The following is a 117,211-nucleotide window of genomic DNA, read 5'->3' on the forward strand; positions in this document are numbered from 1 at the left end:
TGTGTGTATTCACAGGCAGGCTCAGAGAAGGCGGGGGTGGAGGGAATCATCTTCTCCCAGGAAGAAAAGCTACAACTCAAAGAGCACTGAAGGGTGACTCAGGGGTTCAGTGGGATCCTATATATGTGTGGCATGTGTGTGTATATGTAGCCCTTGTGTGAGATGTGAGGGTGGGGTGGCCGTGAAAGTGGTAGAGGAAAAGGAGGAAGTAGCACATGATGGTGTGAATTCCAAGATAAGTGTCTTGAGCTTCATCCTGTGAGCACTGTACCCCACCACACACACACACACACACACACACACACACACACACATACATATAATACACTTGCCAGAGGAATTTTTCAGGTGTGCCTAGCAGTACAAGAAGCCATAACATAGGTATAGGACATCTTCCCTCTGTTTCAGTTTTACTCTAATACATGAAAAATACCATTGTTTTGTATTTTGTATTTTTTTTAACATCTATGTATTTGGCAGCATTGCATCTTAGTTGCGGCGCACAGGATCTTTGTTGCAGCATGCGGGATCTTTCATTGCAGCACATGGACTCTCTAGTTGTGGTATGCGGGCTCAGTATTTGTGGCACATGGGCTCCAGAGCATTCAGGCTTATTGATCGTTGCTCTGCAGCATGTGGGACCTCAATTCCCTAACCAGGGGTCGAACTCACATCCCCTGCATTACAAGGCGAATTCTTCACCACTGGACCACCAGGGAAGTCCTTATATTTTGTATTAAAATAATCATGGGTATAATATAAATAGCAAATTATGCATATTTTTGAAATATTAAATTGGAGAATTCAAAGAACCTGTTATCCTGGTTTGGGGTCTTGATGAAGCACTGTCTGCATTCAGACCTTTTGGTAACCTGGTGTTCCCTTGTCATGCCAATTAGCAAGAAACTTCCAGTTCCTGTTTCTCTGGGGCAGGCTGGAGGGCGGGGCGGGGCGGGGCGGGGCTGTTGAAGGGATCTGTCCATGGTGCTGAAGCAGGATTAAATCATTTCAACAGGTAAATTCAGATCTTTAAGTCTCTGATCTATCTCTATCTTGTGGAAGATGAAGAGGGCAGGCTCAGATCTCAAGAAGCTGAGAAACCCTAAGGGCTGGGGAGTGAATATTCCTTACTACTTACCCTTCAGTCCAGGAGACAGAATCCTCAGGGCAAGGCAGTGATGGAGGTTAAGGAGGAAAGCTGGAGACCAAGATTACAGCAATTGTGTGTGGCATTCACAGACCTCAGGGTAAATGTTTTGTTGAGTTTGGAGACTTTTTTCAACTTCCTAAGAACCATCCTGGGTTCTTGAAGAAGCAAGAAACCCAAAGTTGTGTATGTGTGTGTGTGTGTGTGTGTGTGTGTGTGTGTGTGTACATGCATAGGTACATATCTGACTGACTGCATGTAATAGATTCTCCGAGATGATACATCTCTCATATTAAACAATTGGCATCTCATAAGTCAGCTACTCAAGAGGGAAAATCTAGGGCAAATGTTTAGCTGAAATTTTATCCCAATTCAAAAATGTAATCATTCCATGATAATTTTTAAATGTATGAAAATAGCGAATCACTATGCTGTATAACAGGAACTAGTGTTGTAGGCCAATTACACTTCAAAAACAAACAAACAAACTCATAGAAAAAGAGATCAGATTTGTGTTACCAGAGGCATGGGGTGGGGTGAGGGGGAACTGGATGAAGGCAGTCAAAAGTTACAAACTTCCAGTTATAAGATGAATAAATACTAAGGATGTAATGTACAGTATGATAAATATAACACTGCTGTATATTAAGAGAATAAATCCTAAGTTCTCATCACAAGGAAACATTTTTTTCTGTTTGTTTAATTCTGTATCTATATGAGATGATGAATGTTCATTAAACATCATGATAATCATTTCATGATATATACAAGTGATTATGCTATACACCTTAAACTTATACAGTGCTGCATGTCAACTATATCTCAATAGAACTGGAAGAAAATTTAATAAAAACAAAAATTAATTAATTATTTAAATGTGTTAAATTTAAACACATCTAATTTTAACATTCTGAGTTTTTTCAGCTTCACCCATAGCTTTCTGGTCATAGCAACCAGGTAGACATGCTAAAAAGAGAAATATCTGTCATCCCCGAGAGAACGGTTCCCCTCTTGGTGGATGTCGTGGGGAAAGCCTGCAAGGATTTCATAACCCCAGGAAGCTGGAAAACCCACAGCTCAGTGCATCCTTCCTTCTGGCAGGCACTATCCGTGGTTGTACTTCCTGTCCAGCTCATCAGGACTGCAGGGAAGGTCCCCTCCCCCCAGGCCCTCAGTCCTCAGGTGCTCTGCCCTCCAATCTTGCTAGGCCTTCGACTCCTGGGAAACTCCAGCCTGGAGATGTGGTGCTGATCAACTCTGACAGGTGGTCAAGCCTCAGTTTCAGACATCTGGGTTGGAGTCTGGGCTCCACTCACCCACTGGGGAATTGAGGGGATGTTGTTTCACCTGCTGCATCTTGTTTGATATCAATGCTGACTCCAGTGAGTGCCCAGGGTGTCTGTACATGGTCAATGCCCTGTCACCCCCCTCTCCCATCTCTCTAACATCACACCGATTGTTTATACATATGACAGTCATTTGATAGTCACTGACATTGACATTTCTTCCTGGTTGATCTAATGACTTTAAATCTGCCTTCTTGTTATTTTGATCAATTTAGCCATCATTAGCACATGAATTGTCCTTATTAATATAATTGCTGTTAACCAATAAGAATAATTCCTGCTATAATCAACACAGTATGTGTTAACTATATTTCTCTGCCTGTATGACCTGAGTTTCTATGCTTTTTCAGGCTTCTGTCAACTTGGACAAACCCACTTGCTCCTCTACTTGAACAAGGCTCTCATCTTCCAGTATCCACAGTCACTGGGATGGATTCTGCATCCCCTTCTGAAGAACACAGTAATCTGTAGATTTACAGCTACTTGCTCTGCTTATGTGGCCACTCTAGTTATTGTGTATTGAAAACTTATTCTGGGTCAGGTGTGGTGCCAAACACTTTGCCAAGATTATCCCTAAGAAAGAGGCACCATTCTTATCCCCATGTTACAGATGTGGGAACAGGTTTAGAACGGTTGAATGACTAGTGCAAAGTCCCTCCATATGGTAAGTAGATGAGCAGGCCTTTGATGTCAGGTCTTTCTGATTCTAGAGCCCACACTTTCTGCTTGCATTTTGCATCACTGAAAGGAAATAGTCACCCCTCTCCAGATACCCCTTCTCCTCCTCTTTGCCCTCTTCTTCCTCACATCCCTCTTCCCTTCACCCCTTTCTCTTCCTCCCCACCTGTTTGTAAATCACCACTTTCTCCCTTCCCCTTCCTTCAGCTTTTGCCTACAGCCCAGCCCTGCCAAGATCCCTTTCAACAGGCACCCTGAGATTTGACGTTCCACATCACTTGCTGTGACAGCAAGAGGGAAATGGCTTCAGAGACAACCTCACCTCATGGGGAGGGAATCCAGATTTAAATCCCTTCCCAGGGCCACCTGGGAGACCACATGGGTTTCCCTTCACTCCTTCTACAGATTAGATGTGGAACTAGCTCTATCCTCAGCGTCACCTTGCTGCAGACGTGGGAGTGATGGTAACACTGACCCTGAGGTTATTTTCACACGACTGTGTCAAGGAGCTTCTGGACATCAAGCGATTCTCATAGCAAGGAATCTCATAGCAAGGACCCTAGGAAGAAGAGCACTGTACCCCTTAAATGAGGAAACTGAGGCTCAAAGTGATTTTTGGAAGCTGAAGGATTCTAGAGGTCATTAATCTTCTATTTGACAGATAAAGAAACTGAAACCCAGAGAGGCATCACCAGCAAGAAAGAGGCAAAACCAGCATCTGATCCCAGAGTCTCTAATCTTCAGGTCCGTGTCTATAAAAAAAAAGGCGGGCACAACCTGTGAGTCTGTCCACGTGTTAGTGTTTTTTTGTTTGGTTGGTTTGGGGTTTAGTTTCATCATGATTTCTATCCTTCCTGGTCTTCTGAGAAGTTGGAGAGGGGGGTGGTTGGGGGCAGAACTGTGTGGATTCAGACTTAGGAGTCTGAGGTCTACCACCAACTCAGTGTGTGTGACCTTGGGCAGCCTCTTCTTTGCCTCTGTGCTCCTCAGTTTTCTTATGTGTATGACAGAACCAGGTCGCTGAGTTTGAGCTCCCCAGGTAATCTGGATGTACTCAGAGCATCTTGTTCCCCCAGGGGTTTCAAAATTGGACATGGTCTTCATGACCTCTTGGCTTGGCAGCAGCTGCTTCACTTCCCAGCCATGATTTTATTTCGTCCTGCTGGAAACTCAGCTCCATGCACTTGGGCTGAATAAGTTGATTTGTAGAAATTAACATTTCCTGGGGCTGTTCACATCAGAAGCAGCAAGTCGTTGGTCTGAACTTCTGAATGGGCTCGGGAGTCCAGCTGGGACAAATTCATCCCTCCAATGTGACATCTGCTAGACGGTGACACCAAATTATGTCACATTATAATAGCGTCTCCCCAGGTTCCCAGAACCTTTATTTAACTGAAGTCGGAATCTCCCACCAAGAGACCCACTCCCCTCAATGAGGACTTTTCCTGGAGGGCAGCTTCCTGGGAACTGATTGCAATGGCGTTATAGAGGACAGAACGGGTGTTGATGGCAGAGGGAAGGGCCTCAGGACCCTCAGGGAGACAGGGAGCAGGGATAGACCCCCTGACAGGAGAGGAGAAGGTGGGGATTGAGGGGGCCACACTGATGGGAGAATTCACTTCACTGGGTCTGTCATCCAGGGTAGGTGCCTTCGAGATTCATGTCCATCATTTACCCAATTACTTTCTCACTCCCTCACTCAGCAAACTTCTTGGCCGGTGATGGGACAGGTAATGTGCCAGGTGAAGGAGACACAGGGGTGATGAAGAACTTGCCTTTACCCTTGATGGGGCTGACAGTCTGGTACAGGAAACAGAGGCTCTGCCTCAAGAAGTACAATAAGAGGCCCCAGGGACCAGAAGGAGGGAACACTGAACTTTCTTGGGGGGCAGGTAGGGCAGGCGTGGGTCTTAGGGTGGGGCTCCCAACTGGACCCTGAGGCAAGGGCTCTAGTTCCAGTAGCTCATCTGGGAGGTGGGCCCGGGAGTACACGTGAGGACTGGAGAGGCTGAGCAGGGCAGGGAAGAGGGCCAGGGAGCCTGGGTCCATGAGCGGGCTTGGTCCTGCTGGGGACCCTCTGAGGAAGGAATACAAGAAATGCAGTCACTTGGGTGGGAAGCTGTCAGCAGGCCCAGAAATTTGTGTAGCTGCAGGAGAATTCAGAAAGTCGGGGGGGGGGGGGGGGTTGGGGGGGGGTGGTGAGGTGGGAGATCAATAGCATCTGCTATGGCTTCTTCGAAAAGCTGACATTTGAGCTGGATTTGAAGCGTGACTAGGAGTTTTGCAGCTGGAGTAGGCGTGGGGAGCGGTTAATCCAGGCGAATTGAAGAGTATATGGATGGGAATACGTGTTAGTCATTCAGTCGTGTCCAACACTTTGTGAACCCATGGACTATAGCCGGCTAGGCTCCTTGGTCCATGGGATTCTTCAGGCAAGAATATTGGAGCAGGTAACCATTCCCTTCTCCAGGGGATCTTCCCCACCCAGGGATCAAACCCAGCTCTCCTGCACTACAGGCAAGTTCTTTACCATCTGAGCCACCAAACTGGCTTAAAGGGCCAGAGGGTTTCAAGAAAATAATTTATTTTAAAATTAATTATGGGGGAGATTTGAGCAGCCTTTATGCAGGGAAGCCGTAGGTAGTAGAGTTGGGGAAGTTGACAAATGTGAGAGACAGAAAACACTCAATAGGGACAAGCCCTGGAAAATGCAGAAAGGAATGGATCCAGGGGATGGGAAGGGATGCCTTCCATCAGAAGAGAATATTTTCTGTTCCTGAGATGGTTAATAATGCTTTTCCTGAGCTGAGGGAAAATAGGTTTAGCTGTAGGAGCAAAGGGAGTACCCAAGAAACTCAGTTACCTGTTGAGAGTGAAGGAGTTGATGATTGGGATGGGCGAGGGCTTGTGGAGGTGGAGGACTTGAATAGTCCTTGAAGGTAGGGGAGTAGAGCAGATTACGGGAAGGCCAGAAGAAGGATGGACGATGCTGGAGCCAGCTTATGTTGGCACTTACTTCCTGGCAGTGTTGCCAGTACTCATTGAGTACAGTTTTCTTGATGGCTTCCTGGCAGCTCAGAACAAAAGTTGAGAAAGCAGATGGCTGCATTGGAAAATGGCTGGGATTTGGCAGGGCAGGGTGGCAAGAAGAGAATGCCAGCCCCCTGCAGGCACACAGGATTCAAGGCAAGGGGACAGGATGTACTGGCTTCCTATCTCCTTTGCTGTCCTTGAACCAAGAAGAATGGGTGACAGTGGACTGTCATTCAAGTTCTGCTGCCCCCTTTCTGTGTGACCCTAGGCAAATCGTTCCCCTTCTTTTGGACCTCCATTCCTGAATGTCACTTCAGGACTTCTCAACCTCAGCCCTACCAGCATTTGGGGGCAGATGATTCCTTATTGTGGGGAACTGTCCCGAACATTATGGGATGTTAGCAGCATCCTTGGCCTCTATCCACTGGATGCCAGTAGCAGAAACACACACCCATTGTGACAACCAAATGTCTTCTCAGAAGCAAAACTGCCCCAGTTGAGAACCACTGTCCTAATTGGAATAAGAAGACCTGTCCAGTCACACCACGTGAAAAATGGGTCCCGAGAGGAACACACAAAATAATGGGAGCTGAAGCCGGCAGAAAACCTTTGACAGCTGATTAGAGATGTATGAGTAGCTATTTATCACAACCTCGGCTCCATTTTCCCACATAAAATACATGGCTCACAGGCTGCACTGAGTCTAGAACCCAGGCACCCTGCTTCCGAGATCCAGGCTCTTTCCAGACTACTGGTTTTGTGAAATTCCATCCTTTGGCAAGACGTCCTTAGAGGATCCTACGTCCTTGTCCTTGTACGGTGGCTGGTTGTTCAAGATGGATCTGAAAGAGGCAGAGGTGAGAAGAAAGGCCAAGACAAGAACAGAAGGGAAGGACTTCCCTGGTGGTCCAGTCATTAAGACTCCATGCTCCCAATGCAGGGGAGTTGATCCCTGGTCAGGAACTAGATACCATGTGCTGCAACTAAGACCCAGCATGACCAAATTTTTTAAAAAAAGAAAAAATTTTAAGAACAAAAGAGAGCTCAAATCTCCCAAAGGTTGACATGAAGAGAGCAAAGGAAACCAGGGTGGAGTGTACTTGAGTCAGGGTCTGTTCAGGAGGAAGAGACCACACCAGTCATTTGAACATGGAAAATTTACTGTAAATAAGTGTTAATTAGAAAAAAGGGTTATCTACTAAAAGGAGTAAACAGGATACTAAAGAGCAGAGAACAGCAAATGTAGGGAAATTTTACTACCTCTAGCAATGTCCAAGAGTGTGGCTGAAGCTGGTCTGGAAGAGTGGCTGCTGGATGAGCAGAGCATCGCCATGGAGCTGGTCCCCAGTGGCTGCTCAGGTGAGTGCCACCGGGCAGCTCCCACACTGAAGGAGGTCTGAACACAGAAAAGCGTCTTTTCATGCCATCGCCTGGCAGCATCCCTCCAGTGCCCTCTATTGACAGATATTGGCATTGCACCAGCTGGCAGAAAGAAATGTTAACAGGGTCCAGCTCCAGCATCACAAGCAGAGCAAAGAAGGGTAGACGTGGAGCTGAGAGAACATAAAGTGACAGCTGCCACAGTCCTTACCTTGGGCCAACCAGCTTCCACATACACCTTCCATGCACTCTGGAACTTCCACTCTGGTAACCACTCTGTTACCATCTAACAGGGCACAGTTATCCCCCGTGCAAACACAGAGGTTCTCACACATGCCTCGATGTGAGGAGATCTAGAGCTCCAATGCCAGTGTCTCCATTACTGACTATATGAATGACTCCTCAAATACAGCACAGTCACACTGAATATTCTGTTTCCTACAGACTAAATTGTACAGTTAACCTCCAATGATTATATATAGATAATAATAGGAAGAAGGAGAGAAGAGAAGAAAATGGTTAACATATGGACATAAACTTATAAACATAACAAATGGAGCTACTCTAGTCCTCATTTCTGTAACTAGTCAAGCTATAATTTATATTAACATCTATTGCTATCTGTACCACATTTCCTCCCCCTCAGCCAGAACCTCAGCTAGTTGGAGTTTTGGCTTTTATTTTTTTTTTAAGGAAGAGTGAACCAAAGCTTCATTCTTGAATGGTATGACTCCTCTCAATTACTCTGCATTTTTATGTTGCTGAAGTTTTTCGGTTCTATTTACAGTTGGATGTGGAAGTATTAAGAGGTGCCCCGGACAATCCTTGAGTTCTATGTGTAGTCCTCTGTACTCTCACTGTGTGGCAGCAACCCAATTTCCCCTTGGAAAAGACCCTGATGCTGGGAAGAATTGAAAACAGGAGGAGACAGGATGACACAGGATGAGATGGTTGGATGGCACCACCGACTAGATGGACATGAGTTTGAGCAAGCTCCAGGAGCTGGTGATGGACAGGGAAGCCTGGCATGCTGCAGTCCTTGGGGTCTCAAAGAGTCAGACACGACTGAGTGACTGAGCTGAATCAGGATCAATCCTTCTGTCCAGTAGAGTAACCCTTTTTTGGCTTTGGTGTTTGTTCAATGATACAAAGATCTCAAAAAGCTACATGGCAGTCTCCTCCTTCTGTTTACTGGAACCATCATGGTATCCTCTGGTATGCCCTCTCAGGAAAAAAGATCTCCAAGCTGGAAGAGCTCAAATTTGCTACAACAAGAAGCAACAATTCTGCAAGTGTGTGAGAATGAGAGTGAAAAGTGCCAGTCATCATTTACTGCTTCTCAGCTCCAAATCCAGCCTTCAGGGCCTGCTCGTGATACTGGAATAGTTATCCTTACAAGCATGATGTTGATCTTTGTCAATAGATGGCACTGATAGTATACAGGACACGCTATCTGATTTCACTGCCCTCTGCTTCTTCTTGCTCCTGCAGCACCAGGTTGGGGGGCAGGACACTTAGGAGACCACACCCCTCGTGGTATCAGCAGCAACTGCACAGCTGGCTTCACAAAGGCAAGGTTGATGGGAGCCCCAGCTCATTTCCAAGAATGTTCCCAGTCCTCCCTAATCCTAAACCTAATCCCAATTCTGTGGGAAACTTCTTAGCAGCCAGTTCTTCAGTGGGCTTCTCAGCAAGTTCAACAGCAGTTACCCACAGGCAACTTCAGAAATTCATCAGCACCCCAGCAGGCCACTCTCTGCCCACTAACCTTGGCCTGTTTGCAGAGCCAGATCGCCTCTGCCCTGGGCAACCCAGTGAACTTTTCTGCCATCCAATGGGCTGCTTCCACGCTCTGTCCAAGGGTCTGAATTCCACTCGGGGAGGATCCTCCCTCCCTCTCAAGTTTTATTCCTTGCACACTCTCCTTCCAGCTTAGTCGTATTCTTTAGAGTTCTTTCTTGTTCTCCTTTAGTTAATTTAATGTAGTTTCTGTCTCCTGGTTGGACCGTGGCTGACACAGAACACTCCCATTTCCACACCTTGATTAATGGATCCATGTATTCTAATGATGAAGGAGGCAGCCTTATACAATGGTGTCTGATTCAAAGCATACATTACATCCTTTCAGGATTTGTCTGCCAACTGGTGCCCTACCTGAGCCTTCAATATGTCATTCCACCTTTCAATTAGGCCATTCACTTCCAGGTGATGAGTTATATTGTAAAAACTAATGAATTTCATGAGGATGTGCCTACTGCTCCACTCCCTTTGTTACAAAATGAATTCTTTGAGAAGAGGCAATTTTGGGTAGAATACCATGATGGTGGTATGCTGTAAGTACTTGGATGATGGTGTGGACAAAAACATTACAGACAGAGACAGCATATTTATATCCAGGGAAAAAAATATCTTTTCCAATAAGGAAGTATCTCTGCGCTGTACAGGATAGAGGAGATAAAATGAAATCAACTTGCCACCAGGTAAACAGCTGGCGTATTCAGGGAAAGGTGCTGTATCATAGGCTTACGTTGGTCTTTTCCACTGAAAGACTGAGCACCCAGCAACGGCGATATCCAAGGCAGCCATTGGTGGTGTTGTTGTTCAGTCTCAGTCGTGTCGGACTCTTTGTGACACCACGGACTGCAGCACACCAGGCTTCCCTGTCCTTCACTATCTCCCAGAGTTTGCTCAAACTCATGCCCACTGAGATAATGATGCCATCCAACCATTTCATCCTCTGTCGCCCACTTCTCCTCCTGCCCTCAGTCTTTCCCAGCATCAGGGTCTTTTCCAACGAGTCAGCTCTTCATATCAAATGGTCTGAGTATTAGGGCTTCAGCTTCTGCATCAGTCCTTCCAATGAATATTCAGAGTTGATTTCCTTTAGGATGGACTGGTTTGACCCCCTTGCTGCCCAAGGGCCTCTCAAGAGTCTTCTCCAGGACCACAATACAAAAGCATCAATTCTTCAGTGCTAAGCTTTCTTTATGGTCTAATTCTCACATACGTACATGACTACTGGAAAAACCATAGCTTTGACTATATGGACCTTTGTCGGCATTAGTAAGGGGAAATTCATGTTTTTGAGCCCACGCATGTCCTCCATTCCTGCCACTAAGGACACTTTATGCACAGTACCACTGGACAGGAACAGGGACAGCTTGGTAAGCAGGGTAACTGATAACCACGAAGCATGACATACTGTTCCTTTGATAACGGAAAGCCTCCAGGGCAGCAGATGCCCATCAGTGAGCATTCATGTGGGACACAAATCTTCACAGTCTGCACCCATCCTGAAGAGTCCATCCTCGTACCTCTTCCCCAGAATTCCTTGTCACCAATTTTCCAATCCCATTCCTTCCAAGTCCCTGACCATCCAGCCAAACCATACCATTAACAACTGCTCATAAATCTGTGTAGATTCCTACTTCTGGCCATGTCTAATCCCCAAACAGACAACCAAATATACTGCTTAAAGTTCTACCCACTGAAAAGATTTTCCTTTACCACTCTCCTTCAGGGTCACCCCCTGATGGTCTTTTAATGCTGCAGTCTTCTATTTTGAGGTGGTACTGACATATCATGGAGCAGCACCTGTACACCAGGCTTAAGTTTGTATTTCTCAGCTAACTGGCCATAAGGCACTCCCCACAAAGCCATCAGCAAGATTTGAGGAAGAGGAGGCAATGAAGCAGGAGTCTGAATTCATACAGCTTACTCATATCTCTCAGACTTGCCCAAGCGTGGTCTCTTTTATACCACTTCTATCTGATGATAGATTGCTGCTGCACAAAGTTAAATTTATGGCTAGCTGTGTCAGGAGAATCCTAAATGGGGTCTCAGGCAGCATGGTCACCTACTATACTCTCTTAACCACAGTTCAATAGAAAACTAGAAACTGTTTCTCAAAAAGGAAAGTGTTTTACGCAAAAGAGGGTGTAAAAAAAACCCTAGAAGGGACGTCCCTGGTGGTACAGAGGATAAGAATCCATATGCCAATGCAGGGGAAATGAGTTCAACCCCTGGGCTGGGAAGATTCCTCATGCTGCAGAGCAACTAAGCCCGAGTGCCACAACCACTGAGCCCGAGATCTAGGGCCCACGGGCTGCAGCTATTGAGCTCACGTGCTGCAACCACTGAAGTCCAAGCGCCTAGAGCCCGTGCTCCACAGCAAGAGAAGCCGCCGCAATGAGAAGGCCGTGCACCGCAATGAACAGCAGCCCCCGCTCACCACGACTAGAGAAATCGTGCAAGCAGCAACGGAAGCCCACAGCAGCCAAAAATGAATAAATAAATATATCAATACACAAATAAAAAATACTGTGAAGATGTATTGTTGGTCTTTCCGGGTAAAGGAAAACTGATTTTGATGGTCTTCACAACTTGGTTTGGGCAAAAAGGCAGTATCTAGGTCAATGGCTACATACCAAGTGCCATGCTGAGTTGCTCCAGTAAAAATACTAGATCTGGGACGGCTGCTGCAGTAGGAGTTACTTCCCAGGTGAAGTAGATGAAGAACCTCATCATTCTTCAAAACTCATCATATGTCTGCCCAGGCCAAACAGACAGGTTAAATGGGAATGGCATGGGAATCATCCCCTCTGTATATTTCAGCCTTCTTCATTCTCTGAACTTTCCCCAGAGGGAGAGAATTGCTTTCAATTTACTATCAGGGGTAGAGAGGAAGTTCCAGGAACTTCTACTGAGCCCTGCCTTTCACAGCTTCCCTCACTTCATGAGTCAGAGACCCAAAGTGGAGATTTCTTCCAGCTTCCAAGTATGTGTACTTCAATTACACATTCTGGAATTGGGGAAGTGACCACTGGACACATCTGAGCTAAGGATCTAACGCCTGACTCCCTAAGTTTTCACTTTGACTGGTAGGCCTCAGTGCCGTTTTGCATCCCCTGTCATTTATAACTTTATTGCTATTTCTGTCTTAGGCATTCCTTTGGGAAAGGTGTATGGATTCACTACATACTCTAATGTATTGTCTATAGATTATAAGAGAAAATCAAGTATCTGCTGATACTTTTTAAGTTGACCTGTCTTTATACTTAGAAATGTCTCTTAATAGTAGGCTTCCCTGGTGGCTCAGATGGTAAAGACTCTGCTGCAATGCAGGATCCCTGGGTTGGGAAGATCCCCTGGAGAAGGAAATGGCAACCCACGCCAGTAATCTTGCCTGGAGAATTCCATGGACAGAGGAGCCTGGCAGGCTACAGTCCATGGGGCTGCAAAGAGTCAGGCATGACTGAGAAACTATCATTCACTCTGGCATTCTGAATTATCATAAATTCAGAGCAGTGTCTAATAATCTCCAAGGTCTGTGTACCTTCCTTTCCCAAGTGCTTAGCCGCTCAGTCATGTCCAGCTCTTTGTGACCCTTTGAACTGTAGCCCGCCAAGCTCCTCTGTCCATAGGATTTCCCAGACAAGAATATTGGAATGGGTTGTCATTCTCCTTCGCCAGGGGATCTTCCAGACCCAGGGATCAAACCCACGTCTCCTGTGTCTCCTGCACTGCAGGCAGATTCTTTACCCACTAAGCCATGGGGGAAGCCCCTTCCCAAGTGCATTTGTTTAGTAAATGGACACAGACCCCTCTGGTGAAAGCTTGGAGGAAGATTTATGGTACATACTCAGAGCACTGCTGCAGGAAGCTTCTTCGAGGGCCTGGCCTCCTCTTCAGTCACGGGGCTCAAATCTGTCTCTAAACTGATGAAAAGCCACCACTCTCCAATGTGGTGAGTCAACTCAGGCTTAGGCCACCAGTCTCAGAAGTTGATTGGCTGTTTTTTTTCTGTTATGTAAATCAAGCGATACTCGAGTAGTCTGTCCACCTGGCTCATTTCTAGGGCTGCACTGGTCAATTCAGTTCAGTCACTCAGTCGTGTCTGGCTTTTTGCAACCCCATGAACTGCAGCATGCCAGGCCTCCCTGTCCATCACCAACTCCCGGAGTTCACCCAAACCCATGTCCATCGAGTCAGTGATGCCATCCAACCATCTCATCCTCTGTCCCCTTCTCCTCTTGCCCTCAATCTTTCCCAGCATCAGGGTCTTTTCCAATGAGTCAGTTCTTTGCATCAGGTGGTCAAAGTATGGGAGGTTCAGCTTCAACATCAGTCCTTCCAATGAACACAATTAGTTACTACTAATTGATTTCTATTGGCCAAGGTATTCTGATTACTGCTACATTCCTGCTGCCATTTATGGTAAATGCACTCACCTTGTCTTTGGCTGTTAAGTACTTAAGTACCGTCTACCACTCCAGGACCCTACCATCCCTGTGAAACCAGGGAGCCCATGTGAATACAGCATCGTAACATCTGGTCTACAAAGATGAACATCCACAGAGTATCTTAAGGATGTAGGTTCTCACCTCATTAATATGCCTTTCAAAGACTTATTTAGGAAAGTGTGTTTTGGAATGTTCATGGAACATAGGTTAGGGGTGGCTGTGCAGGTTACATATAATAAATCCACTACAAAATCCTGTATCCTTAAGCCTTTGGATCAGAGGAAAACATAGGCAGAACACTCTTTGATATAAATTGCAGCAATATCTATTTCAATCTGTCTCCCAGTGTAATGGAAATAAAAACAAAAATAAACAAACAGAACCTAATTAAACTCAAAAGCTTTAGCACAGCAAAGGAAACCACAAACAAAACAAAAAGACAACCCACAGAATGGGAGAAAATATTTGCAAATGAAGCAACTGACAGAGGATTAGTCTCCAAAATTTACAAACAGCTCATGTGGCTCAATACCCAAAAAACAAAAACCCAATCAAAAAAATAGGCAGACGACCTAAATAGACATGTCTCCAAAGAAGACATACAGATGGCCAAGAGGCACGTGAAAAGATGCTCAACATCACTAATTATTCAGTTCAGTTCAGTCGCTCAGTCGTGTCCGACTCTTTGCAACCCCATGAATCGCAGCACACCAGGCCTCCCTGTCCATCACCAACTCCTGGAGTTCACTCAAACTCACGTCCATCGAGTTGGTGATGCCATCCAGCCATCTCATCTTCTGTCGTCCCCTTCTCCTCCTGCCCCCAATCCCTCCCAGAATCAGAGTCTTTTCCAATGAGTCAACTCTTCGCATGAGGTGGCCAAAGTGCTGGAGTTTCAGCTTTAGCATCATTCCTTCCAAAGAACACCCAGGACCGATCTCCTTTAGAATGGACTGGTTGGATCTCCTTGCAGTCCAAGGGACTCTCAAGAGTCTTCTCCAACACCACAGTTCAAAAGCATCAATTCTTTGGCGCTCAGCCTTCTTCACAGTCCAACTCTCACATCCATACATGACCACAGGAAAAACCATAGCCTTGACTAGATGGACCTTTGTTGGCAAAGTAACATCTCTGCTTTTGAATATGCTATCTAGGTTGGTCATAACTTTCCTTCCAAGGAGTAAGCGTCTTTTCATTTCATGGCTGCAATCACCATCTGCAGTGATTTTGGAGCCCCAAAAATAAAGTCTGACACTGTTTCCCCATCTATTTCCCATGAAGTGATGGGACCGGATGCCATGATCTTCATTTTCTGAATGTTGAGCTTAAGTCAACTTTTTCACTCTCCTCTTTCACTTTCATCAAGAGGCTTTTTAGTTCCTCTTCACTTTCTGCTATAAGGGTGGTGTCATCTGCACTAATTATTAGAGAAACGCAAATCAAAACTACAGTGAGATGTCACCTCATGTCAGTCAGAATGGCCATCAGCAAAAAATCTACAAACAATAAATGCTGGAGAGGGTATGGAGAAAAGGGAAACTTCCTACACTGTTGGTGGGAATGTAAATTGGTGCAGCCACTATGCAGAACAGCATGAAGTTTCCTTTAAAAATAGAGCTAACATATGATCCAGCCATCCCACTCCTGGGCATATAGTTAGAGAAAACACGGTTCAAAGGGACACATGCACCCCATGTTCATTGCAGCAGTGTTTATAATAGCCAATATTGGAAGCAACCTAAAGGGCCACCAGCAGATGAATAGGTACAAAAGATGTGGTGCATATACATACAATGGAATATTACTCCACCATTAAAAAGAATGAAATAATGCCATTTGCAGCAACATGAATGGGTCTGGAGATTATCATAATAAGTGAAATAAGACAGAGAAAGACAAATATCATTTATTATATGATATCACACATGTGAATCTAAAAATAATGATATAAATGAACTTGTTTACAAAATAGAAACAGACACACAGACTTAAAGAATGAACTTATGGTTACCAGAGGGGAAGGGTGGGGTGGGGATAGAGAGTTTGGGATTGACATGTACACATTGCTATATTTCAAATGGATAACAAAAAGGATCTCCTGTAAAAAACTTAAAATAAAATAGATTATCCTTCTTTGGAGTCTTTCTTCCAAATTATTCCTTGGAAACTCTAGTCTCTCCACTCTTTGAATGTAAGCCACTTTCAAGTCCAAGTTTCAGTCAACCAACTAAAATGTTAGAGCCACCTTCAGCTGCACAAGCTGACACTCTAAATCTCAAGTCTACATCCATGAATTCAGAATGATTTTGTATTCTTTCCTACCCTTAGCATCAACTCCTGTATACATTCCCCAGGATGATGTCAAATCTTGGCATTCTTCTATTGTATAAGCGATCTCCCCCAGACCACAGTGTGTACCTGATCCCTTGGAGCACGTTGAGATTTGACCTTTGTGATGGATCTAATGACAACAAAGGATGCATACGTTATGTCTTCAGGAGAATGGTCATCCTTTTTCAAGGTATCTGTCCCATATCACAGGGTTTTCAAACAAAGGAAAACTAGTCTGTTCAGATATAAGAGGGAAAGTTCTTTCCATTGGTAAAGGGAGCTTCAGAGTGACTCTCCATTTCATCTGAGTCCAACCAGATGTCTCTACCAGCTGTTTCAGGATCCCATTCTTTCCTAACTTATGTTCAAGCTCTCATGTGAGAAACTTGGCAATGCTATAAATCTCACTGACATTTAAATTCCGTGACCCACACCATTAAATTTTATATTTTCTTTTCAGCAATATCAGCCCTGTGGCTACATGAAATAAGATTTTTTTAAAGATGCCGCGGAAGCTCTGTGGTTCTCAAACCATGATTTGAGCTGAGAATTAAATGACCTGAACTTATTTTCTTTTGAGTAAGTGCTCCAGTGCCTTCAAGAATCCATCCCACACCACAGTCTTCGCAGTCATAATTACTGACATGATGGTCAAGTGCAGTAGTCAGTTGGGCTCCCCAGACATTTGCTTCAGTTAGCATTCCATCAAAATCCATCACAGGTGATCACATAATTATGATGCCACTATGCTGCTGATTACTAGCATCCCAAGTCCCAATGGCAAGGTGCTTAGCGCTATGCTCAAGCCCAAGAGCAATGAAGCCAATCAAAATTCCACCATTGAAGGTCTGTCTCCTGAGACCACCCCTGCTCCCAATTCTATATCAATTAGAACCCAGTCAAGAGACAGAGTTCAGAACCCATAAACTGAGCATGAAAAATTTTAATATAAAGAATTATTAACTAGCATAGGGTAGTTAATTACCAACAGGAGTAAAAGAGGACTCTGCTGCTGCTGCTGCTGCTGCTGCTGCTGCTGCTGCTGCTAAGTCACTTCAGTCGTGTCCGACTCTGTGCAACCCCATAGATGGCAGCCCACCAGGCTCCCCTGTCTCTGGGATTCTCCAGGCAAGAACACTGGAGTGGCCTGCCATTTCCTTCTCCAATGCATGAAAGTGAAAAGTGAAAGTGAAAGGGAAGTCGCTCAGTCATGTCCGACTCTTAGCGACCCCATGGACTGCAGCTCACAAGGCTCCTCCGTCCATGGGATTTTCCAAAAAAGAGGACTCTAAAGGACCTGAAAACAGCAAAAAAGAAACACCCAGAAGAGCAACTTCCCTGGTGGTCCAGTGGTCAAGATCTCACCTTCCATTGCAGGGGGTGCACGTTTGATCCCTGGTTGGGGAGTTAAGATCCCACATGGCAAAAGCCCAAAATATAAAACAGAAGCAATGTTGTAACAAATTCAATAAAGACTTTTTAAAATGGCCTACATCAAAAGAAAATGTACGTTTTAAAGAAAGAAATATCCAGAAGAAAAAGTGGGCTGCAGGAAAAAAAAAAAGTTGCTAATATATCTAGGCTGAGGGAGAGTGAATAATGATGGAACTAAAAGACAGGAAAAAGCCCTCCCTCAGTACTGGAATCAAGATTGCTGGGAGAAATATCAATAACCTCAGATATGCAGATGACACCACCCTTATGGCAGAAAGTGAAGAGGAACTAAAAAGCCTCTTGATGAAAGTGAAAGACGAGAGTGAAAAAGTTGGCTTAAAGCTCAACATTCAGAAAATGAAGACCATGGCATCCGGTCCCATCACTTCATGGGAAATAGATGGGAAACTGGAAACAGTGTCAGACTTTATTTTTGGGGCTCCAAAATCACTGCAGATGGTGATTGCAGCCATGAAATGAAAAGATGCTTACTCCTTGGAAGGAAAGTTATGTCCAACCTAGATAGCATATTCAAAAGCAGAGACATTATTACTTTGCCAACAAAGGTCCGTCTAGTCAAGGCTATGGTTTTTCCTGTGGTCATGTATGGATGTGAGAGTTGGACTGTGAAGAAGGCTGAGCACTGAAGAATTGATGCTTTTGAACTGTGGTGTTGGAGAAGACTCTTGAGAGTCCCTTGGACTGCAAGGAGGTCCAACCAGTCCATTCTGAAGGAAATCAGCCCTGGGATTTCTTTGGAAGGAATGATGCTGAAGCTGAAACTCCAGCACTTTGGCCACCTCATGCGAAGAGTTGACTCACTGGAAAAGACTCTGATTCTGGGAGGGATTGGGGGCAGGAGGAGAAGGGGACGACAGAAGATGAGATGGCTGGATGGCATCACTGACTCAATGGACGTGAGTTTGAGTGAACTCCGGGAGTTGGTGATGGACAGGGAGGCCTGGGGCAGGCTGCGATTCATGGGGTCGCAAAGAGTCGGACACAACTGAGCGACTGATCTGATCTGATCTCATCTGATCAGTACTCTTGCCTGGAAAATCCATGGACAGAGGAGCCTGGTAGACTGCAGTCCATGGGGTCGCGAAGAGTCGGACACGACTGAGCGACTTCACTTTCACTTTTTACTTTCATGCATTGGAGAAGGAAATGGCAACCCACTCCAGTGTTCTTGCCTGGAGAATCCCAGGGACGGGAGAGCCTGGTGGGCTGCCGTCTATGGGGTCGAACAGAGTCGGACACGACTGAAGCGACTTAGCAGCAGCAGCAAGACCAAAATTCAGACCTCTTCAGGGAGGATGTGAGGAACACAAGCACATGCAGCCTCTAGTGGCTAAGAATTTTGCCAGGGAGTATGGGCTAGAACTGGTGAGTGAAGCTTGAGGATATATCAGAGCTGGTCCACAAAGGCCACTGAGGTCTGGCTCCTGTGCCGAGGGAAAAAAAAAAAAAAAGATGGTGGAGGATCAGAACCTGAAAGAGTTGCCCACGCGGTCACCTCGCAATGTCCCTCTAGTGCCCCCTACTGGCAAATCCGAACATTGCTCCCACTGGAAAAAGAACTATTTACAGGGTCCAGCTGCAGTATCTCAAAGCAGGGCAAAAAAGGGTGGACCTGAAGCTCAGAGACAAAAAAGAAAAAAAAAAATAGATAACTGGTACTGTGGGAGAGACAGACATGGAAGGGAGCAATGAGTCTGTCAGGAAAAGAGGCTACAGGGGCCAGGGTTTCTCTGCCTTTGGCAGAGGAGGGGCAGACAGAGGCTGTAACCCTGCAGAGCAAATTCTGTCCCCAGCCCACTTCAAAAGGAGAATGCAGTCACAAAATAAACACAGCCCAACAAAGCCACATTGTTCAGCTTTCAAATGAACAGAAAATAAAATTCCTGGAAAAGTTCCCTCTTCCCACCCCTGGGAGCAAGTAGGAAGTGAGTTAGGATGCATTTCATTTTTCTTCAAGAGGCTTTCTCAGTTCCTTGGTTCCTGCTGACTCAGGCCACCTCCACCATCTGCAGATTCAACAGACATTCAGACGTTCATTCAACAGCGTTGTCAGCAGGCCTACTAGGTGCCAAGCAGTGAGTCTGGGAGGCTCTTTAACTGTGGGCCTCAGCTAGGCCTGCTTACATCTTTCTGTGGCTGAGCCCAGCTTGAGCAAGTGTTAGAGAAATTACAAGTTAATGTGGTTCGGGTTCAGACTCTCCAAAATTTCTATGAGGATTTTAAGAGCAAGGGCTTTGGAGTCAAGTGACATGGGTTCTCAGTCTGTTGTTTCTTCTTTTTTTAACCACCACCCCACACACACACACCCTCTGTCTTGGCTCTTTAGTGACTGTACGACCTTAAGCAATTCACTTCAATTCTCTGAGCCTGTTTCCTCGTGTATCAAGTGATTTTGGCAATATCTACCTCAGAGTTGCTGGGAAGATCAGGGATAATGTCTGTATTAAATATAATCCAAGGTGCCCAGGTCTTCACACCAAAGCCCAAACTACACCCTAGGTTTCACCAGACCCAGAGAGCAGATGCTTAGGCCAGGGGCCTGGCACCACCACCAAACAATGCCAGCCCATCACCACTGATATTGAACCATCACTGCCCCACCAGTTCTACCTCCTTATTGGACAGACCAGAATACTGAACCCCAGAGAGGGCAGGTGATGATCCAAGGCAGCCCAGCATGGTGCTGGCCAAGCCCACACTGGAACCAGGCCTCAAATGGCATCAAGCCACGTGACCATCTGAAAAAACTAAAAATAATGTGCTTCAGGGTATGGACTCTGGAACAAGGCAGGCCCGAGTTCAAGTCCTCTCTCTGAAATTTCCATTCATTCAACAAATATTCACTGAGTATCCGATACAAGCCAGGCACCCATGTTAGTGCAGGGGACACAGAGGGATCTGATCTACACAACTCCGACTCTTGCACAGTCTGGAGGGTGAGACAGTGAATAAATAATCAATGAATAACCAAGTTCATCACCAGCTTCGGGAGAGTGAGGAGGGACATACAAAGGGTAAGGCCCTGAGACGACAGGTCAGTGGGGCAGGGGTCCCCGTTGGGGCCATCAGGGAGGGGCTCGTGATGGGGGGTGTTGCTAAACTGGGACCTGAACACCAAGAAGGACCAGCCATGCAGAGGCCGGCAGAAGGCACCCAGGCAGAGAGCTCAGAGCCATGAGAAGGGAGGCCCAAGTGAGCAGAGAAGCAAGAGGGACACGCGGAGAGAAGGCAGAACCCTTCAGCCAGGGCCTTCAAGATCACCCCAGGAGCTCAGCTTCGCCCACCTAGTGGTGGAGGTCGCGGGGGGTCTGAGCAGACCAGTGGTGGGACCTGGCGTAGTTGTTCGAGCGACCACTCTGGCCACCACTGTCAGTCACTCCAGGGCTCTGTGACCTTGGGCAGGTCACTTAAACTCTCGGAGCCCCAACCTTGGACGCCAGAGTCTCTGCTCCCACTGCCCCATCACAAGGCAGTTCTGCCCACATAACACCACCTTTCTTTCTGCACTGGCCTCCACCCTGAGGGTGTCTATTAAGCCCCTGTCCAGTAAAGGTTGACAGGGGAGGTCAGTAGGAGCCTGGTAACAGGGAACAGCCAGGCCCCTCTCTCAATCAGGGCCTTACAAATGGCCTTAGCATCCATCAAAGTCACAGCTCCATCTCCTGGGTGCCCAGGATGTATAACATGTCCCAATCAGGGCCCGGCAGAGAGGTGGTGAGAGGTAATAATTACCTTGGCAGGTTCCTACAGCCAGATTTATGATGACATAAAGAAAAAAATTTAGCTCCAGGCAGTAAATAGGCAGCTGGCCCCTCAGCACTTGCAGAGATTCTAATGAATGGAGTGGGGCAGGTGGGGCCTCTACCCCACGTCTGCTCCCCCTGCGGCCCTGGGCAGAGCCAGGCTGGCCCATTCAATGTCTTTGCTCCAGGCCACCTTGTCCGAGAGGCCACCGGCTCTGACACATTTCACAGCCTTTGAAAGTCAGTGCGCAGGCCACCGATCACATTTGGCATTGCATCAAGGGGTCCCCTGGTTTCCGACACCCCCAGGCAGGCTGCAGTGCAGCTACAGGCGCAGCCTTTGGAGTCAGCCTGATGTAGATTCAAGTCTGAGCTCTGCCGGGCAAAGGCTATGACTTTGGGTGAGGAAACTGCCTTCCTGAAACTCTGTTTCCTCATCTCTAAAATGAAGGGGTAGCCTCTACTTTGAAGGGCTGTTGTATGGATTAAGTAAGAGACAAAGGTTTCAGGTGCTAAACGACTGGGCAATGGTGAGCACATTTACTATCCAGGGCTTCAGGATTATGATAAGAGATGGTGAGTCTGAGGGCCAGTAATGTCACGGTGACTCTGCTAGTTCTTTTCAAACATTTTATCTCTAGACTTTGCAACCAATCCTGCAAGGAGGTAATGTTATGTCCCTTCTCTAGATGAAGAAACTGAGCCTGGGGTAGTTCAGGGACTCGAGCAAGGTCACCAGCTGGGGGGATGTGGGAGCTTGGCTTGTTGATTCTGCAGCCTGCACTCCTCCTAAGCTCCTCTGAAAGCTCGAGTAAGGCCAGACAGACAGGCAGAACCTCCCTCCCTCCCTCCCTCAGGCCAACATTTCCTAAGCATCTGCTTCAAGTCCAGTACTTTGCCAGGCAATGGATACAATCAGGTGAACACGGAAACACTTCCTGCCCTTAAGGAACTCAGCACCTGATGGAGAAGCAGGACCGCTGACCCACTGCACAGAACTCATATGTATTAGTTAGCTTTTGCTGCATAACAAAACAATCCCCAAACCTCCTGGCTTAAAAGAACAATTTGCTATCTCTTCCAGTTCTAGGGGTCGGTTGAGCAGTTTCTGCTAAGCTTAATCATGTGGGTATACTCACCTGACAGGTCAGCCTGACTGGAAGGCCCAAGATGACCTCATTCACCACATGTTGGTTCTTTTCCATGTGCCCTTGAATCTCCCAGTAGGTGAGACAGGCTTCATTACACGGCAAAGTGCCAAGAGGGCAAAAGCAAAAGCTGCAATGCCTCTTGAGGTCTAGAAGCCAGAGCTCGTGCTACATGCTAAGTTGCTTCAGTCATGTCTGATTCTCTGTGACCCCGTGGACTGTAGCCCACCAGGCTCCTCTGTCCATGGGATTCTCCAAGCAAGAATACTGGAGTGGGTTGCCACACCCTTCAGCAGGGGATCTTCCCAGACCCAGGGATAGAACCCACGACTCATGTCTCCAGCATTGGCAGGTGGGTTATTTACCACTAGTGCCACTTGGGAAGCCCAGAAGCTCACCTGATGTCAATTCTGCCACATTCTGTTGGTCAAAGCAAGTCCCAGATAATGCTTGGCCGGTATCTATGACGTACATTTGTGGCCCATCAGGTAAGTCTTAGTGGTCAGTTCAGAATGAATGGGAAGGTCAGCTCGTGCCCTCGCTAAGTGGGATCATAACCATCAAAAGATTTTTAATTCAGATTAAAGGATATTGAATTGTGAGGGTTTTAGAATGGACTGTATTCTTCAACCAATGGAGAAACTGAGGCAGAGTCAGTCAGTGTGGACAAAATCAGTACATCATAGTGCCAGTCTCCACATGAAGAAACCAAGGCCCAGAAACGAAGAGTCTTGCCCATGTCCTACAGCAAGTTTGTGACAGAGCCAGGGGTGACTTGGGTCCCTGCCAGCCAGCTCACTCCTCCTCCAAGACTGGGGATGGGCCGGACTCGGGCAGCTGAAGTGGGTCCACCCTGTCCGGTCTGTGTTGTGTTTTAAACGGACCTCTTTCCACACACCCGCCATCACACAGGCACTTAATCACTGTCTCATTTCATCCTAAATAGAACTGTCTCCATTTTACAAATGGAAAAGAAACCAAGGTCGGGAGAGGCAGCTGATTGGCCCAGGGTCTCACAGCCCTGGGGGACCATTTGTCTGACACCAAAGCCTGAGCTTCTCAGGAGGGACCCAAAGGAGCTCAACCTAGATCCAAGCCCACAGGGGCTGAGAGGCAGCTCCATGGCCATCAGAGGTCTCGGGATAAATCCTCCGGTCTGAGTGCTTCAGAGGCTTGGGTGGAGCCAGCTCTGCAAGTGGAAGGCCCCTGAGTGATGCTCGGGTCCATGCCTCTCCCCCCATTTTATGGATGGAAAATCCAAGACCAGACTGGGGCCCTCCCTTGGCACTGGGAGGCTGGGGGCAGGTTCCAGTCAGGCTGGTCAGACACATAAAAGGCTGCTCGGTGGCATTCAGAGAGCACGTTTATTTACAAAGCGCTTTACAAACAACCAGTTTATGCCTCCCCACAGCCCCCTGCGAGGTAGGTCAGTAGTCATATCTACAGTTTACAGATGGAGAAATTGAGGCACGGAATGGGGGTGTGGCCTGCCCCATTTTAAAGAGAACTTCCCACCCACCCATCAAAAAATAAACAGAAAAGCATTGATCTTCCATCTCAAAATATACCTTCTTTCTCCAAACCCTAGGGGGTGGTGAGCACCCCTGACAACAGCGCCCCAGGAGGCACCCTGACCAGGAGCCACAGGGACCTCAACCCCAGGGGCTGTCGTGCAGCCTTACCGATTGTCACTGACCCAGGCGGAGCAGGACCCAGCCAGTGAGGCCTGAAGTGACAGGCAGAGGGGGCTGAGGTGATGTCATTCTGCAGACATTGGGTCAAGCAAGAAAGGGACCCCACACAGGACAGGGTAGGGACGGGCAGATCCTGGTTTGCGGGAGGTCAGGGCACATTCAGGGACGCAGAAATTCGGGGTTGGGGGGATCATGAGCAAAATATCCCTAGGGCTGCAGGGAGGCGAGGGGTGGAGAAGGGAGCTGAAGTTGCCCCTGCGAGGACCAGTCTGAAGTGCCTACTGGAGAATCAGGGCAGAGTGTGGTCTCCCCAAGACCTGCAGGGGCTGGCCAGATGGGATATTAGATGCCAAGCCCCAGTGCACGCTCTCCCCACATCGGGCCAAGCTGGGTGGAAACCCTGGCCTGCCATTTGCTCTGCAGGGCTTCACTCATCTCTGCCAAGGGCTGGGATGCAGTCCAGGGGCTTGGGTCTGGGGCCCCCAAGCTGGCAGTTCCAAGCCGGCCACTCTGCCAGGAGGTGCCAGGGCTCTCAGCAGGCCTGCAGGACCCCGTGAGGCAGGCTGGGCTGCAGTCTTGCTAAGCTCCTCCTTGGCCCACAGCCTGCTCACGGCCATGCTGAAAGGCCCTGCCCACAGTGGAAGGGGGCACCAGGCTGGCCCAGCACCCACTCCAGTGCTTTCCCTGGGGGCGCAGGTCTTCCTCGTGGGTCCGCTGGGGATGGTGGGCCTGGCCCTGAGTGCGCAGTGGGTGCCCCAGGCCAGGGGCCCCTGCTATCTTGACTCCAGCCCCTCCAGGTACTCCAGGGCCACGTCATAGCAGAAGTGGTACTGATCCTGGGAGAGGGACAGGAGTCACCAGCCAGGTCCCTCTCTGCCCCACGGTCAGGGAGAAGGGAGAAATGGGGGTGACGCTTTCGCACCACAGGACTAGACCCCAAGGCCCAACTGTGGAGCCCAGATACGGGAGAGGGTATCCGAGGGGGGCCTGGTAGGGAGTGGACCAGGAGGTTGGAAGCGGACGGGCAAGGGGTACAGGGCTCCTCACCAGGGTCTCCACCATATTGGGTTTGTAGTTCCTAAGCGTTTTGGCAGCAAAGAAAACGTCCACCAGGTTGTGGCAGCGGATCATTTCCAGGACCGTGGCGCAGGCGCAGAAGGTGCCGCTACGGCCGCCCCCATTTCTAAAGGAGAGACATGAAAAGATTTGGGGTTGGGCTTGCGGGGTAGGGTGAACTCAAAGATGGAGAGCAGGGCCAGGGAACCCAAAAGAGAGGAGTCCGGGAATCCAGAAGGGAGGGGCCAGGACATCCAGGAGGGAGGGGCGGGGCCTGGGATCCTAGAAGGGAGGAGTCAGGGAACCCAGAGGGGAGGGGCTAGGACACCCAGAAGGGAGGGGCGGGGCCTGGGACCCTAGAAGGGAGGAGTCAGGGAACCCAGAGGGGAGGGGCTAGGAAACCCAGATGGAAGGGGTCAGGGAGCCCAAAGGTGGGCAGCAGGAAGCGCTGGTTAAGGGGGTAGAGTCAGAGGATAAAGGACTAGCATCCCAAGCGGAAGGTATCTAGAACAGAACCTCTAAGAGAAACAGAGCAGATTCTGAGAACAAGGAATCGAGACACACTCCAGGAGAAAGACACCCAGACAAAGTCAGTGACAGAGGAGAGCTGCAAGGCAGCAAGCAAAAATCCAGGCAGCAGAGTGGAAAACAAACACTGAGATCACCAGTCACCCCCAGTATCACAGACACAGCCTCAAGCGCACAGAGACACTCCCAAACGGGCGGCACCGCCAGGGAGACCCTCTGATTCCCCCAGCCCTCTCCCTCCTCTGCTCTCTGTGACCCGGGGCGGTGCTTCTTTGGGAGATGAGGGACAAACAGGCCCTCTGTCCCCTTCCTGAGGGGCATCTCCCACTAAAACCAAAAGCCCTTGAGAGGGCCAGGCCCTGCCTGACTCAGCTCCCTGCCCCTGCATCCTGTGTGCCCAGCCTGGCACTAGGGTCAGTAAGTGCTGAAAGCATGAAAATGTGGGGAGCAAAGGAATGAGTGCACCCAGATGTGAGTGAATAGATGAACCTGTGAATGAGGCATGTAAATGAATGCACGAGGAAGGAAAGAAAGAAAGTACATGCATGCAGGCACGAACAAAGGCCAGGATTCCATTGGCTTAAAAAGTGTACCACTACCGTATCATGGGTTCATCTATTTACACAGGACTCTCTCCAATTAAACTGGCAAAGTCAAACATCACAAAGAGGCTATACTGGTCACGCGTTTAGGATGGAGTCCACACCCTGGAAAGTGACAGGGCTCCTCCAAGGAAGGCAGGGTCAGCTTTATGGGGCCATGCTGTCCGGAAGCTCAGGGCTGGGATGCCAGCCCTGAAGCCCTCTCTCACCCCGACCTCTGCCCCTGGTCCATGGCGCCCCAAGCCCTCTTCCCACCCAAGGGCGGGCCGGCACTCACAGGCAGTGCACGATGGTGCGCCCGTCCCCGCTCTCCGCCTGCCACTTGTCCACCGCCGCCAGCAGGTGCAGGAAGGCCTTCTTGGAGTCAGGAGTGTCCCGGTAGGCGGACCAGCGCAGGAACTGGAAGTGTCGCACCAGCAGGTGCCCCTCCTGCATCTGGGGTGGAAGCAATCAGCCAGGGGACCTGAGCACCAGGGTTCCACGGCCCCCTGGGGACCTCGAGAGGGTCCAGCCCAGCCCCCACCCAGGTTCTCATCCTGGAGCTACCACCCCACTCACCCGAGAGATGTTCTGCACCCGGAAAACTCGGGCCACCAAGTCCTCGTCCGCTGTGCCTGACACGAACTCCACCTCCATGAGGCCATACTGCTGCCGGCCTGGCTCCGGCCAGTACTGCGGGCAGGGCTGTTGTGCAGGATGGGAAGGCGAGCTGAGCTGAGCCGAGCTGGTGGGGCAGCTGCTGCTCACACCCACCCCCAGACCTCCATGTTTGCCCAGGAGCCCACCACTCACTCCAGACTCACGTTCAAGTCCCCCCTCCGCCCCCCAACATCCCACCACTCACCTATCAAATCACAGTGTACACCCGCCCGGTGCGTTTGTACTGATACACTCAAGTCAGCAGAGACAAACTCTTCGTTGTGGGTTCATTGACACCGCTGTGCCGCTAGACAGCTATACCTAACACCCTCACAAGCACATACACCTCCCCCTGGCTGCCTTCTTCCAAGGACAAGCCTCAAATGACCCCCGCTCACCCCAGCACCCCTGCCCCGAGGCCTTCTCTCTCGCTGCCTCAGCCCTCCAGCATCAGCTTACGGACATGGGGTGTCCCTCTGTTGCAGCACAGCTTAGCACCCCCCTACTCCTGCCCCAGGACCCCTCCGTGGAGTCAGGGTCCTAAAGGTACCCCCCTCCAGGTCACATTCTCAAGCCAGTGGAGGGACAGGGAAGGCACAACCCCCTTACACACAAATATGTGGGTCTTCTGGGGAGCTGGTCTGAAGCCCCAGCCCTCCAGTAGAGCCTTCTAGCAAGGCTCTTCCTTCCTCCAAGCCCCAGTTTCTCCAGCTGTGAAATAGTCCCCGGGCTCCTCCCAGGCAATACCCTGCTCCATCTGCCTCCCTCTCTGACCATGAAGGAAAGACACCACCTTCCTCTTTCTCCTGGGGTCCTGGCAACTCCTTGCATTCAGGCCTTTGCACATGCTGCTCCCTCCCCATGGACCACTTGTCCCCCATCTCTTCACCAACTCAACTCTACCCTTCCAGTACCTCTCAGCTATTACCTCCTCCAGGAAGCCCTCCCTGATACACCATCCCCCAGGCTCCTCTGTGTCCCTGTACCAGCTCCATGGTAGCCTTCTGCCTCTGCTGTCATGATCAGTTTCAGTACCTGCTTCCCCTAAATCATGAGATCTGGGAGGGGCCACATGTTCCCTGTCCACCTCCCCACCAGGTTGATAGGGAGTGGCCCATGAGCAAAGGTGGTTGAATGAATAAACAAACATGTGACTAGTGAATGACATCTATGTGAGCCTCCCTCTGGGTCCCTCCCCTCCATCTTAGTAAGGGCAGGGTTCATGCAACATGGGACTCCCTCAGACCCCTGCCCAGATCCTGGAGCCCATTACCCTGAAGTCCTAGGTCATTTATACCAACTGCCTGACTTGCAAGGAGCCCAGTTAACAATCTTCTCCAGGCGGCCATCTCCATGCTGTCATGCTCATCTTATAGCAATGGTCATATGGAGCTGGAAGGCGGGGTGTCTGGACCTCCCAGGAGTTCCAGCTTTTGGAGCCCCAGAAAGAAATGAGGGGAGCTGCCTCAGGCCGAGATCACTGACCACCTTCTGGAGCATCCTCAGAAGCAATGGTCACCTTCATCATCTTCACCCCTGTCACGTACCGAGCACCTGCAATGTGCCAGTCACGGCGCAGTGCTAAGCATCCCACGCACATCTCACACCATCCTGATGATAATCTCATGACGGAACAGGTGCTGAGATAGTCCCCATTTCACAGAAAAGGAGACTGAGGCTCGAAGAGGTGTATTAACTTACCCTAGATCAAACTGTCAGAAAGTAAGGAGGCTGGACTTCTACTCTGCCTCAAAGGCCCCCATGATTAGCTGAGTGACAGGAAGCAGAGGCTGTGGGAGGAGGCAGCCCCAGGTAAGGGGCACGGCTCTGCCACTTCCCAGCTGTGTGACCTGGGAGAAGTCCCTCCACCTCTCTGGGTCTTAATTTTCTCACCTGAAGCCCGTAAGTGCAGAGCAGAGTCCCTAGTATACATCAGATACTGCCTAAAGAGCAGCTGCATTTCTCTGGGCTGAGCCTGGTTTTACAGACAAGGAATCCGAGGCTCTGGGAGTGGGTCAGACACATCTGAGGCAGCTCAGCAAGTAGGCACGGTGGCAGAGCTGGGCTCCAACCCCTGACTTTTGCCATGCGCCCTTGAACAGACTGAGGCCTGGGCAGCAGGCAGCTGGCCAGCCTGGCCAGCGGAGCCCTCACCCAGGCGGAGTTGGACTGGTGCAGCTGGTTGAGCATGACGATGGAGGTGCACCCGTAGTCGTAGACCAGCCGCCAGAAGTCGGGAGTGGTGCTCTGCAGTGGGTGGAGGGTCACAATGAAGGCCGCGCTCCGGGTGTAGCTCTGCAGGGAAACCAGGACTCAGCGCCCAACACCGCCAAGCCTCTGCCCCACTGTCCTCCTGCCCTGCCCACCCCAGCTCCACCCCACAGGACCAGGCTGCCTCTAGGGACCCAATGTGGAGTCTGGCTGGCACCGTGGGGCCTGAGTTGACAGGGTGAGCCCCCAGGCCTCTAAGGCCCAAGCCCATGGCCCCCCTGAGCTAAATAGCGGAAGATTCCCAATAGGTGGCAATGGAAGCTTGGGCGTGGTGGGCAGAGGCTGGCCAAGCTTGCTCCCTGCTATTCGCACCTGCTGTTGCTGTTACCTGGAACAAACTTCCCAGGTGTACAGGGCTCTCTCCCTCACTTCTTTCTGGCCATTCCTTAACTTCAACCGCTTCAAAGAGGCCCTCTTTACCAATTCATCAAAAATAACCACATGCATACCCCAAAACCCACATTAAACACTTCCTCTATCTGGTTGCTTTTTAAAGAAATTAACAGTAACTGACAGTCCATTGTATACTTGTTTGTTGACTGTCTCAACCCATTTCCCCAAAGGCAAGGTTCAGGAGAGCAGATTTTTTTCAGGGTGTGGCCTGTGACCAGAACTTTATAGGAGTTCAAGAAATATTTTTTTAATAAACAATTATCTAGGTGCCTTCCAACTCCATGGATGAAGGGTCTGGACCCCAACTCAAGCCCCCAGACCAGTGACCAGTACTGACCCCATTCCCTACTCCTGACCTTGCCCCACCAGGTGAGCCAGCCACAGCCCTCTCCCCATTTCAGTGCTCCAGCCCCAAGTCTCCTGTACCCTGCCCTGTCCCTGCTGTGCCATGTCCCCTCCCTCTCCTGATGCTCTTCTGTTACCACCCCCTCTCCCCAGGACCCACCAAAGGCTTCCTGATTGGCAGCTCCCCAATGCCCAGCCCAGCCAGACTCTCCAACACTCAGGCCTGGGCACCCAGTGGGGCTCCCTGCAGACTTAACCACCAAAAACGGCCCCCACCTGGCCCCCAGATAAGCTCACCGCAATGCAAGCAGCAAGGCCTGGCTCATAAGCCTCAGGCCCTGCATGGCTGGGATCAAGTGTGACATATCACAGCCCCAAGGAAGCTTCTCCACCGGACTGGCCCATTCCCACCAGGCCAAGGAGCCCAATGTGACCCTCTCCAGCTCAGGGGCTCAGGACCTCAGAGAGCCTCCCCTCCATCGCCCCCATGTGCAGACGGGTACGCTGAGGCCAGAGAGCAAGCCGAGAGTGAGGCCACAGATTCCAACGTCCCCCTCCAAAGCTCACCGGCACCCTAGGCCACCTCCCCAGGACCCCAGCCCCTTCTCCGTTCACTCCCTTCAGTGGCTGTGACTGCTCGCCCCTGCTTGCCTTCAGCTCACTCCAGGAAGCCCCTGGGGAAGGAAGTATGGGAGCTTTCTCTCTTTGGAGAAACCCCACTGTTCCCTGCACCACTGTGCCAAGAGGTTCTGGCTAAGAACTGGGCCAAGAAAGGCCCATCTGCCTCATCTCTGCGATGGGGAAAGCTCCCTCCCCACAGCCCTCATCTCCACGTGGATGGACATCCAGTGGTGACATCCACCTTCACAGGTGGGACAAGACCAGAAGTGCTCAGCTTCTGAAGGGAAGGCCCTCCCCTTCTCTTTCCAGGCCAGCTCTTCCTCAGAAGCTGGTGCATTCAACTGTTGCTGCTCCCCACCAACATGTAAAGGCCTGCCCCTTGCGGGGAGGGGCTCTAGCTGGACTGCTGAGTCTGGGAGGACAGGTCTGCCTGCCCGAGGCTGAAGGAGTAGCCATCCACGTAGCCACACAGCTGAAGTCACCTTCTCCAGTCTCACCAGTTTCCTTAGAACAGTAACATCTTACCTCCACCTGTGTGCCCCTGTACCTCTCTCTCAAACTGGTTCCATTTAGGAAGGAATAGGAGGTCACTCACAAGACTTGTCCCCCTCAGGCAGTGGCACCCTAAAGTTATTCACTGGACCCTAAATTCCCTGGTTCTGTTTGCAAAGCCCAATAAAGGGGGTGGAGCCTCCTGAGCTGGGAGTAGAGGCTTCTAAACAGCTCCTGAGTCCTCAGACCACTGGGCATGGGGAGCAAGTAGCTACTCCAGGCCAGGTTCCTGGGCAGGCTCTAGCTCCACCACCCCAGGACAAGCTCCCCTGGCTCCAGATACCAAATCTCACGTCCCAACCCCAAACCCTCCCAGCCTCCCTAGCCAAAGCCCTTGAATCATTCATCCTACCCCAGGTTCTGCTGGGCCTAACCCTGGAGACAGCCGTGCCTGAACTCCACCACCCAGATCCCTACTCAGACTGAGGTTAATACCTGAGGGGGAGCACTGGTTCTTGAGTGCCCTGAATAGAAGATCCTTGGTGCGGGAGGAAGGCCACCCAATGGGCTGCCCCAGAAAGGCAGAGGGCTCCCCTAACCTGAGTCCTCCCTGGCTCCTGCACCTTCCCTCACTGCTGGGTGAGGGTGTCCCAGAGCCCAGCCCACCCCCGCGCCTCACGTCAGTCAGGGCCGCATTGATGTAATTGTTGGGGTCCCCGTCCGTGGAGACGAGGAAGGGCAGGCAGCGGTCAGGCGGCAGGACATCCATGCTGCGGTTCTTGTCCCGGTTCCGGGGCAGCAGGGCGATGCTGCACTCCTCCACATCCAGCGGCGGTGTGACCGAGTTCAGAGTCTACAGAGAGGGAGAGGAAGGGAAGGTGATGTCCCATGTTTGTGGGGTCTCCTCCCCGCATGAGGCCCCATGAAGGAGACTGGGCTGGGTTATTATGCCCATTTTATGGATGGAGAAACTGAGGTCCAGAAAGACGAGAGAGAGGGAGGGAACCCAGGCTCCCTGGATTCAGGCTGTGCAGGGCCCGGACGGAGCTCTGGAGACTGGAGTCTGCCTCCTTGCCACCTGTATACTGTAGACAAGCTGTTCTATCTCTAAGCCTCATTTTCCCTCTGCTGTAAAATGGAATAATTATTTGCCTACCTCAAAGGATTGCTGGGAGAATAAAGTGAGATAACACCAAGCCTGGCACGTGCACCAGCTTCAATACACAGAAGGCACCGTAAGGATCACTCCCAGGAGCCAAGCCCTGAAACCCCAAGTCTTCCACAAGTGGACTCCAGGGCCCTGGCACAGGTGGCCACCTTCCAGGCCCTGTCAAGGAACGCCTGGCACAGGAGCAAGCCGAGGACTCTGGGCCACCTCCCCTCCCCTCCTGCCTTCATGCCTCAGGCATCCTGACTCATGGAGTCTCCATTTCTTCCTCTTGTTCTTCTTGATGTTGTTTTTCAGTCACTCAGTCATGTCTGATTCTTTGCAACCCCATGGACTGTAGCCCACCAGGCCCCTCTGTCCATGGGATTCTCCAGGCAAGAATACTGGAGTGGGTAGCCTTTCCCTTCTCCAGGGGATCTTCCCAACCCAGGGATCGGACCCAGGTCTCCCACATTGCAGGCTGATTCTTTACCAGCTGACCCACCAGGGAAGCCCCCTACAGCACTGAGCGCCTCCCAATGCCACACACATGCTCGCTCACGAACCACACCTATACACACACACTCATGCCCCACCTGGAACTCCTCCCGCAGCTGGGAGGAATTACTCTGAGGGTCAATGCGGATCATTTCCTTATAGGTGGCCTTGAATTCGCTGACAGGGATGGTGGTCTCCCCACACAGGCAGGCCTCCAGGATTGCATCATGGATAAAGATGTACTGCTCCTAGAACAGGAGGAGAGAATATGAGGAACCAGGAGGGGAGCAGAAGTGAGAGACTTCAGGGTCAGGAGGAGGCAAGTTCAAAGTTGCGGCTGGGGTGCTCTGAGGTAGAATCCAGCCATGTGTTACTCCATGTGGGACCCACCATACTTGAAACAGCCTCCACGGATATTTGCTCATTGATCTCACATTTCATCCCATAATAACCCTACGAGAAGCTCTGAAGGTGAGGGGACAGCCCAGGGTCACACATCTAGAGAGGAGACAAACCCAATAAGCATTATGTCTTGACTGTAGAACTTATGACCTGGGCCCAGTGCTGTGTGACCTCACCCAAGTGAACACGATGGAGCTGAGCTTGGGAAGACCCTGAGAGGCTGGCAGCTGTGCGATGACCTAGAGGCAGGGGACGGCATGTGATGGGGAGGGAGGCTTCAGAGGGAGGGAATATATGTATGCATATGGCTGATTCATGTGGTTGTACAGCAGAAACTAACACAACACTGCAAAGCAATTATCCTCCAGTCTTAAAGGATATCCTAGGATAAACCTGGAGAAGGCACTGGCACCCCACTCCAGTACTCTTGCCTGGAAAATCCCATGGACGGAGGAGCCTGGTGGGCTGCAGTCCATGGGGTCGCTAAGAGTCGGACACGACTGAGCAACTTCACTTTACTTTTCACTTTCATGCATTGGAGAAGGAGATGGCAACCCACTCCTGTGTTCTTGCCTGCAGAATCCCAGGGATGGGGGAGCCTGGTGGGCTGCCATCTATGGGGTCACACAGAGTCGGACACGACTGAAGTGACTTAGCAGCAGTAGCAGTAGCAGTATGATAAACCATTATAGAAAACAATATTCAAAAGAAGAATGTATATATGAGTAACCAGATCACTTTGCTGTACAATAGGAATTAACAACGTTGTAAATCATCTACGCTGTTGTTCAGTCACCAAGTCATGTCCGACTCTTCGCGACCCCATGGACTGCAGCATGCCAAGCTTCCCTGAACCTCACCATCTCCCGAGGTTTGCCCAAGTTCATGTCCACTGCCTCGATGATGCCATCCATCTCATCCAAATCAACTGACTTCAATAAAAATAAATCTTAAAAGAAAGAGGCTGGCAGGCCAAGTCCAGGGATGGGAAAGGACAAGGCGACATCCTAGGACACCCTTCTGACACCCTCCACCAGCTTCGCGCTCCCACACGAGGGACTCTTGTCCTGGAGGGGCTGTGGGGGAGGGCTGCACCCTCACCTCGGTCTGGATCATGTTGACGCGCCGGGAGCAGAGGGTCTTCACGCAGTTGTAGATGTCCACGACGCCCTCACACTCCGCCATGTCCAGCATCACATCCAGAACGATGTAACACCCTGTGCGGCCAGTGCCCGCGCTGGGGAGAGAGCACCCAGGGCCAGGTCAGAGGCCTGGGGAGGGAGCCCAGGACCGCGAAGAAGAAGAGAGGAGACCTGGGGCCCTGGGCCATATCTGCACCACACAGGCGACGGGGGACATGGCGGAGCCTAGGAGGAGGCTGCAAGAAGAGTTCCAGGGAAAGTGACAGAGGACAGAGGGGGAGCTGGGCCTTGGGGATGGAAAGGAAAGAAAGGGTGGAGAGAATGCAGACCCAAAACCAGCTCAACTTGGCAGCTGTGATGGGGGAAGAGGAACAGAAGTGATGCTCAGTGTAACCCAAGAATGTTCTGGTCTCCTGGATGTCTGGAAATCTCCTACACATCCTTCAAAGCCCTACACACTTAAACCCATATTCAGTGGAGCCTCCAGGAAATGTCAGGCTTTTGAGTTCCCACAGCAATCTGGGTGGACTCTTACCAAAACCCCCTTCCCTCTCCGTGGTCACTGTTTATGGGGCTGTCTCCCTACCTCACTGTGAGCTCCTTGAGAGCTAGATGGGGTAGAACCCATCTCTGGAATCCTCACATTTAGCACCAGGTAGAGCAGGGTTGAGAGGAGGGGGGAGGACAAAGATGACACCAAGATCTCAAGCTTGAAAATGGTGAGAGCGACGTGTTGGCCAGGACACACAGCCAGTGGGTATCCCATATGCCACTGATAGGGGCTGGAATTAGTGAAACCACTTTGGAAAATTGTCCACAGTATCTAGGAAGGCTGAACATCCACAGAGCAATTCCACTCCTACATACCTACCTCCCAGAAATGCAAGTGTGTGTGTCAGCCAAAAGACATGCAAGAGAATGTCCTTAGCAGCACTGTTCATAACAGCTCAACGCTGGAAACCACCCAAATGCCTCCCCACAGCAGAATGGATAAGCACACGGTCGTTTGTTCACACAGCAGAATTGGATACAATATGGATGAACCTTACAAGCATAAGGCTGAGAGAAAGTCAGACTCCAAGGAGCACCTGATGTGTGATTCCACTGATACAAAGTTCAAAAGCATGCACAATGAATCTCAGGCTTAGAAGTCAGGAGAGCGATCACTCTGGAAGGGAGGAGGTGGGGTACAGGCCAGAAGGGAGTTCCAGGGACTTCTGGGTTCTGTTAATGTTCTGTTTCTTGATCTGAGTAGTGCTGAGTCCTTCACAGTGAAATTGGGGAAATTCCTAAAGCTTACTTATTAGTACAATAACCCATAATAATAAGCTACACTTCTCAGTGTGCACACAACGGTGCCAATCCCAGAGCCGAAGCTCAAAGGGCAAAGGGCACCAGCGGGTCATTCTCCCCTGTCCTCTGCCTCTGAGCAGGATGGACTCGGGCCCGGTCTCCTTTAGGAACCTCGGACAACCTCGTTCCCCACCCCCTTCTCCCTGGGCTCCCCAGCACCCCACCTGCAGTGGATGACCACGGGCCCAGCGTCAGGGGGCGTGGAGGCCTTCACACGCCGGATGAAGGCCAGCAGCCCCGTGGCGTGGTAGGGGACGCCGTGCTCCGGCCAGGCCGTGAAGTGGAACTGGCGGACCTCGTGGCGGGCAGAGTAGCCTCTCTGGGGAGATAACAGAAGTGACAGTCAGAGCCCCTGCCAGCGTCTACCAGACACCTGCAGTGTGCTAGGCACCGGATGCTGGAGTCTACCAGACACTTGTAGTGTGCCAGGCACGGGAGTGAGCGTCTCACCGCAGGAACTCGGTTCACCCCAATGAGACTAACGAGGTGGGTATTAATGACTCATTGTACAAGTAAGAAACCTAAGCCTCAAAGACGAGAAACCGCTTGCCCAAGAAGACAAAACACACGTTAGGCAGGGGTTGGGCCAGGATCTGCAAGTCACCCACTTCCGCCACCTGCTACACAACTGCCTGGAGAGATCATTTTGATGCTCTCAGTCTTAGTTCAAAGGAGGGAAACTATCCTTCCTCTGAGGACTTTATAGACAGTCAAATAAGACTGTGCCATCCCTCACCTGCGGCCTTTCATGGGTGATGTAACCACTCTTGAGCCTCACTTTCCCTATCTGTAAAATAGGGCTAATGGCAAAGGCCTAACCCACGGACTGAAGCAGGCCTGAAACAATACGTGTAACGAGCTGAGCACAGCCGGGCACAGAGCAGGATCGGCACCTGGCAGCTGTCCTCATCGTTCTCTATGTTCGCACCATCCTCGTCATCTTGACTTCCTCTTGCAGTCAGCAGTCAAGACGGCCACCTTCCCATCCTTTCACAGTGCCCCCTGCTCGGGATGCAGAGGGCCACCCCCACCCTCCACTCCTGGGCTGGGGGGGCGGTGTGGGCCCTGCCCCACCTTCTCAGGCACCCCAGCAGGGGCCTGGTGACCACAGGAGACTCACCCGCTCCAGGGCAAAGCTGCGCACGACATACTCGGCTAGAGTCTCTGTCTTCACCAGCGTGATCTTGATGTCCCCGTACATGTCAGAGTCCTCTGGCCAGTACCGCGAGCATTTCACCTGGAGTCCCCAAGGGGCAGGCTCAGTGGGCTCTTGACTGCCCCCACCTGCCACGCCCCCTCCCCCGGGGCCCCACTTACCCTGCCCACCTCCACCAGTTTGGTGATCATGACAATGCTGGAACAGTGTTCCTGCCATACCATGCGCCAGAAGTCGTAGACCATCTCAGGCTTTGGCCCTGGGGCGCAGAGAGGGCTTGTCTCTAAGGCCAGGTCTCCACCCAGGCCCAGCACACCACAGCCCACACCACTGATGCAGGCCAGGAGGGTCCTGAGCCCCAGTGGGGGCTTCATGCTCACCCCCACACACCCCCATCAACTGCCCTTGGGGTGGTCATTATCAGAGAGAGCCTGCCTGGAGACCCCGGTCATCCTGAGTGGAACCCAGGAGGAAGAGCTGGAGGGCCATGGCACAAGCTTCCAGGAGGGATAGACAGATGGACAGTGGAGAGGATAAGACACAGCCCAAGGGACCCAGGCAGCCCCCAGACCAAGAGGCACAGTCCACACCCATGAGGACCGAGGCTGGCTGACCCTTTTGCATGCAGACAGACAGGTGGACCAGGAGCTACACGCAGACAGCAGATGTCGGGAGACACAAACACAAAGAGGGAACAGATATGGATGTCCAGATTCCAGAAGATCCAGACAGACAGACAGATGGAAGGCAGACAGGGAGGCAGGCAGAGCAGCAGGGAAGGCAGGAAGGCAGACAGAGGGCACTCAGCACACTGGGGCGGGGGTGGGGGGAACATGGGCAGAGTACCTTGAGTGGCTATGAAGTGATTTGACCTGTGGTAACCCTGGAACAGGAGAAGAAGGTGTGTTAAGACCCAGAGGATTGGCCCCTCACTTGCTCAGGCCCCTCTGCCCTCCTCTCCCAGCAGCTGCACACACAGCCTCCACTCAGGGAAGTGCCCCACCCTCTTGACCTGTCCTTTGCCCATCCCCAAGTAAGGAAGGAAGTAGAGCCTGGATACCAGGGTCGTGGGTTTAAACCCATCTTTGCTACGTGATCCAAGGGAAGACACGACTCCTTCACAGGCCTAGAGGGTCTCCCCTTTCATAATTGGGGATAATTGTCTGTAATCTGCTTATAACCCAGCTGCTCTTTGGAGACAAATACATTGCAGGGTCACCCTACCTTGTTCCCAAAGCCCCAGAGACCCTAAGCAACCCCAGGCCCCAGGCTGGGTCTTGTCAGTTATCTCAGCCCTGCTCAGGGCAACCAGAATGGGCAATGTCCCTCCCCACAACCCGGTCACCCAGGGCTTGGGGTGGCCCAATGAAGGCTTCAGGTTAGGAGCAAGTGAGCACAGGAGTTGCTCGTGGCCCTTAGATAAAATGTTTTTTAAAATCTTCAAAGTCAATAATAATGATAATAACGATAATAAATAACTTACATAGTTATTTATTAAAATAATAATAAATGTTTGAGGCCCTGTTATGGACACATACTGTGCTAAGCACTTTACCTGTATTATCTCCCACAAAAGAGGCCAAGAGCTACTTTCATCTTCCATCCCCAGAGCGCCCAGGCTGAGAAGTGGAACCAGCCAGACTCCACTCCCACCCTGAGGCGGGAACCACCCATGAGATCTTGCCCACATGAGACACCCAGGGAATCGATGCAGGTGACACGGGATAAGTAAGAAGCATTGCAGAGCTGGTGCAAGAGACCAGCCACTGGCCTCAAGTTCACACCCTCAACACAGCTCCCAGCATATCCTTTGACCCAGTGGGCTTCCCAGGCCCAAGGGGCCCTGCAGTCAGACTGCCAGAGCACAAATCCCAATTCTATACAACTCCTGCTAAGTGTTGGGCAAATTCCTTTATCTCTTTATGTCTATATTTTCACATCTGTACAACAAATAATTATAGTATTTATCTCCTTGGGCTGCTGTGAAGGGTAAAGTTACACACATTAAGGGCTTGGCACATGGCAAACACAAAGCCAGTAGTTAATCGAGAGTCGCCTTTATTACTGCTACCACTTTAAATGTCAACAAGTATCACTGAAGGTCTCAGTGGTGTGAACATCGAGAATTACTGGGCAGACAGCAGTGTACAACAGCAGTTAACAATACAAGTCTTGGGTCAGGCTGAGCTGGGTCTCTGCTGCCAAGTAGTAACTGTGTGATTCTAGGCACTAAGCAGGCACTTCTCAGCCTTTAATGTGCATGCGAATCTCCTGGAGATCTTGTTAAAAGGCAGATTCAGATTCAGACGGTCTGGGGCGGGGCCTGGGATTGTGCATTTCCAACCAGATCCCAGGTGGTGCCAAGGTGGGGCCTCAAAACACACTTGGAGTAGCCAGGCTCTCTGACTCTCTAAGCCTCTGTTCTCCTCCAGAATATGAGAATAATACCAAGACACGCACGTGCTGTATACCTACACGTTCCCATGAAAATGACCAAAACATAGTCAAAGTTACCAAGAATGAAGAGCCTCCCAGAGTCACTCAACCCTCACTACCGGAACCTCTCCAGGCCTAGCCTAACTCCTTCCCACTGTCTCCCCAGCCACGCCTCTGCTTCATTTTAGGGGAGATGCTGGGCAACTGGGGTCAGAGGGGGCGCTTGGCAGAGGTGCTGCCAGTGTTGCCCTCCACCTCCAGCCTGAGTCAAGCTGGGAACAGGCTACTCCACTAAAGCCAGTTTGCCTGAGACTCTCACACGAGGGCCAGAGTCTCCAGTGCCCAGCATATTGCCAGCACCCAACTGCTAATCAACACATACAGCAAACAGCTCAATACTTTTTCAGACAGATGGCTTTCAATATCTGCATGTTCACTTTTTAGTTGCACATGTGCATTATTGCACAATTACGTCACACAGAGGACAGTGAAATGGAAAGTTTTAAATGATCAGATGCTAAAGGAAGATAAGGAGACCACCGTGAGCACACCCGCTTTAGAGACCAGGATTAGAGAGCAGGGGTGCTCCTACTCTGGGGCATCAGCATGTCCTAGGAGCCTGTTCCTGGGCAGACACTCGCCCCTCCCTGGTGCCTTTGGGCAGAGCTAGGAGACTGACTACCTGCACAGTGGGCAAGGCCCCTGGGGCATCCCAATGCCCCCAAAGAGAGAGATCCAGGTCTCATGTAAGGGTGGGAGGGTCTCATGTAAGGGTACAGGGCTCAGGTTGGATTTGAGGCCCCAGCTCTGCTAATCCAGAGCCTTGGGGCCATGAGTAAGCCACTCAATCTTTTTAAGCCTCAGTTTTGTCATCTGCCAAGTGCAGGTGTCGACCTCATAGAGTGTGGCAAAGATGACATGAGGTGCCAGAAATGCCTGGCACAGAGCACGTACTCAGCCAATAATGTTTTTGGTAACAGGCCTTTGAAAATGAAATAAGCCATGTCCCCTCAGGGAATTTCATAAGAGTCTGGCAACAACTAAATGAATGTGTCATGTGGAGATTGAGATGTAAAAACGTATAATGATCTAGGGATTGCTCAGCCGTCCAGCGGTTAAGACTCCACACTCCCAATGCAGGGAGCACAGATTCAATCCCTGATTGGGAAATTGATTGGGGAACTAAGATCCCATAGGCCACGCCGTGTGGCCAAAAAATTTAAAATAAAAAAAATTTTTAAGTAAAAAAATATATATAATGATCTATATTCATCACCTCCTAATGGGGGTGCTAAGGCTGAGTACACCCATTGCCTTCTGTGGGTCTAATATTCCATGTAAGTTTAGCAACTTTACAAATCAACTGTGTAAAGAAACTCAAAATAAGGCAGAGGGTATCTAGGAGCACTTAAGGAACAACTGTCATCTCCAGCAGAAGCGACAGCAGGGACCTTACACTTTATATATTAGTGCAAGGCCCCAAGCATATACACGTTGTCTGAAAGTCTAATAATGAGTTGTATTTTTGCAATCAGAAAAAAGCCAGACACACATTTGTAAAAGAAAAAAGAAGATAAAATAGACAAGGTACCCCAAAAAATAATCCCATCGGGTATCAACTGTTACAAAAGTTACATTAAAAAAATCAAATGAGAGGACTCTGCTAGATGAAATTTTTTTTTAATTCTTATAAGGCCCAAACATAGCAAAATTTTTTAAGATAAAATACCCAACTGTTCCCCCAAAATAAAACATTCAAATTAGGGCTAAATTTGGGGCAAAGTGGTGAGGGTTGAGTTTCAAGCAAACTGATCACAAAGGGTTGTAACACAAGGGAAATTACTATTAAAGGGGAGTGCCTGGGGCCACCCCTGCTCCCTGGAAGGCCCGGACCCCCAAGCAGTGGGGGGACAGGGCACCCAGGGCAGCTCCTGCCACCCGACCACTCCCAGACCCACAGAAGGTATGGCTAATGAGGACTCATAGGGCACAGGGAGCTGGGGAGAAGGGCGACAGAGGTGGTGGCCAGGGAGGTGGCTAGGACCTGGGGAGGTACCCGGACACTGCAGGCCCCCCCTTAGGGTAGAGGAGATGGAGGGCATTGTTTACAACAGGGGTCGTGTCAAACTTTCAGTCCCGGGGGCCCCTGACCAGGCTGCTGAAGTGGACGGTTGGTGCTGGGCACACAAGTGGAGGAGAAGGAAGACAGAGACGAGAGAGAGAGAGAGAGACAGAGAGAGACAGCCAGAGACTGTGAGAGAGCCTGAGATACGGCCGGTCAGACAGACAGGAGGAGGAGGAAACGGGAGAGAGATACTTACTTCACGGTTTATCCGAATCTTAATGATTCCAGTGAGGGAACAGGACAAAGCAAAAGAGACAGATATTAGGCCAGAGGCAGATGGAGGTGGACGGCGGAGCACAGGAGTGGCTGGAATGGGTGATGCCCAGCAGGCGTGGCAGAGCAGAGACGGGTGGCCGGGCCTGGGCAAGAAAAGGGCAGGGGCAGGGCCCTGGCAGGGCCCCAGGAGAAGCCGACTAGGGCCTTGAGGACCCCGAAGCGAGGCCCCTGTCCCTGTCCCCAAAGCTGCCCAAGTCTGAGAGGCGAGGCCAGGTCCGACCATACTGCAGCCTGGGGAGAGGGTGGGGGAGGGGTGGGTGGGCGAGAAAGCAAGGGATTCTGGCAAATATGGGCGAGCGCATCTGGCCACCAGGAGGAAGTGAAGAAGGAGAAGAGAGGTCACCTCCACCGTCCCTGATTGCCCCCCGCTTCCAGATACACCTCTGACCTGGCGCACTGGTCCTGCCTGAGATTACCCTTCCCTTCCCTCTCCAGCCACCTAAAGCCAGCACAAGCCCTCTGCCTCCATGCAGCCCAACACAGCTAAAGCTGACCCCACCACTACCTTCGTGGTACAATGCTGAGAAAGTCATTCACTTCTCTTTCCTGGCCTGTGACTGCCCATCTAACCTGAATTCACTTTACTTGTATGTTTATGAGCCTCCCCGACTAGAATCTACGGATTCAAGGAAAGCAGGGACTATGTCTCCTTTTTCACAGGTGTATTCCCGGTGGCCAGCACAATGCCTGGTACACAGAAGATGCTCAAAATATATTTAACATCTAACGAATGAATAAGTGATTCTCTGCACACTTGACTTGCTGCCGGTCGGGGAGTCTGATCAGCGTCCCTGGGCCTGTCCTGTCCCACTCTCATCCACACTTGGGGAGCAGATTCATCGCCTCTTCCTCACACCCAAGCCCAGGCCCCCCTGGCTGCCTGCCCTGTCTCCGGCCCCTCCTCCATCTGGTCCAGCCTGACCAGTAGCTGCTGCAGCTGGCAGGACAGCCTTGTCATCAGCAGCAAAAGCTCTGGAGACCCCGACCAGCTGAGATGCGGCTCCCTTCTTGACCACTTGCAAGCTGGGTCACCTAGAGGAAAAGTGGCTTCACCTCTCTGAGCCCCAGTTTTCCTCACCTGTAAAGTGAGGCCACGATGCTGACCACAGCATAGGGTGGTTGTCGGGATTATAGACAATTAAATATTTGGCATAAAGTGCTTAGCACAGTGCTTGGCACACACTACATGGTCAGTTAACCTGAGTTTGTCACAGTCCAACACTTCCAATGCTCCCTGACGCCCCTAGGAAAAAAGCCCAGCTCCTCAGCCTGCCATTCGAGGCCTTCACAGTCCAGCCCCTGCCTGACTCAGCCTGACTGTGTGCCGTGAGAACCCCACCTCCAGCCTCGGGGCCCCTCACGGAGAAGGGACCTGTCCTCACCTCTAGGCCTGGCTGTCTGCCCTCTTGCCTCCATTCTGCTTCACTCACACTCCACCCCAGGGAAGCCCTCCTGACAGCCACCGCCCACCCTGTCCTCCCCTCTGCTGAGCTCCCTGGCACTGACTGCAGGAGGTGGGGGCGCTCAGAAATCCAGCCATGTGAACCCTGACTTCTTCCCTGCCGGCCCCGCCCCGCCCGGACAGTGAGCCTGGAGCGGCCAGGGCCAGTCGGCGGACACGACGGGCTGAGGCACTCACGTCTATGTAGTTGGCGTTAATGTAGTCGGCGTCAGGGTCTCCCAGCATCGGGTGCAGCTTCACTCGGTGCCGATCGTCTGGAAACACAGAGCACGTGGCCGTGGGGTGGGCAGGGGCTGAACTGGGGAGCCCAGCCCCGGGGCAGTAGGGGGGAGGCTTCCTGGAGGCCAGAGCCAGGGCACAGGCAGGGCAGTCAGGGAACCTAGAGACTCAGGGCTGACCAGCGGGCCCTCCGTACTGCTGGAGGTAGGACAGGCCAGTGGTTAGTCGGGGCTGCAGCGTCAAGGAGGCCCGAGGCCCGGTGCTGCTCCGGCAAGTGTCAGCTGTGTGACGCCGGGAGCAGGGCTTAACCTCCCAAGCCTCAGTTTCCTCATCTGTAAAGTGGGAGTTCTACTACATCCCACGTCACAGGACTGCTGAGAATACTAAGTCAGATGAGGAGCGGGGTGCTCAGCGCACAGCCTGGCCTGCGACAGGCCCTCCATAAATGTCTCACTCTGCTCTTCTCCCTCTTCCTGCTTCCTCCCACCCACTGCCCCCGACCGCAGGCCCTCCCGCAGGACTCACAGGCAGGCATGGGCTCCTGCCGGCCACCCTTGACCTTGTCTTTCTTCTTTGTAGCATCCCAGCCTTCAAAGAAGCTCTGTCAGAAGGGAAAGGCATAGTTAGTTGCGGGGAGGGAAGCCCCTCCCCTCCCAAGAGCCCGACCCTGTCAGCAGAAGGAGGCAGGACCACGGTAAGGGTCAGGTTCAGGGTTAAACTTGGGGCCTGAGATGAAGTCACTGTATATTCCTTTATATGTGAGGGACTAAGTTTAATACCGAGCAGTGTGCGGAGGGGAATGAGAAATAGAGGGGGAAAGAGGTAATTATAGTTCAGAGACATTTCAGAATGAAGGTTAAGCTTAGGTCAAATCCAGGTCTGAGCTGGGATGAAGGTAAACGTGAGGGTCAAAATAAGTCCAGACAGAGGTAGGATGGGATTCAAGTCAGAGTTCAAACAGAGCTCAGGATGAAAGTTAGGGTCAAAGTCACACTGGGGTTTAGGCTGGAGGTCAGGGTCAGTATTGGTGGTCAGGTCCACATCAGGGATAGAAAAAGGATCCTGGCAGGGTCCAGACAGAGACCGACATAAGATTCAGACACTTTTTAAGTCAGAGTTAGGATGAGGGAGAAACCAGGTCAGGCTGAGATTAGGGCCAAGGTCAAGGCCAAGAAATTAGCTTAAAATGAGGACTGTCAGGGCAAGGATCCATCCAGGGACCAGCTGAGGACTGCCAGGGTCCACAGTGAGGAGGAGCCAAGGGAGGCCCTGGCGAGGGGTCCCAGCTGGACGGGGGCAGGCACCTCATACTCCTGCTTGAAGCCATAGCCCTCGGCCGTCTTCATCTGGTTGATGTGCTGCAGGAGATCGGCCACACGCACCGCGGGGTGCAGCTGCCCCGTGTGATACGGGGAGCCCTTCCGGCCACATGGCCGCCGCGGTGAGCCCCCCAGGAGGCTGCTGGCCTCAGTGACCCCACTGCCGCGCTGGTCTCCTGCAGCCAGAGAAAGGGAAAAGGGGTTCCTGACGTGCACAGGCCCCAGCCGGGGGAACCCCACATGGACTCAGGGGAGCCGAGGGAGGGATGGGAGCACAGCCAGCGTGGAGGATGTCCGGGTTGTTTGCTGGAGCCAGGCAGCTGACTGGGCCGCCCTGGGTGGCCCTGGACGAGCCCCTTCCCTGGGGCATCCCGGTCTTCCCATTGGTAGAATGAGGGGATCGGGCCCCCCGCTCTGGGGACCCTTCTGGCCCAGCCCTGAGGCTGGGATCCCTCACCCCCTTACCCTCCCAGGCTCCCCAGCGAGGGCCCCCTCTGTGACTTCATCCACTGCCTGCAGGGGGCAGCGCTCAGCAGAGCCCAGACATCCCCTCCTTCCTCCCCCTCTTCCAGGGAACAATCTGAAACACTGACAACTCCCAGCAATCACCCCATTCAGACAAGCAAGTCCCAAAATTAGCTGCCGTTGCCACCCCCTCCACAGATGAGCGGGAAGCACCTGAATAGAGGCGTTTCTCCAGCGCAAGCATTTCCATTGTCAGCCTGTGTGGCAGCTCAGCCCATGGAGAGCAGGTGGAGAGGTTCACGCTGCCCCACACTCCAGAAAACCATCCCTTCCCCGTGGACCACCACTCCCCAGCTCTCCTGGCCAGCCTCCCCAAGAACATCCCACCCTGGTCCCCAGGGTCAGGTCCTGGGATGGAGGAACAGCCCTGCTCAGCCACACCTAGCTTCCAACACTCACTCCCACACACTCAGCATGTATTCCCTCCTCCTGGGCTGGCTGCTGTGCAGGGGCTTTCTCTGCATGTCTCACCACTGTTCTCTGCCCAGCTCTGAGCCGGCAGGGGCAGGCGGAGGACTCCCAGGGGGCCTCCCTTCCCAAGTCTTCACACATGGTCTTCCTCTGCCCCTCTCCCCACTGATGCCCGGTGAACTCATATCCATCCTTCAGGTCTGGACTCTTAATTCCCAGTCTTACTAATGGGTGGAATGAATGCAGTATTCAGACAGACACTGCAACCCCACCCCGGGTAGCTCCACCTCCCCAAACTCCAATCTCTGCCTCCTCAAATCAGGGAGACTGCGGGCCCTGCTTGGGTTCCACTTCCTGTGCCAAGGTTTGAAAGCTGCCTCCAGGTAGAGGGGCGATGCGAGGCAGGTGCTTCGGTTTGTTTTGCTTTTCTCAGGAATCACAGTGGCAGACTGCCTGGTGCCCAATGTCTGAAAACAACTGTTTCACATGTTTTATCCAGATTTCCAGTTGCTTACAGCTGGAGGGCAAGCCACGTACCAGTTACACACGTGTATGTGTCTGTGTGTGTGTGTGTGTGTGTGAGTTACTTATGTCTCTTTGTGACCTCATGGACTGTAGCCCACCAGGCTCCTCTGTCCATGGAATTCTCCAGGCAAGAATACTGGGGTTGGTTGCCATTTCCTTCTCCAGGGCATCTTCCCTACCCAGGGATCAAACCCAGGTCTTCTGAATTGCAGGCAGATTCTTTACTGTCTGAGCCACCAGGGAAGCCCACCCATTACACATTTGTGGTCAAATGCCTCAAGCTCTTCATTTTTTAGGTAGAGAAACTGAGATCTGAAGAGGAGAGATTTGCCTAAAGTCGTGGCTGCCCAAGTGTGTTCCAGAAAATACTGGTCTTGCCAGATGACTCACGTATTCAACAAAGAGAAGGTCATGGGGAGGGGTTCTGTGTTTTAAAGGAGTTTGTGAAATTCTGGTTTAAATAAAAATAAGTCGGTTGTTTTCCCCTGTGAAACCTCCTAGGGCTTCCAACAAGTTAGTGTGTATTTTAAATCTCCAAGAAATGGGTGGGAATAGCAAGGTTTCACCTCCGTCTTTTACCACCGACAGTTTGTTTGTTTCATGAAATATCCTCAGGGGAATACAGTATACTATGGCAATTAAGAGACAGTATCTGGTGTCAGACAGGCTTCAGATCAAATCCCAGTTCTGCATGTAACCTTGGGGATGTTACTTACTCTCCAGAAATTTCCCTTTTCATATGGCAAATGAAGATTAAAACTGTTACTCTCCAATCTGATGGTATAAATATTCAATGTGCATGCACGCTAAGTCACTTCAGTCGTGTCTGACTCTTTGTGACCCTGTGGACTGTAGCCCGCCAGGCTCCTCTGTCCATGTGATTCTCCAGGCAAGAATACTGGAGTGGGTTGCCATTTCCTTCTCCAGGGGATGGATCTTCCTGACCCAGGGATCAAGCCCAGGTCTCCTGCGTATCCTGCACTGCAGGCAGATTCTATACCAAGATTATGTATATACAGCACCCATCCCAGTGCCTGGCACATGAGCACCTGCAGATGGGGCTGTGGACATCATCGGGAGTTTCCAGGAAAAGGAGGATCCCCCTGAGTCTCAGAAAGCCAGGCCAGATGGTTGACAAGAGGTGGCCTTTCTGCCCGGGTCCTTCTCCACCACTGGATCCTGGTCTAAGACATGACAATTCTTAGAGCATCCACAACAAGCACACAAGACAAGCACACAAATTTCAAGCCAAGAAAAAGATTTCTGCTGGTTCAAAGATCTCAGACATGAAGGGGATCTCTGAGATCTCTGAAGGGGTCTCTAAGGGTTCTTCACAGAAACCGTGTTGAAGCTCCATAGTGAGCTCTCCAGGCAGAAAATCCAGCAGCTCATCTCAGAGATCTTGAAAGGCTGAAAGCCCTGATACAGCCTCACAAGTAGGCATGGAATCATCTGGCAATGGCTGAAGACGAGCAAATGCCCGCTCTGGTTGGGAGGAAGCCAGAGCCAAATCTGGACAGCTTCCAGGTGAGCCCGAGAGCAACACAAGATGTTCTCCAAACAAGACCACCAGAGGACAAAGGATGATGAATGATGATGCTGCCAAGAAGATGCTCCATTTCCTGGGCCCAGAGAAGACATGTCCTTACTCTTCTCACCCATGCATTCCCATGGGATCTCTCTCTCTCTAACACACACACACACACACACACACAGATCCTGAGGACTAGCTTGCCCACACAGCTGGAAGCCCCTGAAAGGATGAGAGAAAGGAAGGTAAGAGCCAGCCCTCAGCTTCTTGTCTTTCTCCAGCTCCATAATGATTATGGGATAATTTGGGGGAGTAACCACTGGATGCTTGCTCCTTGGAAGAAAAGTTATGACCAACCTAGACAGCATATTAAAAAGCAGAGACATTACTTTGCCAACAAAGGTCCATCTAGTCAAAGCTATGGTTTTCCCAGTAGTCATGTATGGATGTGAAAGCTGGACTATAAAGAAAGCTGAGCACTGAAGAATTGATGCTTTTGAACTGTGGTGTTGGAGAAGACCCTTGAGAGTCCCTTGGACAGCAAGGAGATCCAACCAGTCCATCCTAAAGGAAATCAGTCCTGAATATTCACTGGAAGGACTGATGCTGAAGCTGAAACTCCAATACTTTGGCCACCTGATGCGAAGACCTGACTCATTTGAAAAGACCCTGATGCTGGGAAAGATTGAAAGTGGGAGGAGAAGGGGACAACAGAGGATGAGATGGTTGGATGGCATCACCGACTCGATGGACATGAGTTTGAGTAAATGCCGGGAGCTGGTGATGGACAGGGAGGCCTGGTGTACTGCAGTCCATGGGGTTGCAAAGAGTTGGACACGACTGAGCGACTGAACTGAACTGAACTGAACTGAACCAGTGGACAGCTGATGTTTTGCGGGGAGGACTGGAGGCCCAGAGGAAAGAACACTGAGTGTGGAGTCAGAGAAGCCTGAATGTGAATTCTGACTCAAGTCACTTGACCTCTCCGGACCTCGGTTTCCTCATTTGAAAATGAGGATCCTTAGATTTCCCTCAAAGACAGGCATTTCCCCCAATTCCCATCCACCCTTGATGAAGACAGGCCACCAGTTATGCAACCAACAGCACACTATACTCCTTCACTATCTGCAATTAGCAAGCAACTTTAAAGAAACACAACCTGTAACAATAGCTAACAATATCTAACATACTGAGGGCTTTCATATGCCTGGCATGATTCTTAAGCCATTCAATCCTTAGAATATCCCTATGATGTAGGTATTATTGTTATTCCCCTTGTTACACAGGGGCTTCCAGGGTGGCTCACAGGGTAAAGAATCTGCCTGCAATGCAAGAGACCTGGTTCAATCCCTGTGTTGGGAAGATCCCCTGGGGCAGGGGATGGCTACCCACTCCAGTATTCTTGCCTGGAGAATTCCATGGACAGAGGAGCCTGGCGGGCTACAGTCCACAGGGTCACAAAGAGTCAGACACGACTGAGCGACTAACACTTTCCCTTGTATGGCTTCCCAGGTGGCGCCAGCGGTAAAGAACCCACCTGCCAATGCAGGAGACATAAGGACACAGGTTTGATACCTGGGTCAGGAAGGTCCCCTTGAGGAGGGCATAACAACCCACTCTATATTCTGAGGCCAGAAGGGTTAAGTGCCCTGCTCCTTAAGTGGCAGCATTAGGATTTACGTTCAGGCCCATCTGACTCCGGGACCCTATTGTCTTCCTCTGATTTCCTCTTCCTGATAAGCGGGCATTTGCGGTGTCAAATAAGGGGCATTTATTTGACGAACCATTTGGCCAGAACCCTCTGGTTTCCCATAGTGGACAAGAGCTCTGGAAGGATGAGAACCCAGAGGGTGTGAGGGTTTCAGGACAGGATCAGAATCCACAGGGGCACATTCCAACAACTTGGGAACATCCCAGCTCAACATTTACTCAGCATGGGAAGTCCCTATTTAAAATTTCCATACTAAGGTTGAATCTAATCAACATGGTTCTAAACCACAAAAATCTGGCCTCTTCCTAACAAAAATCTGTTAGGAAAAGAAAAGTAGCAGCTAGACCAGGACGCGACATAAAGAAAGAGAGAAGCCTTAAGACTGAGCTTCAGTCTCCTGAATACATCTTGAGCTTCCCAGCCGTCACACCTTCCCCCTGTGTCCAGCATCCTGCCTTCAGTGTCCACCCCTCCTCACCCCTCATCAAATCTTATCCATCTCAGCTGAAACCCTGACCTCCCCTGCCCAAAGGTGTGTCTTCTCAAGACTATGGCAACACATTGTCCCCACCTCCCCAGCAGTTAGCCCAGTGCTGAATCTCCTGGGTCCATCTCACCTCCCAACTAGACAGTGAGCTCCTTGGGTGCAGAGCCCATGTTTCCTGCCTCTCTCCATCTCTCCTTAGGACTCAGCAGCAAGATGCATGCCCACACCACCCCCACCTCCCACTCCCCCCAAAACCCACTTGAGTTTTCAGCCCAAGCAGACCTCGCCAGGTTGTCCTCTGTGCATTTACACATGCTGTTCCTCATGCACAGATGCCTTTGCTTCCCCGTCTCTGCCAACCCAAATCCTACCCAGTCCACCAGGCCTGCGTGATACAGCCCAAACAGCAATTTGCAATTCAAAGAGACCTGCATTTAAATCCTGACTGCCACCTTCTGGCGGTTTGACCCAGACAAGTGATTCTCCTCTCTGCATCTCTGTTTCCTTGTTTGTAAGATGAAGAGTTGATTAACAGCTCAATGGCAACCCACTCCAGTACTCTTGCCTGGAAAATCCCATGGATGGAGGAGCCTGGTGGGCTGCAGTCCATGAGGTCGCTAAGAGTCGTACACAACTGAGCGACTTCACTTTCACTTTTCACTTTCATGCATTGGAGAAGGAAATGGCAACCCACTCCAGTGTTCTTGCCTGGAGAATCCCAGGGACGGGGGAGGCTGGTGGGCTGCCGTCTGTGGGGTCGCACAGAGTCGGACACGACTGAAGCGACTTAGCAGCAGCAGCAACAGCAGCACGAAGGGCTGTAGTTAAATTTAATGAGGGAAGGTCACAAAGAACATCATGCAAGTCAATGGACTTGAAAGCATAAATGAAATGGACACATTCCTAGACAAGACACATTCCTTTTTCAAGACACTAAAAGTGTCTTGAAAAAATAGAAAGCTTGAAGAGGAGCTCTTTCTTCCTTTAAATAAATTGAATTAAAAGTTTTAAATGTTTCCATAAAGAAAACAAAAGAAAAGGACTCTCTTGGTTTCACAGATGAATTCTACCCAACTTTCAGGGAGTTGGAGCCAACAACTCCAATCTTCTGTGATAAGGAAAAAAGAGACAAGATCTCCATGCATTTTATAAGACGAGTAGAATCTGGATACCAGAAACCAGACAAAGATAGCACAAAAAAGACAAATTACAGGCCAATCCCACTGGGGAATACAGCTTTAGAATCTTGAACTATATTATACTAAATCCAATAATTCATAAAAAAATATTACGCATCAGACCAAGTTGAATTTACCCAAGGAATGGAAGGTTATTTTAACATTAGAAAATCTATCAATACAATATTGTAAAGCAATTATCCTCCAATTAAAAATAAATAATTTTTTAAAAAGGGAAAAAAAAGGAGAATCTAAAACTGTCACTCACCTCACTAACAAACTAAAGGAAGAAAAATGACATTATGAGTAGCTTCTAAAGAGTCAAACAAATAGACAAATATAACAATACAGAAATAGACTCACAGGCATGGAGAACAAACTAGGGTTTGCCACAAGGGCAGGGGGTAGGAAGAAAGGCAAAATAGATGAAAAGGATTCAGACGTACAAACTACCAGTTATAAATTGTAAAAGCCACAGGGATGTAATACACAGCACAGAGAATATACCCAATAATATTGTAATAACTTTCCGTGGTGTATAATCTATAAAAAATATCAAAGCACTATATTACATACCTGAAACTAACAATGCTGTAAGCCAACTATACAATAAAAAAAGAAAGTTTATCAAGGTGGATGCATATAAGACCAATATCTATCCACACAAAAATCAATTGCATTTCCCTATATGACCAATACTTAGAAATATAATATTCTAAAAATGTACCCCATGTGCGCTGGGAACACTGGACATCCATATGCAAAAGAATGAAGTTGGACCCTTATCTAACATCATACACAAAAAGTAACTCAGAAAGGACTAAAGACCTAAATGTAAGACCTAAACATAAGGCAAAAGCTTCATGACACAAGATTTGGCGAGAATTTCTGGGCTATGATACCCAAGGCATAAGCAACAAAAGAAAAAAACAGACAAAATGGACAACATCAAAGTGCAAACATTTGTTCATCAAAAGATACTAATCGCAGAGTAAAAAGGCAACCCGCAGAATGAGATAAAAATGTTTGTAAATCATTTATCTGATGAGGATTAATATCCAGAATAAATATAGAACTCCTAAAACTCAACAGCAAAAGGACAAACAGCCCAATTCAAAAATTCTCCAAATAAAGTACACAAACAGCCAATAAACTCATGAAAGGATGCTCAACATCACATCACTCCAGCATGAGGGAAAAGAAAATTGAAACTACGAGATACCATCTCACATCCATGAGGATGGCTGCTATAAAATTTTTTTTTCTTTAACAGAAAGCAAGTCCTGGCAAGGATGTGGGGAAACGGGAACCCCTGGGCACTACTAGGGGGATGCAGAATGGTGCAGCCACGGTGGAAGACAGTGTGGCAGGCCCTCAAAAAATCAAAATAGACCTCCTATATGATCCAGCAATTCCATTTCTGGGTATATACCCAAAAGTACTGAAGGCAGGGACCCAGAGAGATATTTGTATACACCCACTCGCTCCAGTGTTCTTGCCTGGAGAATCCCAGGGACGGGGGAGCCTGGTGGGCTGCCGTCTATGGGGTCGCACAGAGTCGGACACGACTGAAGCGACTTAGTAGCAGTAGCAGCAGCATGTTCATAGCAGGCTTCCCTGGTGGCTCAGGCAGTAAAGAATCTGCCTACAGTGCAGGAGACCTGGGTTCCATTCCTGGGTTGGGAAGATCGCCTAGAGAAAGGAATGGCAACCCACTCCAGTATATTCTTGCCTGGAGCATTATTCACAATAGCTAAAACTTGGAAACCACCGAAGTGTCTATCAACAGGCAAATGGGTCAGAAAAGCAAGCATATACAAACAATAGAATATTATTCAGCCTTAAAAAGAAAGGCAATTCTGGAAGTTCCTTGGTAGCCCAGTGGTTAGGACTCTGAGCTTCCACTTCAGGAGGCACAGGTATGACCCCTAGCCAGGGAATTAAGATCCCTCATGCCATGCGGTGCAGCCAAAAACTAAAAGTTAAAAAAATTAATTTTTTCAAAAAGCAATTTTAAAAAAGGCAGTTCTAAAAGATGCTACGACATGGATGAACTCTGAGGACATTATGCTAAGTGAAATAAGCTAGTCCCTAAAGACAAGTACTGCATGATTCCACTTATATGAGATAGTAATCAAAGTCACAGAAAGTAGAATGGTGGTGGCCAGGAACTGAGAAGAGAGGGAACAGGGAGTTTAATGGATGTCGAGTTTCGGTTTTACAAAATGAAAACCAATCCTTAGATTCAATGCACATTCCGCCAACAAAGTTTTCCAAGGAATTTGAAGAGATGATTCTAAAATTTTTAAGGAAAAGAATGAAGGCAAATATATCCAAGACATCCTTGGTGAAGAATAAGGTTGAGAGGGCTTGATGTTTCAGATATCAAGACCTAGATACCTATGGTAATTAGCTAGTTTGGTACTGACACAGGAATCACCAAACTGGCCTATGATAAAGAACAGGGAGCCAAAACATAGCCCATATATATATGGAAATGTGATATATGATACGGGGTCGCTCTGCAAATCAGTGGTGAAAATATGAACTATAATACCTGATGCTGGGACATCATCAGGTATTATGATGATGGTTTTCCGATGGTTTTCAGTTGGTTTTCCCTATAGAAAAAAAATAATTTATATCACATACAAAAATCAACTACAAATGGATAAAGACGTAAAAGTGAAATGCAAAATATTAAAAGTTTTAGAAAAAAGTAAAAAATGTCTTGCAACTTTGCATACAGAAGAATTCATTAAACAAACACAAAAATAGAAATCAAAAAGGAAAAGACTGATGAACTTGACTAAATCTACACAAAAATTTGTTCATCCAAAGACACTATAAATAACCAGTGAAGATGAGCCAGAAATTGGGAGAAGATATTTGCAATTCATAAGAGACAAATGAGTCTCATCCTAAATATATAAAGAACTCCTAAAAACCACTAAGAAAGCAACAGAAAACCAAACAGAAAATTAGGTAAAAGACATGAACAGGCATTTTACGGAAGAAGAAACCTGAATGGCCGATGATGATTTGCAAATATGTTCAACTTCATTAGTAATCAGAGAAATGCAAATTAAGACTATAGAGAATTACCATCTTTATACAAACTAGTTTGGCGAAAGTGAAGAAGCCTGGCAAGTTTTGATCTCGATGTGGAGTGATGCAAACTCTTACACCCTGCTGCTAGGAATGAACACAGGCAAAGACGCTTTGGAAAACAATTTGGCCCTGTCTCAGAAAGCAGAACAAGCACATACTTTATAATCCAGCAGCTCTTATTTCCAGAAGCTGCTGTGCAGGTGCATCTAGAGATTCATTTAAGAACATTCACAGCAGCCTCGTTTGTAATAACAAGAAAACTAGGAACAAATCAAATGCCCGTGGATGGCAGGATGGAGAAATAAATTGTGATATATTCATACAATGGAAAACTATACATCAGAGAAAATAAATGAACTATAGCAAAACATCCACCTGGGTAAATGTTGGAAACATGGTGTTGAGCTGAAAAATAGAGAGCAATTTCATTTTTATCAAGCTCAGAATGAGCGAAATTATAGAATGCACTGTTTGGGGACACATGCACACATGGTAAAAATTACTCCCCAAAAGCCAAGAAAGTTATAAACATAAATTTCAAGGGAATATTTACATCTAAGAGGGAGGTAAGGGCTATGAGAGACGCATTCAGATGACTTTCAAATTCACCAGTGGGCTTCAGCAGTGTTTATTGTATTATTACGACTTCATGATTTTCCTAAATAGTCTATTTCCTTTTGTACAAATCAGCACTAAGTCGAATCAAAAGATGTGTGATGAAGCGATTGATGAGAAGCTCCTAACATATACAGCTGACTCACCCTCCTCTCCCTGCAGGCCAGCCATAGCACTAAATGATGTATATACATTCTCATTTAGTCTCCCAGCAGCACCACCAGCAGAGACAATCTTCCTCCTCATTTTATACACGAGGAAGCAGACAACCAGAGAGGTTAAGCCACTTGCCTCAGGTCACACAGCTCAGGGGACCTGAGATGCAAACCGAGGTCTAACTCCAGAGCACTTCCTTTCACACAGAAGGAAGGAGATGGCTCTGACCCGGCAGCAGCGCTCCCTTCCGAGTCTCCAGAACACTTCTCACAATTAACATGGGAACTCACACTCCTTTTAGATGAATCTATGTCTAAGACCTCCATTTTCCTAAAGCTCCTCCAGTGCAAAGATAACACCGGTGCCTTCTCTGTATCCCCAGGGCCTGTGCTGGTACCCAGCAGGATGCTTAGTCCTGTGGTTCGGGGTGTTATAGAATCCGCTGATGGGGGGCTCTGTGCTGTTGGCTCAGGAGTCTGGAGCAGGAGTGCCTGGGGGCCACGAGGAAGGGGCAGGCACTCACCCCGGGGGCTGTAGCCGTGGGCGTCCATGAAGGAGAGGCCCAGCCGCTCATCCTCCTGCAGCGTGCTCTGGTCCGTGAAGCTCCGGTCCACAGCGCTCATCATGTGGGTCTTCTCCTGGCGGTAGTTGACGGTGGCTTTGGTCATGTTCACTGGCTTCCTGCAGAGGAGGGTCGATGGGAGACATGGGTGCTCAGCTGGACAGGACAGCACCCAGAGATGGATGGGGAGACCCAGCAGTCAGTGGCCTTGAGGCCAGGAGCTAGTCTAGAAGCATCTCTGGGTGCTAAAGGGACTCTGGCCCCACCCTTTGCTCACCAGACCCAGAAAGCTGCCTCTTCGCCCAAAAGGGACGGGGCGGGGTCCCTCATGCTGGGCAAGATTGAAGGCAGAAGGAGAAAAGGGTGACAGAGGATGAGATGCTTGCATGGCATCACTGATTCAATGGATATTGGTTTGAGCAAACCCTGGGAGATAGCGAGGGACAGGGAGGCCTGGCATGCTGCAGTCCACGGGGTTGCAAAGAATCAGACACAACTTGGGACCTGAACAACAACAAGGGTTCCTATCCATGGACCTTTGCTGAGAGCGTGCTGCTGTCCACGGGGTCGCAGACACAATCAGACACAACTTGGGACCTGAACAACAAGGGTCCCTATCCATGGACTTTTGCTGAGAGCAAGGGATGGAGCAGTGGTGGCCTCGGGCTGGGATATGCCTCCTAACTCTCACTGGGCCTGAGGGCTCAGAAAATGGGGAGGACAGTCACGCGAGGCCTACTGTTGTGTCACAACAATCACCGCATCCACCACGAGGAAGACGGCTGCCCAGCTCCGGCCCCTGCAGGCCCCACACATAACCTTCCTTCCTCTGGCCTCACCAGGCAGCTGCCCTGGGACCTCTTCCTCCCGCATGGGAAAGCACTGCAATTCTCCTTCAGGCAGAGGGTCTGGCTAGAGCTCGGCCAGTCTCAGTGTCCAGTGTTCAGTGGACACGGAATAAATTCCAATCACGACTTTTTCTTACCCCCAGGAACCCCAGGATGGTCCTCCCACAGGCCACACTAGACTTAAGTAATCCACACAGCATCCATATTCCTGTCGCTGCCCACCAGCCCATCCAGCTGCCGGAAGCTGCAGAGGGAGAAGGCCCAGTCCTTCCCAAGAGGGGGAGCTTCTGGAGAGGACCCTGGGCAGGGACCCCTGCACAGCCCAGGTCTCCAGTCCAGCTTTAGATGTGGATGGTAGTTTGCAACCCCAGGGAACATGGAGGAAAGTAGGAGGAAGAACAGGGATGGGAAGGCAAGGATCAAGGCTCCACGTCTGAGGGGCTGAAACACAAGCAAAGGGAAAGGATGTGGGAACGGCGCTGAGACTGGCAAAGAGCCGGGACCCGATCACAGGGAGGGCTCAAGACCAGAGAACCATTCACCTGCCCAGCCCTACAGCATGCAGGACGCAGGGCAGACCTGAGAGAGGACTTCCAGGTCATGCGGGCTCAGGGACACTGGTCATCGTGGAGATGAAGAGGGTAGTGTGGGACTCTCTCCCCCAGAGAGACAAACTCCACTCAGCCCTTCCCAGCTCCAGAGCTGCTGGGGGCAGGGGAAGGGACAGGATGACCTCTGGATGCCCCTCCTGCCAGGACGACAATGTGTTTCCTCTGGGAAACACAGGAAAGAGGGCTCTGTGTCCGTGCTGGGGACCAGTGTGGCTATGCACTGCGGTGGGTGTGCCTTTCCCAATCTGAGTCGGCTCAGCGGGCCCAGGTCTCAGACTCCCATCCGCCTTCAGGCTCTGGATATCTCCCTCACTCCGGCCCAGGGCAGAGCCAAAGACCCTTTGGGGGCAGATGAGGAGAGGTCTCTGTGGCTGTGACCTTGACCATCAACATAGGACAGAAGGTGGAGGAGGAAGGGAGGTGAAGAGGGAGATGGGGGTGGGACAAGAGAATTAGGAGGATACAGAGAAGGGAGAGGAGGGAAAAAAGGCATAATGACAAGGAGAGAGGTGGGGAAGGAGACGGGGGTGGGGGGACAGGTCAGACACCAGCGACCACAGGGACGACAGACAGAGGGCCTCGGACAGAGGACAGCCCGTCAGGCTGGCTGGACCCTGGAGCCCAGGAGGACCCGTCCCGAGAGGATCCTGGCCTAGGAGGCAGTCTGCAGCAGTGAACCACAGGGCTCTGTTCCTGCCCAGGCCTCCTGCTCTACTTGGCAGAAGAACTTCAAACACCAACCAACCAGATCCGCAGACAGAGCCAGGGGGGACACTGCGTTGTGGCCTCCAGCCGACCTCAGGGTGCGATCAAGCCGATGCTGTGTAATATGGACAACTCGGAAAAGTTCTGCATTTAGGTTCAAAATTAAGTGTTCTGTGACAACCCAGAGGGGTGGGATGGGGTGGGAGATGGGGACATATGTATACCTATGGCTGATTCATGTTTATGTATGGCAGAAAGCAACACAATACTGTAAAGCAATTATCCTCCAATTAAAAAAATTTTTTTAAGAATATGAAAAGAATATATATATGTGTGTAACTGAGTCACTTTGCTGTACAGCAGATATTAACACAACATTGTAAATCAACTACACTTCAATAAAATAATGTTTTTGAAAAACAGCTGCAGAGTAGAGGGAGCAGGAGCGCTGCCTTGTTAGGAGCTCAAGGAACAGCTGAGCTGGAGGCTCCACGTGTGTTGACGGGGGTGTGGTTGCTGGAAAAGCCAGTGTGACAATGGGTGATGTCGATGCAAGAAGAGGGTCCAGGGAGGAGGTGAGAGACCACCGTCCTCTGGGCTGGCCCGGGGCCACCTGGGCCTGCTCTGCAAGGAGGGGGCAAGCACGGGTGCAGGGGAATGATCTGGAAGGCGTGCAGGGTCAGAGATCCCAGAGGCGGAAAACAGAGCAGCATCGGCAGGCCGTGGAGTTAGAGTGGGGCCTGGGCTGCAACCCCATCTCTGCATGCCCTGTGACTTCTGACAAGTCCTTAACCTCCCTGAGCCTCAGTTTCCTCATCAGTGAAATGGGGCGATCACAGGGCCTCTTCTCGGGGTTATCGTGTGGTTTCTGTGTGAAGAACTGAGCTTAGGGGAGGTGTGCAGGGATCGGTGGGTCTGAGGAGCTGGGCCCAGCTGGAGAAGGGCTGGAGGTGCCCTGGGAGCTGCCCTGTCTCTGCCCCTGACATGCACGCGTACACAGGCTGTGGACCCAGAGCAGGACCCTAGCAAGGACCTTCCTGGACGTTAACTGAGGTCTGATTTCGGGAGGTCCCGACCAGCAGGAGTGGCTTGAGACACAAGGGGCTGCCCTGGGGTCAAGAGGACAGGAGGCTCTGGGAGGTCCAATGACTTGTCTGGGGCGGCTCAGAGAGCTGGATCTGAACCTGAGACTTGGCACAGAGCAAGCGCTCATGACCTCCACACAGGAGGATGGCAGGGAGAGGAGGGACAGCAGAGGAGGGAAGCTCAGAGGCAGAGTGGCCGTGGAGGAGGTGCTGACTCCAGGCAGGGTCGGGGCGGGGGGGGGAGGCGCTCCCCAGGAGGGGCGGGGCCCCTGGGCAGGTGCGCTACTTACGGGTAGTAGGAGTAGGCATAGTGGTTTCTCCTGGCAGCGTGCAAAGAGAACACACAGGTGGGCCACGGTTCGTGCATGAGGTGGGGCCCAGGGCAGCACCGCCAGCGGGAGGGGCCTGGTGCTTTCTCTGCTGGGGACCGGGCTGGCCTGGGACCAAGGGGTCAGAGGGCCTTCTCTGACCCAAGGGCTGGCCCGGCTCCTTCCAGAACCTTCCCCAAGCCCACTGCTGGAGTGAGAGGAGGTGGGGAAAGGGCTGGGAGGGAAGCAGAGCTTTTACACACATGTGTTCACAAAGAGAAATACATATGCAGACATGTTCATGGATACACACACTCACATAGAAACACATGGACTCACTCATGTACTTACAAACACAGACCTATTACATACATGCAGACACTCAGACACATGTTCTCAAACACACAGATTGACACACAGAGATACCTACAGAGACATATATTCACAAATACACACTCACATAGAAACACATGGACTCGCTCATGTACTTACAAACACAGACCTATGACATACATGCACTCAGACACATGTACTCAAACACACAGAGATACATACATAGACATATATTCACAAACACACACTCACATAGAAGCACAAGGACACACTCATGCACTTACACAGACCTACATGCAGACACTCAGACACCTGTACTCGAACACACACACTGGCACACACAGATACATACACAGACATATGTTCACAAACACACTCACACACAGATGCCTGCATTCACACACTCGAGGTAACTGTGCATTCACCCTTGCAGACCACCCCCCCACAGTCCCCATGCCACCCCCTGCCCCCCGCAGGCTCCCCTGCCCCTGAAGGGACAGCCCTCTGCAAGCTGGGAAGAAATGAGTGGCCAGGAAGGGGAGGGGGGCTGGACGCCAGGGGGGCCCCCCTCAGCCACGCGGACTGCCCCTGGGTGTGGGGTCCATTAAAGGAGCCGCGTGGCCCCCTCATGAGCACCCAGAGCACAGCTGGGCCGAGAGCCCTGACGGGACCTCGAGGCACCGGCAGTGGGGTCGTGGGGCAGGTCTGATCCCACCTCCCCGGCGAGGAGCCGGGTCCCAAGAGTCATGTCAGCCCGCGGCTCACAGGGGGTCAGCGAGAGTCCAGACCAGGCCCAAGACCCTGACCCCAGAGCCAGCCCCTCCTGAGGCCCCTTCCAGGCCCGCTCCAGGGTCCTCCACTCACCCGTGCCCACGTCACCCCGTCAGCAGGGAGGGGAAGGCAAGGAGAGGGGAGGGGAAGACAGAGGCCCAGCCAGGGCGGGAGAAACACTTATGGTCGCACAGCACGTCTTCCATCCTAGGGACAGAGTGGGCGTCCAGGGCCCTGAGCTGGTCAGAGTGGCCCTGAGGGCAGGGAGATGGGCTGAAGGAGTGGCATTCTTCTGGTCTCAGCTGAACTGTCATAACTTCAAAAGGGCCGATCCTATGGACTCCCCCACAATCACCAACTTCATTAGTTCCCCCTTTGCTCTCTCTCTGCCCCTTCACCCTGACACCCTGGTCTTTTCACAATTTGTGCTTTTTTTAGTTTAATGCCAGACTCCCCACGCATAGCCACAAAGCACAAGAGGACCGCATCCTGGCTGCTTTTGCCCACTGTGGATCCCCAGGCCCAGGACAGTGCCCAGGGAATATGTATTCCCTCGATACAGATTTTATTAAACCGAGTAATCAATAAATGAAGAAAAATAACTAAAAGAACTCCACCTCTCTGAGCTTCCATTTTCTCCTCTAAACAAGTGAGGTTAAAAATAATCCCCTCCTGGACAGCAAGCGTGCACCCAGCCCTTCCCTGCCCCTCTGCTTGCTGGGCGGGGGCGCAGGTTCAGGAGGACCCGAGTCATCCGTAAGTCATACACAGAGGACCCGGGGGACACACAGGCAACAGGACAGAACCTCCTCTGCCTTCATGCAGTTCTCAGTCCAGCAGGGAAGAGAAACACTGAGCAAAGCATGTGAGTATGTGAGTGAAGTGCAGGGTGGGGTGGGCAGGGTGGGGGGAGTGCTGCAAAGGGAAGTGGGAGGGTCTCTGGAAGCAGAACTAAAGGGTCCAACTGGCCTGGGGCAGCCCAGAGTTCCCAGGGGCAGGTGCATCCAGCCTCACTGTCCAGGGGGCAGGATGAAGAAGCTGAGACCTGCTCCCAGCCACCTCCACCCCACCCCCGGTGCCTCCTTCCTCCAGTAGGGTGCACGGGAGCTCCCTGGGGGCTGCTCGCCCTTAGAAACCTCCTAATCTGTCCATTTCATCCATACCCCAGGCTGAACTGAACACCCCCATCCCTGCCAAAGCTGCTCTGCCCCATGGCACCCACGGTGCAGACTGAGGGAGCCCTCAAGAGCACAGTGAACCCGGAAGGCCAGGTAGGATTCGGGGGAAAGCAGCCAGGGGCTACAGAATGGGACTGAATGGCTTTTAGAGGATCTAAGAAGGAACAGGGCAGAGGCAGGTGGCTACGGGGAAGGGATCCTAGAGGCTTCCAGTAGCAGCTGCATGAAGTGGAGGGCTTCCCAGTGAGGCTCTGGTAGCATCTCTGACCCATCCATCCTCTCTTGGGCCTGGCACTCTCTTTGCTGGGGTGGGTGACCTTCCCTACTTTGCCAGTCTTCCCTCAAGAGTAGATCTGGAGAGACTCAAATACCGCCTGCAATTCCCCGAATCTGACCCCTCCCTTACAGCCCTCTATCTGTGCCACTCCCCACCCCCAGGGCCTCGCCCCCTATAGGAACTTCTGTGTGCCAGCCGTGGTGAGGCCCTTCACACGCCGGGCCACAAGGAGGATGAGCTTTGCGGTCAGGCCTGGGTCCAGTCAGGACCTGCTCCTTAAAGTGACATGAGCGAGTCGCTTAATAATAGTTTCCCGACCTGTGAAAAGGAACTTAGATCTGCTTTGTGAGTCAGGATCCAGGAAGGAAAAATTCCCTGATGTCTCCCGAGTGCCGGAACAGCGCCTGGTACACAGTAGGTGATCAGTAACTACGGTTCTAATGGGTGATGTGTGGAGAGCTCTTGGCACAGCATAATACTCATTAAATGACAGTTTAAATGATTTTGCCTCAGGAAGCTTCACAGGGAACAATCAGAGCCTGATGCCCTGAACAGACCATCCCAGCACCCCACTGCTGGCATGCCCCCACCCCGAGACTCTTGGGGAGAGTCTCTTTCCTGCTGGTGCCTGGCCTCAGGCAAGGGGGGCCCTGCCCAGTTCTCCCTCTCTCCCTGGATCCTGCTTATCTGCTCCTGACAGCCCAGAGACCCAGAGCCAACCCACCCACGTGTGCCCAACTTGGCAGCAGCAAGGGTCGCAGAAGCCAGAGCCCAGGAGGGGAGAGAATGGAGCAGGCTCTGTCTCTGGCTCCCGGGTGACCTTGGGCAGGTCTCTGCCCCCTCTGGGGCTCAGCGTCTCCATTCCTCAACTAAGGGGCTTGGACCACAGTGTCCTGGGGCTGCCTGGTAGGGAATGAGGTGGGGCAAGGAAAATGAGGTGGGGCAGGGTCTCAGAAGCCCACCGAGTTCCAAACCAAGGCTCAGTCTTTAGTGCCCCATGTACTGGCTCTCAGGAGAGGTTTATTTAGTGTTTCGAAGATAGGTTCTGCTGCTTTTGGAAGATGGGAAAATCACTAGGCTAGACATCCTTGAGGGAGAAGGCAATGGCACCCTACTCCAGTACTCTCGCCTGGAAAATCCCATGGACAGGGGAGCCTGGTAGGGTGCAGTCCATGGGGTCGCTGGGAGTCGGACACGACTGAGCGAATTCACTTTCACTTTTCATTTTCATGCATTGGAGAAGGAAATGGCAACCCACTCCAGTGTTCTTGCCTGGAGAATCCCAGGGATGGGGGAGCCTGGTGGGCTGCCGTCTATGGGGTCGCACAGAGTCGGACACAACTGAAGCGACTTAGCAGCAGCAGCAGACATCCTTGAACTACAATGGCAGCTCTCAGTGTCCAGGTTCAGAGCCTCCACAGTTCTAAACTTGGAGATTCTCAGAATCTCACATCTTGGATTTCTAAAACTCCAAAACAGTTTAAGTTCTAGGTTCTAAGATAGGCTGGTATGCACTCTGCCCACTGTGAAATGTACCCAAAAATGCCTCCCACACAAACATAAGGCTGGACCTTTGAGGCCTGGGAAATGGCAAGGGCAGGAAGGGAGGTCTCCTCTGAGTCACAGGCCCAGAAGGACTCCTCAGGGATCAACAGTAACAGAGTCCAGGGCAAGCTGAGCCCAAGAGAAGATGGAGCCTGGGAAGAGCCGCTGCTCAGGGTCCTCGGTGTGAAGGGGAGTGAGCCCCGCCCCCCACTGCTCAGGGACAACACGCCAACCCCGTGGTTAGGGCAGACTCGACGGCAGAAGATCTCTCGTGCACTGAGGATGCCAAGTCAGGTCACCTCCCCACCATCCCCATCAGAACAGCCCAGCGGGCACAGTCGGGTGGGGCCACTCCCAGCACGGCTCCTTGGCAACGGGCACTGAGAGCCTTTCCCTGGACAGGGGCACCTGGCACCGGCCAGACCTGGGCTCCAGCCAAGCCACTCTGGGGCAGCTCCATCTGCAGAGTCTCGGGCTTCCCCTCACCGGCTTGGGTCGATCCACAGGCCTGATGCCCAGGTTGGCAGCCCTCCACACGCCCGCCAGGCGGCTGCCCAACCAACCCTTAGCCTCCTCTCTGCTCACCCAGCCTCAGACAGGCAGAAGCCCCGGGTGGGCCAGGGCACTGGCCTCACTCACCCCTTTCGGATGATAATAATAATGGCCCCCAGCAGGAGGATGAGGACAGCAAGGCCCCCCGCACAGATGCCCAGGATGAGTCCCATCTCCTCCGACCTCTGGGACACCTCCAGGGGCTGTTTGCTTTCCTTGCAGGCGGCTGGGGAGAACAACACAGGACAGAGGATCAGAGCGGAGGCGGGAACCACCTTCCCCCTGCTTGCAGAGGTCTAAACTCCGGGAGTTGGTGATGGACAGGGAAGCCTGGCGTGCTGCAGTCCATGGGGGTCTCAAAGAGTCAGACATGACTGAGTGACTAAACTGAAGCCCCAAGGAATAAACCAGCCTGCACAAACAGGTGCACAAAAACATCTGCCCATCATCAGCACATGTCCCGCCTTTCAGTCAATCAGACCCATCTCTCACTGTCCCTCCCACCTTCCGCATCCTCTGGTCAGAGGCCTTAGGTGTCCTGTGCCCCTATCTGGAATAGCTCCTCATCAGAACAGCCCAGCAGACACAGGACTGTGGTGCCCACTGCGATGCCCTCTCTCCTGCCTCAAATCCTCCCCATCCTTCAGTGGATGGGGGATGGAGGATGTGTACGGGGCCTTCAGACGCAGCCTCCTGCCCTCCTGGGAGGCAACAAGGGAAGAGAATTACGTATCGAGGGCTCGGTTAGGGCATCTCAGGACTGGAAACCACCCACATTCCCCATCTGGGAGCAGAGTCAGTGCTACAGGGTCCATGCTATCCCCCTTCTCCTCCCCACAGGAAAGGGGGCAGATACAGACTCCAGGACCAGGGTCCAGTACCCACCACCCCAATCCCAACTTCAATGGCTCACCCTCTGCCAGGCCCCTTCTGTGACCATAGTGGTGTGAGGGTGTGTGCCCAGGCTGGGAGAAGCCCTCGAGATGGGGCACATAAGGCCCAAGAAGGGAAATGTTTCCTGGCCCCCACCAGTCTGCCAGACCTCCCGCCTCAGCTCCCACAGCCCTGAGTGCCCAGCGTCCACCTCCCCAGAGCCCAGCAAGTAAGAAACCTGCGGCGGAAGGACTGAATCAGGGGGACTTACCCTTCCGGGCGAGGCGGATGCAGTTCAGCCGGGTCTCCTGGAGGCACAGATGGAGTGGGTCTCAGCACTGCTGAAGCCAGGACCTGACCCTCCCCAGAGGCAACCTTAGACAGGCTGTCTTAGCCCTGGTCAGGGTTTTTCTGGTGTGAACTGTAACTAAACACACCCCACCGGCAGGAGGGTCGACGGGAACCAGGGACGGAGGGGCCAAGAAGGGGAGGGGTCCACAAACAGACCGATGCCTTAGGAAAGTGGAATGAGATGGGTGGGAACAGGAAAAAAAAAAAAAACAAGGAGGGGGTAAGGAGGAGGTGCTCAGAAATGAGGGTAGCGCTCAGGTCCAGAGGTCCGCTTGGCCAGGGGGCAGCCTGGAAAGGAGCGATCCGAGGAGGGAGGAGCCTGGAGAAGGGCGGGGCTTCAGGGAGGGAGGAGGCGGGTCCTAGGCTTCAAGGTCAGGTGAAAGCCAGACGAGGAGAGGGACACCCTCTGGAGCCAGAGGAACCTGAGACGGAAGACCAGGGCCTCAGGAGGCGGCAGGGACCAGACTGGGAGCTTGGATAGAAATGAATCCGGGAAAAGCCCACCAGGATCCTCTGTCATCTCTGGGATTCTCCAGGCAGGAATACTGGAGTGGGTTGCCATGCCCTCCTCCAGGGGATCTCCCCGACCCAGGAAATCAAACTCGGGTCTCCTGCATCGCAGGCAAATCTTTTACATCTGAGCCATCAGGGAAGAAACCCCCGGAAAGGGTTAGTACTGGAGAGAAGGTGTCTGGGGTTAGGAGGGCAGGGCTCAGATGGGTAGACAGAGGTGCACAGGGCTACGGGAGGCCTGGGCGCAATATGGGGAAGGAGGTGGAGAATACGGTTAGTGGGAGGCGAAGGGTGGAGGGGTAGAGGATGGGGCATTGTCTCCAGCTTCTGTAGCAGCCTGCTCCGGCCTGTCCTGAGCCTGCCCCCCTCCCCTACCGCCCCCACCACGACCCTGGCCGGCCCCTCACCCCCTTCAGGTGGCTTGCTGCCTGGAAGTAGATGAGATAGGCCTTCCTGGGCTCAAGCGGTGGGTTCCAGAAGCCGCGGTAAGTCTGGTTGTCACCCACGGTGAAAGGCATGGCCTCAGGCAGACTGCTGGCCGCCAGTTCAGCCCCGAAGTAGTGCACCAGGCCCCGGGCCAGCGCTGCATCGAAGGTCAGCGGCACCGGGAAGCAGTCCTGGCTACCAGGCTCCCGCCGGAGTCTCCGCGGCCGCTCCTCCTCCACAATCACCTGGTACACACTGGACATGGGGAGGGGACAGGGCAGTGGTCACAGTGGCCAGAGGACAGGGAGAGCCATCTGGTGACTAAGGGTGTGGACTTTGGGGTCAGGCTCAGGACAGCCCTCATCTCAGCTCTGGGTAAGTCACTTAGGCTCCCTGGGCCTCAGTTTTCTCCTCTGTAAAATGGGAATGATTACAGGGATGGCTGCATAAGGTAGAGGTGAGCAAAGAGGCAAGTTTAACAAGCAGCCAGTGCCTGGCAACTGTTATTACTGTAACTAAGGCTGAAAGTATGTGGGCCCTGCTCAAGCCAACCGAGCCCTGAAGCTCCACCCTGACTCCTAGGGTCTGGGAACCTCAAGTCCCGGGCTCCAACCAGGTTCCCAACTGTTCCCTCTAGGCCTCAGTAAATTCGAGTAAGACACAATGCATTCATTCATGCAGAAAGTTTTTACTGAGCTCAGACATGAGTCCTACGCTGGGCACCTGGGGCTCTGGGCTTCCTGGAACTGGCCTCCAGTGGGGGAGCCAGTCACTGAGCAGGCAAACGAGGTCACACTAAACCTACGTCTCAAATACTCTCCCAACCCAGAGGCAGCCCTGGGTCTGCAGCTCTGAGCCTGCCATCTCCCAGGCCTGATGGCTGATTTGTGTTCCCTGGTCTCTGTCTCCCGATCCCATCTTGTGTGTGTCTATTTATTTTCATCACCATACTGAATGGCCTTGTCCTATGAGCTCCTCCAAATCTTCTGTGGAACAAAGCCAAGAGTAAATAAATGAATGCTGACAAATTTAAATCTTTCCACTCCCAGCCTCAGTCACGTCTGGGCGTGTGACACCCCATACTGACAGCCTGCACTCTGGGAAAGTAGAAGTGCCTTTTCCTTGCTCTCCAGCTGTTTTTTTTGTTTTGTTTTGTTTTGTTTTGAGCTCCCAAGTTAGGAGGGAATCACCCTAGCACCCTAAGATTTAGGCCAGACAGGTTCATCCCATCATTAGTCAGCCCAGGCCCCTCTCAACTCCATTTCCCAGGCCGAGGTCAGGCCTCCTCTGGCCCCAGGTCCCGCCAGGAGATGCTAATAATCATGAAGCGTGAACAAAGCACATCTTGATCTGGGACAATCACCATAAGGCACAAAGGAAAGGGAGGCTCAGAGAGGTGAAGGGACATGTCCAAGGTCACACTGTCATCAGGCCTTTCCACCTCACATGGTCCATTCCTCGCCCCATCCCAGGCTTGCCTGAGACGCTGACTGGGCTGCTCACAGGATCCCCCAAGGGGACAAGGAAAGGAGAAGGTGCTTCTTTTTTGGAGTAGTTGGGTCCCCAACTCCTCCCAATTCAGAGGCACCAGTGTCCTGAGCCTCCTGCAAAATGCCAAATTCCACTGAGCTCTGCAGACTTCTTCCTGCAGCTCCCATTAGTGTCTGGGAATCAGCCCAAATCAGACTGTGCAGTAGCAAATATAGGGAGGCAAAGCAGGAGGAAAAAGTGAAAGCGAGGAGGAGTGAGGAAGTGAGTGAGTGTCAAGAGCACCTGGGAAACCCCCTGCCACCTTAGGGGGTCTCAGTAGGACTCTCTCATGGCCAACTGCAGGCTGTCACCCTCTCCTGGTGCCTGAGCTTTTATGGGAAGGAGGGGGTGGACCAGAGGGCCAGGGAGGCTCCATGACTTCAAGGAAAGGTACAGCCTGTACAGGCTTTCAAATCCCAGCGCTATCGCTTACCAGGCGTATGGCCTCAGGGGCACATTATTCAGGCTCTCTGAGCCTGCTTCCTGATGCGGAAAATAAGGGTGCTGATACCCACTCCACCGGCTGCCGTGAGGATCAAATGACTCATGCAGGTAAAGTCCCTAAGATGACGTCTGGCCCACAGGAAGTGTGTGCACACATTGCACAAACACACTCACACTCTCACATACACACACATCACACCCACAATCACACACACACACACACCCCATCTTATCTCCAACACCTTCTCCCCAACAGAAACAGTCACTGCAGCATCTGCTTTCTCTGCAAAGAAGTAGGGAAGCCAAGCTCTCAGACACCCCAGAGAGATGACCCCATGTGGCCAGATGCCCTAGCCTTCCAGAAAGCTCATCCTTGTGTCTCCCTCGACAGGAACCCCCAAGGGAAAAGCTGGGGAGAAATAAAGCCCCAAGGTGTCAGAGGTAGGTCCTCTGGAGAGATCCAAACAATCTCCTGTTCAAGATCTTGTGACAGTCACCACCAGACAGCCCACGACCTGAGGGGAGTGAGTGCCAGCCTTCCACCTGCCCAGGATCACAGAACATCCTCCTCCTGACACTCTGAACTCCGAGGAGGAGACTGAGGGAAGACAAAGGTGAGCGGGCCTGGGTTGGGGTTCTGGGTCAGAGCACAGGCCTCTTTTACCGCCCTGACCTCCCGCCCCTCCGTTACATGCATGCCCACCTGATGGGCGCCCCGCGGCCCTGTGCCGGCCTCAGAAGCACGGTGATGGTGTTCTCAGACTCGCCCAGTGGTGACGGCATGTCAGCATAATCAAAGCTGGGCGCTGGGGGAGGGGACAAGGACATAAGCCTGGAGCCTGGCCACTGCACCAGGAAGGCCAGGCCTCCAGGCTCCTTGACCTCTGCCATCCGACCGCTTCCCCTTCAGCCTCTGCCTCCCTGTTCCCTCTGACCTGAGCTTCCCTGACCCCTGACCTCAGCCCTCGGATTCCACCAACCATCTCCAGAACCCTCTGAGTTAATCCTCCCTGACCTCACCCTCTAAATGGTTCATTTATCTCAGCAGGAGTCCTCCATTTCCACCCCCAAGAAGCCCCACCTCCGTGCCCAGGGGACTCTGGCCCTCCCCAGAGGGGCCAGGCTATGTCAGGCGGGGCTCACCTGAGATGTTGGTGGTGATCTCGGTGAGCGCCGCCTGGCCGAAGCCTTTGCCCGTGCGGGCCCGCACTGAGAACAGGTAGGTGGTGCCCGGGTGCAGGTTAGAGAAGACATGGTAGGTCTCGTTGCGGAGCTTGGAGATGGTACGCCGTGGGCCCGGCACATTCACCGCCGGGTCTGACGACTCAACACTCTGGTAGCTGATCTAGGGGCAGAATGGGCAAGAGGCAGGCTCAGGGGTGGGGAAGTAGCCTCCCACCCATCATGGTTCAGGTGAGCCAGGGAAATGGCTGGGCAAAGGCGGAGGCTTGGGGGAACCGTGGGTACCCCTCAGCCCAGGCCTCTGGGTACCTTTGCCTTCTGCCTTCAGGTCCCCCATCACCCATAGGGTATGGACCCCAGCCACAGCTGAAGGAACTCCAATGATCACCTCTGTTCTCCCACCCCACACACTGCCCTCTCCAACCTGTGGGCCCACCGTCCACCAGGGCCCCACCCACCTCATACTGAGTGATGAGGCCATTGGGTTCCTGGGGCTCCTCCCACTTGAGGAAGATCATGTCCTCCAGCGGAGTGAAGGTCAGGGACTCAGCCGCAATCCCGCCAGGCACTGCAAGGGAAAGATGACACGGGGCAGGGAAAAGCAAGCTTTGGAACCAGATTCCAGCCTTGCCATCTCCTAGCTGGGACGCTTGGACCACTCAGCCTCTCTGAGCCTTGGCTTCTTCACCTGTGAAATGGGGATGATAATAACACCTCCTCGACCAGAATTAAATGATGTGATGTACATAAAGCCCCAAGGCAAATACCTATCAGCACTCTCATATGGTCCGGGCTACGTCTGAGCACTCGAAAAGGGCAGCTGGCATTTTCATTACTGTGCAGGAGGCATTTCGCAGAGAAGAATGAATGCTCCTATTTTGTTCCAGCTGAGTGGTTTTCAGAAAATACAGACATTTGCCAGAAAAATGAAAACAACTGCCTTACAGTGGCAGGATTATGGGTGGAGATGTTTTCTTGTCTGAAAATTACTAATTACACAAACAATATGTTCAATGTAGAAAATCAAAATAAGCATAAAGAAAAGTAATGGTACCGACAGTTCCATCACCCAGAGATAAACACTGTCAACATTTCAGCAGAAGCCCTTTCAGATATGGTTTTGTTTTGTTTTTGTTTTAAGGTATCATCTTCACAGCTGGCTCAAGGAATTTCCTCTAGGAAGAGAATGGCCTCCTTTGTTTGGGAAAACACTTTGATAAACCTTTGTGCGGAAGCTGAACTTCTAAGGTAGGGGAAGGCGGAAACCAAGATAACAGCTCAAGAACCTTGGGTTAAAATTAAGTTAACCAGGCAATTCCACTATTCACCCACCAAAACGTTAAAAGGAAAAAGACAATTCCAAGTGTTGGTGAGGATGCAGAGCAACTGAAATTTTCACACACTGCTAGTGGGAGTGTAATTCAACACAACCGCTTGAGAAAACTGGATATATCTCATTATGAACACAAACCCTGAAATCTAGCTGTTCCACTCCTAGGCATAAACCCATCAAAATTGTGTAGATCTTCAAAAAAAAAAAAAAGAATCTACAAGAATTTTATTTGCAGCACAATTTAAAATAGTTGCCGCCACCGCTGCCACTAAGTTGCTTCAGTCATGTCTGACCCTGTGCGACCCACAGACAGCAGCCCACCTCTGTCCCTGGGATTTTCCAGGCAAGAACCACTGGAGTGGGTTGCCTTTTCCTTCTCCAATGTAAAATAGTTGAAAGCAACCCAAATGCCTAACAATAGTAAATAGGATGAATAAATATTCACATAATGGATTATTCAGCAATGAGAATAAATTCTCTAGAACTGTACACGCAACTTGGCTGAATCCCTCAAGCATAAAGCTGAGACAGAGAAGCCAGTCATAAAAAGAATATACACTGATCAGAAAAGGTAAAACCACAGCTACAGTCCTATTGGAAGGACTAAACTCCCAATGCTGACAACACCTCCTACTGGAGAGAATTCTGAGTACATGCTACCCCAAAATATGTCACTTGGAATAAGGATTATCTTGAGTTGAACTGAGAAGGCAATATAGGAGCATACACAAGAAAAAATTCTCTACCTTTCCCCTATTTGCCTAAAAGTAGGACATACATTTGCACAGGTGCCCCCCGCCCCCGCCCGACCTGGTAGGACAGAAGTTAATCATGGAGAAACCTCTGGACCCTTATTAGCCCAGAGGAATCTACCTAACAAACTTTACTGACCACCATTAATTTCCCCATACATTTGATTTCCCCTAATTTGCGGCCCCTAGAAGTTTGAAGTCCTTTTCTTTTGTCTTGTCACTTTTCTAAAAATTCATTGTTCTTCGGTTAAGATGCTTTATAAACCCAAGTTCTTACCACTCCTTTCAGTTACTCATTACTGAGTACTCCCTATTATATGCAAAGCGTGTGTTCATAAACTCCTGTTTCCTATAATGGAAAATAATCTGAATATATATATGTGTGTATATATTCATACATATATACATTATATAAGCTTTTGAAAGATTAATAAAATTTATTTTATTATATATAATAAAGTGAATCCCTTTGCTTATGCCTAAAACTAACACAATATTGCAAATTAACCACACTTCAATTTTTAAGAATATATAACAAAAAATAAATAGAATTTATAACAAAAATTTGTTTAATATTTTTATCTTGTTAATCTATCTTTGCTCAGTCAATTTACAGGATCTGAGCCAATGAACCTCAGATAGGTTAGGAGAAAAAAGTTAAGTTTCTCCTCCCCTACATTTACAATGATTTAGGGTAAACCCCTCCAGACTTCACTCCCACCCCCAGCAAACCCTCATCAGTGCAGGGCACAGGGCATACACACTTCCTCAGGTGAGTGGGGTTTTCTGGAAATTGAGAAAGGCCTTGAATTTTATATCTGGGCCACTGCTGTGCAGACAGAAAATTGTACATGTGAGGAAACAAACAAACAAAAAAACTATTAACCAAGAAGCTTAGGGGTACCTGGGGATTTACAGCAATCTGGAGGAAGGCTTTGGACCTGTGCTGAGATTAGAATGTAGCTATTAAGAAAAACAACTTTCAAACAGATGGCCAGGTTTGAAACCCAGCTCTGCTACCCATCTACTAGTAATGGGACCTCATTGGCAAAACGGGAATGGTAACAGTAAACAGCCAGACAGGGTTGTCGTGAGGTGCGTGTGCATTAATATATAAAAAGCGTTCTGAAACTAATGAATGTGAGCTTGATATAAGTGGAACAGTACACTCAACAATGACAGAATGCACATTTTTTTCAAGTAGATATGGAACATTTACTAGAATTTAACCATATATCGCTGGTGGCTCAGCTAGTAAAGATTCCACCTGCAATGCAGGAGGCCTGGGTTCGATCCCCGGGTTGGGAAGATCCCCTGGAAAAGGGAACTGCTACCCACTCCACTATTCTGGGCTGGAGAATTCCATAGACTGTATAGTCCATGGGGTCGCAGAGTCGGACTGAAAGACTCACTCACTCACAACCATATATCAGGCCATAAAGCACGGATCAAATTTCAAAAGACCAAAATTAGAGCGTGTACTCTGACTATAGTGTAAGCCAGAAATCAATAACAAAAAGATAATTAGAGAAATCCCAGTCAGAAATCAAACAACGTAATTCTAAATAACCCTTGGGTCAAAGAATGAATCATAACAGAAATCAGAAAATATTTTAAACTGAATGATACTGAAGATAGGATATAGCAAAACTTGTGTGATAAAGCTAAAGCAGGGCTGAGGGAAATTTATAGCTTTAAATGCATATATTAGAAATGAAGACAGGCTCAAAATCAATGATCTAACAAGCTTCCATATCAAAAAACTAAAAGAACAGCTGATCAAATGCAAAGAAAGCATTTTTAAAAAGAAATAGAACAGAACGTAAGTATAAAATAAAAAAAAAAAATAAACTAGGCCAAAATTTGGCTCTTTGTAAAGATTAATAAAATTTATATACCCTTACCAAGAACAAACATGAGGAAAAAAGAGAAGACACAAATTACCAATATCAGGCATGAAAAAGGGAATAGCACAATAGATCCTTCAGACATTCAGTAAATATAACAAGAGAATATTATAGCCAACTTTATGTCAGGATAGTTGACAATTTAAGTGAAATGATCAAACCCCTAAAAACTCAGTACACCAAAACTTATACAAAGACTAGAAAGTCTGAATATTCCAATATCTATTTTGAAAATTAAAATTGTTATTAAAAACCCTGCCACAATGAAAACCCCAGGTCGAAATGACTTCCCTGGTAAACGTTCCCAAACATTTTAAGGAAGAAATTATACCAATTTTACCCAAAGTCTTCCAAGGAATAGATATTAGTATCATTACTCTGTTATCATACAGTTGGCTTAAATCTAAGCAAAAAATCTCCTACAGGAATTTCAGTCTCAGACACGTAGCGTCTGTGGGCACCAGGGATCAGGAGGCCTCTTACCGTCCTCGTCTGTCTGGAAGGTGACTTCCTTGCCCTCTTTGCGCCCCTCGGGGTTAGTGAGGACAAGCCGCACGTGGACATTCCGGTAGGGCAGTAGGTTCTTGATGGTGTAGCGGCTGACACCCCGCTCCATCTTCACACATTCCCGGACGGTCTGGTTGTGGCTGATGCCCAGGGTGTAGTGGTAGCACAGGGACACCGAGTAGGTGTGGCAACGTGTCACGTTGTAGCCCAGCGGTTCCCACTGCAGGGTCAGCTGGCGGGCCTGGATCTCAGCAAAAGCCAGGCCTTTGGGGGCCCTCATGGGCTCTGGGGAATCCGAGTAACAGAAAGCGTAGAAGAAATAGGAGGAGAAGTAGGATTAGAGAGAAAACATCAGGCAGCTGACTAGTTTCAACCCTCATTTGCCCCCAAGAGTCCAAGAGACCCCTCAGTGCAGCAAAAAAGGAATAAAGTGTATGTTTTGGAGTCAGGCAGGCCCACATCTGAATACTGGCTCTGTCGCTTGCAGCTGACAACTACTGGCTAAGTCACTTTATCTCTCTGAGCCTTAGTTTCCTCATCTGCAAAATGGGATAATAGGCTCGATCTCATAGGATGGCTGTGAGGTTTAAGGTAAAACATGCAAAGCACGTGTAGCAATGGCTAATACACAATGTGAAAGTGGCTCAGTCATACCCGACTCTTTGTGACCCATGGACTATACAGTCCATGGGATTCTCCAGGCTAGAATACTGGAGTGGGTAGCCTTTCCCTTCTGCAGGGGATCTTCCCGACCCAGGCATTGAACCAGGGTCTCCTGTATGGTAGGCGGATACTTTACCAACTGAGCTATGAGGGAAGCTCCAATACACAGTAAGCCATCAAAAATATTAGCTATAATTTTTTTAATAATACAGTTTACTTCCTATTCCAAATTCCTTCTGAAGGAAGTCAAGACAGTCTGAATCAACCAACTGTTGTATTTTTCTTCATTCTCTGTTAATTCCAAACTTGTTCTAAAACAGTTTACAGTAATATGTACAATATAATAATACAGAGAAGTCAGCATAATGGGGGAAATGAGAGCCAAATAGCTAAATAATGCCAGAGAATGTTAGGAAAATAGAAATGCATGCCATTAGGTCCCACATGGAGCTATAAATATAAGGCTCAAATTAGGTGATGAGTTCCCTGGCTGCCAAAGAAAAAAGGGAAATACAATCTGTTCTATAAAGATGATGATGATGATGGCTGTAAACATTTCTTGGGGGCTTTGTCTGTGCCAAACATTGCTCTAGAGGCTTTAAAATGCTTTATCTCATTTAACCTTCCCTGTAATCTAACAGAAAGCTGCCATTATTAGCCTTGTCATGCAGATGTAGAAATAGAGGCACACAGGAGAAATTAAGTAACCTTGCTGACTGCCACACAGACAGTAAGTAGTGAAGCTGGAATCCAAACCTGGCAGGCCGGCTTCAGAACCCACACTCTCAGCCACCACTACTCTGCCTCCCCACGAGGAATTCACTGTCCAAAAACTAAAAAGACATAAAAATAAACCAGGAAACTTCCTTGATGATCCAGTGGCTAAGACTCCACTTCCCAATGCAGGTAACCGGGTCCGATCCCTGGTCAGGGAACAAGACCCTCGCATGCTGTTACAGAGATCAAAGATCCCACGTCCAACTAAGATCTAGCACAGCCAAATAAGTAAAATATTTAAAAAATAAATAATAGAATCAGTTCTAATGAGGTGGACGAAACTGGAGCCTATGATACAGAGTGAAGTAAGCCGGAAAGAAAAACACCAATACAGTATACTAACACATACATATGGAATTTAGAAAGATGGTAATGACAACCCTGTATGCGAGACAGCAAAAGAGACACAGATGTATAGAACAGTCTTTTGGACTCTGTGGGAGAGGGAGAGGGTGGGATGATTTGGGAGAATGGCATTGAAACACGTATAATATCATATAAGAAACGAATCGCCAGTCCAGGTTTGATGCAGGATACAGGATGCTTGGGGCTGGTGCACTGGGATGACCCAGAGGGATGGTAAGGGGAGGGAGGTGGGAGGGGGGTTCAGGATGGGGAGCATGTGTACACTCGTGGTGGATTCATGTTGATGTATGGCAAAACCAATACAATACTGTAAAGTAATTAGCCTCCAATTAAAATAAATAAGTTTAAATTAAGCCAAATAAATAAATAATAAATGAATAATAGTTCAGTTCAGTTGCTCAGTTGTGTCCGACTCTTTGCGACCCCATGGACCGCAGCACGCCAGGCCTCCCTATCTATCACCAGCTCCCAGAGTTTACTCAAACTCATGCACATTGAGTCGTTGATGCCACCCAACCATCTCATCCTCTGTTGTCCCCTTCTCTTCCCGCCTTCAATCTTTCCCAGCATCAGGGTCTTTTCAAATGAGTTAGCTCTTTGCATCAGGTGGCCAAGGTATTGGAGTTTCAGCTTCAACATCAGTCCTTCCAATGAATATTCAGGACTGATTTCCTTTTGGATGGACTGATTGGATCTCCTTGTAGTCCAAGGGACTCTCAAAAGCCTTCTCCAAATGAATAAAAAGGATATCTTTTTAAAAATTAATTAATTAACCACACCAATGCCTCTGGAGAGGCAGCTACCCAACATACTGCTGCTGCTGCTAAGTCGCTTCAGTTGTGTCTGACTCTGTGCGACCCCATAGACGGCAGCCCACCAGGCTCCCCAGTCCCTGGGATTCTCCAGGCAAGAACACTGGAGTGGGTTGCCATTTCCTTCTCCAATGTATGAAAGTGAAAAGGTAAAGTGAAGTCGCTCAGTCTTGTCCAACTTAGCGACCCCATGGACTACAGCCTACCAGGCTCCTCCGTCCATGGGATTTTCCAGGCAAGAGTACTGGAGTGGGGTGCCATTGCCTTCTCTGACATAAGGCAAGTGCATATTACTGTGCTTCATAGCCTCTTGAGGATTCTATAGGACCAGAATGTTATCCACATTTTATAAGTAAAGAAATCGAGGCTTCTTTACTTGGGGGCTCAGGCCCCAGTCCTGCATCTGCACTGAGCAGCTGTGCAATCCTAAGTAAATCTCTGGGTGTCAATTTCCTCATCTATAACATGACGGACGAAGCCACAATTACTAATGATCCTCTTCTCTCTTGCCCTCTGACTGTGCAGGTTCTGTGACACCTGCCAAGTGTCCCCAGTTAGAGGATATCAGGACACACCTTAATAAACAGGAAAGAAAGTCCTAGTGCTTGGCCTCTTAAGATGATTAAGTATGACCCTATTATCGTTTTCATATGATTAATTTGCTCAGGATGCTCCTTACAAAGACAATGCAGAGAGAAACATCAGGCTGCTCCTCACTTGTGAGCGGATGGGTAGGTGCACTGGCCAGCACAGTGCAACTTTCCTTCCTTCCCTGGCAAGTGGCCGTCTCCAGCCATACATCAGAATGCCACCGAGAGATTTCGGCACCTGAGAGTAAGGCTTACCTCTTGACTTCTTACAGAGAGCCTGGCTCTCTTATCCCCACAACAAGGCAGACCCGATCCTCACCCGACAAAAACGTTAATAGGCTGATTCCCTGCTCACTGCATCTTGAGGGCTGCTAACTGCAAGCCCACTTACCACACTTGTCTTTTCTCTGCTGTTCCTGGGCCATGGAGATTCTCCTAATGCTTTTCTATATAGTTTTGTTATAACTCATTGTTCTTATCTGTTTAGAAAGGAATGGGTGAGTTTTGTGTGTGTTCACTCTGCAGTCACTCTGCCATCTTGTCCAGAGGTCTTTGCTTTATTTCCTGAGACTTTCTGGCTCTGGTCCTGGCTGCCCGACGTGTCCTGTCCCAAGGTGTCTGTGTCTGTGCCTCTGTCTGTGTCTCTGTCTACTAAAGCCAAGTACCATGGATTTACTTGCACTAGTGAGAGTGGATCTCGGTTCCCTGAAGCTCTGCTCACATCATCCCCACCCGTGGGAATACCTGCTCCACAGCCTTTACCATCCTTCCAGGTTTGGTGGAAGCACACTGCTTCCTTCACCTTCCTGCAGCGTTCAGACAAGGACACGAACCATCAACTGCAAACCGGTGACACAGGCTGGGCTGGGACCATGACCAATGAGATGGTAAGCATCTCATCCAAAAGAAGCAGCTGCCGCTCAGTTCCGGGCCAGGTTGCCAGATCTTCCCATTAATGAAGCCAGAAATTCCAATTTTTTGTGTGAAATCTCCAGATTTTTAAATACTGGCAACCTACTCGGGTTTTTTTTTTTCAAACCTTTTTGCCAGGGGACCTCCCTGGTGTTCCAATGGTTAGGACTCCACACTTCCAATGCAGGGGGTGCAGGTTTGATCCTTGGTCAGGGAACTAAGATTCCTCACAGCCAAAAGAAAAAGAAAAAAAAACAACAGTTTTCAGGGCACAAAATGGTAACCTCTAACTTGAAGACTGAAACTTTCACCCTCATGCTTAAGTATTTCATTCTCCAACAGCTATGCTAGCCCCCTTCCCGCTGGCTAGACAGAGGGGTCTCTGAGAAGAAAGCGCACTTTTCTTTCTCTCCCCACCCTGAACAAATTTGGGCAGATCCAGAGGCTCAAATAGTTTGTTGACTACAGGCTGATATGTTGATTGAGGGGTGTGAATTCACGAGTCTCTCTGTGTTTCCAAAAACCATCTGGCACCCAGACACACGCTCTTCGGCTGCCAGCATACACTGGCAAAACAGAACCTGGGGGCCTCAAAGCCCCAACCCTCTAAATTCCACAGGGCTGTAGGCCACTCAGAGGTCAAAGGTCTAAATGCACATTTTTTTTTTTTAAACAAGAAGGCTAACAGTTAACATCTGTTAAATTAGCCCCCAATGCGTTGATTTTAATGATGCTAAGGAGCACTCAATAACCCTGAAATATTAACTGTTGCTTGAGGAAGGGGCTTTGGAGTGGGATTGGGTACAGCAGAGTTCAAATCCTATCCCCACATTTCATTAGTTCTGTGACTTCAGGGAAGTGATTTAACTCCCTTTGAACACCAAGTTCTTTAACTAAAAAATGGAGATATAATAACACCTACTTTGAAGAGCAGTGTGAGAGTTACATGAGATGGTGTGAGTCTAACTCATAGGAGTTAATTAATATGTGCACGTTAATGGTGAGATACGGTGTCTGTAGCCACGAAAATAAAAGATGTTTGCTCCTTGGGAGAAAAACTATGACAAATCTAGACAGTGTATTAAAAAGCACAGACATCACTTTGCTGACAAAAGTCCATATAGTCAAAGCTATGGTTTTCCCAGTAGTCATGTATGGATGTGAGAGTTGGACCATAAAGAAGGCTGAGTGCTAAAGAATTGATGCTTTCGAACTGTGGTGCTAGAGAAGACTCCTGAGGTCCCTTGGACTGCAAGGAGATCAAGCCAGTCAATCCTAAAGGAAATCAACTCTGAATATTCATTGGAAGGGCTGATGCTGAAGCTGAAGCTCCAATACTTTGGCCAACCTGATGCAAAGAGCCAGCTCATTGGAAAAGACCCTGATGCTGGGAAAGATTGAGGGCAAGAGGAGAAGGGGATGACAGAGGATGAGATGGTTGGATGGGCATCATCAACTCAATGGACATGAGTTTGAACAAACTCTGAGAGATAATGGAGGACAGAGAAGCCTGGAATGCTTCAGTCCATGGGGTCGCCGAGTCACACGTGATTTAGCGACTGAACAACAACAAGGATAAGATATACCCTTATATATAGCAGCACCCTTTATGAAGTGAAGTGAAGTCGCTCAGTCGTATCCAACTCTTTGCAACCCCACGGACTGCAGCCTACCAGGCTCCTCCGTCCATGGGATTTTCCAGGTAAGAGTACTGGAGTGGGTTGCCATTTCCTTCTCCAGGGGAAATTCCCGACCCAGGGATCGAACCCAGGTCTCCCGCATTGTAGGCAGACACTTAACCGTCTGAGCCACCATGGAAGCCCAAATAGCAGCAGTATTAATTAGTACAACCACTTTTTAAAGCAATATACATCAAAGCCCTTCCTTAAATCACCTCTGACTACTTACATGAAAGAAATAATTCAAGGGGGGAATATAGCATGATCAGCACTAAGTTTTTCAATACAGTATTATTCACAATAATAAAAATCTAGAGGCAAATAGCCCAGCCATATGGAGACACTCAGTGGACTCCTACAGACAATAAACACAATTATAAACAACATAACACAAGTAACAACACCAAGAAAAGGAAGTAGAGTGCAGAACGCTTTCCACATCCCAATGACAAGGGTGTGAAATGTGTACTGTAGGCATATGGGCAGAGATTTGCAGGAGGCAGGAAAACTAAAACAGCTGTTGGGCTAGGATGGTGAGATTTAGAGTGATTTCTTTTAAATGCCTCTACTGGTGTTATATTATTGTTTTTACAGTAAATAATACTGTGGGAGGGGAGTTTCATGGAGCCCAAAGAGATGACAACACAGCTGGCCAACAGCAAAACTATGGGTCAAGGCGCCTAAGCAAAGAGGGGGTGGTGATGCAAACGAAGAGAAACATGTGATTAAGAGGAGCAGGCTGAGTTGTTTGGATCCTGTCTGCCTGGTCCCTGCTAATTTAACAGCTTCTGTCCCAGCCAGGCCATGTAAAGTGTTTAGCAGTGCCTGGCACAGAGCGGGTACTCAGCCCACGATGGCAGCTATGCAACTCTTACTGGTAGTAAGGTGGTGGTGGTGGTTTCCAGCATGAGACTGGAAGTCAGGACATTCAAACCTTGGTTCGGACTCTGCTATGGACTCACTGTGTCAATTTGGGCCAGTGACTAACTCGAAATTTCAATTTTCTCATCTGTAAAACGGGAATGATCAATAGCTGTCACCATGAAACTTGGGTTCTTAACTTACTGTATAGTCACAGGCAAGTGCCTTCCCATCTCTGGGCTTCCATCCCCTCATGTGCACACCAACAGGAGTGAAAGAGAGACTCTGTGCACCCCAGGCTCTGATTTCTTTCATACCAAGTACCTAACCAGAACTGGCCTTGAAGAGTTAAAAACACCATAACAATAATAGTTGTCATTCACTGAGTGTTCACTGTGAGTTAGGCACTCAGCTTCACAGGCATTTAATACATTTACATGCAATCACCTCTAGTTAATCCAAAACTAGAGGGTTGCACAATTCAGGCTTCACTGCTCCTCTCTTTTCCATCTACACTTATTCCCTAAAATCTAAGGACTAAATCAGGGGTTCTCAACCTTGGCATTACTGACATCTCAGACTAGATAATTTTTTGTTGAAGAGGCTGCTTATACACCGTAGGATATTTATCACCTTCTCTGGCTTCCTCTATCCCTAAGATGCCATTAGCACCCCACCCCCAGTTGTGACAACCAGACACTGCAGATGACTCCTGGGAGACAAAATCACCCCCACTAAGAACCACCAGCATAAAAGATCTCATCCAGTCTCATGGCTTTAAATATCATCTACACCATGTCTATACTGACGACTTTCAAATTTATATCTGCAGCCCAAACCTCTTCCCTAAACCCCACACTCGTAAATCCATCCGCCTGATGGATATCTCCACTTGAACATCTAATAGGCATCTCAAAGTCAACATTTCCAACACAGAACTCCTGATCTATGGCACCCCGTCACACCTGCTCCTTCCACAGTCTGCTCCCTTGCAGTAAATGATAACTCCATTCTTTTGGCTGCTCAAGCAAAACGCCTTGGAGCCATCCTTGACTTCTATTTCGCTCTCTCACTGCATATCCAATCCATCAACAAACGCAGTTAGCTCTGCCTTCAAAACAAACCCAGAATCTAACCACTTTCACCACCGCCACCACTTCCTCCCAGCTCTCAGCCTCCACCATCTCCCAGCTGACTTGTTGCAGTAGCTTCCTCACTGGTCTCTCCTCTGATCCCTTCGCCCTCCTAGAATCTGTTCTCCACAAAAGGACAAAAGTGATCCTTGTAAACATAGGAGGTGATGTCACTCCTGCTCTCCAAACCTGCAATGGTCCCCCAGCCCACCCAGAGTAAAATGGCTCTGCGTCCATATCCCCAGTATGACTTTGACCTCCTCTCCTGCCAGCTCCCCTCAGTCACTAGACCACAGTTATACTGGTCTCCTTGCTGCTCCTCACATATGCCAAGCATACTACCGAACTCCCTGCTATTAGGTCAGCCTAGAACGCCCCTTCCCCCAGCAATTCCTCTAGCTTCCTGTGTGTGGCTCTGTCCCTTAACCTCCTTCAGGTCTCTGCTCAAATGTCACCTTCTCGGGTAAAACAGTCCCTGAGCCTTTTTGAAATAACAGTTCTCCAAACCTCACACCCTCCCCCTTTCTGCTTGTTCTTCACAACCCTGATCATCAACTGACAATCTATATATTCCACTTGTTTACTACTTCCTCCTGCCAGAAAGACAAAGAAATGCAAGAAGACAAAATGGCTGTCTGAGGAGGCCTTAACAAATAGCTGCCAAAAGAACGGAAGTGAAAGGCAAAGGAGAAAGGAAAAGATGTATACCCAACTGAATGCAGAGTTCCAAAGAATAGCAAGGAGAGATAAGATCAGTGATCAATGCAAGGAAATAGAGGAAAACAATGGAATGGGAAAGACTAGAGATATCTTTAAGAATATTAAGAGATACCAAGGGAACATTTCATGCAAAGATGGGCACAATAAAGGAGAGAAATGGTAAAGACCTAACAGAAGCAGAAGAGATTAAGAGGTGGCAAGAATACAAGAACTGTACAATAAAGGTCTTGACGTGGATAACCACAAAGGTGGGGTCACTCACCTAAACCCAGACATCCTGGAGCATGAAGTGGGTCTTAGGAAGCATTACTACAAGCAAAGTTAGTGGAAATGATAGAATTCCAGTAGAGCTACTGAAAATCTGAAAAGATGATACTGTTAAAGTGCTGTACTCAATATGCCAGCAAATGTGGAAAACTCAGCAGTGGCCACAGGACTGGAAAAGGTCAGTTTTCATTCCAATCCCAAAGAAAGGCAATGCCAAAGCATGTTTAAAGTACCTCACAATTGCACTCATTTCACATGTTAGCAAGGTAATGCTCAAAATCATCCACGCTAGCTCTCAGTACGAAACTGGGAATTTCCAGATGTACAAGTTGGATTTATAAAAGGCAGAGGAACCAGAGATCAAACTGCCAATTTCCAGTGGATCATAGAAAAAGCAAGAAAATTCCAGAAAAACCTCTGCTTCATTAACTATGCCAAAGTCTTTGACTGTGTAAATCATAACAAACTGTGGAAAATTCTTATAAACATGGGAATACCGGACCACCTTACCTGCCTCTTGAGAAACCTGTATGCAGGTCAAGAAGCAACAGTTAGAACTGGACATGGAACAACAGGCTGGTTCCAAATTGAGAAAGGAGTACATCAAGGCTACCTATTGTCATCCTGCTTATTTAACTTACATGTAGAGTACATCATGCAAAATGTCAGGCTGAATGAATCACAAGCTGGAATCAAGATTGCTGGGAGAAATATCAACAACCTCAGATATGCAGATGACTTCAACCTAATTTCAAAAAGTGAAGAGGAACTAAAGAACCTCTTGATGAAGGTGAAAGAGGAGAATGAAAAAGCTGGCTTAAAACTCAGCATTCAAAAACCTAAGATCATGGCATCCGGTCCCATCACTTCGTGGCAAATAGATGAGGAAAAAACGGAAACAGTGACACTTTATTTTCCTGGGCTCCAAAATCACTGAGGATGGTGACTGCAGCCATGAAATTCAAAGACGCTTGCTCCTTGGAAGAAAAGTTATGACAAACCCAGACAGCATATTAAAAAGAAGAGACATCATTTTGCTGACAAAGGTCTATATAATCAAAGCTATGGTTTTTCTAGTAGTCATGTATGTGAGAGTTGGACCATAAAGAAAGCTGAGCACCAAAGAATTGATGCCTTCCAACTGTGGTGTTGGAGAAGACTCTTGAGAGTCCCTTGGACTGCAAGGAGATCCAACCAGTCCATCCTAAAGGAAATCAACCCTGAATATTCATTTGAAGGACTGATGCTGAAGCTAAAGCTCCAATACTTTGGCCACCTGATGCAAAGAGTCTATTTACTGAAAAAGACCCTGATGCTGGGAAAGACTGAAGGCAGGAGGAGAAGGAGGCAAAAGAGAATGAGTTGGTTGGATGGCATCATCGACTCAATGGACATGAGTTTGAGCACACTTTGGGAGACAGCGAAAGACAGGGAAGCCTGGTGTGCTGCAGCCCATGAGCTCACAAAGACACGACTTAGTGACTGAACAACAACTACCCGCCAGAATGTGAGTGCCATGCAGTTTGGGCATGAGGAACTCATACACTAGCAGCCTTTGTCTATCTTGGTCACAGTCTTATATCCCTAGCAACTAAACAGTATCTGACAAATAATAGGCACTCAATAAACATGTGTTGAATGAATCTTCACATTTACCCTGTAAACATTATTATTATCCCCTTTTATAAAACAACAGGACTAAAGTTGGAGAGGTTAATCTGACACAGGTCCTTCAGCTAGAAGGTAATCTCCCCTAGAATACTCTTACCCACCACCCAAGGGTCTCTCCAAGTGTGGCATTAAACTGTGATTTAGATGGTTCTCAGATCAGCTCTTAAAAACACATGAATATTCATTGGCAAAAAAATAAACCTCAACCAAATTCTGTAGCTTATCTAAAAGTTAACTCAAAATGGATCATGGATTTATTTGTAAAACTATAACACTTTTATTTAAAAAAAAAGAATAGAAGAAAATCTTCAGAATCTAGGGCAATGCAAGGAGTTCTTAAATTTGACACTAAAAGCATAGTTCATAAAAGGAAGTTTTGATAAACTGGCCCTCATAAAAATTTAAAATGATTATTCCATGAAAGCCCAGGTGAAGAGGAGGAAAAAGACAAGCTAAAAGCCAGGGGGAAATATTTACAAACTATATACCCAAAAAAGGACTAGTATCTAGAATGTGTAAAGAATTCTCAAAGCTCAACAATAAAAAATGAATAATCCAATTAGAAAATGGGCAAAGACATGAATAATTCATGAAGAGGATATACGGATGGCAAACAGCACATGAAAAGATGTTCAACATCAGTAGGCATGGAAAGTGAAAGGTGCTCAATCGTGTCTGACTCTCTGCAACCCCATGGACTATATAGTCCATGGAATTCTCTAGGCCAGAATACTGGAGTGGGTAGCCTTTCCCTTCTCCAGAGGGATCTTCCCAACCCAGGGATCGAACCCAGGTCTCCCACATTACAGGCAGATTCTTTACCAGGTGAGCCACAGGGAAGCCCATTAATGTCACTAGGCATTAAAGAAAGGCAAATTAAGACCAGGATGGGATATTACTACACACATCTCAGAATGGCTAAAATTTTAAAAAAATAATAATAATAATGGACAACACCAAATGCTGGCAAGGATGTGGAAACCTGGATCATTCATATATTGCTGATGAGAATATAAAACAATACAACCAACTCTGGCAGTTTTCAATAAAACTGCAATAAATATGCAATTACCATATGATCCATCATTTGTATCCTTAGGCATTTAGCCCAGAAAAAAATGAAAAATTATGTTCATGCAAAAACTCGTACATGAATGCTCATGGCAGCTTTACTTGTAACAGCCAAAAACTGGGACCGGTTCAGGTGTCATTCAACAGATGAATGGTTAAACAAACTCTGGTATAGCCACACCATGGGATATTACTCAGCATTAAAAAGGAATGAACTATTGATTTATACAACTTGGATGAATCCCCAGGGAACTACACTGACCAAAAGAGTCAATCTCACTGCTGAGACGATTCAATGAGAAAAGAATAGTCTTTTTCATAAATGGTGCTGGGACAACTGGACACCCACAAGCAAAATAATGAGATTGGACTCCTACCTCACACCAAATCCAAAAATTAACTCAAAGTGTGTCAAGGACCTAAATGTAAGAACTAAAACTATAAAACTCTTAGAAAAAAATAAAAGTAAATCTTCCTTACTTTGGATTAGGCAAAAGTTTTCTAGATGTGACATCAAAAGTCCAAATAACAAAAGAAAAAGTAGATAAATTGAGCCTCATTAAAATTAAAAACCTTTGTGCTTCAAAGGACACCATCAAGAAAATTAAAAGATAATTCACAGAATGGAAGAAAATATTTGCAAATATATCTGATAAGGGTCAAGTATCTGGAATATATAAAGAACTTTTACAACTCAATAATTAAAAGATAAAAACCCAATTTAAAAATGAGTAAAGGATCTGAATAGACATTTATACAGAGAAGGCATACAAATGGCCAATAAGAACATGAAACTTGTTTGATATTATTAACCATCAGTTCAGTTCAGTTCAGTCGCTCAGTCGTGTCCAACTCTTTGCGACCCCACGAATCGCAGCACGCCAGGCCTCCCTATCCATCACCAACTCCTGGAGTTCACTGAGACTCACGTCCATCGAGTCAGTGATGCCATCAAGCCATCTCATCCTCTGTCGTCCCCTTCTCCTCCTGCCCCCAATCCCTCCCAGCATCAGAGTCTTTTCCAATGAGTCAACTCTTCGCATGAGGTGGCCAAAGTACTGGAGTTTCAGCTTTAGCATCATTCCTTCCAAAGAAATCCCAAAGCTGAGAATGGACTGGTTGGATCTCCTTGCAGTCCAAGGGACTCTCAAGAATCTTCTCCAACACCACAGTTCAAAAGCATCAATTCTTCAGCGCTCAGCCTTCTTCACAGTCCAACTCTCACATCCATACATGATCACAGGAAAAACCATAGCCTTGACTAGACGAAACTTTGTTGGCAAAGTAATGTCTCTGCTTTTGAATAACTGTCTAGGTTGGTCATAACTTTCCTTCCAAGGAGTAAGCGTCTTTTAATTTCGTGGCTGCAGTCACCATCTGCAGTGATTTTGGAGCCCCAAAAAATAAAGTCTGACACTGTTTCCACTGTTTCCCCATCTATTTCCCATGAAGTGATGGGACCGGATGCCATTAACCATCAAAGACATGCAAAACCACAATGAGACACCACTTCATATCCACCAGGAGGGTTATAAACAGAAGACAGATAATAATGAGTGTTAGTGAATAAGTAGAGATACTGGAACCCCCATACACAGCTGATGGGAATGTAAAGTGGAATGGCTGCTTTGCAAAGCAATCCAGCAGTTTCCTAAATGGTTAAACATAATTACCATATGATGTGTATATGCTATACCCTCAGGAGAAATTAAAACATATGTCCATATAAAAATCTCTACATTAATACCCATAGCAATACCATTCATAATAACCAAAAAGTATAAACAATGCAGATGCCTTCCAACTGCTAAATGTATAAGTAAATTATGGTATGTCTACACAATAGAATATTATTCAACAATAAAAAGTACTAAAGCATGCCACAACATGGACAAACCTTGAATAAGTATGCTACGAGAAAGAAGCCAGTCACAAAAGACTACATATTATATGATTCCATTATATACAAAATGTCCAGAAAGGCAAATCTATAGAGACAAAAAATAAATTAGTGGCTGTCTAGGGCTGGAAGTATTAATGGGACATGAGGGGAGGGGTGGACTGCTAAAGGATACAAGCCTTCCTTTGAGGGAGGGGAAAATGTTCTAAAATTTATTGTGGTGATGGTTGCACAACTCTGTGAATATACTAAAAACCACTGAATTATACACTCTAATGAGCAAACTGCGTGAGATGTGATTATATCTCAATAAAGCTATTACCAAATTAAAAAGGCAATTCAAAAGATTACATACTGGGACATCTCCGCAGGTCTGGTGATTAAGAATCCGACTTCCAATGCAGGAGACATAGGTTTGATCCCTTGTCTGGGAAGATCCCACATTCTGCTGGGCAACTAAGCCCATTTGCCACAACTGCTGAGCCTGTGCTCTAGAGTCTGTGTGCCACAAGAGACACCACCACCATGAGAAACCCTTGCACAGCAAATAGATTATCCCCTGCTTGCGGCAATCAGAGAAAGACCGTGGGCAACAATGAAGACCCAGTGCAGCCAAAAAGAAATAAATACATGTAAATAAAGTGAATAAATATCATGCGAAGAGTTGACTCACTGGAAAAGAACTTGATGCTGGGAGGGATTGGGGGCAGGAGAAGAAGGGAACGATAGAGAATGAGATGGCTGGATGGCATCACCAACTCGATGGACATGAGTCTGAGTGAACTCCAGGAGTTGGTGATGGACAGGGAGGCCTGGCGTGCTGTGATTCATGGGGTCGCAAAGAGTCAGACACGACTGAGCGACTGAACTGAACTGAACCAAAGAAAAACCTAAAAGGTTATATACTGTATATATATATAATGTATGATTTTATCATCTATACAACATGTTTTAGAAATGAAGAACAGATTAGTAGTTCCCACGGGGTTGGGGTGGAGGGACAGCAATGATACAAAAGGGCAAATCAAAGGATCCTTAAGCTGATTGAATTGTTCAGTATCTTTTGACTGTGGTGGTAGATACACAAACCAACACTAAAATAAACTGTATGGAACTAAATATACACACATACACACAAATGAGGACAAATGAAACTGGGTAAGTCTGAATAAGATCTGTGGATTTTGTCAATGTCAGTATCTTGAGAGTAATATTACACTACAGTTTTGCAAAATGTTACCATTGCAGGAAACAGGGTAAAGTGAAAAGGAAAATCTCTTGTATTTTTCCTTATAACCACATACGAATCTTTTATATGGCAATAAAAATTCAACAACAACCACAAAAATGCTGAAATCACAGAGTAAGAAAATCATTCTGTTCTCAGTCTCTCTTCTGATTAAACAAAAAAGTCTCCTCTGGTGCAGGTGTGCCATCGCTCATAACAGATGCTTTACCCTTTTAAACAAGAAAAAGCAGACCTCAGACTTAAATGCCCAGATGAGAGAATCCAGCTAGAATTTAATAATATGCTTTTATTTTATGCTGTTTAGTTGTTTATTTTATCTAGATGATACAGTGTAGAATTAAGAACACAGATTCTGAAGCCAGCCAGTCAAGAGTTCTAATCCCTTACTGTTCTGCTACTTACTAGCTGTGTGACTCTGAGCCAGTCACTTAACATCTCTATTCATGATAATCTGTACAGAGGTTACAGATTTTACACCTCATCTGTAAAATGGGTACTGACAAGAGTACCTAGATCATGGGGTTGTTGTGAGTTTTAAATATGACACACACACATGTGTCCTTCACAGAGTAAAGTGTTAGCTATCATCCTTTTCTTTACCATAACTGGGATGGAGCGAAAATCACAATGGTTCAGAAAGTTTGAGAAGCACAGAGGGAGGCCATACTACCCTCAGAATGTGCCCTTCGCCCCTCGGTTGCCCTGAGTCCATACTTGGGTATCCGGAGGAGGTAATGAAGCCAGGAAGCACCCACCTGCGCACTTGGTGCGGCTGACGAGGGGCGGCCCCGGACGGCCGGTGCCACCGTCACCCGGGCGCGTGAGCAGCACGCTGATCTCGTACTCCGTGTCGGGGTCGAGGTGCCACAGCTTGTAGGTCTGCAGGCTGACGGCGTGCACCTCGGCCCACGGGCCGCGCGCCATGCGGTACTCAATCTCCTTTCGCACGATCGGCCCGTCGCCAGTGATGGAGTTGGTGTTGAGCTGAATGATGAGGTAGGTGGGACCGGCGCGCAGGAGCTGCGGGGGTGCAATGGGGGTAGGGGGCTCTGCAAGGAGATGGGGGAAAGACGGAGCCAGACGGGTGCCGCTATGAATCCCTGGCTCCCAGTTCCTCATTCTGCAACACCCAAAACCCCTAGAGCCCTCCTGGTCCCTCACCCCTACCCTAGGCTCCTCATGCAGCCCCCCAAGTCCTCGACTAGACTGCTTCCCCTCACTAAATGCCCAGGCCCTAAGAGACGCCGAACTCCAAAAGCCGACCTTGCCCCTCACCTCACACCTTCTCCCTCACTCCCTTCCAGATCCCGAAGTCCTCGCCTCTAAGGGCTGACCACTTGTCAGTTCGGGTCAACCCTGGGAGGCCCACAGCCCGATCCCGCCTCGCCCGGGTCACACCTTGACCCAGTCCGCACGCGGGCCCACCTCTCAGAGGGACCTCCTCCCCACCCTGACCTTCAATTAGGACTGGATCTCCCAGGAAATGACGCCCCCTCCGCGAGCCCGGCCCGGGAGGTCAGAGCACACCAGGAGTCGGACGCGGCCTTCCCTGCCCGTCCGCGGGCCACGCCCCATCGACGAGACTCCGCCCCCCAGTAGAAGCCACTCCCACCCCACCTTCGCCCGCCCCGCCCCTCGGAGGCCGACTGCTCGCTCACCCTTTACGATCAGCTCAGCGAAGTTGGAGACGCCCGCTCCACGCGGGGCCTGGGACACGCAGCGGTACAGGTCCTGATCCTCGCGGCTCACGGCGACCAGCGGGAAGGTGGCCAGGAAGCGCCGGTGACTGATGTGCCGCACGCCGGCCGCGGGCACCAGGGCCCCGCTCTGTCGCTGAACCGGGAGAGGGACCAGTGGGTCAGGGGAGCCGGGGAAGAAGGGCCCAGATCTCAGTCTGACCCGGGCGAACGGAGTGGTAAACTGTCCCGGCCCCATTTCGCCATCCCGAAACTACCCAGGGACGTGTGGGATTCCTGGAACCAGCCCTGCCCTAAGAAGGTGTGGGGCCCGATTACGGGAATGTGGTCGCTCTGCCTTGGTGGCGGGGTGTGGTTGGAGACGGGGGATGGCGGGGAGGGGGGAACCTGAAGCCGCGCTCTGATGTCGGAAGAACGGGGCACTCAAGAGGGCAGAGAGCCTAGAATGAACCAGGACGCCTGTGTTTGGGCGCTGGAGAAGGACAGAAGGCCTCAGCCCTCCGCAAGGGAGCTTGAACTTTTCGTAAGAAGCTGGCTAAGGTCCCCCCAACACACACACACCCCGGGCACCCCCAACCCCCGCTCACCTGCAGAAGGAAACGCTCGGCCTCCGCTGCTCGGCCTGCCGCCATACACTGGAACGAGGCGTTCTGGCCCGCGTTGACCTCCACGTCGCCCAGGCGGGAGAAATGCGGGGCCTTTGCTGCCGGAATAGAGCCCTGGCGTAAGCTGGGCCAGCGCCCCCCTGTCGGCAGGAGCCGTGGCCGCCCTCACCCCTCACCTTGCGCCCCACGGGGCCAGGACTCACCGCAGGGGTAGCTGAGAAGCAGGATGTCATCTAGGCCCATGTAGCCCCTGCGGTCTGGGGAGACAAGGGCCTCAAACAGCACCTGGGGGAGGCAGGAGGGTCCCTGTCATCTGACATTTCTCCAGCCCTGCCCACAAGAGCCCCCTTTCAAGCTCTGCTCCAGCCCCATCCTCCCCAACAAGCAGAGGTCAGCCCCAGCTCACAATTACCCTCCATACCAAGCCAGCTGGTTGTGGCAGAGGGTGTCAGCACGCAGAGCTAACAAGGTCAAGGCCAGAGGTTCCATCCAACTCGGATGGATGTTACCTTCAAGCCGCAAAACTTGGCAGCCAAGACAGGGTTTCCAAGTCAGCACTATTCCAACGCACCCCTTCCCCAGTCACAAACTATCACTGTTAACAATGACCTCTGATGCTGAACCCAGACTGAACCATTACTGAAGAACCACAGACTGGCCACTGACCTTGACCACAGATGGACTCCTGATGCTGAACACTGACTAACTCCGACCTTGGCCACTTGGTTACCCTGACCTCACACTGACACCCCACTCTACCCACACTCCCAATCACACTCACTGCAGACTGAACCCAGCCCACCTGATATTCATTAGGCCAGAAGGTGCTGACAGCCAGTTCAGCCTGGTGCCACTGACGGCCGTGGGATCCAGTCATATTCCAGACAGCACTGCCCAGGGGACCCCCATTGACACGCACATAAATGCCCAAGGTGCCCGGGCTGTGCCCATCCCGGCTGTACAGGAAGTAGCTGAACTGCACACAGTGGGTGTCATTCTCGCTCAGGCTCTGGAAGATGACATGGGCCCGCTGGCCTGGAGCATGCTGGGAAGCATTGACCACCAAGTAGGAGCCTGGAAAGAGAGGGGGAAGAGGCAGGAGCTGAGAACGTAGGGGAGGACCACGGTCAGGTGGGCACAGAGGAGGAGGCAGAAACAAAGGACTTCATGTGGAGTCAGGGGGCCTGAGTTCTGGTCCCAGTTCTGACTTATGGGATAAGTCCCTCCATTTCCCTGCATCCCTTTCCCAAAGGAAAGGCTTGGAGCAGCAACAAACACACAAATCTGGCTTTGTCAAAACCCTTTATTGCTCCTCACGTCACCCCTAATGACCTCCATCCAAGCTCCTGTTGGTCCGTGTCTTTTCCCACATACTGAGCTGTCCTGGGAGACAGGGACTATGACAGTCATCTCAGGAGTCAAGAGTCTGGCACATGACAGGCCCTCAAAGTCCACCTCTTCTGAAGCCCCCCCACCCCTGCATCCCCCTACGGGTGTCTGTCCTGGCACCTGGATCATTAATAAAGTGTGTATCACTCTCCCCACCAGCCTGTGGAGCTCCTTGGGGCTCCACTGTGTTGCCAGCACAGGTCTGCAAGCTGAACGAACATACAGAACAGAGATTGAATGAAAGGACTCTAACTTCCCTTCAGGCCCCCACCCCCCTGAATCTAAATTCCTGGGATACAATTTCTCTTGATTTCAAACCTGGAGAAAGGCAATCCTGTCCCTTCCCCAGAGATCCAGGCTACACGCTGGGAAGGGGAGAGGGGGAAGAGGGGCAGAGGGGGAAAAGGGAGCTGGACTCCTCCGGACCTGGCTGAGGGATTATGGCCTCCCCTCTGTGGGGAGAAGGCCCCAGCAGCTGCCAAGAGGGTGCCCGAAGCCACGCAGGGCTGCCTCTTCCCAGGCTTGGCCACCGGCCAACACAAGCTCATTCAGATCCCAAACCACGAGGCTCCCTGCTCCAGGAGGGCTCTCCAGGGACTCCACTGGAGGGAATCGCATTCATCTGCGGGAGCCAGAAGCCTGTGAAGAAGGCAGCTCCTGCATCAGTCCTGGTGGGGTCGTAAACAAAACTCCAGATCCCCATCCCACCCAGGAAGGGATGCATCCCAGCCCCCAGCACAGTCTCTCTTGGCCCACGCCTCCATCCTCTCTCCTCTCCCTGTGAGCAGCTGTGTGTGCATCTCTCTCCCCGTTTCAATCTGACACTTTGTTCTTGCCTCTTCCTCCTGCTCCCTCTGCCTCTCTCTCTTCTTTTCCCTAGTTTTTTCTCACTCTGCATCCCTCCCGCTTCTCTCAGCCACTCCCTTCATCCCCATTGCCCCACCCTCTCTTCTCTCCTGCTCTCTGACTTCAACGATGAATCCCCCCTCCTCCCTTCTCTCTCCACCCCCAGCTCCCTTCCCTAAAATGTGACAGAGACTCCATCCATCTGGCTCACCACTGCATCCCTAGGATCCAGCCCAAGGCCCATACTGCATATGAAATTTCTCATCCCCTTTTCTCACTGGGTCTGTCTCTGGTGGTGTGGGGGAGACAGAGAAGCTGAACCTACACAAAGTGGTCAGGACTGTAAGAGGTGAACTCAAATCAGCCACCTTGGACCTGAAGGCTAACCCATCTCAGGCCAAGGCTGGGCCCTGGGGATATGAAGTCGGCCCACTCAGCATCCCTGCCATGGTGGGCACCTTGACAGCTCACTGTCACCCAGCTCAGACTTTGACACCTGCCAGGACAGAGGTCAAACAAGGAGCTAAGAGTCCTGTGAAGGCAGAGACAAATGACCCATGGAGGGCAGAGTGTGAGCAAACGCACAGAAGCAGGGAGACACCAGAGGGCTCCAGGAGATGAGGCTGGGGTAGGAGGCCAGGCTGCAGAGGTCAGGTCATGGAGGACCTCCCTCCTGCTGGCTTCAAGTCCTGGCCCCACAGTGAGAACCTTTGCTGTCCCTCCCATGCACTCTTGACAGCAGATGTGATATTGGCCATTCTGTGAGCTGACCAACAAAGGTCCTGGCTTCCTACTGTGACAGGGCCAAGGGGAGGGGCCTCAAGCTATCCAGTTCTGGGTTCCCCCAGCAAGCCCATTTGGTTTTCCTACTATGCTATGTCCTCTGATCCAGCCTTTATCAGTAAGAAAGGTGACAATCTGGCCTCCATCCATCTTATCCTCTTCTTAATCCCCAGTTGATTCTTTACCCAATGGCAATTGGTGGATCTTAGTAGTTAGGCCCCTCAAATATCTCCAACAATTGTTTCTAAGCATTCATTGAACAGGCCACCCCTGGGTTATGTACATTACAACACTATAAAATGAATTATTCTGTGCCCCATTTTACATTTAAGGAAATGGAAGCTCAGAGAAGTTAAGTGACTTGCCAGAAACCACACAGCAGGTAAAGTGATGAAGCCAGGATCTGAAGCCCAGGCTTCATGACTCAGTGCACTCGAGGCCATCATCAGGGTAGAAGGCCAGGACTAGGATCTATGTAATTAGTTCCCTGACTCCCAGTCCAGTGTTCATGAAGCCAAATGCTCCTCATCCTGAAATAGGGACTGGACAAGGCAAAAGCTGGGAAAGACCTGGGACTTGTAGGAAGAAAGGGGCAGAGGAAGGGAAGGTTTTACACACATCTAGCCCTCAGGGCGACTGCTCTGTCAGCATCTTGACGTCCTGGGGGACCAGGATTCAGTCACAGGGAGAAGGAAGCCTCCCTGAAGGTGGAGGATTTAGGAAGACTTGGCAGGAGTAAGGAGGATCCTGAGCTAAGCTGCCCCAGGAATAGCGGGAGGTGGGCTTTATCCTAGAGTTTACAAGGGTCTTTGAGGACTTGAAAACCTGCGCCCATTTTACAGGTAAGACTACCTGATGTACACCACTGGTCTGAGTCCGGGGACCTCCACATTCACAGTGTCATATGTGTCACTACAGAGCAGATGAGGCCCAGAGAGGTTATGCAATGGACCCAAGGTAACAGAGCCAGTGGGTAGGCGGCCTGGTCCTGGAAGGAGACGAAGGAGGAACGGTGACTGAGGGTATAGGCTCACCGTGGGGCAGGTCCGCAGGCGCCCGGGTGCCGGGGTGGATCCGCACCTGCTCCCACTGGAAGTCGTCGTACTGGGCCTGGCTGTACTCGCAGGGCACCGCTGGGTCACTCGTCTCCTCAAAGGTGCAGCCAGCTGTGAGGGCAGGACCTGCTTAGCCCAGGCTGGAGTGGAGGTGCTGGCCCAAAGGTCTCCTGGGCTACCCTCCAGGTGCCCACATGGTCCCCTCCTACTCAGGCCCACCCTCCTCCCCTCCGTCTCCTCAAGCCATCCCCCAACTGCTCCCTCCAACAAAATGCTCCCTCCCCCACCCTCTCCCCCCACCAAGGCCCTCTTTCCATTGTCTCCTCCCCATGCCAAGACCTCCCACATTGCCCACCCCCTCCAGTGGTTCCAAAACCCCCTACAGCTCAACCACGCATTAAAGACCCTCCTCAGCAAAAACTGGTTGTTATTACTCTGTGCGTGTGTGTGTGTGTGTGTGTTTGTCACTCAGTCAAGTCACATGGCTACAGTCCACCAAGTTCCTCTGTTCATGGAATTCTCCATGGCAAGAATACTGGAGTGGTTGCCATTCCCTTCTCCAGGGGGATCGTCCCTACTCAGGGACTGAACCCAGATCTCATGCATTGAAGGCAGAGTCTTTACCATCTGAGCCACCAGGGAAGCACGTTATCATTATTACTATCCTTTAAAGTCTCACGACAACTCATGAGATCAGGACAAGAATTATCCCCATTTTATAGATGAGGAAACTGAGGCCCAAAAAGGCTAAGTGACTCCTTTAAGGTCAATCGGCAGGTCAGTGACAGAGGCGGGGTTTGAACCAAGATCTCCTGACTGATGGTCAGTGTTCAGCATCTTTGCAGAGAGAACAGACAGTGGGCCCCAGGACTGGCAGAATCGATCACCCTAAGCCAGCCTTGATGGCATCTCTTTGAAAATAACAACAATTGATCATGTGACTTACAACAAGCCCAGCACAATGCTAAATGCTGAGTGTGGAGTCCCGTTTAGGCCTCGGCTTCTGAGTAGGCACCACTACTGTGTTACTTCTACTTGATGAATGAGCTCAAGGGATGCCCACCACCCAACTGAGGTCTCTGCCTGCAGGAACATGGCAGGCAAAAACACTGTCATGTGAGGTCCAGGCACCAATGACTACAGGAAGCAAATTCCCAAGATTCTGAGCCACTATGCACAGTTTAAATAAAGAGAGGGGGAGGCAGGAAGAGGGGATGGAAATAGATGCTAGTCCTTCGGTTGGTAATGAGGTCCACGTATCTTAGCTGGCTCATCAAAGCCCCGACTTGGATCTAATAAACCTGAGAACACCACTGGTTCAGGAAGTAACTGGTGCTTGCACTCTCCCCTGAGCTGGTGCAGCGGTAAAGAATCCACCTGCCAATGCAGGATGATACAAGAAACTGAGGTTTGATCCCTGAGTCAGGACGATCCCCTGGAGGAGGAAATGGCAACCCACTCCAGTATTCTTGCCTGAAGAATCCCATGGACAGAGGAGCCTGGTGGGCTTGGACTGAGCACATATTGCCACCACTACCGGGGGTAAACTTGGGCATCTGAGACCCAGGAAAATGCCTGGATGAGCAGCCAGGAAGCAAACACAAATCATGCCAGGCCCTATCCAGCCACTGGTACTTCTCCCCACTTGACAGACGAGGCAACTGAGGTTCCAAGGGGTGAAGGAATTTGTTCACAGTATAAGGTGGTAGATAGGTAAGTGGGCTTTGGCATCAGACAGACTGATTGCATCTTGACTCTGCAATGTACTGGTCCTGTGACCATGACCATTGCTCATCTTCAGCTTCCCCATCCACATGGGGGTTTGTTGAGGATTCAACACAGGGGTCCACTTAGCACAATGCCGGCACATGCAAGCACTCAGAAGACAGGAGCTCTGCACCTGAGCCGCCTGAGTAAGAGAAGCAGAATTTGAGCCCATGGTGATCCGAGGCTGAGGTCCACACTCCCCACCAGAAAAACCTTCACTCTGAGAAGGAGCAAATCTGAGCCCCTTCTCAGCCTCGAGGAGAGGAGGGATGAGCAACAGAGAGTAACAGGGATTGAATGCCACATGCCAGGCACAGCGGTGGGCAGCTGCACACATGGCCGGTGGCCTGACTTTCAGGAGGCTCTGCTGTGCCCTCTGCAGCAGGGGACCTCTCCAGGTTGTCACAGACCACGTGAAGCAGCCCCTTGAACTGACCCGCAAAAGCCAGGCATGCACAGGCTCACTGCTGTTGGGGGGGGGTCTCCCTTTCCTCTTCACGGACCCCATCAGGGTGTAAAATAAAGTGGACACGAGGCTGGCACAGAGTGGATGGCACAAAATAATAAAAGCCTCGCTTCAGAGCTGGGGCGGGACATTGGCTGAGCACTTTGCCTCTTTGCATGAAGAACTCTGGTCAGCATGTGCCCTGTAGCCTATGGAAGGTAGGTTTTAACCCCATCTGTGCTGGGGAGGCCTTGGCTCTCCCCCTAGAAAATGACCCATAGCACAGCACAGAGAGAAAACAAGGCCAGTAGAGATGGTCAGGGAGGGCTTCCTGGAGGAGGAGACAGCTGACTCCATTCACCCTGAGCTGAGTCTGTGCCTGAGGGTTTCAGTCAAGGCCTCCCTGAGCCAGATGAATTGCAATAAAGGGAACCCCAAGACCTAGTGCTGCTGGGGTTCAGAAGGACCTGGGGTTCAGGTCCTTCCTGTTCCCTCACAAGTAACAAGGCAGCTGTCCCACACATGTCACCCGTGGCCCTAGGGCGAGCCTGAGAATGCCAGCCCCCTGGCTTCCTCCCATCCATTCTAAGCCAGGCCAGGCCACGTGAGCTGTCAAGACTCCCAGACTAAGTGATCTGGCCAGAGGGACCCCCAGACTGTCTGACCTTAGCCAGGGTAACCTTCAGACTGCCTGACCCAGGTCAGTGACACCCAAACAGACAGACCTGAGCCAGTGGCCCCATCCAGATGACCACCAGACCATCTGACTTCGACCAGACTGACTGACCTCAGACCAACTGACCACAGCCAGAGCGACCCCTGACCGCTATCAAATAATTCCAGCAACTGACCCCACCAGGCTGACTGACCCCAGCTGACTGTCACCACTCAGAGCATCCCCTTCCAGAGGCAGAAGGATTCCTCTCCCTGACCCATGTCCATCCCCAGTCCTGAGTTTCTGGGCCAGGCCCATTCCAGCCACGGTCCTTAGAGGATAACAAATCTGGGGCCAGGCTCTCCATGGAGAGCCCCACCCTGACCTGGTCCCCAGCTCACCCTGGGATGGGAACAATCTGCCCTCCCAGATCCTGGGAAAAGCCCCCATCACCTCCAGTCTGGATGGCTCAGGAGCTGTAAGTCCCAAAGCCAGGTCCCCGCCTCTGCTAGAGACCCAGCTCCTGCTGGGGGCCCCCAGCCCAGAGGGAAGAAAATAGATTAGACTTTGCATTAAGAGCAAGAATGGTCAGGAAATCCCTCCCGGCTCCATCGACCCAGACTTGGGCCCAGACATGCACACACACATCAATGCCACCATGAGGGCTGCCACCTGCCACCAGGACCTGCCGTGCCACTATCCCTCAAAGTAACTCACAAGGTAGGTACTATGATTATTCCCATTTTACAGATGGACACCAAGGCACAAGGAGGTGGAGGTGGCTTGCCCAAGGCCACATCTTAAGTCCGAGAAGCTGGGATTTAAGCCATCTATCTTCATTCAAGAAGACTGGCCACATGTGCCAATTCAGTTCCAGTCACAGGACATCCATCCACTGACAATACAAAGCAGGCCCCAGGTTGGCACCAGTAAAGGCACATGGATGCTTAAGACTCTGCTCTGCCTTCAAGGACTTCCTAGTTAGAGTGAGGTGAGGGAACAAGACAAAACAGAAGAGTCAAGGCCACGGTGGTGGGGATGGGGAGGTGGTCAGCGGAGGAAGGTAGGTGCAGGGGGAAGGTTTCCTGGAGGTGGGTGCATCTGAGCAGAGCCTGGAAGGATGGGTGTCACTGTGGCCAGCACAGATGGAGAGAGGCGTTTGAGGCAAAGGGACCAGCAGGAGCAAGGGAAAGTAGTGGGTAACACAGTTCATCCAGGACACAGAGAGGAGCCCAGACTGGCCAAAGCAATAGGAGATGAGACTGGTGGGCAGGAGGCTGAGGCCAGATCTAGGAGAGCCGAGTGCCAGAGCGAGAGGTCCAGCCTCGTTCTGAGTTGGGAAGACACAATTCGTATTGGAGCAGAGAAGCTCCTGGATTCAGATGAGACAAGTGATACATCCTATCAGCCAGAGGTCCTCAACCTTTTTGGGACCGGGGACCAGTTTCATGGAAGACAATTTTTCTACAGACAGGGCGGGAGGGTGGGGGCAGCGATGGTTTTGTGAGAATTCAAGCACATTTTGTTCATTGTGCACTTTATTTCTATTCTTATTACATCAGCTCCACCTCAGATCATCAGGCACCAGATCCCGGAGGTTGGGGACCCCTGCTATAAGCCATGAGGAGGGCAGGGGGCTTCTCTAGAGGACACTATAGGGTCAGAAGTGGGATAAGTTATCAAGGGGTCTGGAACCAGATGTCAGAAACCAGTGAGGAAGGGACCTCAAATGCCCATCCTGGACACAAACAGCACATGTTCCAAGCACACCGACAGAGATGCACAATGCGCACGCGAGTGCATGCACACACACACACACACGCTCAAATGTTCACACTCTCTTCCCCCAGCCTCATCCATGCTTTGGGGACAGAGTCTCAGCTGGGGACAGGGAGAAAACCAGACCCTTCTGCGGGTACAGCATCTCTGCCAGGGCCTCCCTGAGAGGGTGGGCTGAATCAACCCAGGACCCCCAACAGCTCCCCCAGCCTCAGCTCAAACTGGCCCAGCTACATTCCTCAGCTAATCTCCCCAATCTGGCAGGCGGTTGCCTGAGCAACCGTCAGCCACAATTTGGGAAGGGAGGATGATGGTTTGTCCACATCCGGCTGGGCTCTGGATGAGGTGATGTAAGGGGCAAAGCAACCTCTGCAAGAGGAACCAGAGTGTAGGAGGGGGTCTCCACCCCTCCATATGCATGTATTTCCACGCACAGATGTGTGTGTGTGTGTGCATGCACACACGTGCACATGCCAGTGAGAGTGATGGCCTGGTGCTGACTTGTGAGCACTCGACTGGGAGGCAGGAGGCCTGGGTCGAATTCCCGCTGAGCCTCTAACTCCCTGTGTGACCTTGGGCAAGTGGCTTGCCCTCTCTGAAGCTCCACTTGCTCACCTATGAAATGAGAATGAAGATCTCGGTGACTTCTAAGGCTGCTCCACCTCTAGAATTCTGATCCCATTTGTGTGAGCATGCATGTGGGCAAGAATAACTTGAGGGCAGAGAGATGCTAGGGGGACAGGTATGTGAGGGGAGCACAGGTCTCAAAGTGTGCGTCTCCCAGGCAGCGCACTGTGAAGCTGTGGGCATGTAGGCGTCTGTTTACATGCGGGGGTACGGTCAGCAGCAAGTGTGTGCCTAAGGGGAGGCGAGTGTACGCGGTGGGTAGAGGAGAATGGTGCATGTGTGTGCGTGTGTGCCTGTGCGTGTGGGCACCACAAACATGGAAGCACCAGACTTCCTCCCCACCAGACAGGGAATGGTGCTCTGTGCCAACTACGGCTGCCAGCCAGCATCAGTGTTTTCCAAAGACCCTAGGTAAACAGAGTCTGTTTGCAATGAGATTTTTGTTCCCTTTGGTTTGTCAATAGAACATTCAGTTCCCAAGGGATGGCCCCAGGAGAAACAAAACTCCTCTCGACGGATTACAAATTTAGGGGCTGGCCTCATACCCTACCCCCGGCATAGCCCCAACCCTGGCCTGGGGAACTCAGATACAACCCCAAGGATAACACTGGCTCATGTCATCATCTGAAGCCACACCCCCTTTCTAGGTAGCCCAACACCACCCTAGAACCAACACAGACTCACCCTTGGACGTTCCTGCCCAACCTAGCCCCATCCCACGTTCTCCACCCCAACAGTAGCTCCATCTCAGGCCTGTCTAACCTCCACCTCCTCCCTTCTTGAGGTCTCTTTTGCCTTTGAACACCATCCCCAAGCCCTGTGTATAGGAAAATACCAACCAAGGCTGGACTTACTGATGGCACAATCCCAGCTGGTTCCTTTCTCTCCATTTTTAATTGAAGGATAACTGCTTTACAAACTCGTGTTGGTTTCTGCTGTACAACAACGTGAATCAGCCATAAGTATATATATTACATACGTATTACATATGTATGTATACATCATATGTATTAATACATGCCCTCCCACTTGAATGTGCCTCCCACCCCCATCCCACCCCTCTAGGTCGTCACAGAGCACCGGGCTGAGCCCCCTGTGTTATACAGCAACTTCCCGCTAGCTACCAATTTTACACGCGGTGGTTTATGTATTTCAGTGTTATTCTCTCAGGTCGTTCCACCCTTTCCTTCCTCCACTGTGACCACAAGTCCATCCTCCACATCTGTGTCTCTATTCCTGCCCTGAGGATGGGTTCATCAGGACCATTTTTCTAGATTCCATATATATACATTAATATGAGATATTTATTTTTCTCTTTCTGACTTACTTCACTCTGTATAACTGGCTCTAGATTCATCCACCCCAGTTCAACTGACTCAAATTTGTTCCTTGTTATGGCTGACTAATATCTCATTGGAAAAGACCCTGGGAAAGATCGAAGGCAGGAGGAGAAGGGGAAAACAGAGGATGAGATGGTTGGATGGCATCACTGACTCAATGGACATGAGCTTGAGTAAGAATTGGGGATGGACAGGGATGCCTGGCATGCTGCAGTCCATGGGGTCACAGAGTCAGACATGATTGAGCGACTGAACTGAATATTCCATTCATATAAATACCACAACTTCTTCTGATCCTGACCAACCCTACCCAGACTCAAAGACCATGATTCCAGTCCAGAAACCTGGCCCAGCCCACTTCACTGCTCTCCTGGCCCAGATCAATACAGCCAGACATTAGCTAGGGCTCCCTGGCGCTGCTCCCCAGAGCCCTAAATAACTGATGATCAATTAATCAAGGGCAGGGCTGGCAGCAATATGCTCACTTTCTAATCACACAGCATTCAGCAGAGCTGCAACCAAGAAGATTACCCAGGGCGAGGCCACAGAGTGAGAAAGCTGAGCTTTACCCTCTACAGGAGCCAATACAGAACCCAACAGTGCCAGCATCCTTCCAGCTCTACTCAGAAGAGAAGGAAGTCAGCTACAGCAGAGGAAACTTCAGCCAGACCTACTCCCCAACTCCTGGATCAAAAGCACAGTAAGCCCCAAAATTAACAGCAGGGCTGCCATATTGTTAATAAGGGGAAAAAATAAAAGACACTTGCTCCTTGAAAGAAAAACTATGACCAACCTAGACAGCATATTAAAAGCAGAGACATTACTTTGCCAACAAAGATCCATCTAGTCAAAGCTATGGTTTTTCTAGTAGTCATGTATGGATGTGAGAGTTGGACTATAAAGAAAGCTGAGCATTGAAGAATTGATGCTTTTGAACTATGGTTTTGGAGAAGACTCTTGAGAGTCCCTTGGACTGCAAGGAGATCCAACCAGTGAATCCTAAAGGAAATAGGTCCTGAATATTCATTGGAAGGACTGAGGTTGAAGCTGAAACTCCAATGCTTTGGCCACCTGATGTGAAGAACTGACTCATTGGAAAAGACCCTGATGCTGGGAAAGATTGAAAGCGGGAGGAGAAGGAGATGAGAGAGGATGGATGGCATCACCGACTTGAGGGATATGAGTTTGAGTAAGCTCCGGGAGTTGGTGATGGACAGGGAAGCCTGGCTGCAGTCAATGGGGTCACAAACAGTAGGACACGACTGAGCAACTGAACTGAACTGAAGGGGAAGACATGGGGCAAGGCTGGACTCCAGAGGCAAAGGGCTGAAGAGAGGGCTGTTCTGTGCAGAGGTTCAGTGGGCAAAGAGTCCATGGACCCTGGTAGTACAGACAGCCTGTGTCACATAAAACCACAGTGCAGTCCAGTGCTTAAGACCCCGCACTTCATATGCAGGGGATGTGGGTTCGATCCCTGGTCAGAGAACTAAGACCCCACATGCCACATGGCATGGCCAAAATATTTTAAAATAATTTTTTTAAGTGCAGAGTAGAGAAGCAGAGGGCTATGCATGAACATGTGCAGTGCAAAGACCTGGATTTCCAATGGTCCCATGGAGAGAGAGGGCTACGTGACCCCAGTGTCAGGGTGCAGTGCAGCAGTTCCACACTGCACAGAGGCGGAATGCTGTTACACAATGCACGGGAACAGAGCCAGGGTGCACAGACCTCACACGGCACCAGACACAGCACAGCAGGACGGGTCGGTGCCATGACGCACCGGAGAGGTGCCCCATCCATCGTGGCCATGACCCAGAGCTGCTCGGAGGCACAGTGCACCAGTGAGCAATTAGGGGTACACTGGGCTGGCACTGGGCACCAAGGGATAGGTGTATAGAAGAACACCAAGGGGGTCCACCCAAGCTTCACTAGGCTTGGCACATATTGGCGCTCCATGAATCCTCACCGAAAGGATGTCTAGAGGAGGCAGGCTTAACACACAGATATTTGGCAAAGAGAAGGACATTGTGCAGTGCAGAAGGAACTGCTGGTGCTCCACACAGTCCCAAGGAGCACATAAAGTGTAGACTCGAGAGCAGGGCGAGAAAGTGACACCGAAATGGAATGTCATGAAGACGCCAGGTGAAACAGGGAATTCGGTGCAAACGCTCTGGATCTTGAAATCCTAGAGCGCCCGAACAGGTGAACAGGTACAGTGCAAGGCAGAGGCCCAGGACAGTGAAGGTGTGCAGGGCACAGGTGCATCGCCAGGTGCTTGCAAAGGTAATGCAGGTAAAAATCCACACCAGTCCAGAGCCCTACAAAGTGGCCTCAAGCTGCAGTTTAGCTCCCAATTTCTCGGGCAGCATGCAGTGGGAGCCAGAGGAAACCTGCAGTGAAGCCGCTTGAAGCAAAGACATTGCTCATCTGGGGCTGCCTACAGAATCCCGGGAAGGACACCGGCTGACACCTCATGGCTCTACAGGGAAAGGCCGAAATAACACAGGGGCAGTGTTAGAGCGGCAGTGGTGCAGGCTGCAGGGCCAGGCCAGGAGAAGGCGCACCTCCGGGGCAGCGCAGTGGAGCAATGGGACAGAAGTGCTGCGCCGGCAAGGGATGCTGTCCCGGGACAGCAGGATGGGGGACCACAGACAGGCTGCTCCCGCCCATCCCCGATGCAGTGCAGATGCCCACGGCGACCATGCAGCGCCTACAGAGGCCACGTGACACAGATGCAGCATCGTGGTAGCATGCCATCTGTTGGCACAGCACAGGGGTGCGTCGTCAGAGACCATGCCCGATTCCAGGAGAGTCCACAAGCCCGACACAACACCGTCATCTGATGGTCACGCAGCACAGAAGACACAGAAGAGAGCCACAAAGACACAAAAGGCAGCACAACAACAGGACACAGCACAACGGGTCATTGCAGACGGAGCGAACAGACACGCACAAAAGTCCACACAGTCAGTGCAGCGTGGAAACGAACAGAGTGCAGCATGCAGCGTAAGGCTGAGATGCAGAGCAGTGCATGGATGAAATCCAGTGGCCTCGCCTTGAGGGGATGGGTCCAGGAGCCCCGGAGAGCACACAGCCAGAGCAATCCAGGGCCGTGATGCAGGGCAGTTCTTAGCATGAGGTCAAGAGGTGGCACACACCTCCCATGGTGCTCTGGACAGCAGGGGAGCCCAGACCCCAGAAAACCCTTGCGTCTACAGCTCTGCCAGGCTGGGTTGACCACCCTACAGGTTGGGGGCTGAGGCCCCATCCACCCTGTGGGCCTCCCCCTCTCGCATCTCCCATCCCCAGCACCTTCCACCCCAGTGACTCTCCAAGGGCACAGGATGAAGCCACCGCCACCCACAGGGCGGGCAGCCAGAACTGAGCACACGGTCCAGGTATTTCTATCTGAGCAGGGCCCCAGCGCGCTGGCAGGCGAACAATGAATTCAGATTCTGCTGAAAAGCTTTTGGACAATTAAAGCACATCCCCTGGCCCCCAGCCCAGGGCTGGGCAGTGTGGGGCAGGAGGAGAGAGAGACAGAGAGGGACACCTATTGGACTCGGCCCTGGTACCGAGTGGGTGGGAAGTGGATGAACAGGGAGGGAAGTGGGCAAAAGGCTTCCCAGACCCACTGAACCTGGATGGCCCCTCCAGCAGCCCCATCCCCCCTCCCAAGCCTGGATTTGATCAGAAGCCAAGAACAAGCTTTTCTGAGCACACAGGATGCTGTAACACATACACACACACTTAATAACAGTTTAGCACACGCAGGGCTTATCACATGCCAGAACCTGTTCTAAACTATACACGTACGTGTATAAAATACATCCTCACTACAGTCCCATGCAGTATGTTCCATTATCATCTCTCCTCTCACAGATGAGAACACTAAAGGGTCAGAGAGGTCAAGCAACTCGCCCAAGGGCTACGTGGCTAGCAGTGGGAGAGCCAGGATCGGAACCTAGATGGTGTGGTTCCCAAGCCACACTTCACCACTACACTCTAGGTACGCACACACACACACACACACACACACACACACACACACACACACATCCTGAGCAATGTATGGCCCACCCTCTCAGTTGAGACCCCCCATCCTGTCCAAATAGGGTTCTCATACTTTCCAGTTGTCACCTTTTGTCCCTCAGCTGTCCCATTTCCCCTTCTAGCCACCCCTATCTATTCCCCCACCCTCAGTTGTCCCCCCAACACCACCTGTCCCCTCATTCCCAGCTGTCCCCATCCCCCCCCAGTATAGCTTTATTGCAGGTTATGTCCCATTCCCCCTCATGGTTTCCCACCCCACAGCTGTCATTCCATCCCTGGCTGTGATCTTGCCCATCAAATATCTCAACACGCCTTCCCAATTTCCCTCTCCCAATCCTTCCTCCCCTCTACTACGCGTGCACACGTGCATGCTCAGTAGTCTCAGTCGTGTCCGACTCTTCGTGACCCCATGGACTGTAGCCCACCAGGCTCCTCTGTCCATGGAATTCTCCAGGCAAGAATACTGGAGTGGGTTGCCATGATCCAAGAATACTGGAGTGGGCTGCCAGGGGATCTTCCTGGCCCAGGGATAGAACCCGCATCTCCTGCGTCTTCTGCATCGCAGGCGGATTCTTCACCACTGACCCAGCCCTTCCTCCCAGCCTAGTGGGGAAGGAGATGGGAAATGCTGCAGCCCACTGAATCACGTGCACTGTGGGAGAAACCTGGTCAACCGTGCCAGAAAGGGTCTGAGAAGGCTTCCCTGGGGAAGCGACATCAGAGCTGGACTCTGAAAGCTGAGCAAGAAGGCAGGCTTCTAGGAACTGAGGCGGGTGGGAAGGGCATTCTTGGCAGAAGCCACAGCATGTGCAAAGGTAGAGAGGTGTGAAAGAGCCTGGCGGGTTCTGGGATCAACACTGGCCTGGTGAGCCTGGAGCCAAAAGCGGACAGGGAGGAGCGGGGTCAGGGGAGGAGAGCTATAAACACAGAGGAGTCATGGAAAGCAGGCACTGGGTCATACACGGTCTTCTCTGCCACCTCAGGCTTTGGCCCCTGGGCGTTGGAGAGCCTTCAGCTTACAGCAAGGGAGTGGCAGCACCCTATGTCTGCCTGAGAGGCCATTCAGATCCCGGGATGGTGGAAGCAGGCAGACGGCAGAACGGAGACCAAGGAGGGGGCCACTACAATGGTCCAGGCAGGGAATGAACGGGCTGCAGAGAAGGGGGCGTGGATTCAGCAAAGCCTTCTTCAGTGGCCACAGAGTGACAGTCCAGCCACTTGGTGAGGTGTCCAGGCCTCACTAAAGATGCTGTAGGCCTTGCACCTCTAGACCAGCACTGTCCATGGAGTTTTTTGCAGTGATGGAGATGCTCTTGACCAATTCGCAGCCTGACCAATATAATAGTTACTAGCAAGAGGCGACTCTTGAGGACTCAAAATCTGGGTGGTGAGACTGAGGGACTGAATGTTTATTTAAATTAAAATCTAATAGCCAGGGACTTGCCCAGTGGTTCAGTGGTTGAGAATCTGCCTTCCAGTGCAGAGGATGTGGGTTCGATCCATGCTTGGGGAATTATGATTTCACATGCCTGGAGCAACTAGAGAATCAGCGCAAGGCAACTGGAAAGAACCCCGCGAGCCACGAAACAAAGATCCAGTGTAGACAAAAAATTAGTAATCGAATAGCCACCTGTGAAGGAGTAGCCGCCAAACTGGAGAGTACACGTAGAGAACAATTCCACCATTTGATAAAGTTCTAGTGACTATCTATTAAGAAGCAGAACCACAGGGGCTTCCTCCAGAGGGCCCTGGCGCTGGGGACTGTCTGGAAATCAGGAGGCCGGCCCCCTGGAAGGCAGCATCACAGGCTGGGTTGGCACAGGCCCAGGCCCTGGTCCACAGTGCAGCAGAACCACAAGGACATTCCCCACCCAAACATGCACACCCCTTTCCTGGAGATGCAGACACCTAAATATACACCTCGACACACTGACCACGGAGCACCTTACAGCCAAGCCCACCAACACCTGGATACTCCAACACAGGTGCACCCCATTGCTGGATACATAGATACCCCAGACCGAGACACATTGGTACCCACACCCAGGCATCTGGGCAGCCCCACAGCTGGGCACAAGGCAGCTACAGTCCCCCACACCCATTAACCTGAGGACTCCCAGCCACCGGCGTACACCCACCTCCAGATCCAGAGACACTGAGATATTCTTATGTTGACACATCCCAATCCTCCCACATCCGGGTCCTGGGACACCCATGCCCAGATCCTGAGATGTCACCCACCCAAAGAGCTCTGCACCCAAACTCCAGGGATCTAACACATGGATACCTGGACACCCAGCATCAGGCTCCCCGGGATCAGAGCAGCTGGGTGCCTCCTGACTCGGAATTCAGATCCTGCCACACAGGGTGAACAGATGGCTAGACCACCCCCCCCCACCTCCGAGAAGCCATACATGTGTCCTGTGCCCCAGGCTACAATCATACAATCACAGACACACACACACACACACACACACACACACCATTCTAAGGGTCCAGATGTCAGGGTGACACCTGCACACACCTCCCCCGGCCCCCCGCCGAACCCCACCTGCAGGGTCACCACAGGAGCAGCACTCCCCGATTCCTGGGTTCAGGGGCAGCCAGGACAGAGGCTGAGAGGAGGACAGAGGACTGAGGGAACCCCACCCTCCCCCCACAGGGCCCTCCCCCTCCTCCCCAGACCAGACGCTCACTCAGAGTGACGGTTGGGACTCTGATGCCTCTCACCAACTGCCGAGCCTCCAGGACAAAGAGCTGAGACCAGGGGTGACACCAAGCCCTGCTAGCTGCTGGGGGGCGAGGGTGGTTGTGGGAGAGGGGGTGGCGGACAGCAGCGGGGGGCGGGGGACTCGCAGGCAGAGAGATGACCTCTCCAACTCCCAGTTCCCAGATGACACTCTCTGTGTGGCCTTTGCATACAATACCATCCCCCCCCAGCAGAATTTTCCAGATTCCTGGAGGGAAACCTACTTCTTCAATCTCTACTTTCAGTGGAGTCGGTGCGCCCCCATCTGGCATCTCCAGCTCAGAACTTGACCCCCTGGACATCACTCATTCTTTCCTGCCTGGTGTATTTATTCAGCAGGAGTGGGCCAGGCCTCGTACCTGGCAGTTAAGATTCAAAAGTGAGCTAAACACCCAGTCCCTGTCCCCACTGAGCTCATGGTCTCTAAGGGAGAAAAGAGCAATAAACTGTAATTACAATAATTACAGTGCTGTGAAAAAATCCAATCAACACCCCCCTCCTCCCTTCTTGGACTAGAAGAGGGAGTAACCAAGGAAGGCTTCAGAGAGGAGGTGATGTCTAAGCTGAAACCTGAAGGAGGAGCGGGAGTTCACACAGTGAGGAGGTGGAGTTAGAGAGCTCTGGGGAGAAGACACAGCTTGTCCAGAGACCCAGAGAGAAGACGGAGGGCAGTGGGCATTTACTGGGTGTTGGGAGGTGGGTTAAACTGGTCAGAGCACAGGATGCAAGGCAAAGAGCACAAAGCAGATGGGACTGGACAGGCAGGCAGGGGTCAGAGCAGGCAAGAGGACCTGGGGAAGAGATTTAACTGGTAGGTAATGGGGTGAGCTTTCAAAGGGTTTCAAACCAGGATTTCAAATGCGTTTTAGGAAGATCCCTGATACTAAGGAGGGAGGAGTGGAAGGAAGAGGCTGGAGCCTGCCTGCACAGGAAAGATGGGTAAGGATGGCGAGAAGGGGACAGATGAGAGAGATCCTGAGATGGCATGAGGGTCAGGTGCATCAGGATACAGGAGAACAGCTTGGAGGAGGGAAGGGTGTTGAAAGAAAAAGGAGGGCACAAGGCTCCCCCAACAACTCTAGCTAACCCAGTCCTGCATGACCTGCCACCCCCCACCCTGGTCTGGTTTAGCTGAAGAAAGCAGGGCAGGATGGCGGCCCACCTGGAACAAGCAGGGCATCCACCCTGGGTTTTCCCTGGCACCAGAGCTGGGCAGGAGGCTGCCCAGGAGCTCAGCACCCCCCACTCTGGCCACTATCACGTCTTCCTGCTGAGTCCCTCCCCCATCCCAGGGAGAAGGGCCAGCTGCCCAGACAAGCCTTTATTGCCCAACCTGAAACCACTGGGCAGCCTCTCCCTCATTCCTGCTGTCCACAGCGCCAGCAACCAAAAGGACAAAATGAGCTAGAACGCAACGGAATAAATTACTGCCAGATTTGCATGGCTCAGAGACATCACCACCCACCCTTTGGGGGGAGGGGGGACTCAGGAGGCCCTTTCAGGGAGCTGGGCTGACTCAAACCAGTTCGGGGACGCGGGGAGATCACATCCCTTCTACTCAGGGCTTCTGAATGAAGCTCAACAGTAATAGCTACAGGTGTCAGGAACTGTGGAAGAGAAGTGACTTGCCCAAGGACACAAGGACAGCAAATGGCAGAGGCAAATTTGAACCCAGGTCCCCCTGGCTGCAAATCACAACCTCTGGGGCTCTGTAGCCATCCTCAAAACCGTCTTTTGTTCCCTGGCACTCACAGACAGAGGCTTTCTTTACAATCTACCAAGTACCATACACCTTTATCATGAAGCCCATGGGACAGAGCAGAAAACCGGGGCCCCAGGAATGGAAGCAACTGGCTCAAGATCTCAGTCCCCAACCTCAGCCGTGGGTAGTCCCTCCTGTTAGAAGAGGGCGGAGGGGGGGGGGGCACATCTGAAGGTTCTCAGAATCAAGGTGATGGAGGTAGGGATGGGAGAGCATGTAGTACCTCGGTTTGATCTCAGAGTGGGGGAGGGGGCAAAGTCGCTGCAGGACAGGGGTAAGTGTTGGGGGAAGATAAGGAGGGAGGTCGCCTTAGGGGTCCTCTCCGGCGCTCAGGGGTCAAAGCTAAAGCTGTGCGCGACGGCCTGGGGCCGCAGGGTCCGGCTGACCTCAGAGTCAGTGGCAGGAGAGGCTGCCGGCGCCCTGGGAGCTCCGCCCGAGAGGTCGGAGCGGGCGGCAGGGCAGCAAATGCGATCGGGAGAGGCCAGTTCTTGGAGACCGGCGGCCTGAAGGAGGCTCCCTGGGGCCGAGGTGGCTCTGCCTGTGTCTAGGCTCGGAAACCCGTCTGGGGCGTCTCCCCGTTACTCGGGTGCCCCGGGTACCAGACTGGAGCCGCCCAGCCAGAGGGCGCGGGGATGCTGAGGCCGCCGGGAGGGCACAGGCCACCCCCGCCACAGAAGGGCCATCAGAAGCAACTCCGCAGGAGAGGGCCCCCAGTGTGGCATCCCAGGCCTCCGGGTAGGGTGGGGGGTGGGGGAGGCGGGGACAGACACATGAACACACACAGCCGCCGCCGACACACGGTCCACAGCACACACGGACACACAGCCACAGCTCTGGATACACACATTCAGAAACGCGATCACACGTACAACTTCACACACACACACACACACACAACACACCTCCAAAAGACTCCACTCTCCGAAACACACTGAGAGAGACAGCGCGGTCACACGGCACCTAGAAGCACCGAGACACACGCTCACACGCGTACACTCACACCCCACCAGCCCGGAGGCCGTACAAAGTTGCGGAGTCGACGGAGGAGGGGGGTGTCCCAGGAGACCCCGGCGTCCGCGGCGCCTCCAGCGCGCAACCGGAGGGGGCGCCGTCCGGCCGCCCAGAGCCAGGCCCGGCCCACCCGGACGCACCCCCACCCCGCCCCGCCGCCTGGGTGCAGCCGCGGCCCGGTCCCCGCACGATCGCCCGGCCGCACGGCCCTCCCCTCCCGCCGGCCCCGGCGCGCCCCGCAGCCCCCCGCGGCTGCCCCCACCCCGCGCTGGGCCCTCCGGGCCCGGGCCCCGGCGCCCCGCAGACCCGGCGCCGTCTCGGATCCGCCACCAGCCAACGCCGCGCTGAACTTGCGAAACAACAAACAGCCCGACATGTCGGAGTCGGCGGCCGCCGGGCCCCCATCTCTCGCTGCCAAGCCTCAGGCCCGGCCCGACCGGGGAGGCAACGGGGCGCCGCCAGGACAACTTGTTCCGGGGCCCGCGCGCCCCACGCGCACACCCGAGGGACACACACACAACACAACCTGCACCGCCCCCTCGGGCGGCCCCGGCCCGGGGCACACATTCAAGCCGTGGCCCAGGCGAGGACCACACTCGCAACATTCCTGGACACGCAGCCAGCTTGCACGAACACACTCACATCCGCTCCAGACACGCTCCTACACACGCATTCCCGGCACACTCGGCATTCACTGGGACCCACGCAGCCCCCGGCGGAGCACACCGCCGGCCCCAGACACACGTACACATCGCGCACACGGCGCGCGGACACACTCGTTCCGGACCCGTTCCCACGCCTTCACACACGTACACGGATCTCACAAGCACACACATCGCACACACGTCCTCTGCTCCCCACGCGGGCAGAATCCACAGAGCACTCTTTGCCACACGCAGAACAAAAACACACAAGCCATTCTCGGACATACAACAAACAACACTCCAGGCTAGGGTACACACAAATGCCCAACAATGCAACACATCAGCAGAGGCAACTCCTGCCACACAACCGAACTCGGATGGACACACAACAGACATACAATCCTACTTGGCCCCACACACACACTACACAGAGGCAGACACGACACTCGGCGCACACCCCATGCCTTTATGCACACAACATTCACCCCAACATACTCGTGGACACACAACACACACAGCACCTTTTCTTGCACATCCCTCAGGACACATTCGCAGGCACACAACCCCCTGAGCACACGATCGTACATACAACACTCAAGACACCGGGAGCAAGCTCGCCACGTCCGGTCATCCAACACTCCCACTTTCTTTCGAGATACGCCACCGGCGCCAGGGCTCGGCGGGGCAAAGTGGGTCCGACCGACGCGCGCTTACCTGCCGGAGTCTCGGTCTCGGGTGCGCAGAGCTGGAAGGTGAGCGCCAGGAAGAGAGCCTGGGCGCGGGCCATGGTGCGCCGCCGCCTGCCCCGGGGCCCGGCGCGGGGGGGCGCCGCCGCCGGAGCCCGAGCCGAGCCCGAGGCGAGCCAGAGCCGGAGCGAAGCGGCGCGGCGCCGAGCGGGACTGGCGCCGAGTCCAGAGCGGGAGCCCAAGCAAGCGGGTCGCTGACGTCAGGCTCGGCCGCGCGTTCCTCGGTCTCGAGGCGCCCCCTACTGGCAGCCGCGCGCTCCCCTGCCCAGTCCGGTCGCCGGCGGCCCTGACGCGCCCCGCCCCCACTCCCGGCCCCCTGCCTGGCGGTCCGGGCTGGGCCTGGATTCCCAGCCGCCTCACCCGCACCGACGTGCTTAGGTGAGCAGATCCACTCCTCTGCTCATTGCTCGCGCCTAGCTCGCACACAGCTCTCCGGGACAGAGACCCAGGGACACAGAGCCTCTCAGTCCTACCCAATACTTGAATCCCCTCTACCTCGATCCCTTTCAGTGCGCATCCACACTTATCTCCAAGGACAGGGAGCTCATCACCTACCAAAGGCAGGTGATGGGGTCTTGGAAACGCTAGCTTTGAGTTGTTCGTAGTATTCCTTTCAGTTCAGTTCAGTTCGGTCGCTTAATCGTGTCCAGCTCTTTGCAACCTCATGGACTGCAGCACGTCAGGCTTCCCTGTCCTTCACCAACTCCCGGAGCTTGCTCAATCTCATGTCCATCGAGCCGGTGATGCCATCCAACCCTCTCATCCTCTGTGGTCTCCCTCTCCTCCTGCCTTCAATCTTTCCCCGCATCAGGGTCTTCTCAAATGAGTCAGTTCTTCATATCAGGTGGCCAAAGTATTGGAGTTTCGGCTTCAGCATCAGTCCTTCCAATGAATATTCAGGACTGATTTCCTTTAGGATGGACTGGTTGGACCTCCTTGCAGTCCAAGGGACTCTCAAGAGTCTTCTCCAACACCACAGTTCAAAAGTATCAATTCTTCAGCGCTCAGCTTTCTTTATAGTCCAACTCTCACATCCAGACATGACTACTGGAAAAACCATGCTTTGACTAGATGGACTTTTGTTGGCCTTTATCATCCTTTCAATGTCCATGGGATCTGTAGTGATGTCCCCCCTTTCATTTCTGATATTAGTAATCTGTGTCCTTTCTCTTCTTTTCCTAGTCTGGCTAGAGACTTATCGATTTATTAATCTTTTCAAAGAAGCAGCTTTTGGTTTGGTTGATTTTTTTCTATTGATTTCCTGTTTTTCATTTCACTGATTTCAGCTCTAATTTTTATTATTTTCCTGCTTCCCTGGCATTCGATTTGCTCTTCTTTTTCTAGTTTCTTAAGGCAGAACTTTAGATGATTAATTGCAGATCTTTTTCCTTTTCTCACATATGCATTCAGTGCTATAAATTTCCCTCTATGCACTGCTTACCCAGCATCCCACAAATTTTGATAAGCTGTGTTTTCATTTTCATTTAGTTTTCACTTATAAATATGTCAAAAAATTTAAATCCTCTTGAGATTTCTTTGACCCATGTGTTATTTAGAAGTACATTATTTAATCTCCAAGTGTTTGGGGATTTTTCAACTCTCTGTTATTATTTCTAGTTTAATTCCACTATGATCTAAGCGAAATCACTGTATGATTCTTTTCTTTCAAATTTGTTGTGTTTTATGGTCCAGTAGGTGGTCTATCTTGGTAAAAATTCATGTGATCTTGGGAAGACTGTGCTCTGCTGTTGTTGGATGAAGTAGTCTTTATTTATTTAGTTGCGGCATGTGGGATCTAGTTCCCTGACCAGAGATCAAACCCTGGCCACCTGCACTGGGAAGTCAGAGTCTTAGCCCCCAGACCGTCAGGAAAGTCCCAGAAGTAGTTTTTAGATGACCTTTATCTTTAGTTGATTGATGGTGTTGTGGAGTTTAATTATGTCTTCCCTGAGTTTCTGCCTGATGGACATGTTTATTTCTGAGGGAGAGCTGTTGAAGTCTCCAGCTGTAATAATGAATTCAGCTATTTCTCCTTGCTTTGCTGGCTGGCTTTTAAAAAGTTCTTTCTCTTCATGCCATGAAATCTACCCCCCTCACTGACTCTCACTGATTCTAGTCTATCTCTGGGCTACACAGGTTAAGTCCATTTGGGCCTCTGCCCAGTATAAACCCTGTACAATGACTACAAACTAGTTGTCCATTTCTACAGAAGACCAGGTGCCTTCTGTGTGTTTCACCTATATGGATTCATTTAATCCCTACCACTATTTTTCCCATGACATAGTTGAGAAAATTAAGGTACAGAGAGAGAGAGTGACTTTTCCGAGAACATGTGTAGTATGCAGCAGCTCCGAGACTTGAATCAAAAACATCTGGCTTGAAATGAATAGAAGCTGAGGCCTGTCTCCATATGGAGCAAATCAACAAACACTAGATACCAATTTATCTGTTCAACAGTTGCTCTAAGCCAAAGTGAAGATATAAGATAGATAAAAATCCCTACCCTCATAGAGCTTATATTCCAATGGAAAGACAAGAACAATATACAACCAAAAAAAAAAAAAAAAAACCAAACAAATTCTCTGGTGTGTGAGACAGTAGTATACTGGAGAAATGGGGGAGATGGGACCTCCCTGGTGGTCCAGTGATTAAGAATCCACCTGCCAATACAAGAGACAAGGGTTCATTCCCTAGTCCAGGAAGATCCCACATGCCAAGGAGCAACTAAGTCTGTGCCCCACAACTGCGGAGACTGCATGCTGCAACTACTGTAGACCAAGCACCTAGGGCCTGTGCTCTGCAACAAGAGAAGCCTCTGCGATCAGAAGCCGGTGCACCACGATGAAGAGTAAGCCGCCGCTCACTGCAACTAGAGAAAGCACATGTGCATCAACGAAGACCCAGCACAGCCATCAGTAGATAAATAAAAGAAGGAAATGGAGAGAAACTGTAGGGGAGAGGGGACTGTTGCTGTTTTAAATGGAGCACCTACTCTTGTGGCATATTCATTGTGTGTCTGCAGCTTTAGAACACGAGCTCCCTAAGGGCAAGGACTCTGTCTTATATCCCACTGCTTGGTATCTGGCCTATATTCAGCACTCAAGAAATATTGAATGGATGAACGAATGCAGACATGGTTCTTGCCTTCGTGAAGCTTACATTTTCCCGGGAGAGACAAACAGCAAACACACAGAGAAAAGACAGAAAGGACCATCCAGAAAAGGAAACTCAAGGAGGAAAATCTGATAAAAAAAAGAAGCAGCAACCAGGGATGCTGCCTTTTGCAGAGGACCGTTACAGAAGCCCCATGGCAGGAGTTTACCGCTGGTCCCATTTTGAGGGGATGTGGAAACTGAGAAAAGCATAAAAGTTTTTTGGGTGTCTCAGAAAGCATAAGACACTTGCCCAAGGTCACACAGCTAATAATGGTGGGTCCAGAGCTCAGACCTAGATCAGACTGATTCCACAGCCCTCTTTGTGCAGAGGAAGACTATGGGCAGAGACTGAGCTGGAAGGAGAAAAGGACACACGTAACAGATGGACAGATGAAAAGAGAACATTCTGGTCCACTTGAAAAAGACCATAGGCTTCTCTAATCCTTGAGAGAAGAAGGAAGGGAAACGGAAAGTCTTGGCCTGAAGTGACTAAATCTAGGGAAAAGGAGATGGTACCACCGACAGGCTCAGGCCACGAGGAAATTCAATTACTTTCAACTCATGGAATATTCATGACACCTACCCTGTGCCAGGCCCCATATTGGGTGCTGGTGTCATGGAGATGCACTAAATGTGGCCCTACTCCTGCCTGGAGGGGGAAATGGGCACATAAATAAATAAGAGACTATGTCCCAAAGGTCATAACACCAGCCCAAAGAAAACCCAAAGTCACCAGGGCTTGACTCAAGGTAGATTAATTACAATGAGTAGAAATTTTTTGTTGTTATTTTAAGGTGTTTTTCCTCCATCTGTATTTCTGAAGATTTTAAAACATGTCAGTAGTGTGAGAGAATGATAAAATTAGCATAGAACCATAGTTTTGTTTACAAGTTTAAGTTTAATATGTCAATAGTTCACAGTTTTCTAATACAAAAAACTGTAGCTTCTGGTTCTCCCTGAGTATTGAGTAATCATGGAAGGATTTTAAGCAAGGGAACAACAAAATCTGGTCTTTCTCTTAAAAAAAGAAAGTAATTCTGGAGGCCTAAGAAAGAAGGAAATGGAGAGAGAAAGAAGGGAGAGAATTTCAGTTAGGAAGAAGACTGTTGACATAGTTCAAATAAGAGCTGATGTCCTGGGCCAAAAATGAGGGCTATCATGATACACAGGAGACCACATCCAGCCCCCAAAGAGGAAGACAGGCTGGGTGAGGCTGGGTGACTCCCCAGGCTTCCTGGATGAGCTGCCCAGGGAATTCAGAGGAACCAGTTTCATAAAGAAGATAAAATCAACAGTTCAGTGTCACCTAGGGAGTCTTCCAACAGAAACAGAACAGTGGGTCACTGTGAAAATAGAAGATAGGCAAGACTGGGTGGATGTGGAGAGGGGGGCGGTGTGTGTACTGTGGGACCAAGTCTTCCTCCCAGTATGGAACACTAATTTTCTCTAATAATAAAAATAAGTAGGGGCTCCTCTGGTAGTCCAATGGTTAAGAATCTAAGTCCAATGGTTAAGAATCCACCTGCCAATGCAGGGGACACAAGTTCAATCCCTGGCCCTGGAAGATTCCTCATGTGGTGAAGCAACCAAGCCTGTGTACCACAAATACTGAGCACACGAACCGCAACTACTGAAGCCCACATGCCTAGAGCCTGTGCTCCACATCAAAAGAAGCCACCGCAACGGGAAGCCCAAGCACTGCAACAAAGAGTAACCCCTGCTCACCACAACTGGAAAAAGCCCGAGCGCAGCAACAGAGATCCTACGCAGCCGAAAATGAGTAAATAAATAAATAACTTTGTTTAAAGTACAAACACTTTTGAGCATGTACTGTAAGCCAGTCTGGGTGTTTTACAGATGATATTTCTCATTTAATCTTTATAATAACCCCCGATAACAGTTATCAAATG

General features: G+C 50.5%; 1 protein-coding gene across 4 annotated transcripts; it reads right to left on the bottom strand.

Annotated features, from left to right (window-relative positions):
- Nucleotides 1–23,848: 23,848 nt before the first annotated feature.
- Nucleotides 23,849–112,296, bottom strand: PTPRU (protein tyrosine phosphatase receptor type U). 4 transcript variants are annotated; one of them, XM_061390274.1, is made up of 32 exons: nucleotides 112,115–112,273; nucleotides 94,548–94,679; nucleotides 91,298–91,569; nucleotides 90,699–90,780; nucleotides 90,478–90,593; nucleotides 89,852–90,026; nucleotides 88,949–89,242; nucleotides 73,499–73,807; nucleotides 69,482–69,591; nucleotides 68,985–69,186; nucleotides 68,545–68,647; nucleotides 65,849–66,122; nucleotides 64,849–64,885; nucleotides 63,792–63,930; nucleotides 59,031–59,060; nucleotides 55,453–55,610; nucleotides 44,665–44,855; nucleotides 43,886–43,961; nucleotides 43,319–43,395; nucleotides 41,600–41,617; nucleotides 37,689–37,725; nucleotides 37,004–37,101; nucleotides 36,807–36,923; nucleotides 35,851–36,005; nucleotides 34,293–34,428; nucleotides 32,888–33,037; nucleotides 31,824–31,997; nucleotides 29,177–29,317; nucleotides 26,942–27,067; nucleotides 26,661–26,818; nucleotides 25,245–25,380; nucleotides 23,849–25,033 (listed from the first exon to the last, which is right to left on the bottom strand). In XM_061390274.1, the coding sequence occupies exons 1-32, from the start codon at nucleotides 112,185–112,187 to the stop codon at nucleotides 24,971–24,973; spliced, it is 4,359 nt and encodes a 1,452-aa protein (XP_061246258.1). In that variant the 5' UTR covers nucleotides 112,188–112,273; the 3' UTR covers nucleotides 23,849–24,970. The 4 variants fall into 4 exon arrangements, with proteins under 4 accessions (XP_061246258.1, XP_061246276.1, XP_061246266.1 ...); XM_061390292.1 differs by lacking the exon at nucleotides 59,031–59,060; XM_061390282.1 differs by lacking the exon at nucleotides 41,600–41,617.
- Nucleotides 112,297–117,211: the final 4,915 nt, after the last annotated feature.

This window comes from Bos javanicus, chromosome 2, assembly GCF_032452875.1.
Source record: "Bos javanicus breed banteng chromosome 2, ARS-OSU_banteng_1.0, whole genome shotgun sequence".
Lineage (NCBI taxonomy): Eukaryota > Metazoa > Chordata > Mammalia > Artiodactyla > Bovidae > Bos > Bos javanicus.

Coding starts and splice junctions, on each gene's coding strand:
- PTPRU (XM_061390274.1), bottom strand. CDS start 112,187: ATGGCCCGCGCCCAGGCTCTCTTCCTGGCGCTCACCTTCCAGCTCTGC. Junction 34,429..35,850: donor CCCGTGGTCATCCACTGCAG/GTGGGGTGCTGG, acceptor CTCTCTCCCCAG/CGCGGGCACTGGCCGCACAG. Junction 26,819..26,941: donor GGGTGCAGAACATCTCTCGG/GTGAGTGGGGTG, acceptor CTTCCACCCCAG/ATGCAGGAGGGGCACCTGCT.